The sequence below is a fragment of the Aethalodelphis obliquidens genome, unplaced genomic scaffold (assembly GCF_003676395.1).
Source record: "Aethalodelphis obliquidens isolate GAN/ISIS:26980383/991018 unplaced genomic scaffold, ASM367639v1 scaffold59, whole genome shotgun sequence".
Classification (NCBI taxonomy): Eukaryota; Metazoa; Chordata; class Mammalia; order Artiodactyla; family Delphinidae; genus Aethalodelphis; species Aethalodelphis obliquidens.
Window position 1 is genome coordinate 4,029,188 of NW_020838003.1, and position 144,179 is coordinate 4,173,366.

The 144,179-nt window shown below is 38.5% G+C and overlaps 1 protein-coding gene and 1 long non-coding RNA gene across 7 annotated transcripts; both read left to right on the top strand.

Moving 5' to 3' along the window:
* The first annotated feature begins 9,025 nt into the window (after positions 1-9,025).
* On the top strand, positions 9,026-101,420 carry USO1 (USO1 vesicle transport factor). Of its 2 annotated transcripts, XM_027087620.1 has the most exons (25): positions 9,088-9,312; positions 36,660-36,746; positions 36,824-36,888; positions 43,855-43,931; positions 56,150-56,250; positions 56,994-57,096; positions 57,292-57,347; positions 61,571-61,691; positions 70,082-70,260; positions 75,901-76,041; positions 77,881-77,969; positions 78,366-78,520; positions 79,131-79,342; positions 80,992-81,012; positions 86,674-86,784; positions 87,132-87,250; positions 87,403-87,584; positions 87,851-87,972; positions 90,456-90,594; positions 92,675-92,838; positions 94,010-94,099; positions 96,541-96,639; positions 97,933-98,040; positions 99,621-99,836; positions 100,387-101,420. In XM_027087620.1, the coding sequence occupies exons 1-25, from the start codon at positions 9,247-9,249 to the stop codon at positions 100,474-100,476; spliced, it is 2,913 nt and encodes a 970-aa protein (XP_026943421.1). In that variant the 5' UTR covers positions 9,088-9,246; the 3' UTR covers positions 100,477-101,420. The 2 variants fall into 2 exon arrangements, with proteins under 2 accessions (XP_026943422.1, XP_026943421.1); XM_027087621.1 differs by lacking the exon at positions 80,992-81,012 and having other exon boundaries at positions 9,026-9,312.
* An 11,709-nt stretch (positions 101,421-113,129) lies between these two features.
* On the top strand, positions 113,130-121,360 carry LOC113609841 (uncharacterized). 5 transcript variants are annotated; one of them, XR_003428833.1, is made up of 3 exons: positions 113,130-113,690; positions 114,907-119,578; positions 121,177-121,360. It is a non-coding gene; the product is annotated as an uncharacterized LOC113609841 (long non-coding RNA). The 5 variants fall into 5 exon arrangements; XR_003428835.1 differs by lacking the exon at positions 113,130-113,690 and having other exon boundaries at positions 114,191-118,614; positions 118,695-119,578; XR_003428836.1 differs by lacking the exon at positions 113,130-113,690 and having other exon boundaries at positions 114,191-115,829; positions 118,239-119,578.
* Positions 121,361-144,179: the final 22,819 nt, after the last annotated feature.

A 144,179-nucleotide genomic window follows, 5' to 3' on the forward strand; every position in this document is an offset into this window, starting at 1 on the left:
TGATAAAGTAATTGGGGTAAAAATGTTAACGGTTTGATCTGGGTGAAAAATATTTGGGAATTCTTTGTACAATTTTTGCAACCTTTCTTCAATTCTAAAATTAGTTCAGAATAAAAGTTACAAGAGTAAAAAGAGTGGGGAAGGACAGATAACTTGTTGATAGATAACTTTTGACCTTGACCTTTGCCCTTCTTTGTTTCCAGATAAGGATGCAACTACAACCAGCTTGTAACAAAAAAGATGAAAGCCTCAAGCCAAGTATTTGCTTAGCAGAAAGATTCCAGCTTAGATTCCAGACAATTTGTTTCAAGGCATTCTTTGGTTTTCTGTTGCAAGGCAGAAGGTAATCAAAACAGATATAGCAAAATTAAGTTTAATTTGCCCAAGACTACACGATTCAAAAGTGGCAGGACTAGAATGAAAACCCAGTTCTGTTTAGGTTTGCAAACAAAACATGCCATTTTGACCTATACCATGCTGAAGCCCAGGCTTCGCTCTCTATGAAATGGGAATAAGAATTTTAGCACTCCAGAATGAACCTATAGTGGGAGAGAAATTATAGCAGGGCCTGGCAGAGAGGACAGAGACTCAGATGTTTGCTGAATCAGTAGTTCAGGAAACCAAGCACATCTGTTTTCAGTATTCTGCTATACCGAGCAATTTTTAAGTACTGAAGAAAAAAAAAAAACAACCTGTATTTCTGTGGGTGTAATACTCTAGTTGCAGATATTAGTCAGCAGTTCCATTCAGTTTCTTGGATCTCTTTCACCACTCTCTCCCCTTCCTCTTCTTTGCCTCTTCTCTCCTTCACAGAAGCCTTTCTAACCCCCTCTCATTATCAATCAGCTCCTGCAACTCCATCTCCTACCCCATCCCACCCCTCAAAAAGAGGGAGGGGCTGAGTATGAATTTTGGGAGAAAAGCTCTTTGAACAAAGTGGTTCATTCCACCAGGGAAGGCAGGAGTTAGTCCCCAAGAAGGACCATCCTTCCTAAAACGGCAAGGAAAACTCAAAAACAGGGAGCCTAAGTCTCTGGCCAGACCCGAGTAGCTACCTACAGGCCAAGATTCCAAAAGCTCCAGGCAGAAGACTGAAAGGTACAGGAAGGCACTGTACTCAGGTCCAACCAACCCATCAGATATGCAACTCTCCTGAAGTTGAAGGACACAGCAGAACTTAGAATCACTAATTCTATTAAAATGAAAGCTGTTAAATTTGTAGTTTCATTGATTTGTTTTAAATGGTTATGAATTCTGAGCTTTGAAAAAAAACAAAGATCTTGATATTTATTATACCACGAAATAAGTATCCAAATGCCAGTAGAGTCATTTTGCTCTGACTCAGAAACCTGAACCAGACCTAGATAGCAGTGCCCTCACAGGAAGGAGATTGGCTGTGGCAATGACCTCTTGAGACCTTGGATTCTGAGCTATTTAGGACCCACTATGCACATACCTGGGAGAGAGGGAGCAGTTTAAGGACTTGGTTGTGGGTCATTTGGGTCTCACAAACTGTGGCCCTGCCCTGGAAAGGCCATGTGTGTATGCGGGTGTTGGAGGTAGGGAGAGCGTAGTGGGAAGCGTAAGCTGGAGCTCTTCTAGTTCTTTATACTACCCATGACTAGTATGGTGTTTGAGATCCTGGGCAGGGCAGCATCATGGAACAGTCAAGCTAAAGAGAAGACTTCTCTCCTCTGCCTCTCTGTGCTCATCATCTTCTCATCTTCCATTCCTCTGCCCATGGACGCCTGATCTGCGGGCAGACAATTAGGTCCACACCCAGCTCCCTCTTCTTTCCTCAAACTGCACGCCAGCTCTGGACCCTCCACCTAATATCTGCGAGTTATTGAGCCTACCCCAATTATTCATACAGTGAATAATTTGCCATCATAGGCCATTGGTTGCTCATAATCAACATCATTAAAGAATTGGAACTGGGGAGAGAGGGGATCTTTGACATGTGGGCTGGCTTTGAAAAGTTCTGTTCCAGGTCAGTTACCATCCTGCTGGCCTGAAGGTCCAATCTACATTGACCGACTGTAGGCTCTTCCAAGAGAGAGCCTACAGGGTCCCCTGCTCTTGTACTCACCTGGGCCACAGACTCAGACAAATGAGGTGGTCAGCTGCAACTTGCTCTGGGTCGTGAACTGCTGATGAACGTGGCAATGACTCCATACTAAGTCATCTTAAGCTTCCAGGGAATCTTGGCATCACCTAGTAATGCGAACTTCAAAGGACTTAGTCTAGCTGTGCAATGGGGCAGTAAAATCTTCCACCCCATCCTGGCTATTCAGGACCTGCCTGTTCAGCTAGTTATAGATGTTGGGGGAACACAGTGGGTGTGGAGAGGTGACAGTCAAATTCTCTACAGGAGGTAAGAGTGCCTGGGCCTGGAGCTGATAAATTTGTCCTTTAATAAACAGTCTTATAAAAAGTCCGTTGGAAGTGAAAATGGGATTTCCTAGCTAAGGTGTTTCATAAGTAAGCAATTCTCTTTATTGTATTTTCCAAAGAATGGAAACACACCTGGACTGTACTTTTTTAAAAGAGGGTGTATTTATGGCTTTGCTTGTAGATATAAATACAAAGCAATGTAAAATTACTTTTATTAAATAATGCAACATGATCTCTTGAACCTTTCACACAGCAACAGTACTGATGCGAGCAAATGGTAGTGGCACTGCTGGGAAAATATTTTTTTAAAAAACCTGGCGGGCTTCCCTGGTGGCGCAGTGGTTGAGTCTGCCTGCTGATGCAGGGGACACGGGTTCGTGCCCCGGCCCAGGAAGATCCCACATGCTGCGGAGCAGCTACGCCCATGAGCCATGGCCACTAAGCCTGCGCGTCCTGAGCAAAAAAATACCAAAAAAACCCCCCAAAAACCTGGCAAGCAGTCAAGTCCATCAGGGGATATAGTGAGCATCTATTCTATTTTTCCTATCCTGATAAACTTTCTCCTGGAACAGTAGTCTAGCTCTCCTTTGAAGAAAGTCCCTGTTCCCCTGTTCTTATGCCATATGCTTTGAATTGAGGGGAGGATTCCTACTGCTTGTTTTAGAGGTGGGCGTGTGAATCAAGGCCAATCAGAGCACCTCACACACAGGGCTATAGGAACTGGCCCAACACAAAGACACGTGCCCCAATAAGATCCAGTGAGTCATAAGAGGACTTTTGCTGAGATTCTAAGGAGAGAGGTGAGCAGTCTTCCTTGATGAACTTGGTCCTGGGAGGTTATAGGACTGCAGGAACTGACAGCCAACTTGCCCTTGTACAGAGCCAGAGAAAGAAACCAATATAAAGAGCAGAGTCCAGATATAATGAAAGCCCAGATCCTGGAGAGATTATCTTGATGCCCCAGATCAAGTCATATCTGAAGTATCAGACTTTTCAGTAACATGAGCCAATAAAGTTTGAGTTGAGTACTATTATAGGGTAATATCTTTAAATGTTCAGTTGTTAGGAAATTGATGATATACACCAAAGGTATCTGAGTCTCCACTCTAACCTTTATTAAGTACTTATTCTGCTTCATGTACTAAAGTACTAAGCACATTAAAGCTATTACCTAATAAAATTCTAACAACAACCATATGAGGAAGATACTATTATTGTTCTTCTCAAAACAGGTAGAGCAGAAATTTGCATCCTGGACTCTAGAGCATGTGAAACTACTTGACTGTTCCAAGTGCTTGCCTTGGTCATGTTTCGCATCTCCTAAGAGAGGTGGCTGTCCAACGTTTTAGCCTCTGAATCTTTTTGTTCAAATGACATAGGAAGTATAAACAAATGAAATCAATCAAATGGAGCAGGATGGGGTCCCAGAACCCTCTTTCTTGCACCCTCCTCTTCCAAGGAATTCCTAGGGCTTTAAAAAATATTTTTAAAGCGTTTCATGGAACACAATAAGAAAGGATGAGGAATACCTCTTCTTGTATGGAACCATTTCCAAGATATATTAAATGGGAAAAAGTAAGGTGTAAAACAGTGTGTACAATGTGCTACATTTATTTGTGTTATTAAAAGCGAGAGACTCCATATGCATATATGTATATCTGGAAGGATAAACAATAATTGTCTATATTAATTGCCTGGGTGGCCAAGGAATAGTAGGGAGACTTTTTGCTAAATACCCTTTTGTACTTTATATTTTAACCATATGAATGTATTACCTGTCTTAGAGAAGAAGAAGAAGGAGTCTACGATGATGACAATAACTGCATTAGTGTAACGAATTTCAAACGAAAGTAAGCTTGCCACTGGGAGGTTGAGATGATTCTCCCAATGGGATGCTATCTGATCCCAAAAATTTAAGTCCTTCCCCAGATGTTTGTCTTTACATATGACTAAGTGTTAATTACTAAGTTGGTTACTGAAAGCCAACAAAATATTCATAAACTAAAATTAGTTAATGCAATTTTCTGAGGACCCTGTTTCAGACTCTGTTGAGGAAGTCTGGCTGCCATGCAATGCAGCAACACTGCAGAATTTCTGCTTCCATGCATACAAGCTGAAAGTGGGAATTTCCTCATTTGGGGAGTTCATTCATCCATTAAAGAGCTACTAAGTGCTGTCCGTGCATCAGATACTGTGCTTAAGCACTGAAGATATAGCAATTTACAAAACGGCTAAAATCCCTACCCTTAAGGGTTTACATTCAGGTGATGGTGGGGAAATACACAATAAACAAGATTCCATTAATGCTATGATGAACATTTCTTCACATTTTATGAAACCTAAAATTGGGATGTGTCTTTTGGTAGATGGCATCTTAGAGTCAGCAGCGTTTTTGTTTTTTTTTCTTTCCTTCTTTCTCTGAGGTGAACTTGATGGCATCTTAAGAGAATAAGGTAGCAGACTGATAAGTGCTACAGAGGAAAATAAGCAGAGCAGAGGAAGGAGGAGTATGGGGAGGTTGCAACGTAAAACAGTCAGGAGAGACCCAAGTGGCCTTTGAGCAGACTTAAATAAGGTGAAGGGAGTAAGGCATTTCTCCATGTGGGTAGAGTAGCAAACAACCAAAACACAGGAAAAAACAAGCACAAAGGCCATGAGGGGAAATCAAATTTCAGGAACACAAGCAAGCCAGTGTTGCTAGACTAGAAGGAATAAAGCAGGAGGTAGGGTCAGAGAGACAACAGAGGGGCCAGACTACACAGGGACTTGTAGACCACCTTTCTACTTAGTGCCTTGAGTCTAGAGAGGTCAGATAGCATAGTACATAAGAGCATAGGCTTTGGAGTTAGATTGCCACTTTATGTCCCAGCTGTGCCACTTCCTAGTGGTATGACATCAGGCAAGTTACTCTCTGTGCCTGCTTCGCCATCTGAAAAATGGGGCTAATGACGCTATCCATAAGGTTGTTGTGAGGATCAAGTAAATCATTTTATGTAAAGTCCTTTGAATAGATAGTCTAGCAAAGATAGAGCACGAATGTTTTTGATACTGTTACTATTGATTGGTTATGAATTTCAATTGCTGTTTCATCATTATCACTTTATTTTGCTGTGTGTTGTTTGATTAATGAATAAAATTAATACATAATGTTATCAGAAATATTGTTGAACCCTGATTTTCCAGTAACTAGTCTTTAAAAACCTGTATGTGATATATTTCAAACACAAATTATCACCTCCACTCATCCTCCTAAGTAGTTATGGACAACATCCCACCCTATCACCACCACCCTCAATCAAAACACAATCCTGTGCAATGATATTTCATTGTTATTGTTGAGTTTGCCACTAGAAAGTAAGAAAGGATGGGGAAAGTGGGCCACTGAGGAGAGCGAGTGAACTAGGGGATCGTAAGGAAGCAATTCTAAAAGTGGATTTCAAACCAATGAATTTTGTTAGTTGCTCTGTTGTCAGAAAAATAATTTTGATTTACCCAAGTTAAAATTTTGGATTATACGCATTTTAATGATTCATGACATTCTTATACTGAATATTTAGACTTAAGAAAGTGAGAAGTATAAGGGCGTAAGTCAGGCAGTCACAATTTTTTCATGTTTTCTCTTCCTTTATGGTGCTTGAACATCTGCCATGTAAAAGGAATTATGCTAGATCATTAAAGGGTACAAATAGGAACGAGACATGGTCTCTGACTTTTCTCTATAAAATCAGTGGAACTGGATTTGCATGTAATCTCCTTTCTCTTTTCAGTCCATTTCATGGCTGCTCCCCTTTCAGACGCCCGATTGGGGGAAAAATTAGGCACTGTACCCTCTCTGCCTCCTCTTTTTCCTGGAAGCATCAAGCGGCTCTACCCCTTCCCAGACACCAGGAGAGAGGCAAGACTGTGAGGTCAAGGGGAAATCTGGGGGCTCCACCCTCATTTCCTCTGTCCCAGACTGCCCACTTCTCCTGCCCATAGTCCTTCCTGGCCAGTGGAGGCTGTTAGGGAAGAAAACAGGTCAAGTGAAGGGAAAACTCATAGTACGCTGTTAGTGACTTACTACATTCAGCAAAATTTAAAACAAAGCAGGGCATTTTGAAAAGGGCGGTGTCTTAAAATAATTCTGCTAAGATGTCAAGGCGCTGCTTTTTATTACCAAATAATACATGTGGTAGACATCCATGAGCCCCACTTGACCTCAGAGCTTTATCTCTGATAGTGGGGTAGAGTGGGGCACAGGGAGGAGGTGAGGAGAGGCTCAGGGAGGGGTAAGGCTTGGGGACTGGGTGAAGTTCTTTGCACACATTACCTGGTAATAAAAATGCTGAGCATTTATTGGTTACTTTTTTTAGGCTGCAATGAAATGCCCCCATGGAAAATGTCTGAAGCAAAACGTCAAGTGTCCAGTTTTAAAGCAGAGGACAATGCTTAGTGTACAGTATTTTGGGCAGTATGATCCCCACTGTTCTCCAAGTCACCCAGGCTTAAAATCTTGGCACTAGGAACATGCACCAGAGCCTTTGTGATATGTGTTATCTGCAATCCCACTTTACGGATGAAAAAAGGATCTTCTTCCTTAGCATTATATTCATATTTCCTTTAATGTTTTGTTCGTGTATCCATTAATATCACCTTTTATGGGACAATGCTAAGCCACAGAGATATAAAAATGAATAACATAGTTGTGCCCTTAACAGTCCGGTTCAACAGGCATTTATTGAGAGCTTCCCGCATATCAACAACTGCAAAGTGCTAGCATATACATACGTATCTGGATTTCAGGAAGAGCTTTCAGAAGATGCCAGAGTTAAGTCTTAAGGAACTATGGGGCTTCCCTGGTGGCGCAGTGGTTAAGAATCCGCCTGCCAATGCAGGGGACACGGGTTCAAGCCCTGGTCTGGGAAGATCCCACATGCTGTGGAGCAACTAAGCCCATGCGCCACAACTACTGAACCTGTGCTCTAGAGCCCGTGAGCCACATCTACTGAGCCCACGCACCACAACTACTGAAGCCCACAAGCCTAGAGCCCATGCTCTGCAACAAGAGAAGCCACCGCAATGAGAAGCCCGCGCACCGCAACTAAGAGTAGCCCCCACTCGCGGCATCTGGAGGAAGCCTGTGAGCAGCAACAAAGACCCAACACAGCCAAAAATAAATAAAAATAAATTAAAAAAAAAAAAGTCTTAAGGAACTAGCAGGAGTTTCCTTGATGAAGTGGAGGGAGGGGAAGGGCATATCCAGGCATATATCCAGAGTATGTGAGGGAGACAGGAGCTAGAAAGACAGGCAAGAGCCAGAACATAATAGGCCTGTACACCAAGCTAAGGAGTTTGGATTTTATTATGGAGAGAATGGGCAACCACTGGAGGACTTTCAGAAGAAGATCAACACAGACAGATGTTTTGTTATTGTTAGGCTCACCCAAGGGTGGACTGCAGATGACTGGAAGGAAGCCAGGGCGTGAATGCAGACAAACTAGTTAGGAAGCTATTGCCATAATCTTGGTGAAAAATGACAACATAAACTATGTCAGAAGCAGAGAGCATGGAGAGCAGAGACCTATTTGAGCAATATTCTATAAATAGACATGACAGGATTGACTACTGAACACATGGGGGTGCAATCCAGAGTTTCAGATTCCTCCCAGCTTCCTCCTTCTAGCTTAGGCAATTATTTGGCTAATGGTACCAAAGAGCGTGTCAGGGCACACAGAAAAAGCACATTGATTTTGTTTTCTTTAAGGGAGGCCGGGGAATCTGAGACCTGTGGGGCATCCAAGTGGAGACGTGTATTAATCAGTTAGCTAACTAGACCCTGCGCTTTTTAGGTTCAAGATATTTATTTACAAGACTACTCCATAAGCGTGTGTACCTGGCACTCTCATTTCTAAAGAAACAAGGCATACCGATTTGAAAAATGCCATTTTTCATGCTAAAATAAAAACCACACCGAAAATGTAGGGGTTTAGAGTTAATAACAAAACGTCATGCTACTAGCTGCCGAACTGACACGGCAGATCAATGTATTTTCTCTAGTAAGTTAAATGCAGGGTTCGAGTGGTTTCCTCCCCACACCACAGGAAAATAGCGGTGTACCTGGTATTTAGATCCAGGAATTCCTTTTAGCAGGTTGGAAGAGCAAGAGCTGAGAAATGCGCCCTCCTGTGGCAGTGGAATGAGGGGGCTCTAGCAACCTTTTTACCACCAAACAAAGCCCTGTAAAGAAATGCAATTTGCGGGGACAAGAAGGCCACAACGCCGGTACTGCTACACCGCGAAACCAAAAGAACCCTTCCAGGGGCCGGGAACCCTTACCTGTCACGTCGGCCGAAGGAAAATTTCACTTTCGACTCAACAAAATACGACCCCAGATTTGACAGCTTGCACTACGTCCGGCGACAATTAAACACCCTGCAAGCCAAAATGCGTACACTATCCGGATCCTCTCCAGCTGGCAGGGCAGGCCTCGGACCAAGTGGGTGGTTGGGACCAGCCCGAGCGACCAGCGCAGGGCTGGGGTAGGAGGCGTGTCCTTGCGGAGGGAGGCGGGGCCTGCGCAGTGGGCGGGGCTTGGGCGGACCCAGGCTACCGGCCTCCTCTCGCTTGCTTTCCCCCTTGCCTTCGCCCTTCGAGCAGCCACGTAATGCCACGTCCCCGCGCATGCGCATTTCGGCAGGTGGTGGAGGCTGTTTCCGGGCTTAGGGGGCTGGAGCTGCTGCCGAGTAAGAGGCGGTGTTGGCGGCGGCCGGAGAGCGCTGAGTGCGGGCTTGGGGGGCCAGGCCCTGCGGAGGACAGGGGAAGTTATCTTTTCTTTCCCGACGGGGCCGGTGGAGCCGGTGGCTGAGCGGCAAGATGAATTTCCTCCGCGGGGTTATGGGGGGTCAGAGTGCCGGACCCCAGCACACAGAAGCTGAGACGGTGAGAGGAGCGGCGGGTCCGGGACTTGGGAAGGGTCCGGGCAGGAACTGGGACGGAGGACTCGGGGGCCCGGAGGTCACCTCCCGCGCGTCACTGGGCCGGGAGTCCAAACGCCTCCTCCCCCTTTGCCCCCGTGCCTTCCTTCGTCTCCTGAAACCCGCGAGTTATTTCCTCACGCCCCCAGCGAAACCCCCAGCGCGGCGGCTCGGCCCTGCTGACAACAGCTCCGCAGGCCGCTTGGTAGTGGTCCGCGGGTGGTGCCGCCCGGGAAGTCATCGATCCGGGGCAGCGGTGGCCCGAGCTGTCTCCCACGCCCCTCGGGGCCGCGGGCCTGTCCCTCCCGTTTCGCCAGTGTCTACACTGGCGGTGAGGAAAGTCCAGCTCCCTCCCTCGCGGTCTGGAATGGGGCTTTGGGGAAGACGGCAAGAAGGTTTAAAACCCAGCTGTTGACCAGAGCAGTTGGCTAAGAATAATACGATAGTTTGGGCACGAAGCTGCCTGCCCCTGTCCCTTCAATTGGAGACAGGTCGTTCTGCCAGGTGTTATTAGTTCGGACCCCGTTTTTCAGTCTTACCCAACTATTTGGGAAATACTCCCTCGGACGTTGTAGGGATCTTTCGCGCTCAAACTGCTTTGGAAACACATTTCCCTTCCATTCACCCCATTCAGAAGTCTGAACTCGTGGTAACAGGATTTGCAGCGTCACTTTAAAAAAATTGTTAGCTACTACAAACAGTATTTGATAAGTTGGTTCGATTTTAGGTTTAGGATAAACTTTCTTCGAAGTTTGGTTGTCTATTAGAAATGAGTGTATATGACTTTTTTTAAACTAAGCTTTTAATTTGAGAGTAATTTTAGATCTACAAGAAAGTGACAAGCTACGACCTTTTGGGGGGGCTGCGTTGGGTCTTCGTTGCTGCGCGCGGGCTTTCTCTAGCTGCAGCGAGCGGGGTCTAATCTTCGTTGCGGTGCACGGGCTTCTCATTGCGGTGGCTTCTCGTTGCAGAGCACGGGCTGTAGGTGCGCGGGCTTCAGTAGTTGTGGGACACGGCCTCAGTAGTTGTGGCGCATGGGCTCTAGAGCGCAGGCTCAGTAGTTGTGGTGCAAGGGTTTAGCTGCTCTGCGGCATGTGGAATCTCCCCGGACCAGGGCTCGAACCCGTGTCCCCTGCATTGGCAGGCGGATTCTTAACCACTGCGCCACCAGGGAAGTCCAGAGTATGGCATTTTAAAGGTAAACTTTGGGTAGTATTTGTAGACATTACTGGGTTGTCTATGAACATAGATCCCATGTTCTGTGTTACTGGAATCCTGAAGGATAAATAATAGCTTTCATTTGTCAAGCCCTTACCTTGTGCTGGGTACTGTGCTCTTTATAGTTCACATTCTCCTTAGATCCCTAACCACCCTGAAAGATAGGTGATAGTATCCTCACTTTACAAATGAAGAAATGAGGCTTAGAGAGGTGAAGTTACCTGACCTAGGTCACACTGCTAGTAATGGAGCAGGGATTCAACCAAAGTTTGCCTTACATCAAAGCCTAGGCTTTATTGCTGCTGCCCCGTATTTTAATACTTATCTGGGAATTTTGGAAATTTATATAATTATTACAACTAACCTCACAAAATCTGAGTTAGAACTGTTTAAAGCAGAAGCTGAAGGCTGGTGAATCTATCTTCCTTCATTTGAAAATCAGGAGATTTCACATGCAGACACACAAACCGATATTTGGCTTCTCTTGTCCATTCCCACCGTGGCTTCAAGGCAGCTGAGTTGTGCTCTTAGAAGACCACGCTCTCTCCAGGTTACCATAGTCACACAGCCCACCCCTTCAGCTTTTGTTTGTGTATATTATCTGCCTGATATTTTTCTTTGAGGCACCAAGTTTTATAGTGTGGTTTATTAGAGCTTGCTTTGGAGTTAGACCTTGATTTGAATCCTTGCCTTCCACCCCTAATTGGATTGAATAGGCAAGAGATGGCTAAAACCTTATGAGTAAAATGAGGAAAATGCCTACTCTGATGGGTGTAGTGAAGATTAAGTGAAATAAGGAATAGAAAGAGCCTAAGACTTAGTATGTGCTTAATAAAGGCTAATTTTTATTACATGTGTTTAGGGAAAGAATACTCTTTTTGTTATAGTTAGTCTTGGCACAATGACTTCTGTAGAAAAGGTGATGTACATTTAACTGGGTATAGGATTTTAAAGCTGAAAGGCCCTTTGCAGATCATCCAGGTGGAACCCCCTTATTTTACAAGTTAGGAAACTGAGGCACAGGGCACTAAAGCAACTTGCACAGTATGGCAGAGCTGAGACTAGAACACTTTGATCTTGCCATAGTGAATGGAACAACATAACTTTTATATCATGATTTCAAAGTGAAACTTGAGTATCAGATGTGTATCTTGTATATATAAACTGAAAGGAAAGTTGGGGGGAGTCCTTGTTCTTGCCTAACTTTGAACGTGTATACTCAAAATTGGAGAACTAATATGTCTTCTGATGAGAATTAATAGTTTATTCTGAGTTACAGTATGAATAAAATTTATTTCACCATCTCATTCCATCAGGAAGAATAATTGGTATAAGGGGTCATGGGTCACTAATTTAGAAGTATTTATAGAGCATCAATAGAGTGTGTTGGTACAATATTAGATCTTTTCATTGGTGATTTGAAGTGACCTGGATATTCCAGTTGCCAGAGCTTAGAATATCTAACTTCTGCACTATCAGCTAGTATTTTGTAGGTTTGTCCATTCCTGCAAAATTAAATTATTTTCATTGTGGTTTTCCATCTTTTTTGCTATTCTCATCTCTTTCCAGTGGAAAGCCTCTTTTCATTGTCTAAATTCTACTTCTCGTTTAAATCCATCATCGATCTCTTTCCTGATTTGCACCCCTTACTTCTTTCCCCCACCAAACTGCATAGAATCTTTCCCCTCTGAGCAATCTTCACAATTTAAGTAGATTGTGCATTTCTTAGGCTCTTTACCATTTTCTACTCTTTAAATCTGTGCCGTCTCTTCTGGACTCTTAAGCGTCTTTTGGGCAGTGTTCATATATTTTTTATTTTTATTTTTAATTAATATTTGCGTTGGGTCTTCGTTGCTGCGTACGGGCTTTCTCTAGTTGTGGTGAGCAGGCGTTACTCTTCGTTGTGGTGCGCGGGCTTCTCATTGCGGTGGCTCCTCTTGTTGTGGAGCACGGGCTCTAGGCCCATGGGCTTCAGTAGCTGTGGCACGCGGGCTCAGTAGTTGTGGCACACGGACTTAGTTGCTCCGCAGCATGTGGGATCTTCCCGGACCAGGGCTCGAACCCGTGTCCCCTGCACTGGCAGGTGAATTCTTAACCACTGTGCCACCAGAGAAATCCCCGTAGATATTTTAATCTTTGTTTTTCCATAGTAATACTAAATAAATATTTGTTAAATGAATTAATTATGGTGTTATGAAAGAAATCACAGATCTGTAATCATAGCAGCTTACCAATTACTAGGTGCTGAAACAATACTTTTTAAAGACTGTAGGAATCAAAGTTCTGGAATGATTGAAATTCATTACGTCGAACTTTTTACTTAAAGGATTTTTCAGGTTTGCCGTGCTTTGACTGCTTTCCTGCTTTTTCTTAACTAACGTGCCTTCTAACTGTGTGAGTTGTATTATTGCTTGCATAGTGCCTAGCTTTTCATACTTAGTTAAGAGTAATTTTGGACTGGTATTAAGATGTTCTTTAGAAACAAAATAGTAAATATTTGTGTTTGTATCATATGATAGTCAATAATTCTATAAAGTTTGGAATATTTTAAGTCTAGAATTTCATTCACATTAAACCTTTCCTGTTTTAGAGTCAAATACTTTTTTTTTTTTTTTTTTTTTTTTTTTGCGGTTTGCGGGCCTCTCACTGTTGTGGCTTCTCCCGTTGCGGAGCACAGGCTCCGGACGCGCAGGCTCAGCGGCCATGGCTCACGGGCCCAGCCGCTCCGCGGCATGTGGAATCTTCCCGGACCGGGGCACAAACCCGTGTCCTCTGCATCGGCAGGCGGACTCTCAACCACTGCGCCACCAGGGAAGCCCTCAAATACTTTTTAATTTGATTTCTCTTTTTTACTTTAGTAGAGAAAGGCACTGATTTCTGATGATTGAAGCCTCCTTAGCCTTGGCATACTTTGCTAGGTCCAAATAAACACTAATTATAGTAAAAATCCTACCCATTCTTTTGAGTGCTCAGACGTGCTTAATTTCCCATCTACCTTCCAACTAATATCTTTTTTTAAAAGCGAGTTTCTTGGCAGATTCCAAGAAAAGTGTCAACTACATTTGGTGATAAATCGTGGAGAGGGGGGGGGTTCTCTTCTCAAATTGTGTCCCAAGGCATGAAAGTTGCAAAAGTCCAGAAAAGATATGCAGAATTACTCTACTGTTCAGGCATCTCTTTTTCGATCAGACTTTGGTCAGCTGGCTTAAAAAGCAAAAGAGCTAACAGTATGGACACAGCTGTAGTTTCTTTTAATAAAAATAGTTATTAAGGAATGTGCACTTAAATTTAGACATAGTTTTGGTTTAGTCAAGCGCATTAGATACCACGTTACTATAAATGTGTAGCCTGAAACTCCTGTATCTGGATTCCTGTTTCATATTCTACATTAATAACCAGGTCAGTATAGTAACTGGTATGTGTTTTCCCTCTTAGCTCTCTTATAATAACAGTGTCAGAGAAAGCCTTAATGATGATTTGTGCTTTGATCACTTCTATACCCAATCAAAGATGTCTCTTATATTCTTTTTAAGTAGTGTCTATTGAAAACTACATGGCTTTTTTTTTTTTTTGGATAAATTTATTTATTTTTGGCTGCGTTGAGCCTTCGTTGCTGCGTGTGGACTTTCTCTAGCTGCAATGAGCGGGGGCTATTCTTCATTGCGCTATGCGGGCTTCTCTTTGCGGTGGCTTCTCTTGTCGCAGAGCACGGGCTCTAGGCGTGCGAGCTCAGTAGTTGTGGCTCCCGGGCTCTAGGCGCACGGGCTCAGTAGTTGTGGCTCACTGTCTAGAGCGCAGGCTCAGTAGTTGTGGCGCACAGGCCTAGTTGCTCCGTGGCATGTGGGATCTTCCTGGACCAGGGCTGGAACCCGTGTCCCCTGCATTGGCAGGTGGATTCTTAACCACTGCGCCACCAGGGAAGTCCCTACATGGCTCTTTTGAAGGTTTATTATGTATAGATTATTTGTATCATTTAAAATTTGCATACCAAACCATGTCCCAAAGAAAGTGAGTAGATGTACTTGAAAGGGTTCTGTTACTAAAGAAGTGTGTACTTAGTGATGGTCAAAAACAAAACAAAAAACCTGATACTTATACAAGGTTTATTAAACAGGCACTGTGTTATGTTTTCAAATATTTTCAAGATGGAGATATAAAGTAAGTTGTGTTTGCCAAATCTAATTGATGATATACATTTTTTCCTCCAGGAAACCTTGTAGGTCTAGTGTTCTGAGGAACACATGTTTACTGTTGTCCTAAATGATATATCTTTTTAAAGGAATGCTGCATTTTAGAAGTTCTTCATTATCATCAGTTTTATGGAGTTCATGAAGTGTTGCCCATTTGGCTGCCTAAAAGACAAAGTAATTCCTGATGCTTTATGGTTTGAGAAGTAATTGTAATCACTTCTGAATTATCTTTTAGGAGAGAATGTAAGAATTTCTTATATAAATTTGTTTCTCTTTTTATACATTTATCTCTTATTATGTATACTGTTCTGTCTGTTTTTTGTGTTGTAGATGTCATAGAAAAGATATGCTTATATTTTTATACCTCAGGCAGAAATGCCATAAACATTCTTTGTATAAAAAGTTAGTCACCTTTAATTTGAAAACTTTGGTAGTGTTAGACTTTGAGATGCTAGCATTTGTTATTTGGTAGAGAAGTTTCATTATGATGCCTTGCTTAAAAGGGTGTGCTTTTGGAAAACATAGTTCATTTCTGAGAGAAAGCATGGAGAATAAATGCAGTATGTCAGCTGACTTATTGGTAATTGTAATGGAAATAGATTGTGTTAGGTTTATGGATTTATCTGCAGAGAGACTGTGTTTGACTGTAATGTTCCTACTTTTTTTTTTTTTTTAGATTGTAATAATTTAGGTCATCTGAAGATAAGTCTGGCTTTTGCTTTTTTTTCTTTTTGGAAAATCTTCTCAGTAGTAGAGTTTGAGTTAAACCAAATTTCTAGCTCTTTTTTGTATTTGAAAACAGTAATTTTTTTATTCCATTAAAACAATATAAATGAATTGACTGTTGATTAGCATGAATTATTTTAGTCCTATAGTCATGGTTGGGGAAGTTCTCTCCAAAAAAGTTACAACTATGTTTTAAGCTTCATGAAGGCAAAGTTATATCAAATAAGTTGGTATTAGGTGCTTGATAAATATTTGTTGAATAAATGATTGAATGGTTGAATTCAATTTTTTTAAATTGACATTCCTTTCATTTTTGCATGTCAGTTAAATAGTTACTGAATAGTAAAAAAAATATGGATTTCTATTAGGAATTGTGGGAAAATATTGCAAACTACATTATGTCAGTGTCTTTTAAATGTGGCTCACCAACCTAGTTTTATGCCATCTTCTTTTTTACCCCTTTTACTTCTCAGAGGTTTTTTAGTTTCACATTCCTCATCTCAGGTTTTTCTTTCCTAGTCACTCCTATTCCCATTGCTTCTTTTTTGGCCTCCTTTGTGTATTACTGAATAAAAATAAATGACACTATTAGTAAGCAAAACAAACAAACATTAAATTTGGATTATAAGGTTATAATTCTGATTATGCCCAATTTATCAGTTATTAATGGAATTTTTTGTTCTTTTCATATTTTTCTTAATAAGTGGAATTGTGAACCTCACATGGCAATTACTGAAAACAAGAGTCCTGAAACATAGTCACCTGCATGAGGTTATACATATTAGTTTACTAATTAGCTTTTTATTTTATTACACAAAATGGCAAACAATACTAGTAAGGTTTAAGTCTTCTTTGACTACCATCTCCAATTTCAGTTCTCTTTCCTGAAATAACCACTATTCTTAGTTTGGTATAAATCTTTCCAGACCTTTATGAATAATCATACGGTATAGAATTATATATTTGTATGAGCATATTTATCTCTCTTTTTCACAAATGATACACTGTTTATGGTGTTTTACAGCTTATCTTTTTCATTGATGGATATGTCTTAGAGATCTTTGCATGTTAAAACATACAGCTACTTTATTAGAAATTATTTAAAATATCAGATTTTTAGTTGCTTCTCTTAATTACACTATATCCTCTTCTAATAGACTATAAAAGCATCTTGATAACAGGATCCATATCTAATTCATCATTGTCTTTATCTCTGATTAACTCTAATACCTAGTTAGCATAGTATGAATTAGTTGAAATACTGCTGTCTCTTAAGTTTTTCCTTCTTATCACTCCTTTCTGATCCTTTTAAATAAGATTAACTCTGGGTTAAATTTTACTCATACATATTTTTTCTCTTTAGAACTGTTTTTTGTTAATATGTAGTATTCTGTTGTTTAATGCAAGAATCACAAACTCAAATCCCAACAGTGTCAGTTGGGTAACATCATTGTTCAGTGAAGCAGGTCGGGTTAGAGAAGAGATCAGAGGTCAGGGATGAAACTGGAGCCTGCATGTCCTGCCTTGAGAGTGTAGCTAGTGCTCAGCTTCAGCCAGTTGCAGAGAGCCAATTTAATGGCTTTGAATCCCGTCGCACCACATACTAGTTCTGTGAACTCGGACAAGTCACTTACCCACTGTGCCTCTGTTTCCTTATCTCTAAAATGTGGATAGTAATAGTGCCTATCAATAGGATTTTGGTGAAGATTAAATAAATTTAAAAGTATAAAGAATTTTAGAACATAGCTGGCACATAGTAAGTGCTATACATGCCATATTTTAACAGTTTTGTACTGCACTTTAGCATTTAAACATCTCTGAAGTCAGGTTGCATCTTGTAATTATAATTGGCGGTATTTCTTTTTTCTTGGCAATACATTTAAAAAATGGTAGACCTTATAGTCATTGGCTTCTCAAATTGTATGAAATACAGTGTTAGCTACCATTAGCTAACAGGCTGATGTTTTTCAAGAAAAGGTAGAGGGCTTCCTTGGTGGCGCAGTGGTTGAGAGTCCGCCTGCCGATGCAGGGGACACGGGTTTGTGCCCCCGTCCGGGAGGATCCCATATGCCGCAGAGCGGCTGGGCCCGTGAGCCATGGCCACTGAGCCTGCGTATCCGGAGCCTGTGCTCCGCAACAGGAGAGGCCACAACAGTGAGAGGCCCACGTACAGCAAAAAAAAAAAAGAGAAAAAGAAAAGGTAGAAATCTGGAGTTTTATATGAAGTCTTTTGATTTTGAAATGTTGGCTTAAAAATTATTTTAAACACTGTATAGGCCAAATAGATTTTTTCAGAGGTTTATAGCAAATAACTATATTATTACTAAGTAGGTAAAATTGAGTATTTTTAACATATTCAAAGTTTTGAGTATTAAGTAGCCTTAGAATTTATCTAGTTTATTCTTCCATCTTGTAGATAACAAAACTGACTTAGAAAGCTTGTATTTAAGATACAGTCAATCCTTGTTATTCACTGATTCTATATTTGTGAATTCACCTACACGCTAAAATTTGTTTGTAACCCCAAAATTAATACACGCAACACTTTCACACTGATTTGTGGACAGATGCAGAGTAGCAAAAGTCACTGATGTGTGCATTCCCAACTGAGGTCAAACAAAAAGATATTCTGCCTTCTTGTTTCAACTCTTATACTGTAAACAAGTGTCCTTTTCACAGTCTGTTTAGTGTCATGTGTTTTGCATTTCTGTGCTTTGAAAAAATTTTTGCTGTTAAAACTGGCCCCAAATGTAGTGCTGAACTGTTGTCTAGTGTTCCGAAGTATTGCGTAAGAAAGTTGTGATGTGCCTTGTGGAGAAAATATGTGTGTTAGATAAGCTTACTAAGGCATGAGTAATAGCGCTGGTAGCTGTGAGTTCAGTGTTACTGAATCAAGGGTGTATATTGAATAAGATGTCTTTAAACAGAAGCACACGTTAAACAAGGTTATGTATTGGATCCATTGATGAAAATGTTACCAGGGACTCACAGGAACCTAGCACTGTATTTCCTTTAGGCACAGCAGTTCAGTGTCTGCTAATTCAGTGTTCATGGTGACTATAGAGCATAACTATTATGAATAACAAGAACCAACAGTGTTCAGAAAGTAGATGAACAGTGAGTCAATCAGGTGGTATGTTAGAGCAGGTAATAGAATCAAAGCAAAGTCTAACATATTCTGGACATTTCTTTAAATGTTTGTGTTATTGAAACAGTAGTTGAAAACATGCTTATTATAAATAATTCAAATCAGTATATAGTCTAAAGTTGCCCCTTTCTTCCTCTTTTCACGATCTTATTTCCCATTACCAGGAGTAATCTCTAATGAAGTTTGTTGTACATCCTTCCAGAGTGTTTTCTTTGCATTTACCAATGTTTGTTACACAAATGAGTTTCTTTATGAGTGAAATAGTTATATTCATAGCTATTTGATTTTTTTAAATTTTAACAGTAGGTATTAGAATTTTTCTATTTACTAATCAATGAAAGTTGTTTTTTTTAGAGAGTTTTTAAAAATGTTTGTAAGTTTCTTTGTTTCAAACGAATAGACAGAAGTATCTTTTCCTGTTGTTACCAGTATTCTATTCTGTAACCTTACATATCCTGACTGTACAGTTGACCTTTGAACAACACCAACGCTCTGCACAGTAGAAAATCCTCCTGTAATTTAATTTATAGTTGACTCTGTGTATCCGCAGTTCCTCCATATCCTCATATCCTCGGATTCAACCAACCAAGGATCACATAGTACTGCAGTATTTGCTACTGAAAAAAAAGTATAAGTGGACCTGCGCAGTTCATAACTGTTGCTCAAGGGTCATAACTGTTGTTCAAGGGTCAACTGTATTTATATCTCTGTTGATTCAGGCAGAAAATCTGGGAAGGTTACTTGTTTGAAGTCTACAGAATGGTCATCTGAAATGTGGCGCCTTGGTAGTATGCTGTGATAATGAGTACTTTGGTAAAAGGCGTAGGGACAAATATTTCTGATTTTTTACTAAAGTAGACTGGATTAATTTTTTCTGTATTACAACTCATTCTTTTGATCAATAATGGCAGCAAAATGTTAACTGAAAAGGAGCAGGATGGCATTGAAATCTGTGGGATTTAAACTTGTACTTCCTTTTTAACGCTCCCGTCATGTAGGTAAGGGTGTTGAGGGCTAGGGCAAGAGTCTGTGACCTCAAAAAAATAGTAAATTTATAAATTTTGCTTTAAACTACTAAGTGGCCTCCTTGGTCGGATTCTGAGAGAGTGAGTGAGTTGCTAGCAACAAAAATCTCTCATCTCAGGATCCCATGTGGGACACTGAATAAACATATCCTTCAGCTCTAAAATACTGTCCTTTTTCCTTCTGATGGTAACATCCTCATTCACTCTGCTTCCCTACTTTTCCACTTGCTTCATTTTTGATACCAATTACCCACACGTCCGACTATATCCAAATCATTGCTTAACTTGGGACCTTCTGACCAGCTATGCTGTCCAAAGTACTACTTTCCACCCAGTCTCTGTCTTATTTCCCTAATCATTTCCCTCAGTGCACTTATTATTTTCTGTATTTATCTTGTTTTTAATTTATTCTGTTGTCTCCTTGCTATTATAATTTCATTTGAGTAGGTACCTTCTGTAGTGATTCACTGCTGTTTCCCCAAAATAGAATTTTGCAGGGCCCAGCAAGATATTAAGCACTTTAATAGTATTTCTCAAACTGACTGTGGTGAAGAACCAGTTGGATTGTTTTTTTTCCCCCAATTTCCAATTCATCACAGACCAATACTTTTGTAAAATATAATAAAAATGAATTTATAGGAAAATGAAATGACAATACACACACACAACTTATGGACATACAATATACAAGCCCAATTTTTTTTTTTTTATTAAACAACCACAAAGGTATCCAGTTGTTATAGAAGTTTCTAATGCTTAGTCCCAGTTGCTTTCTTTTTTCTCTTCTTTTTTTTAAAAATTATTTATTAATTTATTTTTGGCTGCGTTGGGTCTTTGTTGCTGCGCATGGGCTTTCTCTAGTTGCAACCAGCGGGGGCTACTCTGTTGCCATGCACGGGCTTCTCATTGCAGTGTCTTCTCTTGTTGCGGAACACGGGCTCTAGACGCTTGGCCTTCAGTAGGTGTGGCATGTGGGCTCTAGAGCGCAGGCTCAGTAGTTGTGGCACACGAGCTTAGTTGCTCCATGGCATGTGGGATCTTCTCGGACCAGGGCTCGAACCTGTGTCCCCTGCATTGGCAGGCGGATTCTTAACCATTGTTCCACCAGGGAAGTCCTCTTTTTTCTTTTCTATTGAAGTATAATTGACTTATGATATTATAATAGTTTCAGGTGTACAGCATAGTGGTTTGGTATTTTTGTACATTACTAAATGATCACCACTGTAAGTCTACTTACTATCTGTCACCATGCAAAGTTATTGCAATATTATTGACTATATTCCCTATGCTGTACATTACATCTGTATGACTTATTTTATAACTGAAAGTTTGTACCTCTTAATCTCCCTCACGTATTTTACTCATCCCTCACCCCCCTGCTTAGTCCAATTTCTGAACTTAACCTTGTCACAAACCACTGCTCTCTGGTTGCACTGACCATGGCCCCGATGAGGGCAGCAGCACTCCAACATTTGTTGAATGAATGAATGAATGAATGAATCACCAACTTCAAGATTATGGCATGGAATTCTTCAGACGCTATTACTCCTTTGACTTTACCAAAACCAGAATATTCTGAGATATAGAAAAGTGATTGTGGATTCATATCAAACTTCAGCTAGCTTATTCAGTGATGCTTTTTGATTCTCTGATTCTTTTTTTTAAAAGACAAAAGAGACATTTGAATACATGCTTAAGGAAAAGCTGTAGAAGTGTATAAAATGAAAAGTGTAAGTGCTCCATGAATGGGCATTTAAGGTCCTTCTGTTTTGTTTCTTTTTCTATTACAGTGCTGCAGTGGTTGTTCTTGTAATTATGACTGTACATGTGCATATATTGCCTTAGGACAAATTTCTAGAAGTTGAATTCCAAACAGCAGCTGTTTCAGACATTTTATTCTTTATTCTCAAGCCTCTTAAATTCATTTCTTTCAAATATTCTTTTGTCTTATCTATCTCTTCAGCCCTTCCCCATTGCCACCACCCTTAATGCCCTTTTTTTTTTACCTTATTTCTTGTCTGTTAAAATGAGCTGACATATTTTTTCTGTAATCTCTTTCTGCTCCAGTTTCTCCTTATTATCTCAGCCAGATTAATTCTTTAAAAGTGAGTATATTAATTTCTGAAGTACTTATATATAGTGCTGACTTTTTCATAAATACTTGGTAGCTTCTGATTATAGCTTTCCCAGAGTAAAGCTCCAGCTCCCTTAGAACAAGGGACTACCCTGGCTGGGCAGTTAAGTCCAAGGCTTATGAGGGTCCTTACTGGTCTGTAGTGAAAGTGGAAGCTATTCACAGGAACTACATTACAGTGTTCCCCTATTTACAAAAAAGAAAAAAAATCTTGCAGTCCCTGTAGTTTGCAACAGGTGCTCAGGCTCCCATTTCTCTGCATAAGAGGCAATGTAGGATAGTAGAAAGTGTGTGGGCTTTGAAGTGAGACATCTGTAGCTCAGTTAGAATCTGGACTGTACCACCAAACTGGCAGGGTATTTTGGGGTGCATTGCTTTATCCCTGAACCTTAGTTTCCTCTCCTGTAAAACGAGTTTATTAGTTTAGGTATTGGATCAGCTGCTATAACAGAGGTCTAACCAAGATAAAAGTTTGTGTCTTTGTCCAATGAAAGTCCAATTAGAAGGCAATCCCTAGGATAGATTAGTTATGTTCCTCAGGGTGGTCCAGGGGCCCAGGTGCTGCTCTTTATCTTGTTCTGCCATCCACTAGGATGGTGCCCTTGTTTGAATTGTTGAAGGTGCTTCATTACCTGCAGGTTCAAGTTCCAGGCTGAGGGAAGAAGAAAGAGGAATGAAGAACAAATAGCTTCCTTTTAAGGACATGACTTGGAAGGTACAAAGAACTCATTGGCCAGAGTGTAGTCACTTTCTATGCCCAGGTGTAAGGAAAGCTCAGAAAGTAGTGTAGGTGGACAACCTTTGTGCCCAGCTAAAGCACAGAGGGTTCTAATAGCTAAAAGAATGGTTAATGAAGCACCATCATACTGCATTGTGTTGGTTTTTTAAGTCAGGAATAAATGGAATAATGGTCTTTGAAATCTTCAGTTTCTGAAGAAAAATTAAGTGTACTTGTGCTACAAAATTTTTTCTTGGTAAATGTCAACTGAAAAATATAGACCTATGTTTGGCCTGAAACATGGCTGTCTTTGTAAGGTTTGGAACATATGTAATATTTTCCTTTCATTTGGTTTCCATTGTCTGTAAAAGGTTGCAACATAGCACTTTATTATGGAGAGATCACTTATTCAGAAACTTCAACTGTATGGAATATTATCAGGAGGTAATATGGCTTTCGCATAGCAAAAGTAGAAGTTGCGAAGTCCATGTACTCAATCTTGATTTCAAGCCTGAGTAATTTGGGGTTTTAGACATATTACTATCTAGCCTAATTATCAGATTTCTCACTCAGTAGCAGATTAAAATCTGCAAAATTTGAACTGTCTGTTAGAAACGTATATGATGGAAATGACAGCCAAAAGCCTGATAGGATAGAAAATTAATACAAAGGAGTCATAGAAGTTTGGTAATAATAAAGTTTGTTAAACATTTATTGAGCATTTATAGGTGCCAGGTACTCTGCAAAAACTTTTTTTTTTTTTTTTTTTTTTTTTTGCAGTATGTGTGCCTCTCACTGTTGTGGCCTCTCCCGTTGCGGAGCACAGGCTCTGGACGCGCAGGCTCAACGGCCATGGCTCACGGGCCTAGCCGCTCCGCGGCATGTGGTATCTTCCCAGACGGGGAAGTATCTGAAATAGCTTAATTATGGTTCTGGATAAATAAGTTGTTCTTATATTCATTTTTTACTCTTATTGGTTTGCAGTATGGTAATTGCCTTAAGTCACTAGAGAGAAAGTTCCGATTAAAATCCCCAATCGAGTGTGTCAATTATATCTCAATAAAACTGTAAGAAAAAATAAAGAAAAATAAATAAATAATATAATAAAATCCCCAATCAGGAAGAATATGTACTTGCCACTAAAACCCAAGTTTAATAAATAAAAAGCATGTTTATAGTATTTTTTTTGGCCGCATCACGTGGCTTGTAGGATCTCAGTTCCCTGACGAGGGACTGAACCCAGGCCACGTCAGCGAAAGCCCAGAATCCCAACCACTAGGCCACCAGGGAACTCTCAGCATGTTTATAGTCTTAAAAATAGTCTTGATACATATTTACCCAAACTCAGGAATGAATGGATTTTATTTCTATAATTGTAAATACTACACTTTAAAATAGTGATTAATTTTTAAGTTCCATTTTGCAACCTTCTAAAAAACACTAGTGATTTGCTTATTAATCAGAGTCAATTGAAGCAAAACATATAATTTGAAGTCATTAGAAATCTGTTTTTAGCTAACAGTTTAATCTTATATAATCCTTTTCCCCCCCCACATTATTTTAGATTGATCATCATTCCCAGAAATAAGAAGCATTTAAAATTATGGTAGGGAATTCCCTGGTGGTCCTGTGGTTAGGACTCAGCACTTTCACTGCCAAGGGCCCAGGTTCAATCCCTGGTTGGGGATCTAAGATCCCGCAAGCCACATGGCGTGGCCAAAAAAATAATAATAAAATAAAATTAATTTAAAAGGAAAGCTTTCACATTTTAGAAATTTCATTTGGTATATTATTATTTTTTTTTTTGGTATATTATTTTAATAGAACAAGTATATATATGTATGTGCATAATATAAAAATTGTTCATAGATATATAAAATTTATAAACTCAAATTAGACCAATTTTCTTATTTGGACTATAAAATGCTATTTTCTACATTAAAATATGTATACACAATTATAAAATAAGAAATCATTTTCTATGCCTGGCATTCCTTCCTTATATTGTCTGGCGAACTACTCATCCCTTAATTCTTGATTCAAGAGTGTCATCCTCAATATACCATTCTTAAACGGTATCTGTCTTAGTTTATCTGGGCTGCTGTAACAAAAATACAATAGGTTTGTTGGTTTAAGAAACAAACACATTTCTCGTAGTTCTGGAGGCTGGGAAGTCCAAAATCAAGGTGCTGGCAGATTCTTTGTCTAGTGAGGGCCTGCTTCCTGGTTTATATACTGCCATCTCCAGTGTCTTCATGTGGCAGAAGGCATGAAGGAGCTCTTTGGGGTCTCATATAAGGGCACTAATCCCATTCATGAGGGCTCCACCCTCCCTCCCTTATCACCTTCCAAAGGCCCCTACCTCCTAATACCATCACACTGGGGGTTAGGATTTCAACACATGCATTTTGCAGGGAAGTAAACATAGCAGTTTCACTTTCAGGTAGAATTCACTACTTTTTCTTTTGTGCACCTGCTTTATAAGCATATACTTATATAACTTTAATTTGTTAGTGTAGTTTATTTACACAACTGTCTTCCTGTCTAAGCTCTTTGTGGCCAGAGACCATATCTTATTTTGGTTAGCACAAGAACAAATACATACATGCTCAGTGTGTATTTATTGACTGAGTAATGACTGTGCATTCTAGTCTAAAAAAAAATGGACTTTATAGGCAGTAGGGAGCCATTGAGGATATTTTTATTATGTTAGTTTATTTTTATCAGTTAAGAGCAGATTTCATATTATTTTGATCAGCAGAGTAAAGATAGCATCTTTTAAAGATGAGTTCAGTCAGTCATGAAAATATCCTAGACATTCCAATAAAACATAAACCAGTTCACTTTATTCCATTATTACTCTTTTCTGCTTATAAAGGTAATACTTGTTCATTATCAAAATTCAAACATCAGAAATAATGTAGAAAATGAACATTTCCAGCAACCCACTGAAAGACAGTATGGTACATAGTCTTATTTTTTTCTATACATGTTCACATAGTATTTTTTTTCCTTTGAAAAATTATTTATTTCTATGTTCCTAACTTTCACTCTAGCAGTTGAATCACATTAATAATTCTTTTTTAAATTTTTTATTAGAGTATAGTTGATTTAAAATGTTGCATTAGTTTCTGCTGTACAGCAGAGTTAATCAGTTATACATATATGTATATCCACTCTTTTTAGATTCTTTTCCCATATAGGTCATTACAGAGCATTGAGAAGAGTTCCCTGTGCTATACAGTAGGTCCTTGTTATTTATTTTATATATAGTAGTGTGTATATGTCAATCCCAATCTCCCAATTTTTCCCTCTCCCTTCTTTCCCGCCCCCCGGTAACCATAAGTTTGTTTTCTACATCTGCGACTTTATTTCTGTTTTGTAAACAAGTTCATTTGTATCATTTTTTTAAATTGCACATATAAGCAATATCATATGATATTTGTCTTTCTCTGTCTGACTTCACTCAGTATGACAATCTCTAGGTCCATCCATGTTGCTACAAATGACATTATTTCATTCTTTTTTATGGCTGCATAATCTTTATTTATATATATATATATATATATATATACACCACATCTTCTTTATCCATTCCTCTGTTGATGGACATTTAGGTTGCTTCCATGTCTTGGCTATTGTAAATAGTGCTGTAGTGAACACTGGGGTGCATGTATCTTTTCAAATTATGGTTTTCTCTGGATATATGCCCAGGAGTGGGATTGCTGAGTCATATGGTAGCTCTATTTTTAGTTTTTTGTTTGTTTGTTTGTTTGTTTTCTGTATGTGGGCCTCTCACTGTTGTGGCCTCTCCCGTTGTGGAGCACAGGCTCCGGACGCGCAGGCTCAGCGGCCATGGCTCACGGGCCCAGCCGCCACACAGTATGTGGGATCTTCCCGGACCGGGGCACAAACCCGTGTCCCCTGCATCAGCAGGCAGACTCTCAACCACTGCCCCACCAGGGAAGCCCTATTTTTAGTTTTTTAAGGAACTTCCATACTATACTCCATGATGGTTGGACCAATTTACATTCCCACCAACAGTGTAGGAGGTTTCCCTTTTCTCCACACTCTCTCCAGCATTTATTGTTTGTAGATTTTTTGATGATGGCCATTCTGACTGGTGTCAGGTGATACCTCATTGTAGTTTTGATTTGCATTTCTCTAGTAATTAGTGATATTCAGCTTTTCATGTGCTTTTTGGGCATCTCGATGTCTTCTTTGGAGAAACGTCTGTTTAGATCTTCTGCCTATTTTGTGATTTGGGATTGTTTTGTTTTGTTTGCCGTTGAGCTGTATGAGCTGTTTGTATATTTTAAAGATTAATTTCTTGTCAGTTGCTCTGTTTGTAAATATTTTCTCCCATTCTGTAGGTTGTCTTTTCATTCTGTTTATGGTTTCCTTTGCTGTGCAGAAGCGTTTAAGTTTAATTAGTTTATTTTCATATTTTCATTGTTTAGTTTTATTTTCATTGCTCTAGGAGGTGGATCAAAAAAGATCTTCCTGCAATTTATGTCAGACAGTGTCTGCCTATGTTTTCCTCTAAGAATTTTATAGTATTCACATAGTTTATTAATGGTATAGTTTTAAACCAAAATGAGCTCATGCTAAATATACTATTAACTGTTTTCTTTTTTCACTTAATGTATCTTGGACATCTTTTTATGTCAGTGCATATGGATCTGCTTTACTCATTTGATTAATTGCATAGTGTATGTGTACTATATGTTAGTTAACTGTTTTCTGATTGGTGGATGAACCTTTAGATTCCATCCGCCCTTTCTTTTTTTCCCCAATAAACAGCATAAATTTATTGCTCACAGTTCTGGAGTCTGGAAGTCTGAGATCAGGGTGCCAGCATGGTTTGGTAAGGGACCTCATCAGTGTTACAGACTTCTTATTTATTATATCCTTATGTGATGGAAGCTAGATTTATTTTTTAGCTGTTAAAAATAATGCTACAAAGAACATTCTAGTATATAACATTGTGTATTTGTGGGCATTTTGTTTTCTTTGATTTTGGCTGCGTTGGGTCTTCGTTCCTGCGTGCAGACTTTCTCTAGTTGCAGCAAGTGGGGGCCACTCTTTGTTGCGGTGCGCGGACTTATCATTGCAGTGGCTTCTCTTGTTGCAGGGCATAGGCTCTAGGCGCACAGGCTTCAGTAGTTGTGGTGCATGGGCTCAGTAGTTGTGGCTCATGAGCTTAGTTGTTCTGGGCATGTGGGAATCTTCATGGACCAGGGCTTGAACCGTGTCCCCTGCATTGACAGGCAGATTCTTAGCCACGGCACCACCAGGGAAGCCCCCTGTGGGCATGTTTTTAAAGGATAAGTTCCTAGAAATAAGAATGCCTGGTGGAAAGGGGATGAACATTTTAAGTTGTAATAGTTTTTGCCAAATTGACACTTTTTTAGGTTACTTTCCATCTGATAGAATATAAGCCAGTTCATTAATCTATGTCTTTCTCTATCCTGTATAGTTCTGTTTTTAAAATCATTTTATTGAAGATATAGAAAAGTACACATGTCATATACATAAACCTCATAACCTGAACACACCTATGTATCCAGCACCCAGATCAAGGAACAGGACATTACCAGCACCCTAGAAGTCCCTTTTGTGCTTCCACTCACTGCCCACCCCCATGAACAACCACCATCCTGACTTCTGATAGCTTAGATTAGTTTTGCTTGGATTTCTGAGTTATAAAAATGGAATCATATAGTATTAATATATGGTAGTATTAGTTTAATTTTTGTGAGACTGATAGATGAAAAATAACGTCATTGCTATTTTAACTTATATTGAATATTTATCTTCATGATGCCGAAATTATTATCTTTGTGTATATCTTAAAGCATTTTAAAAAAATTAACAAGGCTCGGGACTTCCCTGGCGGTCCAGTGGTTAAGACTCCATGCTTCCAATGCAGGGGGCGTGGGTTTGATCCCTGGTCCAGGAAATGAGATCCCACAATGCCACACAGTGCGGCCCCCCACCACCACAAAAAAATTAACAAGGCTTAAATGTTAGCATGTTAGAACACAAAACAAAAGATTGAAAGTGAAAACAAAGGAAACCCCCAAACTCTAGGATTATGATCATCTCCCTTCAATATTCCTAAAGCTAAGTGTCTCCCCCAGATTAAATAACCACCTTCAACAGATAATGATTAAAGAGCTTTTAGACATGGAAGTTCATATTCTGACACAAGTCTGTCTGTACACCAACCAAAGATGGGGCTGATACTAAAATGCAAGCATTACAGGGTACTGGGATGAAGTACTCTAAGCAAGATGGGAATCTCAGATTTAGAACCAGTGCTTGAGGTTTAGGGCTAGGAAAAAGCAGGAAATGCCTTCCTATTTTTTAGGTACCTCTAAACTACCTAAAAAAAAAAATTATCAAAAGATGTACAAGACCTGAGAAGCAAGAAAAACTACAATCCTGCAGCCTGTGGAACAAAAACCACGTTCACAGAAAGATAGACAAGATGAAAAGTCAGAGGGCTATCTACCAAATGAAGGAACAAGATAAAATCCCAGTAAAACAACTAAATGAAGTGGAGATAGGCAACCTTCCAGAAAAAGAATTCAGAATAATGATAGTGAAGATGATCCAGGACCTCAGAAAAAGAATGGAGGCAAAGATCAAGAAAATGCAAGAAATGTTTAACAAAGACTTAGAAGAATTAAAGAACAAACACCAAGAAGAATTAAAAAACAAACAAACAGAGATGGACAATACACTAACTGAAATCAAAAATACACTAGAAGGAATCAATAGCAGAATAACTGAGGCAGTAGAACGGATAAGTGACCTGGAAGACAGAATGGTGGAATTCACTGCTGCGGAACAGAATAAAGAAAAAAGAATGACAAGAAATGAAGACAGCCTAAGAGACCTCTGGGACAACATTAAACACAACAACATTCACATTATAGGGGCCCCAGAAGGAGAAGAGAGAGAGAAAGGACCCGAGAAAATATTTGAAGAGATTATATGTGAAAACTTCCCTAACATGGGAAAGGAAATAGCCACCCAAGTCCAAGAAACGCAGAGAGTCCCATACAGGATAAACCCAAGGAGAAACACACCGAGACACATAGTAATCAAATTGGCAAAAATTAAAGACAAAGAAAAATTATTGAAAGCAGCAAGGAAAAAATGACAACATACAAGGGAACTCCCATAAAGTTAACAGCTGATTTCTCAGCAAAAACTCTACAAGGCAAAAGGGAGTGGCATGATATTCTTTTGTTGTTGTTGTTGTTGTCCGCGGGCCTCTCACTGTTGTGGCCTCTCCCGTTGCAGAGCACAGGCTCTGGACGCGCAGGCTCAGCGGCCATGGCTCACGGGCCCAGCTGCTCCGCGGCATGCGGGATCTTCCCGGACCAGGGTACGAACCTGTGTCCCCTGCATCGGCAGGTGGACTCTCAACCACTGCGCCACCAGGGAAGCCCAGCATGATATTCTTAAAGTGATGAAAGGGAAGCACCTACAACCAAGATTACTCTACCCGGCAAGGATCTCATTCAGATTCGATGGAGAAATCAAAATCTTTACAGACAAGAAAAAGCTAAGGTAATTCAGCACCACCAAACCAGCTCTACAACAAATGCTAAAGGAACTTCTCTAAGTGGAAAACACAAGAGAAGAAAAGGTCCTACAAAAACGAACACAAAACAATTAAGAAAATGGTCATAGGAACATATATATCGATGATTACCTTAAACGAGAGAGGGTTAATCGCTCCAACCAAAAGACACAGGCTTGCTGAATGGATACAAAAACAAGACCCATCTATGTGCTGTCTACAAGAGACCCACTTCAGACCTAGGGACACATACAGACTGAAAGTGAGGGGATGGAAAAAGATATTCCATGCCAATGGAAATCAAAAGAAAGCTGTAGTAGCAATACTAATATCAGATAAAATAGACTTTAAAATAAAGAATGTTACAAGAGACAAGGAAGGACACTACATAATGATCAAGGGAACAATGCAAGAAGAAGATATAACAATTATAAATATATATGCACCCAACATAGGAGCACCTCAATACATAAGGCAACTGAGAACAGCTCTAAAAGAGGAAATCGACAGTAACACAATAATAGTGGGGACTTTAACACCTCACTTACACAAATGGACAGATCATCCAAAATGAACACAAATAAGGAAACAGAAGCTTTGAATGAGACAATAGACCAGATAGATTTAATGAATATTTATAGGACATTCCATCCAAAAACAGCAGATTACACTTTCTTCTCAAGGGCGCACGGAACATTCTTCAGGATAGATCACATCTTGGGTCAAAAATCAAGCCTCAGTAAATTTAAGAAAACTGAAATCATATCAGGCATCTTTTCTGACCACAACGCTATGAAATTAGAAATGAATTACGGGAAAAAAATGTAAATAACACAAACACATGGAGGCTAAACAATATGTTACTAAATAACCAAGAGATCACTGAAGAAATCAAAGAGGAAATGAAAAAATACCTAGAGACAAATGACAATGAAAACATGACAATCCAAAACCAATGGGATTCAGCAAAAGCAGTTCTAAGAGGGAAGTTTATAGCTATACAAGCCTACCTTAAGAAAGAAGAAAAATCTCAAATAAACCATCTAACCTTACACCTAAAGGAACTAGAGAAAGAAGAGCAAAGAAAACCCAAAGTTACCAGAAGGAAAGACATCATCAAGATCAGAGCAGAAATAAATGAAATAGAAACAAAGAAAACAGTAGCAAAGATCAATAAAAACTAAAAGCTGGTTCTTTGAGAAGATAAACAAAATTGATAAACCATTAGCCAGACTCATCAAGAAAAAGAGAGGACTCAAATCAAGAAAATTAGAATTGAAAAAGGAGAAGTTACAACAGACCGCAGAAATACAAAGCATCCTAAGAGACTACTACAAGCAACTCTATGCCAATAAAATGGACAACCTGGAAGAAATGGACAAATTCTTAGAATGGTATAACCTTCCAAGACTGAACCATGAAGAAACAGAAAATATGAACGGAACAATCACAAGTAATGAAATTGAAACTGTGATTAAAAATCTTCCAAGAAACAAAAGTCCAGGACCAGATGGCTTCAGAGGTGAATTCTATCAAACATGTAGAGAAGAGCAAACACCCATCTTTCTCAAACTCTTCCAAAAAATTGGAGATGAAGGAACACTCCCAAACTCATTCTATGAGGCCACCACCACCCTGATACCAAAACCAGACAAAGATACTACAAAAAAAGAAAATTAGGTACCAATATCACTGGTGAATATAGATGCAAAAATCCTCAACAAAATACTAGCAAACGGAATCCAACAACAGGTTAAAAGGATCATACACCATGATCAACTGGGATTTATCCCAGGGATGCAAAGATTCTTCAGTATGCACAAATCAATCAATGTGATACACCATATTAATAGATTGAAGAATAAAAACCATATGATCATCTCAATAGATGCAGAGAAAGCTTTCAACAAAATTCAAAACGGATTTTTGATAAAAACTCTACAGAAAGTGGACACAGAGGGAACACACCTCAACATAATAAAGGCCATATACGACAAACACACAGCAAAGATCATTCTTAGTGGTGAAAATTTTTTTTTTTTTTTTTTTTGCGGTACACGGGCCTCTCACTGTTGTGGCCTCTCCCGTTGCAGAGCACAGGCTCAGGACATGCTCGCTCAGTGGCCATGGCTCATGGGCCCAGCTGCTCCGCGGCATCTGGGATCTTCCTGTACCGGGGCACGAACCTGTGTCCCCTGCATCAGCAGGCGGACTCTCAACCACTGCGCCACCAGGGAAGCCCTCACTGGTGAAAATCGGAAAGCATTTCCTCTAACATCAGGGTCAAGACAAGGATGTCCCCTCTCACCACTATTATTCAACATAGTTCGAAGTCTTAGCCATGGCAATCAGAGAAGAAAAAGAAATAAAAGGAATACAAATTGGGAAAAAAGTAAAACTGTCACTGTTTGCAGATGACATGATACTATACATAGAGAATCCTAAAAATGCCACCAGAAAACTACTAGAGCTAATCAATGAATTTGGTAAATTTGCAGGATACAAAATTAGTGCACAGAAATCTCTTGCATTCCTATACACTAATGGTGAAAAATCTGAAAGAGAAATTAAGGAAACATTCCCATTTACCACTGCAACAAAAAGAATAAAATACCTAGGAATAAACCTACCTAGGGAGACAAAAGACCTGTATGCAGAAAACTGTAAGACACTGATGAAAGAAATTAAAGATGATACCAACAGATCAAGAGATACACCATATTCTTGGATTGGAAGAATCAATATTGTGAAAATGACTATACTACCCAAAGCAATCTACAGATTCAATGCAATCCCTATCAAATTACCAATGGCATTTTTTAGGGAACTGGAACAAAAAATCTTAAGATTTGTATGGAGACACAAAAGACTCCGAATGGCCAAAGCAGTCTTGAGGGAAAATAACGGAGCTGGAGGAATCAGGCTCCCTGACTTCAGACTATACTACAAAGCTACAGTAATCGACAATATGGTACTGACACAAAAACAGAAATATAGAGAAATGGAACAGGATAGAAAGCCCAGAGATAAACCCATGCACCTACGGTCAACTAATCTATGACAAAGGAGGCAAGGATATACAATGGAGAAAAGACAGCCTCTTCAATAAGTGGTTCTGGGAAAACTGGACAGCTACATGTAAAAGAATGAAATTAGAACACTCCCTAACACCATACACAAAAATAAACTCAAAATGGATTCGAGACCTAAGTGTAAGACCGGACACTGTGAAACTCTTAGAGGAAAACATAGGAAGAACAGTCTTGGACATAAATCACAGTAAGATCTTTTTTGATCCACCTCCTAGCATAATGGAAATAAAAACAAAAATAAACAAATGGGACCTAATGAAACTTCAAAGCTTTTGCACAGCAAAGGAAACTGTAAACAAGACGAAAAGACAACCCTCAGAATGGGAGAAAATATTTGCAAATGAATCAACGGACAAAGGATTAATCTCCAAAATATATAAACAGCTCATGCAGCTCAATATTAAAGAAACAAACAACCCTATTCAAAAATGGGCAGAAGACCTAAATAGACCTTCTCCAAAGAAGACATACCGATGGCCAAGAAGCACATGAAAAGCTGCTCAACATCACTAATTATTAGAGAAATGCAAATCAAAACTACAATGACGTATCACGTCACACCAGTTAGAATGGGCATCATCAGAAAATCTGTAAACAACATGCTGAAGAGGGTATGGAGGAAAGGGAACCCTCTTGCACTGTTGGTGGGAATGTAAATTGATACAGCCACTATGGAGAACAGTATGGTGGTTCCTTAAAAAACTAAAAATAAAATTACCATGTGATCCAGCAATCCCACTACTGGGCACATACTCAGAGAACCATAATTCAAAAAGACACATGCGGGCTTCCCTGGTGGCGCAGTGGTTGAGAGTCCACCTGCCGATGCAGGGGACACGGGTTCGTGCCCTGGTCCGGGAAGATCCCACATGCCACGGAGCGGTTAGGCCCATAAGCCATGGCCGCTGAGCCAGCATGTCCGGAGCCTGTGCTCCGCAATGAGAGAGGCCACGACAGTGAGAGGCCCACAAAACGCAAAAAAAAAAAAAAAAAAAGACACATGCACCCCAATGTTCACTGCAGCACTATTTACAATAGCCAGGTCATGGAAGCAACCTAAACGCCCGTTCGCAGATGAATGGATAAAGAAGTTGTGGTGCATATATACAGTGGAATATTACTCAGCCATAAAAAGGAACGAAATTGGGTCATTTGTTGAGACGTGGATGGATCTAGAGACTGTCATACAGAGTGAAGTAAGTCAGAAAGAGAAAAACAAATATCGTCTATTAACGCATGTATGTGGAACCTAGAAAAATGGTACAGATGAACCGGTTTGCAGGGCAGATGTTGAGACACAGGTGTGGAGAACAAATGTATGGACACCAAGGGGGGAAAACCGCAGGGGGGGATGGTGATGGTGATGGTGGTGTGCTGAATTGGGCGATTGGGATTGACATGTATACACTGATGTGTATAAAATTGATGAGTAATAAGAGCCTGCTGTATAAAAAAATAAAATTAAAAAAAATTATGTACAAGACCCAAGTAGAAGAAATTATACTCAGGAAAACTCTTTTTGGCTTGAGAAATTCTTTTAAGCTGAGAGTTCTGAGATTTATCTCTTCTCAGGAGATATTTATGTAGTTTTTTTCATGGTAAAAAAAAAATTGTAGTAGAAAAACTATCAACCAGTTATTTAATAAAGCGAAAACTTTATTATTTTCATTTTGGAAAGTCAATATAATTACTATGAAGTAAATACAATTTAAGGTAGGAATAATTTCAAAATGTGAGTAGGTAGAATGAATTAAATCAAAACGTAAAGCTAAGCTCGGTTGACATACTGTATTTGCATATGAAGAAATTCAAATCAACATAGTAAAGACTTCTAGAAATCCTGCAGTGCAGAAACATATTTAATTTTTTTAAAAATAAATTTATTTACTTATTTTTGGCTGCGATGGGTCTTCGTCGGTGCGTGCTGGCTTGCGGGGGCTACTCTTCGCTGCAGTGCGCGGGCTTCTCATTGCAGTGGCTTCTCTTGTGGCGGAGCATGGGCTCTATGTGCGCGGGCTTCAGTAGTTGTGGCACACGGGCTTAGTTGCTCTGCGGCATGTGGGATCTTCCTGGACCAGGGCTCGAACCTTCTTCCCCTGCATTGGCAGGTGGATTCTTAACCACTGCGCCACCAGGGAAGCCCAACATATTTAATTTTGTATAACCTTGTGTTTCCCACTGGTTCTGTGATCATAGGAAGTCTGTTGATATCTTCTGGGACACTAGAAGTCTATAGAACATAATTTGGAAAACACTATATGTATTTAAGCCATTAATTTCAATACATAGGATGCAAAAGTTTGTGCTATGCCAAACTCATATTTATAGAATCTTACTAAGAACTGTCATTAAGGAATAAATAATAATAAAATTGTAACAAACTGTTAGAGCTGTAAAGGACCTGAGTATAGTGGTTTTAAAAACCGTTCTTTATCAGATGTTTTCCAAGTATTTTCATCTATTCTGTGGCTTGTCTTTTCATTCTCTTAACACTGTCTTTTGAAGAACAGGAGTGATGAAGTCCAAACTACCATGTTTTTCTTTTATCAATTATACTCTTAGTATGTGTCTGAGAAAACTTTGCCTACTTTAGAGTCACGAGGATTTTCTCTAGTGCTTTCTTGTAGAAGGTTTTATAGTTTTAAGTTTCCAAATTCTTTTTTAATGCAATTTTACATACACATACAGTTTGGTACTTTTACTACAGTGGACTCACAGTTTACATATAGCTTTACCACTTGCTCTTTTTTCCCCACTATTTATTAAATCACAGTATTTTCATGTCAGTACAGTTAATTTTTTTGAGTAGCTGCATAGTATTTAACTGAAGAATGTACCACAATTTATTTAGTTTTTCTTCTCTTGATGGACAGTTGTTTCCAATTTTTTCCTATTGTAAATAATGCTCCAAGGTTTATTTTAAAGTTCAGTTCAAGTTTTAATTCCTGCAAATTTATTAAAAGCTTGGAACATTTCACCATTCTAAATTTTGAGGCACACTTTAAATTTTTGATAAACAGTTCTGACTTCTCTTGTTCAAATATATAGTGGAAACGTTAGGGTGAAGTTATGATGCAAACAATCGTTATTTTAATTTTTTTTATTAACTTCCCATCATATACCGTAACCCTAATGGATTATGCAACCCTCTTGGTTCAAACAGCTGTAATAGATATGTTTAGAAAGCTCTGGTTCTACTAATTTCTCCTAATTCCTCAATTTATATGACTTACTTTATTTGACTTCTCTTCCACCACTTCCATTTTTCAAGTCTCTGTGAAAAATCTATTTGATCTCTGTAACAAGATTATAATACTACCTAGTTATTTTGATTTGTGAAAAGACTATTTCCATGACATCCCATTTATTGATTTTTTTTCCAAATGTGTAAATTTGGGGGAAATTTTCATGTTCCTTTTTTGTTCTTTTTATTCTATTAATGCTATTTCATTTTTCCCTGACAGATCCAAAAGCTTTGTGATAGAGTAGCTTCATCTACTTTACTGGATGATCGAAGAAATGCTGTGCGTGCTCTCAAATCATTATCTAAGGTCTGTAACACTTTATCAGTTATTAGGTTTATTAAGTTGGATATTAGTTACTTAAATAACATTTTTCTTTTGTGCAGAAATATCGCTTGGAAGTGGGTATTCAAGCTATGGAACATCTTATCCATGTTTTACAAACAGATCGGTATGTCTCTACTTAATGATTTTTCTCCCTAATTTTTCTTGAAATTTTAATAAATTTGTTTTAGAGTCACTATTCCAGAAATGATTGACATGTTAAGGCTATTAAGTTTTTCCTTTCAGTTGTCATTTCAATAAACAGTTATTGGATACTAGGTGCAAACCACTGTGCTAATTAAGCATTAGGACACACATAATCTCAACCTTCAGGGGTTGAAAGTTTTCCATTACATAAAAATATAATGAAGTTACTGCTAATTAACGGCTTAAAATTTGGAGTTTGAATTGACCAAATGAATGTGTTGATTTTCATTCAGATATACTATAATGTACTGTTCTATAATATAATATGAATATTATGGTATATCAATTATCCAGACTTTGTTTTTGGGGGGAGAGAAATAAACTGTACTAATAGAATGATGTCTTAAGGGAAAAATCACTCAGCGTAGTTTTTGCTCTTTCAATTTCTCTTTAAGAGAGTATCTGCCTCTTTGGTTTTAATTAACAACTATACATGAATAACTTTCAAATCTTACCCCTAGTTAATAAATATATCCTAAAGCTTTAGCTGTTCAACAGACTTCTCTACCATATCAAGAGCTCTCAGAGGTATCTTAAATTATAAATGTTCAAAAGTTAATTTGTCTCTAGTTGTCCTACTCCTATTCCACACATCCCCCCTACCCACCCAATCCACTTCAACTGCCTTTTGACCCAAGTTCATCCCAGTTAGCACCTTTCCATTAAAACAGGAAACTGGAGGATTTGTGCTGAACTTATCCCTCTCCTTTACGCATTATGCCCATCCAGACAAAAAAGAAGCTGGAATCCGTGAATTTTCTTGATTTCCATTGTTGGTCTTAGTTCTGGCTCTCAATATTAATCACTTAAGCCATTTTCATAGCCGCTGTATTAGTTATCTATTGCTGCATAACATATTACCTCAAAACTTACTGGCTCAAAATAACAAATATTAATGTCACAGTTTCTGTGGATCAGGAATTCAGAAGTGGCTTAGCTAGGTGGTCTGGCTCAGGGTCTCTCATGAGGTTGCATGCAAGATGTCAGCCAGGAGTACAGTCATCTGAAGGCCTGACTGGGGCTGGAGTATCTGATTCCAAGATGGCTCACTAACACTGCTGTTGGCAAGAGGCCTCAGTACCTCACCTTGTTGCTCTCTCTGTAGGGCTGCTTGAGCATCCTCATGATATGGGAACTGGCTTCTCCCAGAGCAGGTGATCCTAGAGAGAGAACAAAGCCACAATGCCTTGCAGGACTTAGTCTCAGAAGTCACATATCATCAATCCCATCACATTTTATTTTATTAGAAGCAAGTAAATAAATACAGCCTACACTTAAAAAGAGAATTAGGGCCCACCTTTTGAAAGGAGCTGTATCAAAGAGGGTTTTTTGACATATTTTAAAACCACCACGGGCTTCCCTGGTGGCACAGTGGTTAAGAATCTGCCTGCCAATGCAGGGGACACGGGTTCAAGCCCTGGTCTGGGAAGATCCCACATGCCGCGGAGCAGCTGGGCCCGTGAGCCACAACTACTGAGCCTGCGCGTCTGGTGCCTGTGCTCCGCAACAAGAGAGGCCACGATAGTGACAGGCCCGTGCACCGCGATGAAGAGTGACCCCCGCTCCCAGCGACTAGAGCAATCCCTTGCACAGAAAGGAAGACCCAACACAGCCAAAAATAAATAAATTTAAAAAAGAAAAAATACACCACTACCTCAAACTGTATTCTTTGCCTCTGATCTCTTTGTCCTTCCATTCATTTCAAGAATTTCATTTCATTTACATTTCTGTCTGAAATGTAAATCTTCTATCACTCACCTATTTAATGTATTTCACAGCTCCGTGCAGTGTGAAGTCCAAGTTCCTCAAACAAAGCAAAGCATATAAGCTTTTTAAAGATCAAGATGCTGCTTGTCTAACCTCATAACCCCTTTTTAAATTATATTTCAGCAATGCCCAGCTGCTTGTTCATACCAATTAGAACCTTTTCTATCCTCCTCAGTGACCCACATTGGCTACCTTTCATATCCAACTAATTCTAATGTGTTTGAATAAATCCACTGGATATGTCGGGACTGTCTGTTTTATTAACACCAGAGTGGGCAACTGCAGTAGGCAGAGTAATGGTTCCCCCAAAGATATTTATATTCTATCAGCACAACCTATGAATGTTACCTTAGATGGCAAAGGGACTTTGAAGATATGATTAGGTTATGGATTTTGAGATAGGGGAGATTATGTTGGGTTATCCAAGTGGGCCCAGTATAATCCTGAGGCTTCTTAAAACTAGAAGAGGAATGCAGAAGAGGAGGTCAGAATGAGGTGATATGAGAAGATCTCAACCTGTCTTTGCTGGCTTTAAAGATGAAAGGAGGCCTCTAGAACTGGAAAAGGCAAGGAAATGGATTCTCCCCTTAAAGCCATCAGAAAGGAAGGCAGCCCTGGTGAGACCTTGATTTTAGTCCAGTGAGACCCATTTCAGACCTCTGACTTCCAGAACAGTAAGGTACTATATTTGTATTATATAAGCCACTGAGTTTGTGGTAATTTATTACAGCATCAGTAGAAAACTAATAAAATAACCCAAGTTAGTTACCTGCTTTAAACAGTATTCCAAGTTATGAGAAAATGGGCCTTAGGTCAAAAAAACTTCAGTGTGATTATTATACATACATATAATTTTTCTTTTTTTTATTTCATGTGTCTTTATGTATACATTTTCTCACTGAGTCTTATAAAGTTGGTAATGAAACGACTAACATCTTGATATGGAAAACAGAATCTACCTCTATGTAAAGTGGCCCTTATTGTCATTTTTAGTGCACAGTAGAAAATAAATGTGTAGATACTCTTGATATAAAGGTTAAGAAATATATTTTTTAAAACATTTATAGCACATTTACTATGTGCCAGGCACCATGTTTAGAAATAAGGTATACCATATAGCCTGGTGAATGTGTGAACTAATAATTGATCACGTTAGAGGCTGATGGGTGTTTTATTATGACCCTTAGGCAACAAACAAAGCCAAACTTCTCTGAGCCTTCTTGTGTTTCATTCCTTCTCTTGTGCTAAATTCCCTTTCCATTTGCTTCCAGTACTTATCTGTTATCTTCTGTTCTCAAAATGTTCTGTGAGTGTTTTCTTAACTTCATTGATTGCAAAGGTCTATATTCTGCAGCCATCTCTTTCCACTTCTCATCTTCATTACTCTTTTATGCTTCTGCTCTTGGCCTAACTAACACTCTCCGAATCCTTCAGCTGAATCCCCTTCATGCCTGGCTACATCACAGAGAGTTGTGTTCCCTTTCTTGGCCTGGCTTGAAACTCTCCATCTGTCCATGGGTCTGCTTCTCTTATAGCCATCTTGAGGAGAGACTGCTAGTTCTCCCAAGTCCCACACTCACGGCCTGAAAGTTGTCTGATGGAAACTGTTTCCAAACCATGACACCTCAGTAGTTTTTTGTTGTTTTTTTTTAAGTGTACATTTCAATGGTTTTAGTATATTCACAAAGTTGTGCAACTATCACCGCTATCTAATTCTAGAACATTTTCATCACTTCAGAAGAAATCCAGTATCCATTAGTTGTCATTGCCTATTCCCTCCTCCCCGCAGTGCCTAGCAGCCACCAGTCTCCTTTGTGTCTATATAAGTTTGACTGTTTTGGACATTTCATGTAAATGGAATCATACAATGTGTGGCTCTTATGTCTGGCTTCTTCCACTTAGCATAATATTTCAAGGTCCATCCGTGTTATAACATGTATTAGTATTTCATCCCTTTTCTGTCTGAATAATATTCCATTGTATGGATATACCATTTTTGTTTATCCATTCTTCTGTTGACAGACATTTGGGATATTTCTGTTTATTGGCTGTTATGAACAACGTTATTATGAACATTTGTGTACCAGTTCTTGTGTGAACATATGTTTTATACAAAGGAATGCAATTGTTGAGTCATGTGGTTTAACTTTTTAAGAAATTGCCAAACTCTTGCATGGAGGCTGCACCATTTTATATCTTCATCTGAAGTGTATAAAGGTCCAATTTCTCCTCACCAACACTTGTTATTGTCCCTTTTTTAAAATGGCCATCCTAGTGGGTGAACTTGGCATCTTATTTTGGTTTTGATTTGTATTTACCTAATGACTAATGATGTTGAGTATCTTTTCATGTACTTATTTACCATTTGTGTATCTTTTAAATTTTTTTAATTATTATTTTTGGCCCCGAGGCATGTGGGATCTTAGGTCCCTGACCAGGGATTGAACCCGGGCCGCCTGCAGTGGAAGCGTGTAATCTTAACCACTGGACCACCGGGAAAGTCCCCTTGTATATCTTTTTTAGAGAAATGTCTAAGTCTTTTGCCTGCTATTAATTTGGTTACTTGTCTTTTTATTATTCAATTGTATGTATACATTCTGGATACAAGTCCCTTAACATGATTTGCAAATATTTTTTTTCCCATTCTTTGGGTCGTCAAAGGACACTTTTTTTTTTTTTTTTTTTTTTGGCTGCGATGGGTCTTCGTTGCTGCACGAAGGCTTTAGTTGCGATGAGCGGGGGCTACTCTTCATTACGGTACACGGGCTTATTGCGGTGGCTTCTCTTTGTTTCGGAGCATGGGCTCTAGGCGCGCAGGCTTCAGTAGTTGTGCACAGGCTTAGTTGCTCTGCCGCATGTGGGATCTTCCTGGACCAGGGCTCAGACCCGTGTCCCCTGCATTGGCAGGTGGATTCTTAACCACTGCACCACCAGGGAAGCCCCAAAGGACATTTTCTTGATAGTGTCCTTTGAAGGACAAAAGTTTTTAATTTTGACAAAATGCAGTTTATCTGTTTTATCTTTTCTTGCTTATGCTTTTGGTGTCAAATCTAAGAAACCATTGCCTAATCTAATGCTTTGAATATTTGTACCTGTGTTTTCTTCTAAGAGTTTTATAGCTTTAGCTCTTACATTTAGATCTTATATCCCATTTTGAGTTAATTTTTGTATATGGTGTGAAGTAGGGGTCCAGCTTCAGTTTTTTGCATGTGGATATCTAGTTGTCCTAGCACCATTTGTTCAAGAGACTGTTCTTTCCTCATTGAATGGTCTTTGCATCCTTGCCAAAAATCAATTGAAATAAATGTTAGACTTTACTTTTAGGCTCTCTATTCTGTTGATCTCTATGTCTGTTCTTATGCCAGTGCCACAGTCTTGATTACTATAATTTTGCGGTAAGTTTTGAAATCAGAAAATGTGAGTCCTTCAACTTTGTTTTTGAAGATTATTTTGGCTATTCTGGATACATTGAATTCCCATACAGATTTTATGATCAGCTGGCAGCTGGGATTTTTATAGGGATTGTGTGAATCTGTAAATCAAGTTGGGGTATATTACCATGTTAACAGCATTACATCTTCCTATTCATGAACACAGATTATCTTTTCATTTATTTGAATTTTAGGTAATTTCTTTCAACAGTGTTTTGTAGTTTTCAGTCTTGTACTTTAGTAAAATTTATTCCAAAGTATTTAAATCTTTTTTATGTTATTTAAATGGAATTGTTCTTTTAATTTTATTTTCTGATTGTTCATTTTTAGTATACAGAAATACAACTGATTTTTTTTTAATATATTGAGCATATGTCCTTCAATTTTGCTGAATTTGTTTACTAGTTCTAATAGGTTTTTAGTGGATTCCTTAGTATTTTCTCTGTACAAGATCATGTCATCTGGGAATAGGTGTAGTTTTAGTTCTTCTTTTCCAATCTGTATGCCTTTTATTTCCTTTTCTTGCCTAATTGCTCGAGCTAGAACCTCAAGTTCAATGTTGGATAGAAGTGGCTGGAAGAGACATCATTATCTTGTTCCTCATCTTAGGGGTAAAGCATTTAGTCTTTCACCATTACATATGTTAGTTGTTGGATTTTCATTTTCAGGAAGTTCCCTTCTGTTCCTACTTTCTCAATAGTCTCTTAAAAGATGTCCCTCAAAATTTCTCAAAAACAAGAATGATAAATAATAATAATTCAAAAGACCCACTTCATTTGAGATTTATATCCTCTGGTTCTGACCCCTTTTGTCCCTCATCTTTGCTTTCACTCCTAGCCACTTCTTCATATTCGCTGAATCTTTCTGATCTGTATCTCACTCTTGCTTTTCACTCTAAATGCCATCATCCTCCATCATGCTTTCAAAATTTGTCTGTTTATCAACAACTAAAAAATCTTATACTTCCTGAAACAAAAGAGAAAAGAAAAAAAGAAAAAAATCTTACACTTCCTGATATTATAAATAGTACATGTTTACCATAAGTTTTTTTTTTTTTAGAAAATAAGATATAAATCAGGGAAACAAATTCTAGAGGTCCAACTAGAGATAACACTGTTATGTTTATATAAACATTATATGTGTTATATAAAGATTATATATATTATAAAGCATATATGTAAACATACACACAGACTTATAAAATTACCTGGCTTGTACTAATTTTGCTGGTTTTAAAGTTGGGTTTATTTTACAAATTTATTTATAAGGTTTTCTTAAAATATATATAGACACATGAATGTATATATATATTTTTTGCTAGATTGGATCATTGTGCACATTAATTGTTAATATTCAGTTTTTTCCTACTGGCACTAAATCAAGGGTGTTTTAATTACCATGTCATTAAACATTCTTTAAAAATACATTTTATAATTGCTGCTATAGGTATGGATTTACCACTTTTTAAAAAAATTATTGGACATTTAGGTTGCTTCTAATTTTTCACTATTATAAATAAAAATGAACCTTTATACATCTTTACAGTTTGCACTCTGATATTTTCTTATGGTAGGTTTTCAGAAATGGGATTAATGTTTCCTACAGTCTTGTTAAATAAGAGTATAAAATGGTCATAACAGCTATACTCTAACTGGCAGTGTATAAGTATAATAATTTCTTTCTTCCAGTTCGGATTCTGAAATAATAGGTTATGCTTTGGACACACTGTATAATATAATATCTAATGATGAAGAAGAAGAAGTAGGTAAGTTTCTTTTACTGTGTTCTCTGTACATAAAATCAACTGGATTGTGCCAATTTTGCTGGTTTAAGGTTGAGTTTATTTTATAGATTTATTTATAAGGATTTTTTCTTTTTTTCTTCTTTTTTTGTTTTTCATCAGTAAAGGGAAGACATTAGCTTAGTTCCAGAAAAATATCTTTAAGATGATTGCTTTGTATGTGATTTGGAGATGGAATTAGATTCTTCTTTCTTAAAAAATATTTTTCCCTCTCTTTGTATTGATTTTAGTTGAGCAGAATGAATATTAGTGTTCTCTAGATTAAATAATCATTTTTGGCTATTGATTAAAAATCAAACTATTTTATTTATATGTTACCTGGTGAGCAGTATGAAGTTAGATGGTTTTTCCTGATATATACTTAAACTTTTCACATAAGACTTATGTTAACTTATAAAGAGCAGCAATTTTTTAAATTTAGAAGGTTTTGTTTCGTTTTGTTTTGGTCACACCACGCAGCTTCCAGGATCTCAGTTCCCAGACCTGGGACTGAACCCAGGCCACAGCCGTGAAAGCCTGGAATCCTGACCACTAGGCCCACCAGGGAACTCCCAGCATGTGAAATACTTGACTGGAGGCCTATACATTTTGTTCCATTTATTGTAAAAACATGCACTGAGTAACATTTTACAGTGCTGTTGAAGAGTGCTTTCCTCATATCACATTGGCTGTTGTAGTAGGACACAGTGGGTCTTTCATTTTTCCAGACAATCAGAAGGGCAATATTCATGCATTTTATAAGTCTAATTTAGATGGAAGTTATAGGGTCTTCCAAAATCTGAGTAGACAAGGCATAAGGAAATGTAGATAATATTGAGTTTGCACATATTTTATTGAAATAAAAGTAGAACAGAAATATATGTAGATATTAACTTCACAAAATACCAGTAGTAGGAACATTTGAAACTAGATTGTCCTGAATAGTCACAATCTTAGACTTGAATATCCTTTTTCTTAAATTTTTATTTCTCTGTGATATCTAGCTGACAATTTAACTTTATTAATTTCTTTAGTAGAAAATCTTTAGTAAACATAATTTGGTCCCCATGGAAAAAGAGGCTGTCAGTCACATGACAATACTTAAATACAGTACACGCAAGAACACACTTTGAAGGTAAAGATACTTATTTCTCCTAGTCATTTCTCAGATGAGAAAATTAGATACAATACACTTGTTAGAAAACATTAAAGAAAAAGACTCTTCTGAGTTGTTTCAGATGGAAAATTTAGCTCTTTTCTAGTTTGTAGTGATAATTTTTATGTTTTAAAAAACTATATAGCATCAATTAGGTAGTTTTCCTTTATTATAAATTTGCAATCTAATAATGTTTAAAGTTTAACTTTTTGCTTCTCTTAATGTATTTGGGCTCCTTATTTTTAATTCAACATCTAAAAATGGTTCTTTGGATGAAACAGGATAAACGATTCTTTGGAGAAACTAGTAAAATCATTTCTTCTAGGAAAGATTAAAATATGAAGTTAGGGTAATAGCCTGAAAGAGTCAATTTTTTAAAATCTAGATATTGAGGAATATGGCCTTCAGTTCTGTTATTGATACTCTTTACTGCTTCATCAAAAGATAATTCTTAGCTGCCATAATGAACTTCATTTTAGAGTTCTTTACCTTGAGGATATTTTAATAACCCTTCAATTTATTGATAAATATGTCTCATAATCCTACATTTATACCATATGCTGTATCTCTATTAGGATATCTCAGATTTGAGTAAAATGAGTATGAGTCTCTTCTTTCAAGAGATTATATTGTTTATTTGATGTTTTTAAGCTCTTATTTATTTTATTGTGAATACTATTACATAAGAAACTTTTTTTTATCACCCACTTTTTATTTATTTCTGTCTACCTTTTCAGATGATGTTGAAGGTAAAAGATTGCATTTAATATGCATGATGCTTTTAGGCATAATTTCTGATAATATAAAAGGACACTGTCAAGTGAGTTTCTTCTGGCTGGTACAAAAAGTCTTGAGATTTGTTTCACTATGTATGAATTTCTTCATGAAAGAGGAATATTTGATAATCTTATATTACTATTTATTGTTTCTATGGCTACTAAATCTATTGTCCAGAACAGAAAATATTCTAGTGCATATTTTAACAAAATTAAACTTTTTCTCTGGTAGGACAATCTATTCGAATTACTTTTTATATACTTCCTGGGGAAAAAATTTTGAGGCAGTTTATTTAAAAATAAAAATAATATTTGAAAATGTATACATACATATGTATACATATAAATTTTACCTCTATTCAATAAGAACTGGAAGGTATTCCAGTTCAGAGAATACTTGTATGTTGATATTGTCCCTTTAAAATAATGCATGCACAATAATGTCTGGTTACTGACATTTTTTATATTAATTTATAAAACTCACCAATACTGTCTTTCTTTTTTCTGGTGATCCTTTTCAAGTTCCATTTACTTTTAACATTATACTTCTTTTCCTCATAATTTAAGTAACCACATTTTATTTTGTTTTACCATTTTTCGTGAGATCCTTAACTTTTTAAAATGAGGAAGAAAAAATCCTTTTCTAAAGTAGGTTTAAAATGGTACATAACAAAATTGCCTATACCTAACAAGAAACTAACAAAGAAACTAACTTATTAAGCTGTATAGCATTACCTTTTGTGAAATTTGAACCCCTTGTTTGAAAGCAGATAATATTGAGCATTATGCCGTGACTCTTGTGACAGTGCTATTTCCTTGTTGAGTAGTACAGATCAGTAGCTGTTGTTTCTATTATTATTTCATCATATTTGTATAGAGCTTTAAATTTTACAGTGCTTTTATGTCAATTATCTTATTTGATCCTCATAGCAACCTGTGAGGTAGGTGACATTTTTGTCCTTTCTAAAAAGATAAGAAAATGAAAACCCTGTGTTCATGTAAATTATATAGCATTGTCTAGTACGTAGGGTAACAGGATTTTTTTTGATACATTTTTTTGTATTCCATAGATTTCTGATTTAATAAATTATGGCCATTTTTCTGACTAGATTCTTTATTAAATCTTATAATTTATATAACTAGTTTATACGATACAGACAGATGTTAAAAAAATATAGGTGTACTTGTTTAACTAATTGACCACAGTGTAAAAGAAGGTTACTTGATATTCCCTCACTCTGAGATAGGACTACTTTTATTAGAGTATCTCTTTCTATAAAGCCGTTTTGTCCTCCATAATATGGGTTATGAACTTGATATGGAGTGGAGTTCCAAAGAGAAGGTACAGAATGTTTATTTTTTGTTTCTTTTTGCGGTATGCAGGCCTCTCACTTTTGTGGCCTCTACTATTGCGGAGCACAGGCTCTGGACGTGCAGGCTCAGCGGCCATGGCTCACGGGCCTAGCCGCTCCGCGGCACGTGGGATCCTCCAGGACTGGGGCACAAACCCGCGTCCCCTGCATCGGCAGGCAGACCCTCAACCACTGCACCACCAAGGAAGCCCCAGAATGTTTTTTAATATTGTTTATACCACTGGAAAAAATACAACTAAATACATATGAAGAATAAATGTATATACAAATATTTAGTTAAAAGCCAGTTACATAAATAGGCCTGAAATGTTTCCAGAGGTATATAAGGACTTTTTAAAAAGCAATCTTTAATTTCATGTACCTGTCATAGGTTTATTTTCACTATAATATCAAAGGGCCATTTTATTCTTAATTTTTCATTTATCTTACAGTAAAGGGACATTTACAGGTTATGATAAGTATACCAAGTATCAGCTATATCATCCTATCAGCTATAGGATGTAAAAAATAGACTCAGCTCTAGAATTTTTAAAATATATTGGATGAGAAAGGATGGTTAATTGTCTCACACCTTTGCTTACTTGTGAAATAGATATAATATTTCATGAATCTAGTTTTGGTTTACAACCTTTAGATATAATTAATGTAGTAGTTTTAGCTTAATTTACTTCTACATCAAAATAGCTTTGTATGTTACTTTAATTGCTTAGCAAAGCTTTGTAGGACTCTACATTAAAATTCAGAAGTGCTGTCTTAAGACTATAACTTAAAGGAAGTAGAGTATATCTCACTAACACTTTTTTAGTAGACAATGTTAAACCAGAAGGAGCTGTAGATTCCTGGAACTGGATCATATTTTACTAGTTCAATTCAAAACATAGATCTTAATTATATACTGCTAAGCTATAGTATTTTATACAGTATAGCTACAGAATAAATTGAATGTACAGTACTAAGTCTACTTCCTGCTAAGTTATTAGCACGTGCTCAATGCATACATACATTGAATTAAGCTTTTTCTTGGGTTAAACCTGTGTTCCTTAAAGTGTAGCACAAAAGACCTAGAGTTCTCTGTATTAAAAGGTGTCTATAGTTAAATGAATGTAACATAGTGTATCCCGCTCTGAAACTTCACAAAATTTACATTCATATAGTAAATAGTGAGAATCCTGCAGTAAAGAAACCTGTTCCATTTTGTTTAATCCAAATACATTTTTACACCTGCATTTGCTTTCATGCGATACCTGTTAACGTGCCACACAATCCTGCATTTCGAGAAATGCTAACCAAGGCTTAAACCCACAGCTTAATTGTTTGTATTTCCACATAAAAATATTTCAGCAGTTTTAAATATCTCATGGGAAGAATCCATCAAGTCTGTATATGGTTTTCCTCCCTTTCTTTCTTTATTTTTGGCTGCATTGGGTCTTTGTTGCTGTGTGCGGGCTTCTCATTGCGGTGGCTTCTCTTGTTGCGGAGCACGGACTGTAGAGCACAGGCTCAGTAGTTGTGGCGCACGGGCTTAGTTGCTCCGCGGCATGTGGGATCTTCCCGGTCCAGGGCTCGAACCCGTGTCCTCTGCATCGGCAGGTAGATTCTTAACCACTGCACCACCAGGGAATCCCTTCCTCCCTTCTTTTTAAGATTAACTTACAAGCCTTTGAATATTCTCCCAAATGTCAATGAATTTTATTTTGAGCTCTTCTCTAGAAGTCACAATCTTTGGGCCCAAGGGCGTTATCTGTCTTATAAGCAAGATTGGCCACTTAGTATTTTAAATAATAAATAAGTTCCTAATATTAAAAATTTGGAGGTTTTGCATCAGTTTTTAGATTTTAAACTTCTCTTTTTAAAAAATCTGAAGACTGGGCTTCCCTGGTGGCGCAGTGGTTGAGAGTCTGCCTGCCGATGCAGGGGACACGGGTTCGTGCCCCGGTCTGGGAAGATCCCACATGCCGTGGAGCGGCTGGGCCCGTGAGCCATGGCCGCTGAGCCTGCGCGTCCGGAGCCTGTGCTCCGCAACGGGAGAGGCCCGCGTAACACAAAAAAATTTAAAAAAAAAATTAAAAAAAAAAAAATCTGAAGACCGACAACACCTGGGCCTGCATTCTCCCACGGCAGAGTCAGCTGGAGCTGAGTAACTGCTGCTTTCCTTAGATCGGGCACGTACTCTCCATCCTTTCTGTAATCTTATACCTGGCCTGCTTCATTTACATACATTACTGTCTTGCCCCCTGTAGTTGAGTTTATATTCTCTACTGTATTCACACCACTCAAATAAAAACCATTGTAAAATAAATTATATTTCAAAAGCATTTTATTAATTATATACCCAAGTGTTGTTTCATGCAATAAATATGAAAATATGCAAATGCAAAATAGCCCTACAAAGCATCGCAGTTAGGTCATTGCATTGCTGTGATAGTAGTTTCTAGAGGGAAACAGTTCTAAGGTGGAGACAGTTAAGTTACTTGCCTTTTCAACATAGATTTCTCATGTATTTGGAGAGCTATTTTCACATATGTGGGCCACTTTTTGTAGTTTTCTTTATCTGCTTTTTTATCTATAGAATTTCATTAGAATTTGGCTAGGTATTTGTTCTTGGTACCATCCGCCACAGAGCCATGATTTGTTAGGGTTCCAGGGTAGGTAAAAACAAGGTAGGCTCATTAGCCCAGCGAATCTTGTGAAATTTTATTGGATACAGGGCATTTACCATACCATGGGAATCAGGGCTCTTATTCATAGCTGATTCCAAAGAGGGAGATTTTCAGGAGATTTTATTAGCTCCCAAATTTCCATATCTTTTCCAATTTGTCATCTCCCTTTCCATCATCATGTCACCTTGCAAATAAAATGGGAAGGGTGTGCACTGTTGCTACTTAACCAGTCTGATTTTTTTTTCCAACTCCATGGTAAATTCAACTTTGAGCATTGAAAACCACAGTGTACCATGCAAAATTTTACGTTCAGAGGTGTTTGAATAATTAGGGCACAGGATTTTGTCTGCTCCCAATGGAACAACAGGAAATCTTTTAAGCAGATCAATGATAGATATCGTCCCTTGAGTCCATGCTAGTCAGTATTAGACTTCCTTCTGATTAATATTAGACCTTTGTAGCATCAAGCCTTTGCCACCTTAACTTAATACCCTTGACATAATAATTGGGCAGTAACATGTAGATAGCTTTCAAGTGTACTTTTTTTCATCCCTTCATGCCCCCCTCTATCTGTTTTTCCTGAAATAATGGAAATATTTCAGTGGAAATAATGACTGCTTCCCTAAACAATTCTTCTGAAGCCACCATTAATCTAAAAAATTAAACTTGAAGGGCAAAAATTAATAGTTTACTAATGTTAAAAATCCAGGAAATTTATTTTTATTTGGCATCCAAACAACCATAAACTCAAGTAACTACTTATTTTGAGAGATTACATGCAACTTTTATGAGAAAGAGATATAAGGTAAAATATCAATAACAGGATTTGCTTACAGACAAGCATGTTTCTGGGAATATCATAGGATATACGTTTCTTTAAACATCTTTTGCATCTTGGTGATAATACTCATTAACTAAGATTCTTAGTAACCTTACAAGAATCTCAAAATTTTTTTGAATCATCAAAAGAAGATTTATGTTCTGTATAATTTTAAAACTTGAGGGAATTCCCTGGTGGTCCAGTGGTTAGGACTCTGCACTTTCACTGCCGAGGGCCCAGGTTTGATCCCTGGTCGGGGAACTAAGATCCCACAAGCCGTGTGGCGCAGCCAAAAGAAACAAAACTTGATAATACATGTAGATGTATAGCATATAATAAATCTTAGGACTGTGGTTCTTAAGGGCAGTTTGGCCCCTCCTGCCACCTAAAGGACATTTGTTAACGTCTGGAAATATTTTTGGTTGTCACAACTTGAGGATACGTAAGGGAGTGCAACTGGTATCTTGTGGGTAAAGGCCAGGGATGCTGCTAAACATCCTAAAATGCATAGGGAGTCTCTCACAACAATGTCATTGTCAATAGTGCCGAGGTTGAGAAATCCTGCTTTAGAGATGATGATGTTGCTGTTGTTAGTTGAGCACTTATTATTCACCAAGTACTGTGCTACATGATTTATCAATACTTATTTTGAATCCTCAAAGAAAACCCTGTGTAAAAGAAAATTGTTCCCATTTTACAATTAAGGAAACTGAAGCTTGATATATCTGGGCTATTTGCCCAAAGTAATGTGACTAAATGGATGAATATGGGCTTAATTGGTCTGACTCAAAAGCCTTTGTGAGCTTCTTCCTTTTTACTGTATTGCCTCTCAAGAAAGTATTTGACTACTCCATACCCTAGCCATTCTGTTCATAAACAAATTACTTTTGCCTGTGTTAGCAATTTGTCTTTTAGCAATTTCTCATTTCTCTTTCATGTTAAGTTCAGAGATAGTACTTGACAGTTAATTGCTCCTTTCTCTTTGAAACAGTTTTTCACTCATTTCTCAGTCTCCACTGTCCCCTGATTTTCTTTCTGTCAGATGGCGCTACTTTATCTTTGTCTCCTTTGCTGTTTTCTTTCGTCTCCCCAGCCTCTTAACATTGGAACATTCCAGGGCACGGATTTCTTTCCTTCTCTATTCTCTCCTTTGGTGATCTCATCTAGGCTTGTGACTTCAAATATAGTCTGTATGCTTGCCTCTCAAATATATGTGTCCAACCCAGACCTCTCCACTGATGTCCATAATTGTATATTCAAATACTTACTTGATATCTCCAATTGGATTTCTTTTCCCCACACACAGCTTTATTGAATTATAATTGAAATATAATAAATGTACAGATGTACAATTTCATGAGTTCTGACATGTATAAACCCATGAAACCATCACCACCGCCACCAAAATAATGAACATATCCAAGTTTCCTTGTGCTTGTTTGTAATCCGTTCCTCCTCCTTCTAGCCCCATCAATCATAGATCTGTGATCACTGTAGATTACTTTGCATTTTTCTAGAATTTTATGTAAATGAGATCATACAGTATATACTCTCTTTTTGGTTCTTTTGGTCTGGCTTCTTTCACCCAGCATAATTATTCTGAGTTTCATTCATGGTGTATATCCATAGGTTAGTCCTTTTTATTGCTGAGTAGTATTGATATTTTGTTGTGTGAGTATATAACAATTTGTTAATCCATTCCCCTGTTGGTGGGCATTTGGCTTGTTTCCGAGTTTTTAGCTGTTACATTTGAAGCTTCGTACTATGTACAAGTCTTTTTGTGGACATGTATTTTCATTTCTCTTGAGTAAATACCTAGGAATAGAATGGCTAAGTGATAGTAGGTGTATATTTAACTTTATAAGAAACTGCCAAACTGTTTTTCAAAGTAGTTGTACCATTTTACATTGCCACTGGTGGTGTATAAGAATTCTAGTTCCTCTACATCCTCTCCAATACTTGATATGGTCTGTTTTTTTAAATTTTAGGTGTTCTAGTAGGTGTGAAATAGTATCTCACGGTAGTTTTAATTTGTGTTTTCATAATGAATGATTATATTGAACTTTTTTTTTTTTTTGCGGTACGCGGGCCTCTCACTGTTGTGGCCTCTCCCGTTGCAGAGCACAGGCTCCGCCGCGCAGGCTCAGCGGCCATGGCTTACGGGCCCAGCCGCTCTGCTGCATGTGGGATCTTCCCGGACCGGGGCACGAACCCGTGTCCCCTGCATCGGCAGGCGGACTCCCAACCACTGCGCCACCAGGGAAGCCCTATATTGAACAATTTTTGATGTGATTATTTGCCATCCATATACCTTTTCATTCTTTGGTGAAGTGTTTATTCAAATCTTTTGTTCATTTTTTACTGGATTGTCTTCTTATACTTGAGTTGTAAGAGTTCTGTATACATTCTAGATATAAGTCCTTGTGATGTATATTTCACAAATACTTTCTCCCAGTCTGTGACTTGCCTTTTTATTTTCCTAACATTGTCTTTTGAAGAGCAAAATTTTTAAGTTTGATTAACTCCAGTTTATCAATTTCTTTCTTATATAATTTGGACCTTTTGTTTCCTACTTATGAAACCTTTGCCAAACCTAAAATCACTAAGATTTTCTCCTGTGTTTTTCTTTTAAAAGTTTCATAGTTTTAACTCTCATGATTAGGTCTGTGAGCCAATGGGTCTATTTCTGGACTTCCTATTCTGTTGGTCTCTATGTCTGTCGTTTTGCCTACGTGACATGTGTTGGTTACCCCACCTTTATATCTTGAAATTATGTAGTGTAAGTCCTCCAACTTTGTTCTTTTTCAAAATTATTTTGGCTCTTTTTGGTCCTTCACGCTCCCATATCAATTTTAGAATCAATTTGTCAATTTCTACAGAAAAAACTTACTGAGATTTTGATTGGGATTCTGTTAAATCTACAGATTGATTTGGGGCAAACTGACATTTTAACAATACTGTGCCTTCTAATACAAGAACACAGTATACATATTATTTAAGTCTTCTTTAATTTCTCTCAGCACCATTTTGGAGTTTTCAAAGTAAATAGGTCTTATACATTTTTTATCAGATTTATCCCTAAGTCTTTAATACTTTTTGATGCTGTTTTAATTGGTGCTGTTTTTTAAATTTGAATTTCTAATTGTTCATCACCAGTATATAGAAATGCAATTAATTTTGTATATTGACCTTTGATTCCACTTAACTTTGCTAAATTCACTCTCTAGTAAGTTATTTGTAGATTCCATAGGATTTTCTACATAGACAAACATGTCATCTGTAAATACAGTTTTACTTCTTCCGTTCCAGTCTGTATGCCTTTTATTCTTTTTCCTACCCTATGGCACTAAGATCTCCAGTACAATGTTGATTAGAATTGGTGAAAGTAGATATTCTTGCCTCTTTCCTCATCTTAAGTGGAAAGCATTCAATCTTTTACCATTAAGTTTGATGTTAGCTATGTTTTTTGTAGATGGCCTGTATCATCCAATCTTGTGACTTTAAATATCATTTTTATGTTTATCGTTCTAATGTATATGTCCAACCCAAACTTATCCACTGACAGCTGTGCTTGTGTTTATCCAACTGCTTACTTGATTGATATCTCCACTCAAATTTTTATATCTCAAACTTAACACATCCAAAACTAAACTTATGATTCTGTCTATACTCTCAACTTGCTTCTTCCAGTGTTTCCAATCTCAGTAAGTGGCAGTGCCATCCTTCCACTTCTTTAGGCTGAAACCTTAGAACCACCTTTCCTTTTTTTTCCCCCCTTCTCATACCCCTGTAAGGAATATGCCAACAAATCTTGTTCCTTCTATTTTCATAAGAATTGTAACCAGTGTCTAAGTCAGTTTCACCACTTACCTTGATTATTGTCTCCTAATCGCTCTCCTTATTATTTCCCTCTTTCCCTGACATCTTAGCACAGCCCGACTAGTCCTTTTAAAAGTAAAGTATTTTTTGTTTAAGTAATGTAGTTTTAAGGTTCAGAAACTGAATTCTTTTACTGATGCAAGAGATGATAAAAGAAATATTTCTTAGGGTTTCCGAAGGATAAACCTAGCATATTAATCAATATGTGAGAAATTAGGTTTTATTAATAACCCAGAACATTAAAATATTTCTTTTCTACTTTTGGTCTCTTCTTTTTTCTCTTTTCTCTACAAATAATTAGATGAGATTATCACTGTCACTGTCAGATTGTCTTGCTATTCTTGTCATCTGCTGGGTTTTTTCCATTTCTAAAGTATATTAATATTAAAATATCACATTTAAAAAAGAACTATTTGAGAGATAATAAATATGTTTGATCTTAACTGCCAACTCCTTTGGTTTATAGTCACTGCCTGGAGCAATATGTGGAAAAGGCTTAGCTATGTCTGGAATGGGTAAGGGGATGGGGAGTAGTGTATTTGCCATCTCTCAATTGCATTTATTAGAGTAGGCAGATTTTAAATGATAATTTGCTTTGGCAGTTGTTGCTTCAGTTTTTAGTGATCCTTTACATTTTTTTGACAAAGTACATTGAAACAACAAATAGCTTAAAGACTTTTTTTTTTTTTTTTTTTTGCCGTACGCGGGCCTCTCACTGTTGGGGCCTCCATTGCGGAGCACAGGCTCCGGATGCGCAGGCTCAGCGGCTGTGGCTCATGGGCCTAGCCGCTCCGCGGCATGTGGGATCCTCCCGGACCGGGGCACGAACCCGTGTCCCCTGCATCGGCAGGCGGACTCTCAACCACTGCACCACCAGGGAGGCCCCAGCTTAAAGACTTTTAAGTGTTAAGGACAAATATAAAATCTTTTAAAGAATAAGTGAAAACTTAAATGCAAACTCTGGTTTTATTGCCGAATAACTATAAGACATATATGTTGATTTGCTTGAAAAAGATACTGAAAAATCTGTAGATGATTGGTTTAATTTTAAAATTAAATTATTTAACATAGTAACAGAGTCAGCAAGGACTATATGTTCAGTAATGTTTGTGGGGGAGGAGCTTTTGAGGTATAATTTACATACATTAAAATTTATTCTTTGGGGTTGTATAGTCCTGTGTGTTGGGCAGATGTATACAGTAGTATAACCACTATCACATTTGAGATAGACTATTTCCATCACCCCAATAAATTCCCTTGTACTCGAGTTAGAAGTTTAACCGAAAAATAACCTTGAGAAAATGTGAAAATCTAAATGTATTTTCTTTGAATATCATATTTAAACAATTAAAGAATAAAAATTTATTTAAATGACCTTGAAACTTATTTTGAGGATATGTCTTTCTAGCATAATTGTGGTATCACTTCCAGGCACACTGTTCCAAGAAAATTATCATTTCTGCTTAGCTTTTTCAACAAAAAGGATACTTTAAAATAACAAAGCATCATATTCAAATACTTTATCTTTGAATATTACAGAAGAAAACTCCACAAGACAGAGTGAGGATTTGGGAAGCCAGTTTACAGAAATTTTCATTAAGCAGCAAGAAAATGTCACTCTTCTGTTATCTTTATTAGAGGTAAGTAAAGAACCTTGCTATTTTTGTCATCTTAATAAGCTTGTTTTGTTGCCCTTTTGGGTGTTATTGAGGAAGCAACATATATAGATACCTTTTTTTAAAAAATAAATTTATTTATTTATTTATTTTTGGTACGTTGGGTCTTCGTTGCTGCACGCGGAAGCCTAGTTGTGGTGAGCGGGGGCTACTCTTTGTTGCAGTGCACAGGCTTCTTGTTGCAGAGCACGGGCTGTAGGCACGCAGGCTTCCGTAGTTGTGGCTCATGGGCTCTGGAGCGCAGGCTCAGTACTTGTGGCGCACGGGCTTAGTTGTTCCGCGGCATGTGGGATCTTCCTGGACCAGGGCTTGAACCTGTGTCCCCTACATTGGCAGGTGGATTCTTAACCACTGCACCACCAGGGAAGCCCCTATATACCTTTTCAAGATAGTGAAATTTGTTGTGTCATTACAAGAGATTCACACGTGTGTTTTAAGAACTGTGTAGTCTCTTAGAATACTGTCTGCTTCTTATTTCCATTTTTACAAAGTACTGTTATATCTAGTCAACAACAGTTTAATCAGTTTGATCAATTTATATTAACTCTTTTCTTTTTATTGCTTTTTATTTCTTAAGTTAATTTTTTAAAGTTTGACAAACTCTTTTTTTGTTTGTTTATAGTTTTTGGTACCATTCTACTAGTTGAAAAGTTTTGCTTGAAAATGTGAATTACAAATGTTAAATATTTTAAATTCCTATATTGTAGGAGTTTGATTTCCACGTCCGCTGGCCTGGTGTGAAACTTCTTACTTCTCTTTTAAAACAACTAGGGCCTCAAGTGCAGCAAATTATTTTAGTCAGTCCTATGGGTAAGTGACTCATCTTCCTTATATTATTTTGATTTAAAAGTGAGGATCATAAAAAACAAAAACAAACAAAGTAAAATTGAGGATCATTCCTATGGGGGGGGGACTGAAATGATGCGTTAATAAATTGTTTATAATTTGAATCACTATTTGTGTTTTTGATCTGCCAGTGTTTTTCACATGGTTATATGTTTCTAGGTGTTTCAAGGTTGATGGACTTATTAGCGGATTCCAGGGAAGTTATACGTAATGATGTAAGTCAAGTTTGAAGAAAAGTCTAAGAATATGCAGCTTTTTTTCTCTTTTTGCAAATGAAATCTTTGTTGACCCTTATTCAGAGTCATAGAAGTTAGATTTGGAAAGTTGGGGTAATGGTTTAGACCTTTTTAAGTTATATACAAGGCCACATTTTTTCTTTGTTTCCAACCTATTCAGTATTTTGGCTTAGACAAATGACTTTGCTATTCAAATTTATGCCTTCCACAAGTTTAGGATTTCTTCCATCCTTTTCTGAAAGGTTGTACTGACACCAAATTCTACCTCCAAAAAGAGCAGAGGAAACACCCCTAGACATTGAACTGCATAAACTTAACAAAGTGTAACATTTGGAACCATCACCCTTAGTTGATTGAATACATATTTCAAAGGATTTTCCTTGTAATCTCTATTTAACTATAGAGCGTGATTTGCTTTGGAGTTAATTTTTCATTCTGATTTAATATTTGCATATACATTTGAGTATTTTCTATTGATGAATATTGTTTTGTTGCTTGAACGTTCTTTTCTGTTATCTACAACTTGATCAAAACCATAATACTTTAGATAACAATTGGAAAAATCTTTTTTTTTTTTTTTTGCCGTACACGGGCCTCTCACTGTTGGGGCCTCTCCCGTTGCGGAGCACAGGCTCTGGACGCACAGGCTCAGCGGCCATGGCTCACGGGCCCAGCCGCTCCACGGCATGTGGGATCTTCCCGGACCGGGGCACGAACCCGTGTCCCCTGCATCGGCAGGCGGACTCTCGACCACTGCGCCACCAGGGAAGCCCCTGGAAAAATCTTTAAAATTAAAATTTAGAGCTAGGGGATCTTATCAAGCTAATTCAGTCTCCATATTTACACGGAGAAGCCCAAGACTCACAGAAACCAAGTGACTTGTTCTTTGTTAGTGATGTCTTATTCATCTTTGTGTTTGTGGTACCTAGCCCTGTACCTTTCTCATCTTAAGTGCTAATAAATACCATTTGGATTGCTTTTAGTCTCACAACTGTTTCCTGACAAAGCAGAGACAAAACTGAAATGCTCTTGACTTCTAATCCACATAGACAGTTTTTATTTTTAGCTTTGCATTTAAAATTTTGTAGTACCTACGTCAATGCAGTAATATAAGTGGTGAAATGATATAGTAGTATAACTCATGAGAAGGACAGTTTTTATTCTTTAATATTCTTTTAAGAATTGTGTACCTATCTATTAGGAATTTTGAGTATCTTTTCTTGACTAAAATATTAGTATGTATCTTAAACCTGAATTTGGTGTTCTGCTCTTCTCTTTCCTTTAACTCTCTACTCTTTTTTTTCTTTTCCTAACCTTTTTTCCTCAGTTTTTATTTGAGACAGATAAAATGATTCTCTATGTTGGCTTTCATTACTTTTATGATTAGAGATTAAGTTATATTTTTGCTGTGATGTTTAGATTTTGGAGTTTTATAGCCATCTTTCCTTTGGCTTCACAGATTCATTTAAATTCTTTGTGGAGACTTACTATCGAACATTATGCAGTAAAACACAGTGTAATACACCCCAGTTGACTCCAGCAACCAGTGGAAACTAACTGGCACCTGTGGCAGCTACTAGTGGCACTCTGTTACTGCCCAGAATAATACACTGCTTCCGCCCCCCCCCCCCGCATCCTTTGTATCTTTTTCTTTCTTTATCCTTCTTTTAAAATTCTCTTTTCATTTCCTTCTTTTTAATATTTCTCATCGCACTCAATGACAGTTATTAATATTGACTAACCTCTCTGGGAGCCTGTTGGTAAAGATTTTTAGCCTCAGTTTGTTTTATATTTGAAACATTGAATTTGATCTGGATTTAGAGAATTAGTTGGTCATTTATCATAGATACAGTGAACTATCATATTTATTTATGTTACTTAGGGCTTAAAAATTAGCAAGAAAGGTTGAGAAAACTCTAGGAAGTAACTACCAGCTCACTTCTAAATGATAGACTGTAATTCCATTCTTTAATTTTTAGTTTTTTATTATGAGAAATGTAAACACACATGAAAGTAGAGAGAATACAGACAAACCCGTCCCCTAAACCCATTAATTTTCAAGATTTTATTATACTTACTTCATCCATCCCTCCCCTCACCACTCTCCTTTATTTTTGACTAGAGTATTTAAAAGGAATCAAACAATCTGTATAATTTCACTATTACATACTTCAGTATACATGTTGTGTGTGTGTGTGTGTGTGTGTGTGTGTGTATTTCCTTATATAACTACAATGCCATCACATTTAATGAGATAACAACTTTGTCTTAGCTCTCATTAAATAAGGTAACTATTTCTACACTCAAGTTTCCCAGTTGTCTCATAAATGTCTTTTACAGTTGGTTTCTTCAAATTAGTTTCCAGACAAGGCTCTCTCATTACATTTGATTGTTAATGTCTGTTAACTTTCTAAAGGGCTTGATTAAGTTCTGGTTCACCTCTTTGCTTTGATATTTCCTAGATGATGCAGTGTACTTAATTTTGCGGCACATCAGGAAATGTAATATCTGGCTGTCTCACTTGTAGTGATCGGTGGGTTTGATTCAGGTGGTGACAGCCAGATCCCTCCATGGATCCCTTCATCCATTACATCTGATCATTCATTAATGATCATTGCCTGATTCATTTATTTTGTTAAGAGTTTCAAAATGATGATTTCTATAATTCTGTCATTCATTCACATTTATTCGGCTGTAACCTTCCTCAAAGAAGAACTTTACTTCATCAACCAGTATATTTTATTACCCTGAATTATAATTCATAGATGAAAGGGAGGATAAATAGCTAAATCCCTTTAATTACCAGTTTTTAAAGTAAGGAATTGGTGCCCACTTACTTTCAATGACCAATGAGTATACTTTCATTTCTAGTAACATTAGTGGATGTGTTTGATTAGAGGAATATGTCTCTTAATAGTCAGGGAAAAGAAACTGATATGTATTGAGAACTTAGGTTCTGTAGGAGTTATTTTATCTCCTTTAGTCCTCATAAAAACCCTATGACAAAGATACCATCCTTGTTTTACACATGGGTATACTAAGACTTACATTACATAAATTACATACAGAGTTTATGTAATTTGCTTCAAGTTGCACAGCTAGTAAGTAGACCTTTAAAAAACCCACTGTATCGAACTCATAACCTTAGTGTTCTTTCCACTGTATTTATTCCTCCCTTTGTTAGCAGTTAAACTCAAGTTAACATTAAGTAGGAGAATATGACATGTAAAAATAACCACTTTTGCTTTCTTTCTCATCTAATGTTGAGACTGGACAGTAAGGGGAATGAGTAGGAAAAGCCCAGTAAGGCTGTGGGTATTTTTTGTCTTATATAAATACTTATTTGCCCAGTACTGACAGCCAACAGCTTATTTGACTCTTTGGAACTTTTGAACTACTTAGTTGCTCTTCCTCTTCCTCTAAGAAAATTAAATATTTTCTGTCTCTTTGACCATTATGGTATTGTTGGGCTCCTGTGGGCTCATAAAATACTTGTTGTTTGATAGTGAAATAAGCAGAAATGGTTAACAGTGACTATTTCTTGAATAATAAAGAAGTTGCAAAATATATAACCTAAATCTAGCTCAACAGGAGCTGAGAAAACTAAAAATCAGAAGCAAAGACTACTGAGAATTGTCTCACACTAGACATGGTGTTCATGAGGCATGAATTCTCATTCTTCTTTTTTTCTATCAACTTAGAATCAAGTTTTGGGGATTTCCGGGCCAGATAATTACAAGAATATCTGAACATTCCCTGCTAAAATGTGGTGATGTTTATTGATTTATATTATTGGTTTCACAATTTTTTATTGTTACTATTGTGAAGCATGTACCGAGGCATTACTGAGACAAATATAATCATGTTCAACTCTCTTAGACCACAGTGAAAGCCAGGTAATGAATGATTGATGAATTGATGAATATGCAAGAATTGTTGTATATTTATATTGTACGGTGAAAAGAGAACTGAATTAGGAATTGGTAGACATGGGTTCCAGTCAAGGATCTGTCTTTCGAGATTTATATAGCTTAGGGAGGTAAATTGCTCACCTTCTCTGTCCTTGTTTGCCCTATCTATAAAGTGAAGGAGTTGGACTTGTGAAATTCCTGCCACTTCTAAAACTCAGTGGTTTTTAAAGTAATTTTTAAATGTCTTGTAAAAGTTGTATTCCACTAAACATTATCTTTCTTCTCCATAAGGGCGTCTTACTACTACAGGCACTAACAAGAAGCAATGGAGCAATCCAGAAAATTGTTGCTTTTGAAAATGCTTTTGAGAGACTACTGGACATTATTACCGAGGAGGGGAACAGTGATGGAGGTATAGTATGAAGAGATTGATTTGGAAAGATTCCTTTTGTTCTCACGGACTTGTTAACTTTTCAGGAATGCAACTGAAGGGAGAAATGAGGACATACATTTTCTTTGTTGTTTTGTTAGATGTTGAGAGAGGCTTCCCTGAGGGAGGATGGATACTTTATATTCTTTCTTTCTTCCATTATGGTGTGTCGAATATGGATTTCTTTTTATTTATCCTGTTTAATATTTGTTAAACTTCCAGAATCTGTTGATATCTTACATCATTTCTGGAAAATCTCAGCTATGTCTCCTCAAATACTGCTCCATCACATTTTTTCCTATCTTTCTGAACTCAGATTCAGTTCTCTGTCATATGATTAGATTCTCACTTTATCATCTTACTTTCTTGTCTGCATTTTCTTTTTATCTTTTCAGGCTTTCTTCTGGATTATTTCTTCTGACCTGTTTTCTATTTAAACGATTCTCTCTTCACCTGTATTTGATCAGCTTTTGAATGTGTCCATTGAGTTTTAAATTTTTCTTTTCTAGAAGTTCTGCTTGTTTCTTTGGCAAATTTGCTAGGTAATTTTTTTATAACTTCGTTTTCTCTGCATGTATTTTCAACTTATCTTTCATTTCTTTGAATATAAGAAACAATTACTTCACGATCTCTGTCTGATAATCGCAGTATTTTAAGTCTTTGTGGGTCTGATACTTTGCTCTGCTGGTTCTTACACATGGTACAACATTTTCTGTGTACATGGTTCTCTTTGACTATGTTTTGTGTCGTACTTAGCAGAATTACTTATAGGAATTTGAATCCTAGGATGAAAGTAATTTCTTTCAGAGAAAATGTGCTTGTTTCTGCCAAGCCCTGGGGGTGCAGTTTGTCTGGGATCACCTCATTCCAGATTGAAGGGTTGATATTCCCTGGACTACTCAGGTAATGCAAACCCGAGCTACAAAACCTATGAGGACTAGTTAACTTTGCATTTTTTGCACCCTGAGGATATATCCTTTTTTGTTTTTTTTCTTCCTTAGGATATATCCTTTTGAGGTCCCATTTTATTAGGTGAAAAGTTTTCTGTTAGATTCCTTCCCTACCTTGTGTATACCCTTGGCTTTGGTTTGTTTTCCCTCTGTCCCATGAGACTGTCAAAATAAAAAGTTTAGATTTATCAAGATTGAGAAATGTACTGCCAGCCAAAAGGTACTTTTATACTTAACTATCTGTATAGATATCCATTTTCTTGTCAGTTTTAGCCTGCTGTACTATCAGTTCTTCGTTGCTCCTAGGCTTTTTTTTTTAATTCAGCATTTTTGTTGTTTTTAATGAGAAATTGATCAAAAAACCTAGCACTAGAGTCAGAGGAGAAAAATGAGTTTATTTGCATTCACTGAACTGGGGTTAGCAAGTAGTGTAGTATAGGTGACAGTTGGCTTACTAATCTGGAAGGCAGGGCCAGCCTGGTGGTAAAGATTTGAGAGTCTTTATAATATAGGTAAAACTTAGATAAACAAGAATAAAAAATTAGATAAACAAGAAAGATTAGATGAGTCACTTAGAGTAAGTGAAGAGTGAGAAGGGAAGTGCTAGGACAAACCCTAAGGAATACAAATTGTTAAGAGATCATAGAGGAAGAGGTATCAGTAAAAGAGACTGAGAAGAAACAGGCCGCGAGGGAAGAGGAGAACCACACTTAGAAGGGTTGGGGGAATTGGTAGCAGTGTAAGAAGTCACTGAGATATCAAGATAGGACAGAAATGTATCTGTAGGACTTGGAACATAGACATCATTGGTGACCTTGGGGACAGCATTTGTGTTTAGTGGTTGCCTCAGAATCAAGATTGTAGTGTCAGAGGAGTAAGTTAGAAGAGGGAAAATAGAATAGCAGAGAAAACTCATATCAGGAATTTGGTAAAGTCAGGGGAGAGCCAGGTGAACAGAACTGGAGGTTGACAAGGAACTATTTTTCTTTTCTTAAATTTTTTTTTGACATATGAAATATTTCAAACATACAGAAAACAATAGAAAATAGCATAACAAACACTTGTGCACCTACCATCCAGTTCTTTTAAATAAAGTATCCTTCTGAATATAATCTCACACCTTACTGTTTTGGTTTTTTTTTTATTAATTTTTTTTTTTCCACCACACGGCATGCAGGATCTTAGTTCCCCAACAAGGGATTGAACTGGCACCCCCTGCAGTGGAAGCTCGAAGTCTTTACCACTAGACTGCCAGGGAAGTCCCACAACTTGCTGTTTTTAATTCAACATTGTGTTTCTGAGATTTATCCATTTTGATACATGTTACTCTAGTTCATTTATTTTAAGTGCTATATATTATTCTGTATTATGAATATACTATGATCTATTACTTTCTAATTGAGTTGACAATTAGGTTGTTTCTATTTTTGCTAATATAAACTGTTACAGTGAATGGTCTTTATGTATTTACTTGTGTGTTAAGTTTCTCTATATACCTACAAATAGAGTCGTACTTTTTTCACCATCACCAGATATTGTCGAATGGCTCTCTTAAGTGGTTTTATCAACCTATGCTCAATCAGCAGTGTTTTCAAGTTCCTGTTTCTTCACATCCTTGTCAGTCCTTTCTTGCCAATTTGATGAGTGTGAGATAATGTCTTATTGAGATTTTATTTCATTTCTTAAATTAATTTTATTTTATTTTATTTCATTTCTTAAATTAATGAGATTTATTTCATTTCTTAATTAATGAGCATATTTTCATGGGAGTAGTCACCATTTATTTTTGTTTATCTTTTACCCCTCTGAATTACCTTCTCGCCGTTTTTGTATAAGATCGTTTTTCCTTTTCCAGTTGATTACTGGGAGTTCTTTATGTATTCTGGATACTAATCATGTGTTGATTATACATGTTTCAGTTATCTTCTATTAATTTGTTTATAGTGTTTCTATTAAAGTTTAAAATTTTAGCGTAATAACATGTTGGGTTTTTTTTAATAGTTTATGCTTTTATGTTTTGTTTAAGAAATCTATCTCTACCTCAAGGTCATAAAGAGTTTCCATCACTTTCTTATACTGAAGCCTTTTAAAATGTGTCTTTTACATTTAATTAATAGGGATTTTGCATTTGAATGATGTTATAAGATTTGTGATCAAATTTCCATACGTGTGAAGGTCTGTTTCTGAGTTCTCTGATATGTTCCATTAGTCTGTCTAGTTCTACACTAAAACCATACTCTTTTAATTACAAATCTTCATAATAATATCCTATCTATTAGAATATAGGAAAAATTTCCTATCTTGGCCCTCTTCAGAATTGTCTTATATGTCTTTCCCTTTTATTCTTCATATGAATGAAATTCTTTGCTAGTCAAGTTATCTGAAAATCCTAGTTGGGATTTTGATTGGAAATATATCGAGTTGTTTGGGTTTTTTTTTTAAGTTATTATTTATTCATTTATTTTTGGCTGCGTTGGGTCTTCGTTGCTGTGCACAGGCTTTCTCTAGTTGTGGCGAGCAGGGGCTACTCTTAGTTGCGGTGCGCAGGCTTCTCATTGCAATGGCTTCTCTTGTTGCGTAGCACAGGTTCTAGGCATGCGGGCTTCAGTACTTATAGCACGCAGGCTCAGTAATTGTGACTCGTGGGCTCTAGAGCACAGGCTCAGTAGTTGTGGCACACAGGCTTAGTTGCTCTGCGGCATGTGGGATCTTCCCAGACCAGGGCTCGAACGCATGTCCCCTGCATTGGCAGGCAGATTCTTAACCACTGCACCACCAGGGAAGTCCTGGAAATATATTGAGTTTAAAGATTAAGGAGAATCGTCATTGACTTTTTCTATCCATGAACCCAGGTATATCTTTTAATCTATTCAGGTCTTCTTTTATGTCTTTCAGTAATGTTTTATAATTTTGAGCACAAGAATTGTATATTTTTTTTATTAGATTCATTTCTAGGCATCTTGTACTTTTTGTTACGTGTGAATGGGATCTTTTTTTATTACATTTTCAAATTGGTTACTACTTGATTTTTGTATATTGATCTTGTATCCAACCATCTTATTAAACCATTAGTTCTCCTTGGACTTTCTGTGTAGATACGATATTTTCTACAAATAAGTGTAATCTTTTTTCTTTTCAGTTCTTATACCACTTTTCTTTTCTTTGTCTCATTGCACTGATTAGAATCTTTAGTACAGTGTTGAATAGTTGCTGACTGTAATGAGAATGTTGATGTTTCACCTTTAAGTTTGATTTTTGCTAAGAGTTTTTATCATGAGTCTTGCATTTTAATAACTGTTTTTATTTTTTTCTACATCTGTGGAAATTATCAGATTATTCTCCTTTAATCTAAAAGGGCTTTTTCTTTAAAATGGAAGAGACTACAACAACTGTGAGCAAGCGGAGAGGGGACAGAAATATGATATGAGAGAGAGAGAGAGAAAGAAAAGACAACAATCAGTGGTACATAATACCTGAAAAAGGAGGAAGTTATTAGAATCCACAGGAGAGGTAGGAACTGGCTGTTTAAGATAGGAGAAGAAGGAGCTCATCTTCCATCATAACGGGGGATAGTGCAGGTGAAGATGCAAGTCCTTTTTCACATTTGGTGACAGGGAGTTGAGTTGAAGGCAGAGACATATGCTGAGAGTGAAAAAGGATGACACAGTTGAGAATCATGGAGAAGACTGAAAATAGTCTTTTGGAGGATAGGAGAGCTTGTTGACTATTGTAATTAGGAAGATTTCCAGGCAAGGATAAAGGCCCCATTGAGGGTGTTCACCATGATTTCATAGCAGTGCAGGCTACTTGATTATGTGATCCCCTGTCTCCCCCAGTACTCAGCTGTCTAGGTACAGATATAGAAAAAAAACCAGGCAGGCAGTTTTTGACAGGATAGTGCCTTTCCAGGCGGGTGCTATGAAAAGATAGTGAGACAAGAGAGCTCAGCAAATTACCTGTAGGGTGGAAGAAATGAAGACCTATATGTGCTAAGCTAGATAGGGAAGGAAGTAAAGACAGAAGAGTTTTTAAAAAGAAGAAAGGGGGCTTCCCTGGTGGCGCGGTGGTTGAGAGTCCGCCTACCGATGCAGGGGACGCGGGTTCGTGACCCGGTCCAGGAGGATCCCACGTGCCGCGGAGCGGCTGGGCCCGTGAGCCATGGCCACTGGGCCTGCGTGTCCGGAGCCTGTGCTCCGCAACGGGAGAAGCCACAACAGTGAGAGGCCTGCGTTCCGCAAAAAAAAAAAAAAGAAGAAAGAAGACTTGTTGATGGGTTGAAAGTCTCAGGGAAGCCACAGAACAGATATATTGAGAATACTTGAGCTGGAAAGATGGGAGGTTTTAGTAATAGAGTAAGGGTTATCTCTGAAGATGAGGCCAAGGAACTGAGGGGTCCAGATATTAGATGGGTTGTCACTGAAATTGAAATCAAGAGTGACAGCAGAACATGGAGATAGAAAGAAGACTCCAAGTGAGGTGCTGGTGTTTGCAGTGAACAAGGAGTAGTGACCATGAATTTGTTACAAAACTGCAGTGAGGACTAGTAATAGATGGTACAGCCAGATGGCCTGAGCCTCAGTGAGTAAAAGTAATTTACTCTTAGATGAAAGAGAAAATGGTTAAGTGGGGCTTCACTAAATTGAAAATTTAGTCTGCAAAAGACACTGCTGAGAGAATGCAAAGATAAGCCACAGACTGAAAGAAAAGATTTGCAAAACACATCTGGAAAAGGACTTGTATCCAGAATGTACAGAGAACTCTTAAAGTTCAATAAGAAGTAAGGAAACAACCCAATTAAAAAATGAATAAAAGATCTGAGCAGATGTATCACCAAAGAAAATATATAGATGGTATATAGCATATGAAAAGACACTCAACATCATATATCATTAGGGAAATGCAAACTAAAACAATGAGACATCACTATACACCTATTAGGCAAAAATCCAGAACACTGACAACACCAAAAGTAAGCAAGGGTGTAGAACTCTCATGTATTGCTGATGGGAATGCAAAATGATACAACCATTTTGGAAGACCGTTTGGTGGTTTCTTACTAAGTTTAACATACTCTTAACATACAGTCCAGCAATCACACTCCTTGGTATTTACCCAAATGAGTAGAAAACTTATATCTACACAAATCCTGCACGTGAATATTTATGGCAGCTTTATTCGTAATTGCCAAAACTTGGAAGCAACCAAGATGTCCTCCAGTAGGTGAATGGATAAACAAACTGTGGTACATTCAGACAATGGAATATTAGTCAACGATTAAAAAGTTTTCAAGCCATGAAAAGTCCTGGAGGAACCTTAAATGCATATTGCTAAGTGAAATAACACAGTCTGGAGAGGCTACATACTTTATGATTCCAAGTATATGACATTCAGAAAAGACAAAACCATAAAGAGACAGTAAAAAGACCAGTGGTTGCCTGGGATTCGGGGGTAGGAAGAAAGAGGAATGAGTAGGTGGAACACAGGATTTTTAGAGCAGTGAAGCTATTCTGTATGATACTGTAACCGTGGGTACATGAAATTATACATATGTTGAAATCTATAGAATTTACAACACAAAGAGTGAACCCTAATGTAAACTATGACGTGAGTTAATAATGTATCAATATTCATTCATCAGTTTAACAAATGTACCACACTAATGCTAAGTGGTAATAGCAGTGGAAACTGACACGAAGAGAGTATATGGGAATTCCCTTTATTTGTTGCTCGGTTTTTCTGTAAACCTGAAGCTGCTCTGAAAAATCAAGTCTGTTTTTTGGAGTTTTTGTTTTTGTTGTTTTGTTTTGGTTTTGACCCTGCCGCACGGCTTGTGGGATCTTAGTTTAGTTCCCCAACCAGGGATTGAACCCAGGCCCTCAGTAGTGAAAACACAGAGCCCTAACCACTGGACCACCAGGGAATTCCCTAAAATCTGTTCATTTTTTAAAAGCAATTAATTCTTTTTTTTTTTTTTTTTTGTGGTACGCGGGCCTCTCACTGTTGTGGCCTCTCCCGTTGCGGAGCACAGGCTCCGGACGCGCAGGCTCAGTGACCATGGCTCACGGGCCCAGCTGCTCTGTGGCATGTGGGATCTTCCCGGACGGGGGCACGAACCCGTGTCCCCTGTGCATCGGCAGGCGGACTCTCAACCACTGCGCCACCAGGGAAGCCCCGCAATTAATTCTTATAATCGTGCAGCTTAACTAGTAGGAGCAAAAGTGTGCATGTACTACACAGAGGAATCTACTCGCTGTGAGCATCCAGCCTCTTTTTTTCATATACTTTGCAGAGGAAACAGAGCTCATTGGTTAGGAAGCCTGAGGAGTGGCCAGATATCTGTAAGGAGAACCAGGAGGGAGTCGTTAGTGTTTTAGAAACCAAAAGAAGAGGAAGTTTCAAGGAAGAGGCATAAAGACAGCAATGTCAAGTGCTTCTTAGCGATTAAATAATATATGATTGATTCATTCAACAAATATTTAGTAGTGACCTACCATGTATACATCTGATATCTTGTCTCTCTCTCTTTTTTTTTTTTTTTTTTTTGGGCCTCACCACGTGGCATGCGGGATCTCATCAAACCTGCGCCCCCTGCGGTGGGAGCACAGAGTCTTAACCGCTGGACCACCAGGGAAGTCCCGAAATGTAGACTGTTTTTTAAAAGCCATTTTACTTTGCTTCCCTGGTGGCGCAGTGGTTCAGAGTCCGCCTGCCGATGCAGGGGACGCGGGTTCGTGCCCCCGGTCCGGGAAGATCCCACATGCCGCGGAGCGGCTGGGCCCGTGAATCATGGCCGCTGAGCCGGCGCGTCCGGAGCCTGTGCTCCGCAATGGGAGAGGCCACAACAGTGAGAGGCCCGTGTACCGCAAAAAAAAAAAAAAGCCATTTTACTTTCTTCTTGGAATGCTTTTCTGCATCCCACCCACTTCATGTGACTAATTCCTGCTTATCTTTCCGATTGGTGTTTATTTTATTATTATTTTTTTATTTTGGCCGCACCATGTGGCATGTGGGATCTTGTCTCTATATCTGCTGAGGATACAGAGAGGTAAGTAGGACATTCCCAAATTCCTGTCTTCATGAATTATAATCTAGTGAAGACAGATACTGCATAATAATAAAAGGGGCAGGCTACTGTGAGAGCATATAGCTGGTGATCCTAACCTACTCACTGGATCTTGCTAATCATTCTTGAAGAAATGATGTGTAAGCTGGATTTGAAGAAAAAATGTGAGTTACTGAGGTGAGTGGATAGTTGAAAATAGAAGTCAGGAGATCACTGGGGGACCTGAGAAGGAGCAGGCTCACTGCCATGCATACTGAAGAGATGCTGAGCACTGAGAGTTTTCTTTTGAAATGTTTGAGGATTGAATTTTCCTTCAGGTTTTATCCGCCTCAACATTCCATTCTACATTCTTTCCCCAGGTATAGTAGTGGAAGATTGTCTGATTTTGCTTCAAAACCTGTTAAAAAACAACAATTCCAATCAAAATTTTTTTAAAGAAGGCTCATATATTCAGCGTATGAAACCTTGGTTTGAAGTTGGAGATGAAAATTCAGGCTGGTCCGCACAGAAAGTGACTAATCTGCACCTAATGCTACAGGTATACTGTCCTTAGACATAAATGTGATAAGAATTCTGACAGTGATACTTTCAAAGAAAAGAAAATGGCTTGTGTTTGATAAATCCAGGATGTTGAGTTGGTTTCAGATGGGCTTTAAAAAAAAAAAAAACGCTTTTAATATGGAGATTTGCAGTTATACGCAGAGATGGAGATCCCCACACACACACCCATCAGTTAGTTTCAATAATTATTAACATCTGGCAGTTTTGTTTCATCTTTTATCCCTCTCTCTGGCCCTGCAGGATTATTTTAAAGCAAATCCAAATACAGTTTCCTGATAGGTTTTGCACTAGAAAATAACAGGTTAGCTTGTTGAGTTGAATTTTTAAAATCTACCATCTTCAATTAAGGTTCTAATATCATAAATTTTAATACTCAGAATATTAAGTTCAAAGAAATCCATTCAGTAAACATTTACTGAGAGCCAGGCACTGGATGCTTGGAAATGAATGGTAATGTCCCTGCCCCCAAAGATTAATAGTCTTGAGTTTTAAATCTAATACAAGTTAAATTGACAAATCACGTGTAATTTTATTTAAGCTTTATGGTGAAAGCTTGGTGGTGATAGACAGTAAAAGTGAAGACGGTAGGATCCCAAATGAATTCTACATCAGAGAAAATGACGAAGTTTTTAGAATATTTTACTTACTTATCCCTTTATTGAATTCCCCTTCTCCAGACCCTTAAGCTTATACGGGTCTCCCACCTTACTGACTCTTTAGTGATTCCTGTGGGTCTTCGAGTGTCTCTGAATTGTGCCTGCATCTCTGAAGTTGTGTTCCTCAAAACTAGATGGTTAATCAGACTGGTAATTAGAATCCACATATTGTTGCATGCTCTGGGAGTTGCCTGCATAGCGTTGATTGATAATTAGGGTGACCATATGCCCCAGGTCACCAGGCCAGTGTTCATTTTGTAATTACTGATAGTGTCCTCTTTCACTTCAACAGTGTTCCAGTTTAGATAATAAATTATATAGTTAGCCTATTTAGAATATGCCTAAAAACTGTCAGGAAGATATTTTACAGGAGAACATGGGCAGAATCTTTCTATTTATACTCCCATCTTCATTGTCTATATTTTTACTTGTCAGTATTACACATTTCAAGGCCATTAGTTTTTTATGTTTTAGAAATAGTGTCCCAGTGGTAAGCTTGATATTTTTGCTCAACATTGCTTTCTTAATAAAGGAAATTCCTCTAGAAAAGTAATTTTCAAAACGTGATTAGAGAAAATGAAGGGATCTGATGATGTACAAATTACATATATGTTTCCTGCCAGAGTGAAAATTTAAACTGCTTGAGCAGCTTACTCATGTTTTATAGCTTAGGGTACTACGTAAATAATTATTTTTGAAGGAAGTGTCACTTGTTAAAAAGTAAAGTACTATTTTACCCCCTAAAAAATTTTAGAATATAAATATTTATATAAATATAAATAAACAGAAAAACACAGTATTCTGGTTATATAGTAAGTTAGTTCTTTCTTTAAGTATTCTTTGCTTTTAGAAAGTGAATAAACTAGATACTAATCTTAAAGAACATGAACTTCAAAATAAAGAAACTGAGTTTAATTCACTTTAATATATTCTCCACGCAAAGACTGAGTAGTTGATGTAATCATAGCTTCACAGGCCACAGGTTATCTTCTGCTTTTCAACCTATTAGAGGGTTCTTTCTTGATAGCTTTATTGCTTATATTTAGGGTTGCTTGTATTTCAAGTTCTCTATTATGTTCCAAATGAAAATGCATTACAATTGATGATAAACAATCCTTTTTGGATAGATATTTCCATTTAGAATTATTCATCATCACAGTTATAATTATGATGGAATTCTAGGCCACTAAAAATTGAAATTGATCCACTTAAGGATAGTTCATTCACATTTTGCAAATTAAATTTGGGGGAAGCATCTTATTGAAAAATTTTTTAGTTGTAAAACATTTAAATTTTTTCTTGGAATGATAAGTTTATGACTAATTCTACCTACAGGAATCCATTCTATGCCATTTTTGGATAGATACTGCCAGTGACTCTCAGAAAGCTCATTACCTTATGAGAGACTCCTTTTCATTATTATTATATTTGTTATGGTGATCTGCAATCAGTATCTTTGATGTAACTATTGTAATTGTTTTGGGGCACCACGAATCACACCCATGTAAGATAGAGAACTAAATTGATAAATGTGTGTGTTTTACTGCTCCACTGACTGACTGTTCCCCGTCTCCCTATTCCCTGAGACATAACAATATTGAAATTAGGCCAGTTAATAACTTTACAGTGGCCTCTTAAGTGTTCAAGTGAAAGGAAGGGTCCCATGTCTCTCACTTTAAATCAAAAGCTGGAAATGATTAAGCTTAGTGAGGAAGGCATGTTGAAAGCCTTCATAGGCCAAAAGCTAGGCCTCTTGCACCACTTAGCCAAGTTGTGAATGCAGAGGAAGAGTTATTGAAGGAAATTATAAGTGCTACCCCAATGAACACATGAACAATAAGAAAGTGAAACAGCCTTATTGATGATATGGAGAAAGTTTTAGTGGCCTAGATGGATGATCTAACCAATGACAACATTTCCTTAAGCCAGAGCCTATTCTGGAGCAAGGCCTTTACAACTCTTCAATTCTGTGAAGGTTGAGAGAGGTGAGGTAACTGCAGAAGAAAAGTTTGAAGCTAGCAGAGGTTCATGAGGTTTAAGGAAAGAAGCCATCTTCATAACATAAAAGTACAAGGTGAAGCAGCAAGTGCTGGCGCAGAAGCTGCAGCAAATTATCCAGATGATTTAGCTAAGATCATTAATGATGGTGGCTACACTAAACAACAAATTTTCAACGTAGATGAAACAGCTTTCTCCTGGAAGAAGATGCCACCTAGGACTTTCATAGCTAGAGAGAAATCAATGCCTGGCTTCAAAGCTTCGAAGGACAGGCTGACTGTCTTGTTAAGGGCTAAGGCAGCTGGTGTCTTTAATTTAAAGCCAGTGTTCATTTACCATTCCAAAAATCCTATGGCTCTTAAGAATTATATGCCAAATCTTTTCTGCCTGTGCTCTATTAAGTGGAACAACAAAGCCTGGATGACAGCACATCTGTTTACGATATGGTTTACTGAATATTTTCAACCTACGGTTGAGACCTACTGCTCAGAAAAAAAAGATTCCTTTCAAAATATTACTGCTCATTGACAATGCACTTGGTCAGCCAAGAGCTCTGATGGAAGTGTACAAGGAGATTAATGTTGTTTTCATGCCAGCTAACACAATGTCCACTCTGCAGCCCATAGGCCAAGGAGTGATTTTGACTTACAAGTCTCATTATTTAAGAAATACATTTTGGTTTCTTCGTTTTTTAATATTTATTTGTTTGTTTGTTTGGCTGCACCAGGTCTTAGTTGCAGCATGCGGGATGTAGTTCCCTGACCAGGGATCGAACCTGGGCCCCCTGCATTGGGAGCGTGGGATCTTAACCACTGGACCACCAGGGAAGTCCCTAAGAAATACATTTTGTAAGGCTGTAGCTGCCGTAGATAGTGATTCCTCTGATGGATCTAGGCAATTGAAAACTTTCTGGAAAATGAAGAACATTTGTGACTCCTGGGAAGAGGTCAAAATATCAACATTAACAGGAGTTTGGAAGAAGTTGATTCCAACCATCATGGATGACCTTGAGGGATTCAAGACCTAAGTGGAAGAAGTAACCGCAGATGTGGTGGAAACAGCAAAAGAACTCGAATTAGAAGTGGAGCCTGGAGATGGGACTGAATTGCTACAATTTATGATAAAACTTGAATGGGTGAGGAGTTGCTTCTTATGGATGAGCAGAGAAAGTGGTTTCTTGAAATGGAATCTACTCTTGGTGAATATGCTGTGAACATTGTTGAAATGACAACAAAGGATATTACAAAAACTTAATTGATAAAGCAGTGACAGGGCTTGAGAGGATTGACACCAATTTTGAAAGAGGTGTGGGTAAAATGCTATCAAACAGCATTGCATGCTACAGAGAAGTCGTGAAAGGAAAAGAAAGCCGATGCACTAAACTTCACTGTTGCCTTATTTTAAGAAATTGCCGCAGACACCCCAGCCTTCAGCAACCGCCACCCTGATCAGTGAGCAGCTATCAACATCAAACTCCACCAACAAAGAGATTGTGACTCGCTGAAGGCTCAGATGCTGGTCAGCATTTTTTAGCAATAAAGTATTTTTTTAATTAAGGTTTCTCCATGTTTTTTTAGACATAATGTTATTGCACACATAAGGGACTACAGTATAGTGTAAACATAACTTTTATTTGCAATTAGAAAACCAGAAAGTTTGTGTGATTTGCTTCATTGTGATATTTGCTTTATTGTGGTGGTCTGGAGGAGAACCTGCAATATCTCCAAGGTATGCCTGTATTTTTTAAAAAGCAGGAATAGAAGGGTAATAAATTTAAAACAAAAATCAACAAATAAAAACCACCGACGGCTAACTAGAAAGGTCCAAAAACGAGAGCCAGTGTGTAGTCCTAAAGCCTCTCTCCTGTGACATCAATTTATTAATGAAACCTCTTGGAGAATGTCTGCTAGGCCAGACGTGGAAACATTAACTATTTCAATTCTTCATAATTTACTGATTTAACTACTGACTGAATTTTTCCACAAATTCTAGTGATTGCCGGTCACCTTTTTATTCACCAGCAGTAAAAATAGCACTTTTCATACCCATTTTATTTTTTATATTTTATCTCCCCCCACAAAAACGTCCCCTTTCTTAGTGAAGTCATTATCTATCATATGCACCAGCTATAGCAATAAAATTGTTTTAGTCTCCTCTGTTATATCATTGATTACTTCTGTACATTTAGGGTAACATTTGTATAGCACTTTGTCATTAATAAAGTATTATCATAAATATACCATTTGATCTTGATATATATATATATATAAGATTTTGTACACACATATACATATAACTTTAGTTTTAAAATGTAAGGTATATCCAAATTTATTTTGAAGATGTAACTGTGCTGAACAGTTGTTTAAGATAACATCTTTCATGTCTCTGAAATTTCATGTTCAAGGTTAGACTAATCATAGCATCATAGAACCTTAGGGATTTAATTAGCATTAACAGTCAATGAGGCTAACGCCTTGCCTAATGCACAAATCTTCAGCCATGTCTCCAGTTGTTCATTTTACCCTCTCTAAATATTTCCAGTTTGGGAGGAATTTTATCACACCTCAGGCCATTCTATTTTCAAACCTGCTTTACGATTAGGTCTTTCATCCTTACTTCCATAAGAAATCTACCATCCTCTTACTTATTCATTATTCATTTTTTGAATACAGACTATGTTACAAATACTGTGCTTGTTGTTTGAGATACAAAAAATGACTGGGGCAGTTTCTACTCTCTGGGAGTTCACAGTGACCTGAAGGAGATAAAATTAAGGAAATAGCATAATGTGGTATGTACTGTAACAGAACTATGGCCATGAGAGCATGAAGGAAAGAGCTCCTAGATCTGGCTGAGCAGTTGAGGGAATCCTTCACATAGGTTTTCTGTTCATATAGATCAAATTTGTCTCAAGACTTTTCAGATCTTTAAAAGACAGATTTTGTGTTCTCTTTCTTTCGCAGCTTGTTCGTGTACTGGTTTCTCCAAATAACCCTCCCGGTGCTACCAGTAGCTGCCAAAAAGCTATGTTCCAGTGTGGCTTACTGCAGCAGCTTTGCACCATCCTAATGGCCACTGGCGTTCCTGCTGACATCCTGACTGAGGTAAACCAAATAAAGGCAGAGGCTGCTCTGTGGAAGCTGCAGTCAGGAAGCCTAGGAAGAATTAGATATCAGCTGAATGAAAAATAGGAATTGTTAACCATTCTTGTATGTTAAATTCCTTATTGACCCTATAAGATATTAGCATAATGATGACAGTATCAATTCCAAAAGGTGTGTTCATTCCTCAAGTTTAATAGTATATAAATAATGTTAAAGCTTAGAAGATTTCTCATTAATTTTATTGTATTCAACAGGAGTGAACAGTATGATTTATGTTTTTAATTTTGAGAAGAGTATGACTTAGTCAAGTAAGATTTGAGTCTTATTTGTAGAATAATAAATTCTTTTTCCTTGACATATGGCATTTTCTGTTTCCTGCCTATTAAGAAAAAGAAGTTAGTTTGAAGAAAAGAAAGGTTTAGTTTATTTAATTTTTTTCTCAAATTAACACATGCATATTAAAAGCACAGATAATAGTAAAAGTTTTATAGCAAAAACTGTCTTTGGACTCCCTTCTCCCTACCCTAAGCCCCACTTCCCCCCTATATAACCTTCCCACTTTACTTCCTCCTTGTCACCCCAGTAATTTGTATTTAAATCAATAATCAGGGTTTATAGTTTTATGACTATTCCAATACTGTTTCCTGCTAAGCCAAATAGAGCTCTATATCTTTTTTTTTAATAACCCTTTTTCTTTCCTGAGTTATAATAGTATTCTTTTTTCATTTTACGGATTTTCTATGTATCTATACACATTAACACTGTTACATGTGTTAATGTGTTAACACATTGTTCCGCATTCCAGACCTTCTTCCGGAAGCCCTCCATCTTCCTACTCAAATATGGGCTGCATATTCTCTATTTCTGCCACACATCTCTTATTCTGGGACTTTCATTCACCATCCTCCAACGATCCTTTTTCCTCTCTCTTAACTTGGGGATTCCTTGGTTATCTGGATTCTGTGTCTTTTTCTCCCACCCCTTTGTTCATTATCTTATTTTACTTCCTGAGAGAGGGCAAATGGCAAGATAATTTGTTTTTAGCTCTTTCATGTCATTCCTCCACCTGCAGTATGACTCTAATGTTTGGTTAGGTATGGAATTCAGAATTGGAAATCATTAACACTCAACTTTTAGAACATTATTCCAGTGTTGCTGTTAAGAAATCCGAAGCCATTTTGAATCTTCGTCCTTTTTGTGTAACCTGCTTTCTCTCTCTAGAATCTTTCTTTGTTTATGGTTTTCTGAAATTTACTGGTGATGTGCTGTACCACACACCCCACCCCCACCCCCAATAATTTTGGGGCCCTTTTAAGCCAGAGACATAAGTACTTCAGTTCTCAGGATGTTTTACATATTCCTTGACCATTTCTTTCCTCTTTTCTGTTTCTGCAACTCTATTAATAGATTGTTGGACTTTCTGGATCCAGTTTGTCTTTTTATTCTGTTTTCTTGGAGGTTTTTTTTCAACTTCATCCTTAAATTGGATTTTTAATTTGTTACGTTTTAAATTTGTTCTCTGATTTTATTTTTAAGCACCCTTTTCTTGTTTCATAGAAATGGATTCTATCTCTTAGGAGATATTAATTTTAGTTTTTCGAGATTTTAAATGCATGTGGTCACGTGTTATTTTTAGTTAGAGGCCTACGCTTAATGTTTTAAAATGTTATCTCAAGAAAGTGTTACAAGTCTGTAATGCTGTCACTGATTTTTTTGGTGTCTAATTTTTGCCATTTAAAAGCAAAAAGCAAAAGAATATAACATTTTCTTCTTTTGGAAACAGGGTTTTTCCCTTGACTGACTTTCTCTAAATTCTCTCCCCATCCCCATTCATTACAGACCATTAATACTGTATCAGAAGTTATTCGAGGCTGTCAAGTAAACCAAGACTACTTTGCTTCTGTAAATGCACCTTCAAACCCACCAAGGTAGGAAAGGGGAAATACTGAGATCCCACAGAGGAAGTGAAAACTTACTTTGGGATTTAAGGATATCTCATATACATATCTTATTCTTTTAAGAAGTTCTGTCATGTGTTTTGAAACAAATTATCTGACAAGATAAATATGTTGGTATTTAAAGAGTTTGTGGTCTTTGGAACTTACGTATTTGGGTGCAGGTATCACTTCCTAGCTATGTGCCTTAAGCAAACAGATCACTTCATTTCTCACAGCTGCAGTTATCTTTTCTGTGAAATGGAGATGAAAGTAGTTACTCCCTTGTGTTCTGGCTATGGTTTTTCAGTCAGTAAAAATGACTAGTTATTGATTTGTGTACCTGGATTGCAATGTTTCTTTTTGTTCTTTTCTTTTTAAATGCAACAGACCAGCCATTGTAGTACTTCTTATGTCCATGGTTAATGAAAGGCAGCCATTTGTATTGCGCTGTGCTGTTCTCTACTGTTTCCAGTGTTTCTTATATAAAAATCAGAAAGGACAAGGAGAAATTGTGTCAACACTTCTGCCTTCCACTATTGATGGTAAATAATTTAATTCTTTTTTTTTTTTAATATTTATTTGGTTGCACCAGGTCTTAGTTGCAGCAGGCGGGCTTCTTAGTTGCAGTATGCAGGTGGGATCTAGTTCCCTGATCAGGGATCGAACCCAGGCCCCCTGCGCTGGGAGCGCAGAGTCCTATCCACTGCGCCACCAGGGAAGTCCCGTAAATAATTTAATTCTAATTTCAGTTTTAAAGTAAGTAATTGTCTTTTAAGCTTTTAATGGTAAAATATATCATAAATGTGTAGTAGATATTTAAATGTAGAATATTAGAATGTAATCGAATATTTAAAATATTGCATTTCCTTGAATTTGTTTTAGAAAGTAGTTTTTAATTAAGGCAATAATTTCTGGAGTATTACCATCAGCAGTTTGATGCCTAAAGTATTCTAATATTTCTTTGTTCTGCAACTTTTCTTCCAAAGTACTTTTTTGTCATCTTTGCATTTGTTTTTGAAAAAACAGACTTTTGAAAGTATTACTTAATACTACTAATTAGCAAATTTTTAAGTAGCATTTCATACTATTTTTGTGTGTTTGGAAAGCAACATAATTAATTTTTACCTTATTTTCTGCCTGCCATCTTTGTAGCAACAGGTAATTCAGTCTCAGCTGGTCAGTTGTTATGCGGAGGTTTATTTTCTACTGATTCACTTTCAAACTGGTGTGCTGCTGTGGCCCTTGCTCATGCTTTGCAAGAAAATGCTACCCAGAAAGAACAATTGCTCAGGGTTCAACTTGCTACAAGTATTGGCAACCCTCCAGTTTCTTTATTGCAACAGTGCACCAACATCCTCTCACAGGTAAAGTAGCCAGCAAAACTTCTCTAAGGGGGCGGGGGGAGAAAGTTTCACTTTGATGTCAGTGATACAAGGATTTAAGGATGTCCTTAGTAGATGTAGATGAAAAAGGAGAGAGGCAAGGACGGCTCATTAGCTCATTGTCACCAGAAATGGTTTTGTGGAGAGAAAGCAATGAATATTCTTATAAGAATGATTTTGCCAAATTGTGAATAAGGTCTGCATCATGATGGGAACACATGTTCTGGACAGAAAGGTGGTTTTTTTGGATTTGTTTTCTTTTATATCATCCACACAGTTCTTGCATGTCATTTTCTGTTTCTGCTTAATAGCTGAATTCGGGTCATTTATGAGAGGGAATAGAATAGAGTGGTTCATAGCTGTGCACCTCGCTCTTTCTCTTCCCAGAGCAATTGATCTTCCTTTCAAAAAACAAAAATAAAATACCATTCCAATGCTTATATAGTTAAACAGTAAACCCCCTTGATGTTTGTGAGCTCTCAAATCCTCAAAATGCCAAGACATATAATTTACCTAGTAAGATGTAGGTAAACAACTTAAAATGTTTACATTCCTTTAGACTCCTAAGGAAAGCAGCTAAGCTTCATTGAAATGTGGATGCTAGGGCTTTTAGGAATGTCCCTTACTATTATTAGATGATTTACCCACATGTGCCAGCCTTGCTGTTAAACAATTCAGGTTCATGCTTTAGCAAAACTGTAAAGTCGTAGACATTCAGATTCACTCAAGGAGAGTAAAAATACATAAGCCTAAAATTGATCCATCCACTGGTATTATCCTAATCCCTTCCCCCTGATATGCGGAGTCCTTCTTAGTTCTTAATTTTGCCACACTGGTTGAATTGTTTTATTGTGAGCTTTTAGAGAACATCAGTGCTATCCATATGAAGTTATAAATGAAACCTTGAAAATTAACTGTACTGAAATGGGAGTTGAACACTTCCTTTGTTGCTTAGAATAGGTTTACTTTGATTGAGAGCCTATTTTAACTTTATCATTTGTCTCTTAGTGATTTTTTAAAAGTACCCCAAAGCATTCATATCCTTACTTATTTAATACTTGTCATTCTCTTGTTGCTGTGTGTGGAAACAGCTATTAATTTCTTTGTTTTTTCTTAATTTTTTCTTGGAGTATAGTTGATTTATAATGTTGTGTTAATTTCACATGTACAGCAAAGTGAATCAGTTATACATATATCCATTCTTTATTAGATTCTTTTCCCATATAGGCCATTACAGAGTACTGAGTAGAGTTCCCTGTGCTATACAGTAGGTCCTTATTAGTTTTCTATTTTATATATAGTAGTGTGTAACAGCTTTTCTTGAGCCAAACAGAAATTAACTGCCCAACAGTCATCACCACATACTTCACTCTAACATTGCAATTACAATTAATGCATAATGAGAAATCCTCAAGATAGTGGTGTGCTACCAGTCTAAGTAATGACAGTGCTATAAAATTATCCATTCTCCTCTAAAATGTATATACATTGTTATATAATAAAAGATTAGAACTATCCTGTCCCAGATTATTGGCTTGGGTTTCTAGACACTGTATTTGAGGGATTTTTCTAGATTTACATTTCTCTAAAGCAGTAATATTTATGAATAATTTTTAATGTATAATTTGCAGGGTGATAAGATCGACCGACGGGTATGTATTACTTGTTTGGGCTTAGGCATTTTCCTCCTACAGCAAGCCTTTTTCTTTGTCTTGGGTTTTGCTGATTGGTTTTTTTAACTGCTTGTTTGAAGTTATATTCTACTCACACTTGTATGTGCCAGCAAGTTAATCTCTATCGTGGCTCTCCAGTTTTTCTCCGTGGGGCATCGTAGTGGTGTCATTAAGGACTATAGGAATGGGAATCTGAAGCTATACTGGTGCTTCCTCTGGGGATGCTTGCACTTTCTGGAATTCCTTGGTTTTGGGTTTTTGGTGTGATTTTTCACCCAAGCTTGCTTCTTTATTTCCAATGAAACCATTTCAAAGGTAGTCAAATTTAGGATTAAGAATTTTGTCTTTAATCAGTATATGAAAGAATGTGATGACTTTTATATTACTTAGGTTATTGAAAATATACAATAGTAAGTACAATTTTGTAATTTGAAAGAGTTTAAATCTCTTGAATTATTCTGGATGTAACCCACATGCTACACTACCATTGGGGATTAGTTTTTGATGCGTGTTGGGGGAGAGTGTGATTTGTGTTTGGTTTTGATTTGTTTTCTGGAGTATTTGGCAAAAATGGCATGTACCTTAATTCCATACTTGGAATTTGTGTTTAGTTATGCAGTGTGGACAGTAATAACTGAGGTCCTATTAGGAATTGTATGAGCATGATTTAACACATGTTAATAACTCACACACAGACATATTTGGAAGCTTTAGCTGGCAGAATTTTTTATATTAGGTAAAGTATAAGTATACATGTCACTCATTTAAAAGGGAAATTTTTGGAGGTATAATTTATATACAGTAAAATGCACAGACCTTAAGTGTTCAGTCTGATGATTTTTGGTGGTTGAATATACTTCGGTAACCACCACCCAAAACAAGATATAGAGCATAGTATTCAGAAACCCAAAAAGTTCCATCATGTCCCTTTCCTATTTATTCTCTGTCCTCAGAGGCCACCACTAAAAAGTGAATCTGAGGGCTTCCCTGGTGGCGCAGTGGTTGAGAGTCCGTCTGCCGAGGCAGGGGACACGGGTTTGTGCCCCGGTCCGGGAAGATCCCACATGCCGCGGAGCGGCTGGGCCCGTGAGCCACGGCCGCTGAGCCTGCGCGTCCGGAGCCTGTGCTCCGCAACAGGAGAGGCCACAACAGTGAGAGGCCCGCGTACCGCAAAAAAAAAACCAAAAAAGTGAATCTGATCATAATATTCTAGAACCTCATTTTAATACTTAAACATTGGAAGTTTAAACTGTTAGCTTTTCATATTATTTAAATGAACAATGCACAAATACTAAACTTGAAATCCACAAAGTAGGAGTATGAGGGATTTTTATTTAGAAAATACAATTGGGGCAACATAGTAGCTTATGTTAAAGGTGATTCAGGATCGTTTATTTTGTCTGTGTTTCTCTTCCATCCTATAAAATCTTTGGTTTTGTCAGCGGTTCACAAACTAAGGGGCTGAGAAGAGATAGGTATTTTTTCTTGACTTAAACCTGTAAACAAACATGCAAACAAATGTGTTTGTGTAACACATAAACAAAGTGAATAGTTTTAGCCTTTTTTTTTTGGCCACGCTGCATGGCTTGTGAGATCTTAGTTCCCCAACCAGGGATCAAACCTGCGCCCCCTGCAGTGGAAGCGTGGAGTCCTAACCACTGGACCACCAGGGAATTCCCAAGTGTGGCATTCTTTTAGCTGGTCTAGCTGTTTATATTGTAAGGAATCCATCAGAAAATGAGAGAGCACTGAAATAGAATGTTTTGATAGCTTTTATTGCTCAATTTCTAATTTTACTTGTTTGGCGGGATAGAGCAGCTTGATCAGGATTTTGTTGGATTTATATTATTATCAACATTTTATGATAGTATACTGGACAAATACTGTAACATTTTTGCACTCTCTAATAGTTTATTTTTCTTTTCATTTTGGAAAATTTCGAAAAATAGAAAGTAGAAAGAGAATAATGTCCCTCATTCTACTACCCAAAGGTAACTACTGGTAAAATTTCAGGCTTTTTTTTTCCCTATACTGTTTATTTACATAGCAGTGATCATGCATTAGATTCTATTTTGTATTCTGCATTTTTTCTTACAAGTATTTTCCGTTTTATTAAACACTAAGTCAACATCACTTTATATGGTTACACAGTATATATTTCACTAAGTAGATATACCCTAAGTTAGTTAATTGCACATTTAATTATCTCCCATTTTTCCCTGTTATAAATCATGGTTTGATGAACATCAGAATAACGTAGTCTGCACAAAAGACCATTATTACAAAGTACTCACTTTGCACGTTTACAGTATGCATGGATTTCTGTTAACGTAGCAAAGCAAGGACTTGCCTGCATTTCACTGATGTTTAAAAAAAAATTATCCCAGCAATTGTATCGTTTTTTTCTTTTCCCAGTTCAAACTTCTGCCATCTATTTTAAATTGGGGGCATTAGTTCTGCTTTTAATATGCTAGTAGGTAGAGAGTTGTAGAGTCCCAGAGTTAGAAATGATGGTAATAGTTTATAACATTTGTAGAGCACTCACTGTGTACCATGCGCTGCTTCTAAGTTCTCTACATATATTAACCCATTTATAATCCATGAGATAGGTATTAACTGTTGCCCCTGTTTAAGGATGAGGAAGAGAAGTTAAGTAAGTTGCCTGAGGTTTCATGGCTGTTGAGTTTTAGAACCAAGATATGAATCCTGGTATCCTGGCTTCAGAGCCTGTCTTCTTAACCTCTTTGAGATCATTTAATCCAACCACCTCTGTGTACTAAATGAAGAAGTTGAGGCCCATGTAGCGTATTGAACTTGTCCAAGGTAAGGCAGTAGAAGATTTGGTTCTTCTAATTCCAAACCAAATGTCATTTTCACCGACACCATACTGCCACTCTCAGAATTAAAACTTTAGTCCTTTAAACTTGAAATGGATAAATACATGGTTTAGAAATCAAAATGATACACGAAGTCTTGGCACCAACCCTGTCCTAGTTCCCCGCCTCATGTTACTCTTTTCTTCTACATCTGGAAGTGTTTTTTCCGTATATGCCCTGATCTGCACCTTGATGTTTTGTTTTGTTTTGTTTTGTTTCACTTAATAGAACCTTGCACTTCTCCTTGCAAAGTAAAGTAAGATTACGGTGGGCTAGGTGCTCTCTTCCCCCACAGCCTCCCAACAGTGTGTTGTCACACTTGTACTTTTGCCAGTCTGCTGATAGGTGGAAAATGTTATCTTAGTGAGTTTTAATTTATATTTTTCTTACTAAAGGGCTGAATAGTTTCCTATATATTTATGCATCATTTGAAGGTTTTTTCATTAAACTCTTTTATCATCTGCCCATTTTTCTGTCGGGTTGTTAATCATTTCTTCTTTATAGGAACTCATATTAAGGAACTTAACCCTTGTCTGTGATAAGTTACAAATATATTTTTCCTGATAGGATCTTGGTGTTTTGCTTTGGATTTTTTTTTTTTTTTGATATCAGACTTTTATCGCTTCTACATTTTAAGTCATACGTAGGCTTTCGCCACTTCAAGATGTTAAGGAATTTGCCAGTATTTCCATCTCATACTTTCTGGTTTCATTTTTGCACTTAAATCTTTGTTCTCTTTTTCTCTGAATTGTGTGAGATATGGATCCTCTGCTCTTTTGAACTGCTCTCTAGTTTTGCCAACATCTTTGAAGTCTGTCTGTAACCACTGATAGTTATATTCTGTCTTTTTCACATACTAAATTTCCATTTGTAGCTGGATCATTTCTGGACTTTCCATTCTGCTCTTTGATTTGTCTGTTCATGAGGTAGTATCACCTCATTGCTCTCTTTCATTTTTTTACAGTTTCTCTAGTTATTCTAGCTTGTTTATTTTTCCATTTGAACTTGAAAAGCAGGTGGTTTCGTTCCAGAAAAAAAAAAAAAGAAAGCCTGTTGAGATTTTTATTTGGATCACATTAATTTTACAAATTAATGTAGAGTCAATATCTTCATGATCTTGAGTCGTTCTCTCTAAGAACATGTGTCTTTCTGTTGATTTGTGTCTGCTTTTGTGCTCTTAGAAATGTTTTTAAACTTTCCTCATTTAGGTTTTATAGAGTTTTGATTAGGCTCATTCCTGAGTACTTTATCTTCTTTTGTTGCTGTAGTCAACAGGGTGTTCCATTCTATCTTCTGCCTGGTTCTAACTAGTTATGTTTGACTGTGTTCTTAAGCTTCAGTTAGACCCCAAATGACCTACTTTTCAAAATTGAATCTCATTCCATTTTTGTTTACTCAGACATCAGCCAGTGATTTGATAGAATGCCCTTGTATATACAATGTCGGTATATTTGGTACCTGCAAATGGTATTCCAGTAATAAACTTTTTATGTATAACCAGGGGAAATCAACAAAACATTCACATTTATAACTTGAGTAATTAGTTGTAAATTCTCTGTGGCACATAGTCAGTTGAGAATATATTTTTAAACTTCAGTGTACTTGGGTAACATGAAAATTTATTGTGGACTACTGTAATGACATAAAGGCAAGGAAAAAGTAAAAATAATGCCTTATGTAAAAATTAAATTCATGCTGATTAATGCTTACTTGGCAAATCATTTGAAGAGGTCTAATTTGAATTTGTTTAATTAAATATTAAGTATACTTGAAAAAAGATTATGGAAAGTTCAGGATACTGACATCACGGTTCATGAAATTAGAACTGTCTGGCTGAGTGATAGGAATTTTTCAAAACACAGTAATGGTTACTTTAAATCCATTCCTTGTCTAGATTTTTGAATAATTGCATTTTGGATATTTTCTGAAATTACTCCCAGAGCGATGCATTACTATGCTAATTTCCATTATTTTGTTTCACGCAAAAATACAGGTTATATAATATAATGTGGGCAATGGCAATATTAATGAGCTAAGAGAATATCTCATAAGGGATACAAATGTGTTGTATTAAAATTCAGGAAACTAATGTTGATGGACGTGCTAGTTTTCAGTATTGTTTAACATACTTGGCAGCAGTACAGTTAGTGGTTTGAGGCACTTAGCTAATTTAAATAAATCTTTTTCTCCTTCATTAAGTTTGTGATTTCTCATTATTTGGCATTTCTCAGGGGGTTTGTAACATGGTTTATTTATTTTCTTGTTTGAGAAATATATTCGTTAATGAAATTTGACTAAATAATTCAGGAGATTATTTCTTTGTATTTTTCTTGATGTTTTTTGAAGGAGGTAGAATTTGTCCTTTTATGAGAAAATTGTTCTTAAAATTCCTATTGAAACATCATAAATTTGCCAGCAAATTTATGTTTTTGTAAAGTGTTTTAGGACTGATGAAATTTTTTAAGCATCCACATCATATATGTCTTCCTTAGCATATCAGATTTTCCATTAATAGTATTTTAGATAACCTGGCATATGCTTATAAGCGTGGATCAAGTCTAATTTCTGCTCTCGGTTTATTTTGGGAAGTGCAGCCCAGAGAGTATACAGGAATGCATTCTCTTGTTCAATTTTTAAAATCCGGATACCTGACACATCTTTTATAAGATGTTAAATATCTTTTTATGCAGATGGGGAGGGATCTTAGGGCAACTTTACGTTTGAAAAAAATAAGACAAGATTTCTGCCACCTTGTTTATTACAGGGAAGCAAAATACAGACAAGAGTTGGGTTACTAATGTTGCTTTGTACCTGGCTTAGCAACTGCCCCATTGCAGTAACACATTTTCTTCACAATTCAGCCAATGTTCCCTTTGTATCCTTTATGTTTTAGTAAGATACATGTAAGTATTTACCTTTTTTATCTTTTCTATTTCTTCTTCTCAACTAGAGTTAGCTCCATGCCCCAAATATTTGAATCCTCTTTATCTATGTAACAACTTTTTAAACTGTTAAGGTGACAACGATGCTTACTTAAGCTGTGTGGGTGTGGGTGTGGGTGGGTGGGTGGGTGGGTGTACGTGTACCATTGTTTTATGTTTGCTCGGACTGTGTATAGAATTTTTTGTAGAAACTCTTACATGAAATACATATCAAATTCAAATTGTAAAACAAAGTACTCTGGTTATTATGAACCATTAGTTTTCTTAACAAAGTTTTCAGCTTACAGGACAAATTGCAGAAAATCTTGGAGAGGAAGAACAGTTGGTCCAAGGCTTATGTGCTCTTCTGTTGGGCATTTCGATTTACTTCAATGATAACTCACTTGAGAGCTATATGAAGTAAGTAAGGGGAAAATGCCAGGGGAAAATGACTTGCTGATGTCATCAAGAGATAATGATAAATTTTTTCTGCCAAAGTATAATGTAGACCAAGCTTTTATGTTTTGTTATGCCTTTTTTTTTTAAGCATCTCAATATGCTTATCTCTGTAGAGAGAAACTAAAACAACTGATAGAGAAGAGGATTGGCAAAGAGAATTTCATAGAGAAACTAGGATTTATTAGCAAACATGAGTTGTATTCCAGAGCATCTCAGAAACCCCAGCCAAACTTCCCCAGTCCAGAATACATGATATTTGATCATGAGTTTACAAAGCTGGTAAAAGAACTTGAAGGTAAGACAACAAAGTTTATCTTGATATTCATTAGAAAGTAGTACCTAGGATTGTATTGCATATGTATATTCTGGATACATGCAGATTATATGATAAGCCTAAAAGTATTTTTTTTCCTAGCTCTTGATCTGTGGCCCACTTAAGGACTTTTGGCATTCAGTAAGATTGGAAAGATGATTTCTTATCTCTCATGCAATTAGGCCATATGTTTTTACTGACTACATCTTAATAATAAAACAGTATTTTAAATAAGTCTTCTTTTACAGGTGTGATAACTAAGGCTATTTATAAGTCCAGTGAAGAAGATAAACAAGAAGAAGAGGTGAAGAAAACACTAGAGCAGCATGACAGTATTGTGACTCACTACAAAAATATGATTCGAGAGCAAGTACGTACTGATAAATTGTATCCAACCTCTGTTATACTAAAAGTATAGATACTTCTCTACTTTAGGGAGGAATTTCTCTCGGCATTTCCAAATGCAAGAGGATACACAAAGTAAAACTCATCGTTTTCCTAAATAATTCAAAAGCATCTGAGTATTCAACACACTGAGAGCTTAGTATGTGCTAAGCAAGTCTAGTGGTAAAGATAATCGAAGGTATGCGGCAGCATTGAGAGGCACCTAACTTAGCTAGGTAGGAGCAGGTGCTTGGAGAAGACAGAGAAGCTGAGTCCTAAAAGGATGACAATGAGTAAGCTAGGCAAGCAGAGAGGGGGACGGGAGGTGTTACTGGCATGGACACAGAACACTCGTTGGCTGTATGAAGGAGAATTTGAGAGGCAAGGCTAGAGAGAGGGAGCCCAAGGAGGGTGGTGATGGTGGGTGGCAATTGGGAAACTGACGGTTGACGACGATGATAGCGGCTGCTGTTTTGTGTACTGTGTTCTAGGTGCTCACCGAATACAGTTAAACACCATCTCATTTACTTTTCACAATATCCCTTCAAAGTAGCTGACATCTGCAGTTCAGAATAAATGAGGAATCTAAGACTTAGAGAATTTAAACTTGTCCAAGGTCACTCAGTGCTTGGTGGAACAGAATTCAAATACATGTGTGTTACTGGGACTCCAAAGCTCACACTGTGTGGTATAGAGGGGACGGTCCTGAGAAATGTGGAAACCAAAGAAGATAAAACTGACAGGACTTGGTAGTGATTGGGCCTGGGGACGAGGGAGTAGAAAGGGTCAGATACGATCCTTAGATCTCTGTCTTGTGCACCCGAATAGATGATATTAAATTAGATAGAACAAGAGGGAGCTGAATTACTAGAGTGCGTCATGATGAGTTAAGTTGAAACTACATTTTCAAAATCATCAGCTGACATTTTCTTTGCAGGATACCGATGAACCCCACACTTGGGTAGTGTTGAGCACCTTACACCTTCCATTACATTCCTTCAGGATGGTTCTTGGTTTTCTTCTCTCATTTAATTCCTCACTCTGGTACATATACCTTTATTGGAATGGAATCCTAGAAAGTGCTGCAGTGTTATGGTGTTAAAATTCCAGAGTCATGGAAACAATATATGGGGGCGTCTCATGTGGGGCAGGCTGCTGCCCCTTCCCTGCACTGCCCTCCACCCCCTGCTGATTGTGACAGCTTGAGGCAGGTGTGGCTCCTAAGAGCTTTTGTGTAGAGCCCTCTGAATGAGAGCTGCCAATGTATTCTTCTCTTCCCCGCAATCTGTATTGTTGAGAATGAAATTCTCAGAAAGAATAAAAATATACTAGTGGTGTATTTAGCGTTCAGTCTGAGCTTTTCAGTTTATAAGCAGATTAGTAAATTAGAATCATCTTTGAATGATCCAAATTTGAATCATTACACTACCCATGGTTATTAGGATTTTTCATCTGTCTTAGTACAAATTTGGAGTCATTTCCAGATGGTAAAATGTAATTTTTAGAGCAATGGGAAATAAATACTTGGAATGTGATATTATAGCTTGCTTGCACTTGGAGCTGATAAATATGGTTGATTTGGAAGAAGAAAAGAGTGATTTGACACAATTACTATAATCACTTTTCTTTATAAATGTTAATTTTAAATATTCTCATCACTTAGAATGCCATTTGACAATTAGGCAACAAGCATCGAGAGCTGTAAAATGTTTATATAAACTTTGAATTACATTTGATAATGCATCCTAAGGAAATTCTCCAAAATTCAGGAGAACAGTTATATGGACTAAAATATTTATTGTAATGATATTATCATTTAGAAAAATGGAGAGCAACCTCAGTGTTGCTTTTGAGTATAAATTCCATTGCATCTACTGATTAATATTGGGAAATTTTGATTGAGTAGTAAGCAAATTAAAGGTTACAAAATGTATGTGGACGGATTATGACAAGTTTAAAAAACCTGGGTTGGAAAGAATTAGAAGAAAATGAAGACAGATCAAATTCTAACTAGTTACTACACTAGGGTGATAAGAGATGAAACCTGTTTTTTTCAGAATTCTAAGTGTTCTGTTATATGATTGTCTTTTAATGTTAAAAGTAACAGAGGTACATACATATATATACATATACTAAGCTTCTTAAATAATTTGGTATAAATATCTTAAATAGTTTGATGGACCATAAAATGAAGTTTTTAGAATTGACCTCCCCCCACCCCCAAACCAAAATTACAGTGAGATTGCAGACTGCGCCATATGATGGGGTCTTGAAATCTTACGGTTCTGCTGCATGTTAATTGGCCTTGGTGCATATACTAATGTGTTATTGCTTAATTATAGAATGCTTTTGGAAATATTGAGTAGTTTAACATCCTCACCCAAAATAATCTCTAATTTTTAATTTGTTCATCCTCTTAATGCTAACTAGTCTGAATTTAAAACACTTCAATTATGTTTTGGTTAACAGGATCTGCAACTTGAGGAATTGAAGCAGCAGATTTCTACGTTAAAATGTCAAAACGAACAGCTCCAGACAGCAGTCACACAGCAAGTATCTCAGATTCAGCAACACAAGGATCAGTATAATCTTCTTAAAGTACAGCTAGGTAAGTGTAGCTAGCCCTTCCTGTTGTAGTGTCCCCAGGAGCTGGACAAAGTCAGACAGGTTATTCTTGTGGACTAGTCTTTCTGTAACCTTAAGTTAATCACTGTGACAAACATGTAAGTCAGAGTTTGAAGTCCAAGCTCTCTGCTCAGTGTTTGATTATCTGATCCATTGATTCTCAACCTTAGCTACCTATACATTAAGATCCCCTGATATTTTTATTTTTTTAACACCAATACTGAAACCCCACTGAGGTTTCTAATTTAATTAGTTGGGGCTTGGGTCCAGGCATCAGTGATTATTAATTACAAGCTCCCCAGGTTATTCTAATGTCTAGCCAGTTGAGCCAGCCAGTTGACTGGTCTAACCTTTTCATTTTCTTATCTGCAAAACGGAGCTGATAGTAGCACCTGTGTCATCTGAGAATTAAATAATATATATAAAATTCTAGTTCAGTGCCTGGCACATGCTAGGAGCTCAGATGCTTGTAAATAGTCTCATTCTACACTGCTTATGGTTGGAATGCTAGCTACTTAGAAATATAATTAATTTTATTTATATGAAGGTGACCAAAATTTTCAGAAGAAAATATCTTTTACTTCCTCTATTTAATGACAATAATTTGTCAGTTCTTTTAGTCCAAAGAAGTGAAGTTTTTTTAGAAATATTTATTTATTTATTTGGCCACACCGGGTCTTAGTTGCTGCGTGTGAGATCTTTAGCTGCAGCATGCGAACTCTTAGTTGTGACATGTGGGATCTAGTTCCCTGACCAGGGGTTGAACCTGGGCCCCCTGCATTGGGAGCGCAGGGTATTAGCCCCTGGACCACCAGGGAAGTGTGCTCTGAAGATTTTTAAAAGGATTTTATTTTCTCTTATATTAATTGACAGAATTGGAATTTCAACTACGGTAATTCTTTTTTTTTTAAATCTTTATTGGAGCATAATTGCTTTACAATGGTGTGTTAGTTTCTGCTTTATAACAAAGTGAATCAGTTATACATATACATATGTCCCCATATCTCTTCCCTCTTGTGTCTCCCTCCCACCCTCCCTATCCCACCCCTCTAGGGGGTCACAAAGCACCAAGCTGATCTCCCTGTGCTATGCGGCTGCTTCCCACTAGCTATCTATTTTATGTTTGGTAGTGTATATATGTCCATGCCACTTTGTCCCAGCTTACCCTTCCCCCTCCCCGTATCCTCAAGTCCATTCTCTAGTTAGGTCTGTGTCTTTATTCCCATCTTGCCCCTAGGTTCTTCATGACCTGTTTTTTTTTTTTTTTTTTGATTCCATATCATATGGTATTTGTTTTTCTCTTTCTGACTTACTTCACTCTGTATGACAGACTCTAGGTCCTTCCACCTCACTACAAATAACTCAATTTCGTTTCTTTTTATGGCTAATATTCCATTGTATATATGTGCCACATCTTCTTCATCCATTCATCTGTTGATGGATACTTAGGTTGCTTCCATGTCCTGCCTATTGTAAATAGAGCTGCAATGAACATTTTGGTACATGACTCCTTTTGAATTATGGTTTTCTCAGGGTATATGCCCAGTAGTGGGATTGCTGGGTCGTATGGTAGTTCTATTTTTAGTTTTTTAAGGAACCTCCATACTGTTCTCCATAGTGGCTGTATCAATTTACATTCCCACCAACAGTGCAAGAGGTAAACTACTGTAATTCTTAATCTTAGATCACTAAACCATGCAGTTTAGTCTTAAGACTATGCTCTTTTTCTTCCCAGAAACCCTGAAAATATCATTATTTTTATCAATACACTGTTTTTCAGAACTTCCCTGGCAGTCCAGTGGTTAAGACTCCATGCTCCCAATGTAGGGGGCATTGGGATCCCTGGTCAGGGGACTAAAATCCTACATGCCGCACCTACGGCGTGGCTGGAAAAAAACAAAAACGAAACAAAAAAACACTATTTTGCAAAGATGAAATGTGCTTGCAAAAATCCTGCCCAAGTAATTATTAAGGAAAGTATGTATTTATTTTATACTTGAATCATCAATTCAAAAAATGAAAAGTTTCGTGCTGGCTTTTCAAATTTTATGCCTGTCTAATAGGAAAAGACAATCAGCATCAAGGTTCTTACAGTGATGGGGCTCAGATGAATGGTATTCAGCCAGAAGAAATTGGTAGGTTGCGAGAAGAGATAGAGGAATTAAAAAGTAAGCAGGAGCTTTTACAAAGCCAACTGGCTGAAAAGGACGCTTTCATTGAAAATTTGGTAAGTGAATGTTGACGTTTTTTAAACAAGAAGTCAAGAATAATTCTCATTATCCAGCTTGTTTATTTTTCTCGATCCCTTAAGCTGCAGTATCATATTAAGGTTTTAGAATATGAGCTCTGGTGTCAGACTATCTAAAGTTTCAGTGCTTCCTAGCTAACTGAATTTAAGCAACTTAGTTAACCTCTTTAAACTTGTTTCCTGAGCTATAAAATGGTGGTGGTGATATCTGTCTCATTGCTGTGAGAATTAAATGAGATACACTGTTAAAAGCTCTTTTATTGATTTTTTTTTTTTTTTTGCGGTACGCGGGCCTCTCACTGTTGTGGCCTTTCCCCCTGCGGAGCACAGGCTCCAGATGCGCAGGCTCAGCGGCCATGGCTCACGGGCCCAGCCGCTCCACGGCATGTGGGATCCTCCCAGACCGGGGCACGAACCCGCGTCCCCTGCATCGGCAGGCGGACCCTCAACCACTGCGCCACCAGGGAAGCCCTATTGATTTTTTTTTTAAAGATAGATTTTATTCATTTCTTTAAAATTTTTAATTTTTTTTTTACTTTCAGCTACATTGGGTCTTTGTTGCTGTGTGCGGGCTTTCTCTGGTTGCAGTGAGCAGGGGCTAGTCTTCGTTGCATTGCACGGGCTTCTCATTGCGGTGGCTTCTCTTGTCACGGAGCACGGGCTCTAGGCGCGCGGGCTCAGTAGTTGTGGTTCATGGACTTTAGAATGCAGGATCAGTAGCTGTGGCGCACAGACTGATGTGCTCCGCGGCATGTGGGATCTTCCCGGACCAGGGCTCGAACCCATGTCCCCTGCGTTGGCAGGCAGATTCTTAACCATTGTGCCACCAGAGAAGCCCTGTATAAGGTTCTTTTAATACATGGAAATCACTCAATAAATACCTGCTTTTATGCTCTTTCTTCATATGACCTCAGTTAAGTGCCTAGATTTAATAAATTACTTGGCATGAGTATAAATTTATTAGCTATGGAAAATTTGTAGACAGTATGTGCTATGTTGAAATGTTATTTTGAGTATAAAATTTTACCTGTCAATGTGAAATTTTTTGGTAAACGTATACCAGACATAGCTTACATATGTACAGTTTTGGGTTTTTTTCTGTCTCTTTAAACGGAATTTATTTCATAGTTTATTTCTGTGCTCTTTGTAGAAATCGTCCCAAACATCACCTGGCACAAATGAACAGTCTTCAGCGACAGCTTCAGCAAGAGATTCTGAACAAATTGAAGAATTAAAACAGGTCATTTTTCAGCTTGATCCAAGCTCTATTTTGTCTTATTTTAATTATAATAGCATAACAGCACTGCAGTTCCATTAATCTAGAACTGCTTTGTCAGGTGTAAGCAAAATTTGATAGTGAAGACAGCCATTTGAAAATCCAGAAGCTGTTTTAATTATACAGTAATGGTATTTTGCTTTATATTGTGTTTTTATTTTTCAATGATGTTCTTTTTAACAGATCTCAGCATCTTACCCAGATTATTTATAGATTATCAGTAAACTAACAGTTAAGGAAACCTTAAATATATTTATAAGCCACAAATATGAAGATATAAAGTCTTATGCCTAATTTTCCTGATAACTGGTTGGTTAAATATATTGGGCATTTAAGTCATTCTATCCAGAAAAATGTTGGTTTTTAAAATTGGAAAAGGGAAAAACAGGAAGTAAACTTGTATATATCTCAATTAGATGACTCTAGCTAAAAAGCAAAATATACTTTTTCTGCTGTAGTAATTTATATTGTTTAGAAAAGCAAATAAGCCTTTTCCTCCTTCCATCCTCCCCTCCTTCCTTCCTTTCTTGAAGAAGGAATATATGTTTCTTTAAAAGAAAAAAAAAAGTGTTACTAAAGAAAGAAGTGAACAGCCTGGCCAAGCTAGGACTAACTTCCTTCTCCCTCCAGTAGCCAGCTGGTCCTTACCCACTGACATGCCTGATATGATGGGAATGATCGGAAAGAGAGAAACAAAATGTCTTATTTTGATAGTGTCTTTGTACCCCAGAGTAGATTCTACAATCTACTTAAATTATGTTTTTTAAAAATAATAATAATAATTTGTCATTAACGATTTACAAGTCTCTAATATGTGTCCATAATGTTTTGTTCTTGTGAGGAAGAGCAATATCTATTTTGATTTTATTAATTCTAGAACTATATTAAAATTAAAGGGAATTAAGTTATTAATATATACCCTTAGTTTGTAAATCCCAAGTAAAAATTTTTACTTTTTGTGTTTCCCAAAGATATATTTTAAATATTATTTATTTATTTATTTATTTGGTTGTGCCAGGTCTTAGTTGTGGCATTCAGGCTCCTTAGTTGTGGCACGTGGGCTCCTTAGTTGCGGCATGCATGTGGGATCTAGTTCCCTGACCAGGGATCAGACCCGGGCCCCCTGCATTGGGATCGCAGAGTCTTACCCACTGCACCAGCAGGGAAGTGCCCCAAAGATATATTTTAAATGACAGTTTTGTTTTTTATAATATGTAGTAAAATATGGTATAAAAAGAAAACCAAAAAGGTTCATAATTTCCATGTTTACGTGACTCATTTTGATAACTGAAAAAAAGCAATCCAAGAAAAGGCGTGTATGTACATGATAGAAAGTTTTAAGAGAATAAAAATGCTTTCTACATGACAGCATCCCACTACTTACCACAGTATCTCCAGACACTGCCAGATATCGTGGGGGAAGATAGCCCCTAGTGGAGAACCACTGTTACAATTGTTTTATTTTCCTGTACTTTTTCTGGGTGTGGGGGAGAGAGCAAGAAGTTTGGAAATTTCAACATCTGTAATATATAAACTTTCAATTAATTCTGCCACTTTCACTAGAGTACTTTTTAATTTTTTTGGCCGCACTGTGTGGCATGCAGGATCTTAGTTCCCCAACCAGGGCTCGAACCTGTGCCCCCTGTATTGGGAGCATGGAGTCTTAACCACTGGACCGCTAAGGAAGTCTAATGCTTTCATCTATGTTTGGTGGCCCCCAAGTCTAAAACCATCCTATTTTGCCCTTTTCAAATAATATACCTTTAGTCTTCCACCAGGAGAAAAGGAAAAGTTACCTGATACATGAGAGTAGGACAGGGATTTGGTGGTCTATTCCTAAGCCGGCTTTCAACCAACCCTGCTGTTTTTGACTCCATTTTTACTCACACTTTCCAAAACATCCCAGGCCCTTTGGTAGTTATGCATTGTAAGTCAGGTAGCAGCATGGCTTTCTAAAAGGTCAGCCTACATTTCAGCTGTCTCACGTGTGCTGAGTCAGTTACCACTGTCGTTTGCTTTCTGAAATTCCCCAATTTATTGCTCTTTTCTTTTACTCTCTGTCCTTGTGGGTTTCTCCCTCCTGCCCACCCGTCCACCGTCCCTCTCTCCCTACCTCCTTCCCACCTTCCTTTCTCGTTCCCTTCCTCCCTCCCTTTATAATTTTTTACATTGGATCTCACAAGGAAGCAGAGGTGAACATGTTTAATCTACACATTTAATTCTCCATCTTGAACCCACCAAGTTCAAGAATAGTTCTTCCACTTAAATTTTAAAACTTGGAAGTTGTGATTTGAGAGAGAAGGGCCAAGAAAGGAAATACTTTTTTATTTCTTCCTGTAAATAGACATTTCCTTGATGAAATTAATGCTATTTAATGTTACAGCTTAACTATTTTTGTCTCTTAGGAACTGGCAACATTAAAGTCTCAGTTAAACTCACAGTCTTCTGAGATCACCAAACTACAGACAGAAAAGCAGGAGCTGTTACAGAAAACAGAAGCATTTGTAAGTTAATTATTTTTTTGTTCTCAAAGGTAGTAAACACAAGGTTGGAAGGTTATTTATCAGCCACTGTGGAAAAGAAGCAAATTTGTCAGATAGCACCTTCCATTCAGGTTATCCGTTAGCCAGAGTTCCAGTCACATAGGCTTCTTGGCCATGAGGACAGCCATATTATAGTCAGACTCACCAGGTCAGTTTAATCAGTTATTCACGGTTCATTTTGTTGGTATTTTATATTTCACCCCATCTTTGTCTCCTTCATTCTAACCTGGCAGGTTTTCTGCTGGTATAAAATTGTCAAAAACCTTGTTGGTGACTCATGCAATTCACAGGGTTCCAAGCCATCAAGCAGAGTCCTCCTGGATCCCTCCTGGGGAACCACATTTCTATTCCAGCTTCTACAGAGATGGTTGATTGTGTCCATGTGTTACACGAGTAACCAACCGCTTCACAAATGGTTGTCCAGCCACACCCCTGATGTTTCAGTAGAACATGCTTTGTCATTTATTGCAATAGGGATAGGCTGAGAATCTTCTGAATCTTCAAGTTCTGATTCCCTTTTCTTAACAGTTCCTCCTTCAGTTTACCTCTGTCCTCTCACATTTTACTATAAGCAGCAAGGAGAAACCAGGCCACACCTTTAATGCTTTGGTTAGAGGTTTCCTCAGCTAAATAGTTCATCACTCACAAGTTCTGCTTTTCGCAACACTAGAACTCAATTCAGCTAAGTTCTTTGCCACATTATATACAACAAGGATCACCTTTCCTCCACTTTCCAATAACATGTTCCTCATCTCTGAGAGCTCACCAAAACCTTTAACATCCATACTTCTACAAACATTCTGTTCATGATGATACATGTTTTCACTAAGACCATAGAAGCTTTCTCAATAGAAAGCTTTATGAGCCCTTACTGGAATTACCTTGAATGTCCGTATTTCCATCAACAGTCTCTTCAAGCTAATTTAGACTTTGTCTAACATGAACCTCAAAATTCTTTTAGCCTCTACCAGTTCCAAAGCCCCTTCCACAGTTTAAGGTATTTGCTTAACCCAGCCTTCCTCATACTCTGATGAGAGCTGATGTCATGCCACTCCTGACTCAGCCTCCTGCTCCACTGAAGGGGCAACTTATCTATGTAGGGAAAGCACTTTATTGTGGGTAAATACATAAAGAATTAGACTTTCTGTTATTGGAGAGAAAATTTCAAAATAGCTAGAAAATTAAATCATCTTTGGAATTTCATTTTGATTGTAACTGTAAAGAAACATTTGTTTTTCCAATTTCTACTTTCAGGCAAAATCAGTTCCTATACCAGGAGAGAGTGAAACTGTAATAGCTACAAAAACTACTGATGTAGAAGGAAGACTGTCAGCATTATTACAAGAAACTAAAGAATTAAAGGTTGGTTTTGGTGAAACTTTTACTCATTGCATATTATATGAAATGAACTCCAGGAAATTTGATTTTATTTCACTTAATTTCTCAAATCCTTAGATTTATGAAGAAAGTTAACGGAGTGTAATTTTATCTCACAATACGTCCATTCCTATTTGGATGACTAAAGGTGGCACAAGTGAAGGGGTTTTTTTTTGTTTTGTTTGTTTGGGCTGTGTTGGGTCTTCATTGCTGTGTGCGGGCTTTCTCTAGTTGCAGCGAGCGGGAGCTACTCTTCGTTGCGGTGCACAGGCTTCTCATTGCGGTGGCTTCTCTTGTTGCAGAGCATGGGCTCTAGGCACGTGGGCTTCAGTAGTTGCAGCACATGGGCTCAGTAGTTGTGGCTCACAGGCTATAGAGCTCAGGCTCAGTAGTTGTGGCACACCGGCTTAGGTGCTCTGCAGCATGTGGGATCTTCCCAGACCAGGGATCAAACCCGTGTCCCCTGCATTGGCAGGCAGAGTCTTAACCACTGTGCCACCAGGGAAGTCCCACAAATGAAGATTTTTAAATGCCATTTCAAACAGTGGTATTAAATATATAAAATAAGAATGTATATGAATGTACTTTGAAAGTAAAAACATAGATTTTAGTAAGAGTAAAAAAATAGTTAAGTTTGCTTATCAGTCTTTAATCACAGTAAGAAACGAGGAGTATAGATTTGACTAATACACAAGCCACCTGTAGGTTTTCCATAGGCTGAGGAACACAGGCATATTAAATCCTGCCAGCCTTTTGTGTGACAGAGAAATCAAAATAGATAACATGAAGAAAGGAATGAGGTAACAGTAATAAAAAAAAAAGATAGGAATTAAAACATGGAAAAAGGAAGATAATGTGTGATTTTGCCTTTTGGATTGTGGTCAAATTTTTTTTTTTTTTTTTTTTTTTTTTGCGGTACGTGGGCCTCTCACTGTTGTGACGTCTCCCGTTGTGGAGCACAGGCTCCGGACGTGCAGGCTCAGCGGCCATGGCTCACGGGCCCAGTCGCTCCGCGGCATGTGGGATCTTCCCGGACCGCGTCACAAACCCGTGTCCCCTGCATCGGCAGGCGGACTCTCAACCACTGCGCCACCAGGGAAGCCCAAATTATTTTATTTTTAAACCATTGACTTTACTTGAAGCTATTTTTCTTTTCCATTTAATTGTATGTGTGAAGTTGGATAGAATTTTATTTTTAAACTTCAATTCTAATTCTGATGCTAACTAGGCTTCTGTTATAAAATGTTTTATGTCTTTATTTATCCCTCTGATTATCTGAAATGGTAGGATTTTTTGAGGAATAGGTGATTAAAACTATTTTTGGTTGTTAAACTCTATTTTTTACAGTAACCATCTTTGATGTATAGCCTAACATAAATTCTCATGTTACTAGATGAGTGTGTGTGTGTGTGTGTGTTTTAAACCTCCTGTTCCCCCAACCCCTAACCCCAAATTCTTCAGACTAGACAAGTGCAGCAATTTATCAAAGAAAGAACATATTTGTTAAAACCCTAGGAGAGTGAATACTAATTTTAGATTAGTGATTTTCACCTTTCTTTTCCTAGAATGAAATTAAAGCTCTGTCTGAGGAAAGAACTGCTATTAAAGAGCAGCTGGATTCATCTAACAGTACCATTGCCATTTTACAAAATGAGAAAAACAAGCTTGAGGTGGACATTACAGATTCTAAAAAAGAACAAGATGATCTCTTGGTGCTGTTGGCTGATCAGGATCAGAAAATATTTTCATTAAAGAATAAACTCAAGGAACTTGGTCATCCAGTAAGATTGCATTGTTTCCAAAAATGATTTATATTGTGTTTCTTTATGATGTATTTTTAAATATTGTACCTTGACATGGGAATGTTGTGCCTATATATCGATACGACAGGCAGAGATCTGTAGGTACGTGAACGTGGTATCATCTGCACCGCTCTTATGGTATTCAGTGAATTGACTTAAGACACAGATTAGATGCAGTTTCCAGCGTTTGTTAACTGTTCTCTTTGGGGCTCTGAGCCTAGAAAGTGAATTGATTTGATTGCTCCTGTGGTGACAAGACTCCCACTATCCAAATGTGTCATCCTCTTTTGCCGTGTTGATTCAGGTTTGTGTGTAGAGAGGTGTAGCCATCTGGCAGCAAGTTAACCTATGTATCTCGTGTCATGTTAAAAATGGCAGGGATCCTTGAACATTAAATCAAGGAAATCAGATGGCCTGTAATCTACTTTAATTTCTGGAATAAAGAATGTATCAACAGAGTAGATATCATTATGTGTTGAATGTGAAGTGAGCAAATCCTCAATGTTAAATGTACATATTTTCCCTTTAGGTTGAAGAAGAGGATGAACTTGAATCCGGAGACCAAGATGATGAGGATGATGAAGATGAAGATGACAGCAAAGAACAGGGTCATATCTAGCTTTACAATCTCTAGGAATGATAGGGGTTACATTGTAACTTTGAAGACGGAGTCTTAAGACAGTGCTTTGGTTTGCCTCCACAGGAAGTAAAGATTTAGAAACCAAGTGGCAGACATTCACTAATACAACTATTGATGTATTTTTAAAATGAAGCCACCACCCATGTTGATAATCCTGTTATTCTGACTTCATGTAGAACACACATCTTTTATTGAACTGGACTGTCCCAAAATATAATTTGCAAAGAGCTTCAGACACCAAAAATATAATATTTTCAGGCATGTGGTGGCAATGCTCTTTGCCTTTAGTTCATTGGTTGTTTATATAAGTTCTGTATTTGTCTGCTATTTTTACTTTTCAGAATTAGTGACTTTAAATACTAACACGATTGATTTAATGTGTGTTGGAATCACTGTTTCTAAATTCAGTATTGGAGTTCTTAGCTAATGATTTCCTTTTAAAGGAATGGATTTACTTAAAGGCAAGATAGCATTATTCTGGGGGATAATATATCATCAGCCCTCCATCCAATGTGACTCCTAAGGTGAGTAGGATAGGACAATGTAGAATGAGTGCCTTGACACTTGATATGGCTGCATTCTGAACCTCAGTGAAGAAGAAGGATATTAGTACACAGTGAAGAGGAGGGTGTTTCTGAGAAACTTCTGCGACAGTGTATCAGCATGTGTTTGGTTTTGGTTTTATTTTTAAGCTAAACATTAAAACAGATTACAAGTTAACAGCTCAGAATTAGTATTATTGTTTGATTATTATAAAACATATTATGTTCCTAGTTTTACAAAGATCCAAACTATGGTTTATATAATTTATTGGCATTTTTGCTGAATAGGTTTAAGTCAGACAATAGATTTTTAAAAAGCAATGAAGCAATGTGTCAAACTTTAATGTTTTCGTAATAAAAATAGATATTATGTTCACCTAATCCCTCGTCATGGTTCCCTTTTTTAGATTTTGAGAGTAGTAGTCTTTGTACAAGATGAGGCAGAGGGAAGTGGTGAAAGGAGTCCTTCTCTTACTAAAAGGACTTTGCTATAACTGCATGATAACAGCAATCTTATCATTTACAGCCAATAATCAGGATTCCGTAAGATCGGAGGGGGCTAATTGGAACAAAAGCAGAAGTTGGAGAAGGGTTTGGATGTTTCTAAATTGAGCATTGGAGTTCTTTCTTCACAATATTTCTATTTAAAGAAGTAGGCTTTCTTAAAGGCAAGACAGCAAGAGTTGGGGCATTATGTATATCATCTGCCTCCTGGCTTCAGGAATCATTTGAGCAGTCCACTAAGGGGCACAGACTTTTGAAAGAAGTATCTTCATATGTCTTGAAAGGGGAGATGGCTGTGTGTTACAGAGCACCCGTGAATACTGCACCGCGCCCCTGCCTAATCCCACCGCTGCCATGCCATCCTGAGATGGCATCTGCCGTCAGAGAACCACATGATTTTTACTGGACCAGCTCAGACCGTGTGAAGTTTTCCTAAACTTGACACCACGTAGTGAACATTTCAGGCTAATGTTACAAGGATAAGGAAAAATGTGTCAAGTAAGAGTAATACTTCCAGAAATAATGGAATACCAAATATCTTCAGAAAGAAACATCTGCAAAATCAGTGATAGTTTGCCAAAGTTCAGTCACTCAGGCTGGCTTGGAGTAGAGAAGACACAAGAAGACCTCAAAACTGCACAGTCCAGCCTGGAGCCCAAACGGACACCTTCCTAACATAGCTGTAGTTTTTTGGGTTTTGTTTGTTTGTCTGTCTGTCTTCGCCTGGATTGCTTCTGGAGCCTCCTAAACTGGTCTCTGCGCCTCCATATTGCCGCCTCTGCAGGTTGCGGCCTCTGCAGGCCATCCTCCGTATTCACTACAATAAGCTTTCTGAAATGCAGATAGGAGCCAAAGAGATTGCAGTTGCCTACTGTTTGGAGCCCTTAGCCATGTGGATAAGACTCTTTGTGCTCTACCACTATCTAGTTTAGCTCCCTTCAAGTATACTTTAGAACCATACCAAGATATTTGCCATCATGGCATACATCCCGCTTTTTCATTTCTCACTTCGCTTTTGCACGTGTTCTTTCCTCTGCCCATTTGTCAGCCCTCACATTAAAGGCTATTTCCATGTATTGAGAGCTATAACAGTGGAGCAGTCATGAAGCACAAAGCATATTTGTCCTTATTTGAAGTTTTATTCAAGTGTAGTTTACACTTCTAGCACATTGGAAAGGAAAGAATAATCCAAGGTTACTATAAAAGGTAAAAGTAACAGCTCACATTTTACAGTCTTAAGTTACTACTTTGAAATTATGCTGAGAGAAGATCAAACCCTTGTTTGAAAGTTTTGTGGGTTTTTTTTTTGTGGCCAGGTAAGGGCCTCATAACGTTCATCAGAACCAAAATCTTTACTGTTACAGCAAAATGTATTAATTCATTCAATGAATATTTACTGAGTGTATAATGTGCTGAGTACTGCTTGTAGGCACTGGGGATATGAATGAGACAAAGTCCCTTCCTCATATAACTTACGTTCTGGAGGAGAAAACAGTAAACAAGTACATAAGACAATGTCAAATGCTTTGTAGCTTCTGGAAGGGAGCTTGCATTAACCAGAGGAGCAATTAGATCTGATTTGTATTCATAGATTACTTTCTCCACTAGGTCGAGAATTGTCTATGGGGAGGAGGCCAAGAAAGAAAGCCAGGGGACTAGGTAGGAAGCTATTGGCCCCATCTAAGCAAAAGCAGATGTAGTTCAGACTGCACTGTGGGGGTGGAGGTGTCTAAAGTGGTAGGATTTGGGATACATTTTACAGGTAGAGCTGAGAGGGTTCGTTGATGAATTGCATGTGTCTGGGGAGTAGAGGAGCAAGACAAGAATTAACTCCTGGGGGAAGGCGGGAGGAACAGGTTTGGGGTGAGATCTAGAGTTGTGTGTTAGGCTTGCTAAATCTGAGACCCAAGTAGATAGATTTATACTAATAGATGGATGTTCAGTAGGCAGTTTGGAGCTTATTTGTGTTGGAAAAAATAGTGTAGAGATGGAATCTAAGTCCACCCAGTAGGATAAGTTCTTATGGGGAGTGAGTGTAGAGAGAAGGCAGCCAAGAACTGAGCCTTTGGGCAATTCAGCCTTCAGTGGTGGGGATGGAGCTTAAGAAATATTAAATGAGTAACGAAATCATCTTACTCCAGAGCAAATTGGAGCCTTGGAATTAAGGGGAAAACTGAGCAAGCTCTGACCTTTCAACTGATTTCCTACTGCAATTTTGGAAAATGAAAACTTAATTCTTTTCAAACAGCTTTAGTGAAACACATTATTCTATTAACGTAGACTAGTTCTTTACTAGTGAACCTAATTAAACTGTGGGTTTTTTTGTTTGGTTGGTTTTTGTTTTTGTTTGTTTGTTTTGAGGAATCTGTCTTCTAACCAAATAGAAGATATTTATCTAAATAAAATATCTGTTTACAATTACATTATATCCTTTGAGAGGTTTTATTTTAATGCAAGTTATTTTATCAAATTGTGCCTTTTGTGGGTTAGTGACTTGCTTCCCTTCCAGAAACTCTAAAGTTATTCTTGCAGTTTTTCTATGTCTACAACTCAGAAACTTTAGGATTTTCTATAACCTTTCAAAATGAAAATTAAAATGTTTCCAGAGAGGGCTTCCCTGGTGGCGCAGTGGTTGAGAGTCCACCTGCCGATGCCGGGGACACGGGTTCGTGCCCCGGTCCGGGAAGATCCCACATGCCGTGGAGCGGCTGTGCCCGTGAGCCATGGCTGCTGAGCCTGCGCGTCCAGAGCCTGTGCTCTGCAACAGGAGAGGCCGCAACAGTGAGAGGCCCATGTACAGAAAGGAAAAAAAAAAAAAGTTTCCAGAGAGAAAAACATTAAGGTATGACACATACCTATCTTAAATGTGGTTTCCCTTCCTGCGGATTGACTCATTTTGTCTAGACATAGGTTTTTCCATATTCATTCTAAGCAACCGTGACTAGCTGTTTTAGTTTGAAAAAGCTTAAACATTGACCTTACTACAGTTATATGTTACTCTTGATTTTGCTCCTTACAAAAACGTGAGACCACTTTGTAATTATGTTTTTCTACCATGAGAATGTAAACAAGTGAGTCCCAGTATCTACTTTGCTAGTCTTTTTTCAGCTCTGCCTTTTAATTCTAGATTTATTTAAATAACTGTATTATTCTCTGAATCTAGTGGGTATCTAAAGGGGTAAAACCATTTTGTAACTCTTAACAAGTTCTGTCACCTCTCTGTGACATTTCATGCCAATACCCTGTGAAATAACTTGTTGCCTAGTATCAGGGAGAAGGTGAGATGCAAACTAGTTGCTGTGGTGGATATGCAGTGGAACTTTCTGATTCTTTTTTACCCTCGTGTTCTAGACCCAAAATGAGGTTGCATAAATAAAGCCTGTAAAAAAAAAAAAATATAGGCAACTGTTTTGCAGCAAAAATGGTTAGCCTGTTTAAAAGCAGGATGAGCTGAATAAAAGCTTAAGTATTACCTAGGTTTCTACACTGCACTACAAATTTAGTGGCTTAAAATAACACACATTTATTATCTCCCTAGTTGGGTCAGGAGTCAGGGCACAGCTTAACTAGGTCCTCTGCTTTTGGTCCCAAGGCCTCAATCAAGGTGGCAGCCAGGCTGTATTCTCATCTGCAGGCTCAACTGGAGGAGGATCAGCTTCCAACACTCATTCACGTTGTTGGTAGAATACATTCCTTACAGTTGTAGAACTGAGGGCTTCAGTTTCTTACTGGCAGTTGGCGGAAGTCTGCCCTCAGCAACTAACGGTCACCCCTAGTTCCTTGCTTCATGGGCTCCCTCAACATGCTTGCTGACTTCATCAAGCCAGCAATGGAAAGCTCTAGCCCCAGTCAGCCAGCAAGACTGTGTTTTATACATAGTAATATAGGGACTTCCCTGGTGGCTCAGTGGTCAAGAATTCGCCTGCCAATTCAGGGGACATGGTTCAATCCCTGGTCCAGGAAGATCCCACATGCTGCGTCACAACTAATCCTGCAAGCCACAACTACTGAAGCCCGCGCGCCTAGAGCCCGTGCTCTGCAACAAGAGAAGCCACCGCAGTGAGAAGCCCGGGCACCACAACGAAGAGTAGCCCCTGCTCGCCACACCTAGAGAAAGCTGCACACAGCAACGAAGACCCAGTGCAGCCAAAAGTAAATAAAATTAAAGTAATATAATCACAGGCGTGACGTTCATCACCGTGCTGTAGTCGATTGGTTAGAAACAGATCAGGTCCTGCCCACTCTTGGGAGGGGATTACACAGAGGCATGAATACCAGGAAGTGGAGATCATGGGATGCTGCATACTTTCGTTTTCTTGAACCGTATTTCTTTTTCTTTTTAATTTTGGCTGCGTTGGGTCATTGTTGCTGCGCATGGGCTTTCTCTAGTTGCGGCGAGCAGGGGCTACTCTTCATTGTGGTGCCCGGCCTTCTTGTTGCGGTGGCTTCTCTTGTCTTGGAGCACAGGCTCTAGGGCACATGGGCTTCAGTAGTTGTGGCGCATGGACTCAGTAGTTGTGGCGCACGGGCTTAGTTGCTCTGCAGCATGTGGGATCTTCCCGGACAAGGGATCAAACCGGTGTCCCTTGCATTGGCAGGCGGATTCTTAACCACTGTGCCACCAGAGAAGTCTCCCAAGGATACTTCTTGTTCATGTTCGTGTCCTTAGCATGTCATCTGTACTCTGCCCCAAATCGTCATTCAAAGACCAACACTAAAGAAGCAGGTTCTTCCTCGGACAGGCAGGTCTCTTGGCAAAGGGAAAAGAGAGGTGGCAGAACCTCACAGTGGCTCTTAGAACTTCTGCTTAGAAGTGGCATCACTTTCATTCACATTTCAATGGCCAAAGCTAAATCATGGCCAAACTAATGTCAATGCAGAGTATAATCCTTCAGTGGGAACAGGCCTGAGAGGGAGGGACAGTGAATCACATGTGAAAGTATAACCAGTAAATGTTAGTGTCCTTCACCTCCATCTTTTCCCTTACTGATCCTGCTGAGGAAGATGGTTGTAGAGCATGAAGAGGCAGTGTAAGACGTGGTTAGTGGTTAAGAGTCTAGATTCTGGAGATAGACTGCCTGAGTTTGAATCCCGACTCTGCCACTTTCCAGCTGTATGGCCTTGAGCAAGTTATTTAACCTCTCTACGCCTCAATTTCCTCTTCCGTGAAATGAGACTAATAATAGTATCTATGTCATAGAGCTGTGGATTAAATTAGTTATGTATGTAAAGTATATAGAACAGTGCCTGGCATGTGGTAGGCCCTGTATAATTGTCAACTGTTGCTGCTGCTGTTATTGTTAGTATTGAAGGAAACCTGGCTTAAAGTCAAAGGACTGGATTTAAAATCTCATCTTATTCTAGGTTATTAGACTCAAGTGACTTGAGGTCACTTATCCTATTATTGACCTTCAGCAAGTACCTTAATCTCTGAGTACTGATTATTTCTTCATCTGTAAAATTGGAATAACATTCATTTCTAGAGAGGCTGTGTAGAATAGCGGTCCCCAAATTTTTGGCACCAGGGACCGGTTTCATGGAAGACAGTTTTTCCACAGATGGGGGCAGCAGTGGGGGGAAGGTTCAGGCGGTGATGCGAGCGATGGGGAGCAATGGGGAGCGGCCGATGGAGCTTCCCTCACTCACCTGCCGATCACCCTCTGCTGTGCGGCCCGGTTCCTGACGGGCCACGGACCAGTACCGGTCCATGGCAAATGGGTTGGGGATCCCTGGTGTAGAACAGTGAGTAAAAGCATGGACTCTAGAGCTGGGTTACTTGGGGTCAGATTCCAACTACACCACTTTTAAGCTGTGTGACTGTGGGCAAATAACTCAACCCCTGTGCGCCTCAATTTCATTACCTGTAAAATGAGATAGTAATCGTACCTTATGTTCATAGGCATAATATGGGGATTAAGTGAATTACTAAGAGTTAATATATGTAAAGATGTGAGAACAATGCTTGTAAATGCTCGAGAACTGATGGCACATATCTAAAGTGCTTAATAAGTTTTAACTAGTATTCTTTTCTTACAGAATTTTGAGGATTGACTGTATGAATAGGCATGAGGGACTTCCCTGGTGGTGCAGTGGTTAAGACCCTGCACTCCCAATGCTGGGGGCCTGGGTTCGAACCCCGGTCAGGGAACTACATCCCGCAGGCATGCTGCAACTAAGACCCAGCACAGCCAAATAAATAAGTACTTATTTTAAAAAATAGGCATGTAAAGGTGTTTTATAGAAAGTACTAGTCAAATGTGAAGACTTAGAAATCTGCAATATAGTCTTCTGTGGCTATGTAATTAGGCTTCACCTGGCTTAGCATGCCCAGGCAGCAGTAAACATTTTCTTTTGGAAGTCTGTTCAGCTCAGAGCAACCCCCTTAACTGCCTCCTTTAGCGGGGGATGGGCCCTGGCTGCTATGTTTGTAGCTTGTGAATTGTAGATACAAAAGCTGACACTTGGTCTTGCTTCCAGTATAACTGAGCACTTTACGTATCAAATTCGGGACAAAGCTTTGCACCCTGAGATAAACCAAAAAAATTGGAGTCATTCTGACTGGTTCTGATCTCCAATAATAAAGCCTTAACTATTTCCTGTAAACCTGGACTCCCTAGCCAAAATAATTCTGTCCCTGATTTTTGCCATGCTGCTATCTAAGGATACATCATGACCTTTGTGAAACTGATAGTCATGTGGGAAAGTTGCTGTTTTCCCACCATGAGCAGACAAGTGTAACTGTCATAACCTTTGTAGTTTGAGTTTCTTTTCCTTCAAATACTTGTGCGGGTTTTTTTGTTTTTGTTTTTGTTTTAATCTGGGAAGGCTGTTCCCTTGTACTCTTTGCAAGTAAACTTTATCTTTTCGAAATGTTCCTGTCTTGACTATAGTAGTTGATTGGACTAGGGGTTGCACCCCTGACCCAAGATGGGCCAGATTCTCTGCTCCAGGAATTGGTATTCGTATTCTCTTCCAGCTTCTTAAACCAGGAAGATGTGAACTGGAGGGCTGTGGAGTAGCCGTCTACACCAGATATGGAACAGAGAGGTGGAGAAAGTTCACTGCAGAGAGGAATGAAGCAGAAGCAAGGTGGGGTGGGAATGAGACAGGGGTTGAAGGACAGCCCTAACAGCCAATACGCCAGTAGCCTCCATCCTATCACACTGTTTTATTCACTTTGTAACACCAATCACTGTCTACAAATGTTTGTGTCTCTACACCTCCAAGAATGAAAGTAAGCCCTGTGAGGGCAGGAAAATTGTCTTGTTCATATCTGAATCCCAGTGCCTAGATCAATGCTTGGCATATAGAGGGCAGTCCATAAATACTGACTAGATAAATGAATTCTATTTACTTGTTCATATTCAAATTAGAAATCTGAGAACTTCTGTCCCATTGTTTCAAAGATGTCAATATCTGCTTTGAGTAATTACAAATTTAACAGAATTAGGGACATTGACCAAATAATAATTGCATGTAATTAATTTTGAAGGCTGAGACTTCAAAAATTATAAAGAACTTGCATTCCATGGAATGGGTTGCATTATAGCATCCCTTTAAGAAGGCAAAGTTCATGGGTCATCATGTAGAATGATCTGGGATGATTTCTCCCAGCCATCCCTGGGGTTATAATGATGAGCCCTTAAGAAAATGAGAGAGGGCAGCCGTCTTGTTCCTGTCTTCACTATGAAATCTAGGGGCATAGGCATATAATTGCTTGGTTTTATGTGTGACTTACATAGAACTTTCATTATCCCTTCAAAAGGCCTTTTTCTTACAAAATGTTTAAAGGAATGCCCTTTATAAGTAGCTAATTAACATGGGCATTTTGTGCAATTAATAGTAATGGACTAAAATTTTTCATATATTATCCACCAGTGCTTATTCATGATAAATCTGTTTTGATCATAATGAGTGTTTTTCTCTGGTTAGGTATTTTATCTTTGTTAACACAGAGATAAGCAATTTCCCACCCTAGTTAAGGAGTAATATGGATCTGTATGGTTCATTTATGTTTCTTTTCCACTAACTTTACCTTCCTGAGTCAAAATTTCTCTATGGGGTAAAATGTCATTTAATAAACTTAAGCACTCCTTGATTTTTTAAACCAAAAATGTTTATTATGTCCATTTGTTCTCAGTTTCCTTCTTTTTGAGTTTTTAGGTTTTCTCTCCTCTGTGTGTGTGTGTCTGTTTGTGTTGCGTGTGTGGTGTGTTGGAAACAGATTAACCATTTGGGAGGGTATAATTGTTTTTTTAGAGAACTCACTTTCAAATTATGTAGCAGCACCTTTTATTATTATTATTAACTTTTATTAGAGTATAGTTGCTTTACAATGTTGTGTTAGTTTCTGCTGTGCAGCAAAGTGAATCAGTTATACATATACATATATCCACTCTTTTTTAGATTTCCTTCCCATTTAGGTCACCACAGAGCACTGAGTAGAGTTCCCTGAGCTATACAGTAGGTCCTTATTAGTTATCTATTTTATATATAGTAGTATATATATGTCGATCCCAATCTCCCAATTCATCCATCCCACCCTCCCTTACCCCCCTTGGTAACTGTAAGTTTGTTTTCTACATCTGTGACTCTATTTCTGCTTTGCAGATAAGTTCATCTGTACCATTTTTCTAGATTCCTATGTGGCAGAACCTTTGACAATATTTTAAGCCCTTCTGACCCGTATTTAGCTTTACAGAGGGTCTGCCGATAATGACGCCTCCAGAAGGAACAGAGCATGGGACACCACAGCTTGTTCCTGTCTTCACTACAAAACCAACAGATCCCCTCCACTGTATTTACGTTTATTTGGGCAAAGAAACATTTACTTGAAGTCCTCTTTTAAGAATACCTTTTTGAGCCATGTTCTCCATACTTTTTCTTCATTCTTTCTGACTTTCATTTGCTTTATGTTAGTGTGATAATGCCTATGCTCTTGTGATAATTGTATATATTTTTTTCTTTTTCTTCTTTTCTTTATGAAAGGAGGTTACTTTTGTTCAGATTGACTTGAAAGCATTCTCAGAAGTGATCTGTGGGAACTTGGATGAAAACGGACCCTTTGTTGGTCACTGTTCTTGAAAGATTTCTTACTGTTTATTAATTACCTAACAATTGAGTCCTCATGCAACAAATCTGATTTTTTTAATATCTTTATTGGAGTGTAATTGCCTTACAATGGTGTGTTCGTTTCTGCTTTATAACAAAGTGAGTCAGCTATACAAATACATATATCCCCATATCCCCTCCCTCGTGCGTCTCCCTCCCGCCCTCTATCCCACCCCTCTAGGTGGTCACAAAGCACCGAGCTGATCTCCCTGTGCTATGTGGCTGCTTCCCACTAGCTATTTTACAGCAAATCTGATTCTTTATCATCCTTTGCATTAAAAAAAAAAAACTTTGAAAGTTTTGGGCTTTGGTCTCTATTTTCTATCTTTCCTATTTTGTTTAATTGAAATCACCCAAACTGATAAAATATAATCAAATTGTGAGAGAATTATAAGTCTGCATGAATTAAAAATTGTATTCATTGTCCAAAGGATATTAGAACAGAGAATGACCTTGGAGGACTGTTGTATTTTAGAAGTCTGTACACTGAAATCTATCCCTGTTATTAAAGAATTACAGATGGGGAAGATTTATCTATTAAGCATTTATTACTGCATCAGCCTCACCAATTATCTATTGACTATGTCTAAATGATGGTAAATTTTTTAAAGGCTTGAAATATAAATGTTTCCTGTTGGGCACAAGCACGGAAGCTGAATCTACTGTTAATGGTCTGCTTATCCAATTGCCTTTAATGGAGATAAAATAACCATTAGGATCTATTCCAAGCCCTTGTGTATTAGATGAAAATTTTGCAATTAGTGCAACAGCAGCTTTTGGTTTTGAAGTCCCTGCAGCTGTAAGTTTGACTTTAAGCAGTTGATTACTTTCTGCAGTGGTAGATTAGATTATTTCTGTGTGTTTCTTATAACCACATGAAATTTCTGTTGTTTTTACTTTTTAGCAGATCTTCATTTATTCAAGGTCTTTTTGATGACGTGCCTGAGCCAGAACTGGCTAGTAGGGTGCACCTTGTATGGCAGCTTGGTCTACTGGGTTGAGATCGTGAGACCACATTTTGCTCAGTGGGAAAAAGTACCCTGCTTGATTAGTGATGTCAGCCATGGAAAGAGAATGGATATTAGTGATGGGCTGTGCATCTGATATCAAGTAAGCACAGTTAAGCCTTTAGACAACCTTTGGAAGGCACTGAGTTACCATTACTGTGTGGAGGAGGAAAATTTTTCCTCTACTCTGTTAGGTTTGTTTCATGAATGGGGTCTGAATTTAACTGACAGAAGAGTTAACAGGAGAGAAGGAATACAAATTTATTAGTTTTTTATGTGCACAGGAGTTCACAGAAAAGTTAAAGAAGTGTCTAGACTTGGGGACATATTACCATTGTAACAAAGGAAAGGGGATTTGAGGTTCAAAGGACAATAAATTGTAGAGAAGTGACTAGAAAATGTATTGGAGAACTAATGGAAGATAAGGGTTATTTTAATAAAGTTTGTTTAGGCAAACTCATCTCAGTGTTGACTCCCAGTCTCTGATGATGAGTGTTCTTCTCTTCCTGGTACAGTGGGGGCACATCCTGATCCCCTTCAAATGCTAACCTATTTTTCAGAGTGGAAGATTGCAATGTAGGAAAAAAGTGAAAGTGATTGTTTTCGCAGCTCCTTAATTTGGATTTTGAAAATGTTTTCTCCTCTCAATCTCCCTTGAAAGTCAGCAAGTCTATAAAGCAAGTGAATTAACTTACGTTTCAAAATTTTGTTTCTTACTCCAAGAGCTTTTGTGATGTCTAAGACTCTGAAGTACAAAAACTTATTCCAAATTACAAAAGGGCTGCGTTGAATCTTTCAGGTTGCGCTGTATTTGCCCAGCTGCATGTTTTTCTTCCTTTTCTCCTATTTCTTCATCCCATTCTAACACATGCTTTGGTGATGACAGCCCCATCTGTGTATTTCCTTTTACTTTCTTCTTCTGGATTCTTTATTAATACCCATGCTTTCCTACATGCAGTACAGTATAGAAAAGTTCCTGTGGTACTTTACATTTGTAAGCACTAGGATTTCTATTTCCACTTCATTTTTCAACTTTTCTTAATGTGTTATGCCTAGAAATACAATAATATAGTCATTCTGGTACTGCAAGGTTCCCTTGTGTCTGCTTCTTTTTGCCTTTTGATTTAATCTTCATGCCTAGTGGTGTGCTGGAGTTGCTCGTTAATTTTTTAGGGATTTTGTGAGCTGGTTTTTAAACATGGCCATTATTTAAAATTGAATTATATAAACTTACAATTAAATAAATTATATTAAAAACAAAGGTAGGACTTCCCTGGTGGCGCAGTGGTTGGGAGTCCGCCTGCCGATGCAGGGGACACGGGTTCGAGCCCTGGTCCAGGAAGATCCCATGCCACGGGGCCACTAAACCCGTGCGCCACAACTACTGAGCCTGCGCTCTAGACCCCGCGAGCCACAACTACTGAAGCCTGCGGGCTTAGAGCCCGGGCTCCGCAACAAGAGAAGCCACCGCAATGAGAAGCCTGTGCACCGCATTGCAGCCAAAAATAAATAAATTAAATTAATTAATTGTAAAAAAAATAAATCAATTTAAAAAATAAAAACATTGGTAATAAGTACTCTAAACTCAATTCAACACTTCCTAATTACTGTACTATTATCTATGCTCTTGAGGATGTTTCTGCTGACTCTTATCTATCTGTATGGAGGAAATACTATCTATGGTGTGCTGCTGCACACCTCTTCACAACTCTGTATTTAGCGATGTCATTCAAAAGCCACAGACTGGAGCTTTATCCTCCCAGGGACCCAGTTAAACATTTGCCAGCACACCACTGCTCTAAGCCCGTAAAATGCTGCTTGATCATATATTAAGTTTTAATAACCAAATCCTCATTTTGATGTGTTTAACATCATTCTTCTTTCTTCCAGTTTCAAGATTTGTGCAAACAGTTCATTGAAAGGTTTCTATCAAGACATATGCTTTGTCCTTTCAACCTTGTCCAAATAGGATAGTTTTACCCTCTGCAACAGAAGCTGTCTAACAGAAGATCAACTTTTGTTTTATTGAGTAGGTTAGCTTCCTCCTTTGAGTCAGCTCTAAGTTTTTCATTTCATTTGCTGCAGACAAGCACCACTAAAATTTTTGAGTGGATCTCTGTCAGTTGTACCGTTATCAAATTGAGTAGTTGCTGCAGCTTTTCAATTCCAGCCGTCTGCATAGGTGGCATAGTTTAGCTTCTAATTCATGCTCACTCCTTTATCATCTCTTCCAATTCACTCTCTGAAGATACATTGTCAATGCAGCTATTTCCACTTGAAGGAGACTCTGATTTAACTGAGAAGAAAACTGATGTATTTTTATTTTATTCTATTTTTTTAAATTTATTTATTTTTATTTATTTATTTTTGGCTGTGTTGGGTCTTCATTGCTGAGTGCAGGCTTTCTCTAGTTGCGGCGAGCAGGGGCTACTCTTCATTGCGGTGCGTGGGCCTCTCGTTGCGGTGGCTTCTCTTGTTGCAGAGCATGGGCTCTAGGTGCGTGGGCTTCAGTAGTTGTGGCGCACGGGCTTAGTTGCTCCGCAGCATGTGGGATCTTAGCGGCCCAGGTCCCCTGCATTGGCAGGCGGATTCTTAACCACTGTGCCACCAGGGAATTCCCGAAAACTGATGTATTTTTTGAAATGTCCTGCTAAAACAGCTCTTTTCTGAGAATTTTCTTTTAAGAATTTTGCAATTTAGAATTCCTCTGTTATCATCTGGGCTTTCTCTTTTACTCTGGCGGCCGCAGCTCAAGTGTTGGAGACCAACGACATCGAAATTATCTCAGTAGTCTAAAGAGTACAGTAGGAATTAAAAGCATAAATGACCAACATCAGAATCTTTCCAGGGACTTCCCTGGTGGTCCAGTGGGTAAGACTCCTTGCTCCCAATGCAGGGGGCCCAGGTTCGAACCCTGGGCTGGGAACCAGATCCCGCATGCATACTGCAACTAAGACCCGGCACAGCCAAAATAAATAAATAATAAAATAGATTAAATACATTTTAAAAAACTGCAAAAAGACTAACAAGACTTGATCTATTTAAAAAAAGAATCCAGATTTGGCAGAGACAATTTGAGAACGGGAGATTCCAATCCCTAGGGCAAGGGACAAAAATGCAAAAATAAAAAGATAGGACAGGGCAACAGATGGCAAATCCCTATGGCTTCCCACTTTTGCCTACCATAGGCTGAAAAAAAATTTTTTTTCAGAGATGGTTTAGAAGTTGTGGTGTTTTATTTTTAGGTAACAGTGAGAAATTGCCTCAAAGTGTACGTGCCAACATCGCTTTCCTGGTTCTATGGTACTTCCTGAGAGAAGAACTTCATTTCTACGGGAGTTGGTGATTGAGGTGAATCCTGTAATAAAAGTAGGTTCACAGGGTACATCCCCAGGGGTGATTGACTGTGATATGACCAGGAGCTCCTGAGCTTTCAACGCTTCCCTTGAAATTTGCTTCCACACGCAGACAGCGGCACAGGTGGGTGTGGGTCTGGGCCTTCTCCCAAGAGGAGGGAGCACTGAACACTTCAGCTTACGTATCTCCTTGGGGCTCCTTAGTCGGCGGGGGGAGGGGAGGTGGGGAAGCTGCTGCTGTGAAGTACTCCCTTTGTGGGGAGACCTGGAGTAGTCAGAACTTGGGGTGTCAAGGGAAACCTGGCTGACACACCACAGTAGATCCCCAGGTTCCCAGGTACAGAGGCCTCTCCATATCCCTCTGATGTCTTGGACTGGGCAGAGGGTGCAAGGACAGGGCGTCCCAGAGCTGTGCTTCCCAACAGGGGAAGAGCCGGGTGGACGGTCTCTGTCTAGGAATGATGGGCACTGGCAGAAGCTGGACACGTGCCACCGTGCTGACAGGGGGTCTTATTCCATCTGGTGCTCCAAAAACATTGGAAGGCCACAAAGCTAGCAAGTGCGCTGCCTTCCTGTCGTAAGTATTCTCTGGTCGCTCTTTTAGTGTTTGAATTGGCTGTAAGTAGAAGGACAGAGAGATCAAGTTAGAGAAAGCACTTCCTGGCTGGAGTATACAGGCGGCGCCAGGCTAATTGACAGTTTTGGCCTAAAAGAACCTTTTTTTTTTTTTTTTTTTTTTTTGAGGGAGCAGTGCACATATGACTTCTGTAGGAGATAAAGGGAGCATCTGAGGCTGGGGTGACATGCAATAGGTAAGTGTGGTTGAAGTTGGGCTAAACTGGGAAACTGGTTTGGCTTTTGCCTGATTCGCCTACATTTTGAATGCCATCTGTCCTCTGAGATACAAAACTTAGAGAATGGGGAAGCAATTCCTGGGGACAGGTCCATGTCAGTGTCCCCAAGTAGAAAGGTCCTAAAGCATCCTTAGATCGCTGCTGTACCCTGGTCACTGCCACCCACCACCAGAGTCATTTGCATGCTGGTGCTTTGACTAAACAGTTAAGATGGGCTAGATATTTTCTGTCCTTTCATTTTTCTCCCCTTTATTACCAGTGTGTCACAATGGTAGGACATCTTCCACAAAGAAGTCTTTTTGGCACAAGTGAGCGATATTCCACAAACCCCATGACTCATCAGTGTCCTTTCATTTGGTCTAATATCTTTATATCCTTCTTGTCTCCATGGACCTATTTTTCATCACCAGTTTCCCATTAGAGTAGTAAAGTCCCATGAACAAAAACTATAAATAGGTCAAAGCTTTTCTTGAGCCCAAGTTCTGTTGGTCTTGCTAAGGGAGCCACAGAGCTTTTTAGGCAAGAGTTAGAGCCTACAAACACCCTAGTCATTATGTCCTAAATGATTAAATTTTTGGTTGGTGTCGTTGTTATTTTAGGATTTCCTTCAGGATGATATTAGAATTGAAATGGTTAGTTTCAGCTTTATGTCTTCTAAACTTAGCCCAGGACCGAATTTTTCTGGTATGACAGAAGAATATTACATGAAAAAAAAAAAAAAAAATCTGTTCTCGCTGAATCCGAAACATTTCTATTTGGGTTCAGTACACAAGAGGTTTGAAAAATTCAGACCCACTCTTATTTTACCAGTCCCTCAAATATTACCAGAGTGCTAAGTTTCAACAATTCAAGTATGGACTTCTCTTGTCAATCATCTAAAACAAAAGTTCCTAACCTGGGAGAAATTCTGCCCTCCAGGGGACACTTGACAATGTCTGGAGACATTGTTTGCTATCACATATGGAGGATAGGGGGGCTATTGGCATCTAGAGGGGACAGGTCAGGGATGCTGTAAACATCCTGCAATGCACAGGGCAACTCGGCAACAAAGAATTATCCAGCCCCAAAAGTCAATAGTGCCGCTATTGAGAAACCCTGATCCAAAGTAACAATTCTTTTAGGAAACATAAATGCTATTATTGACTTACCAGCATCTGAACTATATAGTAGCTTTTTCTGTACCCAGGACTGCTGTCACTGCTCTCTTCTGGCAAACCAAGCACCCCTTTCTATAAACAGAAAAATGAAGTTGTCTTAGAACCCCTTTTTTCTTTTGGTCTGTTGCTTCCTTTCCAAATGGGTACCTATTACTCAAAATGTGGAGAAGAGCTACTCAAAGTACATATACTAAGTGTGTGGCTCTGGCAAGATACACAATGTCTTGGATAAAATGGGAAACGTGCAAACAGACTCAGGGCAAGTCAAGGGCCAGAAGCGGTCTCTGTCCCCATCCCTCCTTCTCACCGGAACCCTGGCCTCACATACTTTCTTGCCTTGTGTCTCTGTGTCTCTGCTCTGCAGCCAGAACCAACCTTGGCCTTCTCATCCCAGCTTCCTCCTCTGCTGGGACCTCAGAGACGGTGCAAGTTGGTCTACGAGCCCATGTGCAAAATTACCCCTGACACCACCCCACGCCCCCTCAGCCAGACCCCAGGAGCAAGCCAGGTTTCAACTTTGACTTTTATCTCCTCCCCCCAAAAACACACACCTTTTCAGCTATGTGTGTATGTTGGCTAAAATTCCCTTTTTTTTTTCCTATCTTCAGAGGATTTCCACTTAAATGTTCACATTAGGCCCTTTGTGACATCCTGTAATGTTCCAAAATATGTTTAGTCCCTTGGATGAATTAAGTGAATAATAATGCCAAAAGTATCTCATGAAAAAAAATGTATAAATAGAAAGCATCGCTCTGAATATAAAATTATCAGAATCAGTGGTTAAAACAGTATGCTCTCACTTCTGATACCAGCCCTATGAAGAAGGCATACAGGAAGCGCAGATGTCCTTTGGTCCTGAAGCCATAACTGGGCTGCTATGAACTAAGTGTTTGTGTCCCCCTACAATTCATATACTGAAACCCTAATTCCCCATGTGATAGTTTGGAGGTGGGGCCTTTGGAACGTAATTAGGTTGTGAGGTTGGAGTCCTCATGACTGGGCTTGGTGCTTTTATAAGACAAGACACCAGAGAGCTTGCTTCCTCTCTCTCTGCCATGTGCGGATGCAAGATGGTCGTCTGCAAATCAAAAAGAGAGGCTTCACCAGGAGTGGATTGGCCGGCACCTTGATCTTGGACTTCTCAGCCTCCAGAACTGGGGGAAATCAGTTCTTATTGTTTGAATCACCCAGTCTGTGATATTTTGTACAGCAGCCCAAGCAGACTAAAACATGGACTCAGCAGGAAAGAGCGCCAAGATCAATTAGCAATGTCCATCCTGATTAAGCTAAATGGGCAGTGATGTTATGTATGCTTATATTTCCCATTAATTCTAGATATATAGTAGACATATATTTCTATCTACCTTTTTGGAAAGAACAAGAATTCTTTCTTTTTGGGGGAATCATTCTTGTATCCCCATACCATTGGTCAAGAAATATATGTTGAATAAATCACTTGTACAAATTCTAAAATTCACACATGACCCTGTATTTTACTCTATCTCCCACAGAACGGGTGAGAACCAGGGACAATATTGCCGAGTCTAGATGCCTATGCTGGGTGACCAGCCAGACTGACTTGCTAGGTTAGTCATTTGTTCCCATAAATCAGTCAATAGCAACACACAATTCAAGTTTCCACAAAATGACAAGTTATATGTTACAGACTTCTAGGTTGCTCGTGAATAATGGGGACTGTGATGACAAAGCCCAAACTTTCACTCTGAGGTACCCCACCAGCAAAAGAGTGTATGCCATTCTTCTAGAGGCCTAGTAGGAAAGCCATTGCCTACTGAAATATATGCTGGAGTCTCCCATTTCATCTTAAATATTTACGTGAACTTTGAACTCTATGCCACAATATGCTTATTATACTACTAACATGTTTTAAATCACCAGTTAAATTTTTCTCAAAAAAAAAAAATCTTCCAGGAAACTAGTGGGATCTAGTTCCCTGACCAGGGATTGAACCCAGGCTCCCTGCATTGGGAGCGCAGTCTTAACTCACCGCACCACCAGGGAAGTCCCTATAATAATGTTCCAGTCTTCGAAGAGGTATCATGTTGAGCTCATGGCTTGGCCCACCTCTGACCTGCCACCAGGTCCTCTGAAGGAGCACATTGTGATAGATGAGAAGGGCGGGTGTGATACATGACATGCCCTAAATGGACTTTGGTAGGTGTGGCAGGTCAAACCGTGTTCCCTAGAAAGACCTGTACCAGTTCTAACCCTCAGTACTGTGACTGTGACCTTCTTTGGAAATAGGGCCTTTGCAGATATGATTGAGGATCTCCAGATGAGTTCATCCTGGATTTAACCCAATAAGAGAGTTTTAACACACAGAGAAACAGGGGAGAAGGCCTTGCGAGGATGGAGGCAAAGACTGGAATTATGCTGCCACCAGCCAAGGAACTTCAAGAGCCAAAAGAAGCTGGAGAAGGCAAGGAAGGGTTCTCCCTGAAAGCCTTTGGAGAACACATGGCCCTGCTGACACCGTGACTTCTGACTTCTAGACTCTGAGAATAAACTTCTATCGTTTTAAGTCACCAGGTTTGTGCTAATTTGTTACAGCAGCCCTAGGAAATACACATAAGAACTACAAAAATTACAATTCCAAAGATAATACTGCCAATATCTGAACCCTGCTCTGACCGTGTGTCAGAAGTCCATTTTAACCGCTGATCTCAGGCAAAGGGGCAAAGCTACAATGAATCTGAAATTCAGTCTCCAAACTGCTCTGCTAACTACCCTCACAGATGCTTTGCAAAATAGATCTTTATCTTAAGAACATTATAGGTGTTTTTGACCAAATGCAGGCCATAACCAAAAATATACAAAGTCAGATGAATCCCAAGAAAAAATTCTTGCCTATAAAAATTGGATTTGTATCTCAAAATACTTTGACCTCATAAGTGTCCTTGATGCTCACCTACTGCCTATTACCATCTTGTAAAAGTATCTAGTGGTTTATTTAATTGTGAAGATTGTCAGAAGATGTATTTCAATGTTTTTAAAAGTATCTTAAAATAACATAAAGGCCTAATGCATCTGGCATTGGCAAATATGACTTGGAAAATCAATTCTGTATATTTTTAGACCATACTACCAGACAATTTGGTCATATCCATCCATGTAATTAGAAGAGCTGGAAAATGGGGCACTCTCTAGCAGTATAAACTGAAAACTTTGAAAATGTTCCACAAAATGCTAGAAAAGGAAAAATCATTTTATACATGGCTGATGAGAGAGAATCGATTAGAAAACAAAACCAAAATAAGCGTGTTTAAGATGCTGAAGGTGATATTAATGTTCTGACTTTGTAAATATTAAAAACATTATTATAGGGACTTCCCTGGTGGCGCAGTGAGTTAAGACTCTGCGTTCCCAATGCAGGGAGCCTGGGTTCAATCCCTGGTCAGGGAACTAGATCCCACATGCATGCCACAACCAAGAGTTCACATGCCACAACTAAGGAGGCTGCCTGCCGCAACTAAGACCTGGTGCAACCAAATAAGTAAGTAAATAAATATTAAAGAAAAAATAAAGTGCTTCAAAGAAGTGCAGGAAATGCGAGTTTGTCTGGGATGATCTGACTTGACTGGTGTGGGGGAGTAGGGAGGGTCAGGGAAGCTGTTTAAACTACACTCCCAGGGATGACTAGCAGTTAAGAGATATTGAGGGAGGAGCAGGGCTGCTCTGGGTGAGGAGTGGAAGGAAAAAATATTTCAGACGAAATAAGCAGCACACTGGAGACTCTGAGTCAGATCTCTGTTATTCTCCTTTTCCATCTCCCTCTGTACCCATGGGCTCTTCTCTGCGTCTTCAAACAAAAACCTAAACTTAAATAATTTTTTAGGTAGAATGTGTTGTGGAGTTATTCTTGAGCAGAAGGACCTTCCCCTTATCCAATTTAGTATCTCTCTCTCTCCCTGCCTTGGAGTCAGTAACTTAAACATTGCTTCTGAACATGTATTGATTCCTAAGTTACCCTTAGTCACCTTCATTTTAGCATAAATGAATTTAGATCCTTTCTTGAAAGAGGGAATGGATATAAAAGGGTATAAGAATGGGGAAAAAAATTTGACATAATCTATCTTATCTCCAGAGTATAGGAAACCTAGATGTCATGTGCCTTTGTGTTCCTATAGGTAAATCTAGATACCCTGGAAGGGGAAGAAGTGGGAACACACCAGTGACTACTCACCATCTGAGATGTGGGAACTCCATGGAGAAAGACCAGAAGACTCACACGCTGCGCCATGCTGAGGTGCTGAAAGCACAAGTGAAACTTTTTTATTTCTATAAATAAACATGTGCGTGCGTATACATAGATGATGTCTTGATCATTCAACCTTTATTTATTAAACACCCCCTGTGTACCATGGGAAGTAGAGCACAGAGGTGCTGGAGCAGGTGGGACTTGAAATACTGACTTTGACACTTGCTAGCTGTGTGACCTGGGGCAAGTTATTTAACCTCTTCATGCCTCATTTTCCTCATCTATAAAATGGAGATAATATTAAAAGCTATTTCACGCTTCCTTGATAGCACAGTGGTTAAGAATCCGCCTGCCAATGCAGGGGACACGGGGTCGAGGCCTGGTCCGGGAAGATCCCACATGCTGCGGAGCAGCTAAGCCCGTGCACCACAACTACTAAGCCTGCGCTCTAGAGCCCGTGAGCCACAACTACTGAGCCTGTGCACCACAACTACTGAAGCCCACGCACCTAGAGCCCCTGCTCTGCAACAAGAGAAGCCACCACAAGGAAAAGCCCGTGCACCGCAATGAAGAGTAGCCCACGCTCGCCGCAACTGGAGAAAGCCCGCGCACAGCAGTGAAGACTCAATGCAGCCAAAAATAAAATAAATAAATTGAAAGTAAATAAATAAATAAAAGCTATTTCAAGGGTGATTATGAAATTTGAATGAGGACATGCACTTATGAAGCACTTAAAATAGTGCATGGAGCATGGCGGCCCTCTATATGTTTTTATCTTTTATTATTACCATCATGCTCTGAGCTGAGCACAAATAGAGAAGAATTCATAGTCTATTTAAGAGATCAAATAAAAAGAGTGGATTTCTGCCTGCACTGCTTACTGCTTCATCCCTTGCTCACAGTGATTACTCATTAAATATTTGCTGAGAGGATCCATAAACCGGACGCAACTCAGGGTGAGTTTGACCTGAACAGTGCCTCGCACAGCTGTCTAGGTCAGAAGATGGACATTTCAAGAGCAAGAAATACCTAAAGCAGAAGTACCTGACGGTCGTATGTGTCCTAGAAAATCAGGCTCTGGTTAAGCACGTGACACCACCAAGATCCTGGCTGCTTCTTGACCAGTATCACCCCAACCCCATGGTAGGTGGTCAATATTCTTCAGCCACAGAGGCCCTTGAGGTATTTTCCAGGGATCCTGACTCCATAGAGTGGTGGGTGACCCTGTAGGCTTCTCCAGGAGCCACTGGAGACCCACCGAGCCCTGTGAGTCAGTGAGCCTGGTTCCCCGAGGGCAAAGAAAACAGGGGACAGCTCCCCAGCTGGACTTGTCTTTCTCCTCGGCTTAGTTCCTGGTGTCGGGGAGACACTGCAAGTCACACCTTTGGAGGCAGGAACCATCTGAAGAGCTCTGATGTGAATATTTGTTGACTATTGAAGGGCAGCAGAATATGCCACCCCAAATTATGCCTCTTGGCATCGGAGTTATTTTGAGCTTAAGGCCACTGAGACCCAGTAGATGCAGGAAAAGTTCTAAAAACAGGGGATAAGTTTTCCTTTTGTAAAGATTTCCACTTGTGAACGATGTCTCCCTCTCTGGTACCAGGAAGAGGAGGGCTCTTAACAACTGTTACCAATGGAGAAGGCATGACTTGAACCTGCGTAACAAGCCTTCCTAAACTGCCCCTGTTACTGTGATTTCTCTGGTCACCTTCCCATGACTGGTCTCCCACACCCAGAAACCCCAAACACCTTTCCTTTGTTTTAGCCTAAGATAGGCTATGAGCCCAAGTTCTAACCCCCTCTTTGGGTTACTCATCACTAGGTGCTCCCTTGTGTACCTGCGTGATGCACATGTTAATAAACTTCCGTTTTACTCTTGTTAACTATCTTTGCCAGTTTACAGGGCCCCAGTTGGAGAACCTAAGACGGGTAGAGGAAAAAGGTTTTTTTCCTTCCCTACGCTATTTCCTGCCTACTTGTCACTCTAAAAGCCTTTACTGAGAGCTTTCTATATTCCAGGTCCTGTGTAGTGTGCTTTTCACACATGATTTCATTTAATCCTTGCAGTAACTACATCAAGTGGGTATTTTATATGCATATTTTGTAGATGAGGAAGCCAAGGTTAGAAAGGTTAATAACTGCCCCGAGGTCACATCAAAGGAGGTGGTACAGCAGGGTTTGAATGTCTGTCTTGACTCCAGTTGATTCTTTCTGATCCCCAGGCCTCTGTTTCTTACTTGGCCCTTTGGAGTTGGACCGGGAAATGGGCATGTGTGAATATTTTACCATTTACGCAGAGCTTTTCTCAAAGCAGCCTAGAGCAGTGGTTCTCAGGTAGATCCAGGCAAAACTGAACTTTATTTGCAATTTTCCAGGAACTGTCCACCATTTTGGAAAATCAAATCACCAATGGCCCACCACTTGCATTTGTGCGTGTTGTATTCATGGGGGTCTGTCTGGAAACCAAGGAGCTGACAAACACTGTCTTCTAACAGTGTCATGCCTGAGCATCTACATATTGAAATATCTATAAATCACCCTCTTTAGTTCTGCTTTATAGCACAGTTAGAGCATTATATTAGTTCTTTGGAGGTAAGTATACAGGTAGATGGTTGTATCTATGCATTTCATTACTGGAGACTCACCTGAGAATTACAAAATATTTGCATGTAAAAGGGGGTGTTGGGTCTGATAGGTCTGGATGAAGGAGGGAGAACAAAGCCAAATGGAATCTGGGAGCTTAAAAAGACTGCAGTACTGTCTGGACTTCCTGCCCTGGTTGTGGGTGTCTCCCCCAAGCATCTCCTGTTCTGGTGGCTGCCCTGCTGACGTCTGCTCTGGGGATCCAAGGAGAGGAAGAACCAGCATGAGTGGCAGCCCCTTGGCAGCAGCTAGTCCTAGGAAGGCACCCTGAGGAGGGAACAGGGCTCTTTGGCCACCAGAGAATGGCAGCCAAGAACCCTTAAAGATTTCCCCTGAGAAGTGAGACAATGACAGACACAGAGAAATGCTAAGACAAGGTGGCAGTTGAGAGAGAACGGGAAGTACAAGGTAGGCCCGGTTGGTGGGAAAGGAAGCCTGATGCTCTGCACAGGAGACTAGGTGTGTCGGGGCAGACCCGTGACGGCACATAGGCTGGTTCCTGGTCATTTGCTGCCAACTCCCGAGGCCACTGGTAAATGTTGACCTAGCTAAGGTGGGTGTTCTGGTTGGGTTCAAGTGCTCAGCTTTCACCTAATTAAGGGTTTTCGTTTGCCCTCACCTCCCTGGATAATTATAGCTAATAACAAAAATAACTCAGAGTTGCCATGCTGCAGATGCTGGTCCAGGTTCTTTAATTGTATTTGTTCATGCCTCACAACAGCATCCTGAGGCAGGGACTTGTATTTCTATTTCTATCTTATGGATGAGGAAACTGAGGCAAAGTGAGGTTGAATAATTTGCCCAAAGCCCTGGCTATGATGAAGATCGGGATTCCAACCCAAGTACTTAGGCTGCTATGGACTGAATTGAGTCCCCCTCAAATTCATATGTTGAAGCCCTACCCCCCTCCCCAGGTATGATGATATTTACAGGTGCGTCTTTGGGAGATAATTAGGTTTTGATGAAGTCATGAGGCTGAGATCCTAATGATAAGATGAGTGCCCTTAAAAGAAGAGAGCAGAGAGATTGCTTGCTCCCATACTCTGTCTCTCTGCCGTGTGAAGATACCACAAGAAGGTGACTGTCTGCAAGCTGAGAAGAGAACCCTCACCAGAACCTGACCGTGCTGGCACCTGACCATGCCCAGCCTCCAGAACTGTAAGAAATAAATTTCTGCTGCTTAATCCACCCAGTCTATGGTATTGTATTATAGGAGCCCAAGCTAAGACACAGACCTGCTGTACTGCTCCCAAGACTTGCTCTTCAGGCCCCTTGGTTCTCTACATATGTGGTACAGTTCCAGGTGTTGGGGTACCTCTGTACCTGGAAGTCACCTGCCTGTCATATACAATGATACTGTCTACTTTTATTTTCCCATGAATCTAGGGTCTTCCTCTGACACACACCTGACCAGCACTCCCCATAGTGGGCCATTCCCAGATTATGCTGATACTCTGTAGTATTGTCTAAGGAATATTAACTCCCAAAGATGACCTCTCTTTCCCTCCCTGTGATATTGTCTGATATTCCACCTTTAGAGAGTCATTCCTTTGACTGAATTTACTGCCTCTCCTAATATTCAGTTCAATCCAATAAACATTTACTGAGCACTGTGCAATGTGGCAGGGATAAAGAGATGAAAGTTATTACCTTTTGTATTAAAGGCTTGTCAGTCCTGCCAGTTCCACTGGCTCCTTACAAAGGAAGAGCAACCTGACCAGTCTGGCCACATATAAGAGAACTGCTCAGTAAGAATGCGCCATATCAGAGGAGAATTAAGCACCCATGTTTGGTCAGGGACAATGGGATGTGAAACCAGGCCTGCCTGGAAAGAGGGTCAGAGAGAATAAATTTCCCAGGGTCCCAAATAACTTCCAGAAATCTAGAGAACCACCTCAAGAAAGGCCAAGCGGGGAGCTATGTCATAATAATTTAAAATTTTTAAATAATAATAAAAAAACAGAAATAACAAAACTAATCCTCACTAAGCTCTCATTACAGCCACAGCACTGTGCTCTCTATTTGATCTTCCCAACAATGCTACAAAACAGGTTTTAATAACCAGTACATGTTTAAATTACCTGGTCAGTTAAATTTTCTTAAAAGCTTGCTGGAATGACGTTAGGAAAACTATAGTAAACAATCTGAGTAAAATGACCCTTTTATCCAAGAAATGCTAATTTTTAAAACATCTTGTAGGTATGGGGCTGTTTTGTTTCCTTCATCTCTTCTCTTAAACTACTCACTCCTCTAGAGGTTTAGCAAAGGAGAAAACATATTTAATGACTACAGTCTTATCATTTCAAGTTTGAACAACAAAGAAATGTACGGGAAAATCTTTCCCAGCCACAGACTTTGCAGATTCTGTATCTGCCTTTTCCCTTCAGCGAATCTGCTGGGGGAGACCACAGGGAAGAAGGAATTGGAAACCTTGCAGGCAAATCAACAGGCTCGCTCACCTAACAGACTTCTACCACCGTGGTCTCTGTTTCTTTTTTTTTTTTTTAATCATGTGCTTCATCAGTAAACAATTTTGAGTGTGCGCCATATATATATGCATATATATGTATATATATCATAATTATTTACCCGTTTTAAGCATGTTCTACTGCATATTTATTATGTACATTATAGAACTCACTAAAAAATAAGTTTAAAAGTATGAATTTAAAAATTAAAAAATTCTAAAATCTTTTCCTACCCCTGTGGGTCTTGTTGCCCGCCCCCAGGATACAAACATTCCACTCAATCAGAGCGTAGGCATTTCCCTCCAGACCCCTCAAGACTCATCTGCTGCTGCTGGAGCCTTCTAAGACAGGCAGGAAGCTCTACCAGAGAGCAAAACCCACCAGACATTCTCTTAACCCCACAAAACGCCCGTGGCTTTGTGTGTTTTCTAGATGGGAGGCCTTACGAAAGATGATGTCAGATGGGGAGTGACAGTCTGTTTTCAGGATTTGTTTTTGAGAGAATTGCTTACCCCTGGCTTTGAAGCCAACCACACGCCCTTGATCATACATAATTATACCGAGGCTGGTGAGGATCATGCACTTCAGAAGCTGGGTGAGGCCAGTACAGTACACGGACCGTGAATTCCTGACCACCAGAGAACCCCTCAAAGAAAGAGAACCAAATCCTGTAGACAAGTAACATTTGAAATATTTTGTGTGTAAGTTTTATTTTTTTTCCAGATAAAAACTACCCTTGTTGTCAGAGAAAACGACAAGGCACACGTCAAATTCTAATTAAGTGAACCTAAGTTACATCATGTCTTCTCCTGTGCTGGCCTTTGCTCCCATGTTATGCTTGGTGGGCAAATAGAAATGTACCAGAAAGTGTACACATCCACATCCTGCAAGGGAAGTTCCTCCAAGAGAGCTTTCTAGAGAGCAAATTTGTATCCTGCACACATGTACAGTATACTTACATGTACTTCAGTTCTATACTCCTGGTGTGAAACCTATTTAGTTATTGTATATGTTCTTTTCATACCCTACTAGCTTCAGTTCATAAAGATTTTATAGATTTAGTTAAGAGTTTTGCATTTTTCATAAATGAGATTTATCTTCGAGATTATTATGTCTACTTTGGTTTTGCCAAGAGGTTTTCAACCTTTGTAAAATGACTAAGAAAGAAGCTTCTCCGCTTTCTCTCTGCTAACATATTAGTATTGATCACGCACGTATATTTCCTTATATTTTTCTAATCACATTGTGGCTCTCCTCAAAGGATATTCACGTCTGCAGGGTTTCTGTGAGGATTATAGCACTAATGCTTTTCTTACCCTGCTTAAGCTACAAGAGGAGGACCTTCTTGCCCTGAGGCAGACTGTCTTAGATAAATATTTTGATTCCTAGGCCAGTATCAATGAATTTCTTGTGAAATATTGAAACTAACCTTGTAAGACTATGGGCTCTTTCACAGCTCTGTTATTTGTTTAAGAAAGCACTACTAGTCACAAATCCAAAAATGGCATTTCAGATTTAAGTTTTGTTTGATGGTAACAGTAGTCTAGTGTATAGACATCACTTTTTTCCCTTACATGAGTGCTTCCCAACCAGATTTCCAGGTATAAATTTTATGTCACAAAACAGAATGTAGATATTATGCTTATAGATTATATCTATGTATATGTAGATGTATATATGTGTAATATGTATGTCTATATTACATAATACTTTTTTCTTTGGGGGAGATAGTCTGGAAAAAATCACACTGGTAGACTGTCTAAAGGTCAGATTGCAGCTCACATCAGAGTCCCCTCCTCTTGCCCCAACATTTGTGTCTCTCTCCACCTCAGGCACCTCTGTATTCTCAGTTATTCTGGTCCACCTTTAAAGATTTTTTGAAACAGCATTTTTTTCTTCCTGTTTTAAAGATATAAAACTCTGACTCATTTATTTTGGCCAAGGTAGAATACCAGAAGAGTCCTGGTTCCAGTGTAATCCCAAGAGAGACAACTGAAGAACAGGTAAACTTGGAAACTCCAATTCTAATTCACAGTGAAGAAGGAAGGAGAGGATTGGGGAGATTGATAACATTTATTATGTGGACGTGGAAATGTGAATTACTAACCATTGCCTGAGACAGGATTTGCTCTTTTTGAAGTCTAATATGAGTCTAGGAGGGCTCGGGAGTTTCCTGCAGGATGGATTTTCCAGCAGTCTTGTTCTGGATTTCAAAGGCCCGGTGAAAAGGGGAACGGAGGACCCTGTGCTTGTAGAGTTGAAGACAGGAGGGTTTAAGGATACATGGAAACCATTTATTCTTGCTTGGAAGGGGAGACACTCTGATCACGAAGCTGGTTTCCACTGGCAGAGTGTGATCTCTCCGGCTGTGCAGACTCCCGCGACTTCTCCAAATACGTGTGTGTGGGAGGGGGCGCTGCACGAGCTTTCTCCCTAGTTTGCTCAATTCAAAGTTAGAATGAGTGTGCAACTGACCTTTCAGGTTAAGGGCGATCATTTGCCGCATATTTGAAAGAAAGCATGTTTTGTCCTTGTGCTTGAAGCTTTAAACTGACAACATATTTTCATCAATACAAGGACTGGATTTTCAAACGTGTGCCAAATTTCATCTTTTCAGACTAGCTCTTTTAGTTACGTGTACAGAACCGCCAGATATCACATATCTTGCTGAACCGCCAGATATCACAGCGACGTCATTTGCCCCAAGCCCTTGAAGGAAGCAGTTAATTTATGTTGTTTATCTTTAAATTTGTAGAGTGTCTTTACCTTTAAGTTTTATTGGAACTGCACCACTAACAATGCTAGGAAAAGGACGTGCTAAATGAGATCACAAAAGGGGTTTGGAATATGTAGATGAGCGCAGTGACTGCTGGTCATGCTTAAGCTACACATATTTTTTCTAAGATTTTTGGCAATATCTAGATATCAAAATATTGCTGCTGGTAATATTAGCTTAGAAACTCTTTATTCTAGAAGTAAGGGGATCTATAGACTGCATGAGAAAAGTGATCTTATCTTTAGAGTTATTTGAATTTGAGGGTGAGGTGCCCAGCCATGGAACGATCTCACGCTTACTGGAAAGAAGAAGTATAGGGATCCTGCAGTTGTATTTTTTTAGCGCGAGTTTTAGTTTTCGTCTTTGGAGGTCATCCTTGCAATTCTCCCAAGTATTGGAAGTTTGCTTGTACAATCTGTGGTGTAAAGGAACTGTGTTTGTACTTTTCCCTGATATGTGTTATTTAACAAGGAAAGTGAGCTCTAAGCGCGTGTCAAATGCTTTCGTAACATCGCCTTTTTTTTTTTCAGCAGGTTTACTTTTATTTCGGAGTTATGTGTTATTCTAGGTAGCTATGCCTTCTTTCTTGAAACAGGAATGAACCGGTAGCATTCAGAACTTTGACAAGAAGAAAAGTAAGATCGCGGCTATGGTTGGGTTATAGTTAACGGGAACGTTTTTTATATCGCTTTTATGAATTATTTGCCGTAGACCCTTTTGTTTTGAAGTCAACGGGTTAGCGTTTTGCTCCTCCTGACATCTCTTAAATAGGCCTTTCTTTTTTTTTTCTGTAAGGCCACTTGGGTAACTCGTGATACTTTCCACCTCCGATCCTTAATGACACTTGCTAGAGCTGTTTTCCACAAAGTAGCATTTTCACAGGTTCCAGAGATCGGGACGTGGGAGGTTTGGTGGGCTGTAATTCAGCCTACTGCATCAATAAAGCCTGCAGATTTGTCAGGAGCTAGAGAATGCCACCACTAAAAGGCGCTGGAAGTGTGTAAACATGCGCAGTGTCCTTTGGCCTTGTTCACGTTGTACATGTTTTTGCAAATATTTTGGGATCCAAGATGTTACCGCCTGGCGTTTACAATTTGGAACGTCTTTCTTTTGTAAGTGATGGTCTAGCGCTTGCAGGAATAGAGTGAGCGTCTGTGTGGAGTGTTCGGAGTGTGAAGGGAAGCAGTGCCAGGATCCACCTCGTGCTCCAGATGGTGGGGGGCGGGGCCTTGGCAGCGCGCAGAACTTATCGCTCAGGGCCAGAGTGATGATGAAGTAGCTTTTTCAAAAGCAGTGTTCGTTGGCTTGGATGTTTGAAAAACTTGTGGCAGATTTTTCAACAGCTCCACCTGTTGAAGGAACTGATTCTCAAATACAACCCTGAAATAAGCCCGAGGGCTAACAACACCTTCCCAGAGCTACTGCAAGACTTGTTTGATGTTGCAAAGAAAAAGAAACACTTTTCTACAGCAGGTCCTGACTGTTATTAAGCCTCCACCAAAGCGTCAACAATTTGCAGTCAGAACCCGGTTCCTCCTACTGCGATGATCCTTCTGATGTTCTGTCAAAGGTTCAATTCAGCCTGAGGTCTCAGTGCCACACATCTCGTCGCCCAACCACGTGGGCACTGTAGGCACCATATAGCTGTTGTCGTTGTCGACATCATCATCCTACCAGGGTTATCAAGAGAGAAGAACCAGGGTTTTGGTAAGTGTTAACACGGTGCGTGTGTATGAAAGAAAGAGGGAATGAATTTATATTTTCTCTATTTCTATTTTTTATTTGTATCTGTGTTTTAAATATTCTGTGTCTTATTCTATGTAGTTCTCTTTCAGGTCATTAACAAAAGCAATCCAAGTGTTGAAAGAAAATGTTACGTTATTGCTGACGTGTACTAGGTAGTTAGGCCAATGATGGTTGTGACTGTACTTAACATAGACAGACTTTTTTTTCTTGTCATTATTTCCTGAACAATACAGTGTAAAAACTACACAGCATTTACATTGTATTAGGTATTATAAGTAAGCTAGATATGATTTAAAGTATACAGGGAGGATGTGCATAGGTTGTTTGCAAATACTAGGCTATTTTACTATATATAAGGGATTGGAGCGTCCACAGGTTCTGGTATCCGTGCGGGGTCCCAGAACCAATCCACACAATGTAGAGGGACCACCGTGCTTCCGAGAATCCGTGTGGAGCCATGGTTCTCAAACCCAGCTACACATTAGGATCACCCCAGGCATTTTTAACATGCTGATGCTTTGGTTCCTTGCACAACCAAGAATGTCAATCCCGTAGGTCTGGGATGGGACCTAGGTGTAGTTAAGGTCCCCAGATGATACTAACATGGAGACGGGGCTGGGAAGTTCTGGGTAAGCATTTCCGTCCAGGCTTCAGCTATCAAGATGCATGTAACATACCCTTTATTAGCCATGTAAATATTTGCTTTACTAAGTCTTCTATTTGTTCTCAGTGCTTTGGTCATGAAACTCATTTATAGCCCTGACGGTATCTGCTATACCGTCGAATATACTTTGTGTTTAACAGCACCCTCCCTGGGATAGCAAATACTGCTGCAAAGCAGTGAGAATCCCATGAGGACAGAAGTCCAGACTGTCGTGTTGTCATCTGTTTCCCCAGTGCCTGGAACCGAGGAAATACTTGAAATTGTATGTTGGATGGATAGGTGAACGAACAGAGAGTTAAGGCCATATATTGGACTACTGAACTAAAATATATTTAATGATAGAGTCTAGATTAGAAATATCTGTGTGTGAGAATGCCGAGCTGGGTCTAATCACATAAGTGGTAACAGAGGTAAATGTAAGGTCCTGTCCTTCAGTCCAAGGGTACAGGCACAGAAAACATCTAACATGTTTTTAGCAATGCAGGAAAAGGACTTAGTGATTACCCAAAAAGACAGTTACAGGGACTTCCCTGGGGTCCAATGGTTAAGACTCCGCGCTCACAATGCAGGGGGCCCAGGTTTGATCCCTGGTCAGGAAGCTAGATCCTGCATCCTGCACACATGCCGCAGCTAAGAAGATCCCGTGTGCCGCAACTAAGACCTGGCACAGCCAAATACGTAAATAAATATTAAGAAAAACAAAAGACAGTCACAGCCCTAAATCATATTAATAGATGTAGGATCTGGAATGTCGGAGACAATCACCCCATTTTTATCATTTTCCAGATCACATCTGTGGTATTATGTGCAGTTTTGAAAACCATCTTCGAGGATGGGGACAATATAAAAACTAAAGAATATTTGGCAAAGACTCCTAGGATATTGAAAAATCATACCATGTCATACAGAGGATGGTTGGAGGACTGGGGAAGTTTTCTTGGAGGAACTCGCGACTGTGAAAGTTATCTTTATTTATTTGAAGGGTTAGCATTGAGAAACCAGGCTGGATTTATCTGATGTGACCCCAAAGAGCTGGATTAGAACCAAACTTTAACTCCATACAAAAAAATGATATTTCGGGCTTCCCTGGTGGCGCAGTGGTTGAGAGTCCACCTGCCGATGCAGGGGACACGGGTTTGTGCCCTGGTCTGGGAAGATCCCACATGCCGCGGAGCGGCTGGGCCCGTGAGCCATGGCCGCTGAGCCTGCGCGTCTGGAGCCTGTGCTCCGCAACGGGAGAGGCCGCGGCAGTGAGAGGCCCGCGTAGCGCAAAAAAAAGACTTTTCCAAGACCAAAGCTAGCCAAGAAAAGACTATGGAATGTCTCTCTTACATAGACTGAGGTATTCTGGCAGATGTCTATATGTCAGTGATGTTTTGGAGGAGCACTGGGGGGTCCTGCTTAAACACAAATACTGCTTCAGTAGGTCCCCAGTGGAGCCTGATCTCTTTTGCATTTCTAACAAGCTCCCAGGTGATGTCCACTCAATGGCCTCTAAGGTCCTTTCCAAGTCTGAGACTTTGGTTTCTATGAAATAGATGCATGTCCCCTCCTATGCAGACTCCATTCCCTTTGACTTTTAGATGTAGCCCTGTTGAACCAGTTTGTAAGGACAGACCTTTGGGAAACTTCCCAAATGAAGCCAAAGTCCCCTATGAATGCCATGTAGTGATTTTTCCACCACGAAGGAACAGAAGGGACTAACAGACTGTGATCACTCTTCTTAATTAAGAGGTGAAATGGTTACCACTCTCTTTCCTGAAAAGTGGACTGCGTGCGGATTTGTAGAGGTGGAGAATGAGTAATATCTGTAAAATCTTTTTTGTTCCTTTTTGCCTTGTACATCTGTAGAGACAGATTAGGGAGAAATTTGTAACTGCCTCTCAAATAAGACAAAAGGAAATTTTAAGTTCGTTTCCGCATGGCTTCATCAATTTCCATCCCAGTTGAAAGGGTCAAAACACCATCTCCTCTTGCCAGAAACATCCCAGTGGTCTCTCAAGGGCTTGGATGTAGGCTGAGGACAGTCCTGTCACCCACCCCTCCCCAAGAATGCCAGAGACTGCAGGCTGCATACCCCTCCCCGATATTCTTTTTCCTTCCTTCCTTTGTCGTAGAATCTCTGGTTCTTAGCTAGGCATACGACTTCCCAGAGAAAAAGAGATCCTGTTTCCTAGATTCCTTTGCTTGTTTTCCTGATCTCTCTTTAAATGTCGATAATGATGGAAAATGACATTCCACGTGGGAATAATATAGTGATATAAACATTTTTAATGAAGCACTGCCATTTTATCCAGGATACCAAAAACTGTTCACTGTGGTACAAGGAGCAGAGAGATGAAGTCATTGATCGTCAGTTGCGGTGTTAAACAATGCTGGAGAAAGAAGCTGCATTTGGCTACGAAGTTCCTGGAGAACTTCATGAATCATGAATCTCCCCGTCTGTCGGGGGTAAAGGAGCCTGTTGGGTTAGGAGTCAAAGAAGGAGTGATTTCTGTTATTGGTGAGAATGGTAGCATGGGGACTATGGTAGTCCGTCTGTTCGTTGGTGGTTTCCGCTGATAAAACAAAAATCAAGACAAAAAAGGCATTTATAAATCCTCGACATATAAATATTACATAGCTACTACTTGAGTAATAAAATATTTTTAAGTTTATATAGATAAGAGGGGAGAATTTTCAACCAATACCATTTTTTTTTAAGTTTTATTAACATTACCAACTTCCTCTATTTCTCTCTATGTGTATGACAGTTAATTACTGAAATTTCAAATTGTTTGCATTTCATCTTTGCAAAGAAAAGCAAATACTTTCTTTCCAACCTTGTTGTTTCAGGCAATCTTTTTGGGAAGAACAACTGGAAGAGTTGGACGCCCCCACCGCCAAATGTTTATGCATACTTCTGAAGGTAGCAGAGTTCTAAGAAAGTGAGGCTTTATGGACCCGAGATCCTGGGGAGGCAAGAATCCCAGGGAGGCATTTGACTGCCCGCAAGGCAACTGGAGACTCCTAAAGCAGTGGCTGAAAGACTGGAAGCCGAGCAGCACTTTTGACAAACTCACAGAGCTGGGGGCCAAAATTTCAAGTTCAGGGGCTGCCGGAGAGAAGGAGACTTGGTAAGTAACCCGGCTTAAGGCTAGGACCCCAAAGACCTCACCCTGGGGGTAAGAGTGAAGCAGGGGGACTTGTTCTAATCATCTCAGTCTCCAAGTGGATCAAGGTGATCTGTGAATGTTGTCCCCACAGTCTACATAGTCTAGAAACAAAAGTAAATTCTCTCTGGAGGATGATAACTTCATCCAGAACCTCAGGTTGTCTCTATAATTTTCAAAAACAATGTTCACTGCTCAATCAAAAACAACCAGGCTGAAAAAAGACTCCAGAGGGGGTGGGGTTGGGGGGGGAACAAGACTCAAGTGACAGTGAAAAAAAGTCTATCATAGAAGCAGACCCTCAGGAGGTCCAAACAGTGGAGTTACCAGACACTGACTTTAAAATAACTGTGATTAAAATGCTCAAGGAATTAGAAGATAAGATGGTGACTTTAGCATAAAATGGATATTTTAGAGCTGAAAAATAGAATAATTTTAAGAAATTATGATTTCTTAAATAATTTCACGTATTTTTATATATAAATATATATGTATATTTTTTTAAATGTAACTTCCCTCTCAGATATTTTTAGTAGGATACATGTAATGAAAATTTGAGAGGACTTTTGCTTAATAACTATCTTCAACATTTTCAAGAAATTGAACTGACAGATTCACAAGTTTTAGTTCTTCCATTAATTAGCAATTTTGTTAGTACGTGGAACATTCTTAATTCATAAACAGTGACTTAAAGTTTTATTAAAAATAAGATATAAATGGGAAATCAGCCAGTATTATGATAACAAAACCCTCAAACATGATTTCACATTTCCTGTCTTTCCCTTTATTTTCCTGAACCTTCATTCTTCTTTCAAGTGTTGATAATGATAGAAAAATCAAAAATGAAAACTTACACAGGTATTGAAGAGTTCATAAAACCTCTGAAGGTACTGCAAGAGGGGGAAAATTAAACAGTTACCTGACATTTAATTGTTAGGAAATTTTGGTTCAGTTCACATATAATTTTTTAAGTTCTTAAAAAAAGAAATACTTCCAAGAAGAAATTGCAAAAATTACTTTAACGTCTGTGAGTAGTAAAGAAGCTTGTTGTAATGTAAATTGGACAATCATATAGAAGAAAAGGGAGTTAGGAGTCAGCTGAGATGAGGATCAGTACAAAAATTTTCCGGAGATTGACTCCACTAAAAAACAACCAGAGTCCATAGAAACATAAAGATTTATCTCTGCCTTTTTAGTCAGACTATAAAAGGAAAAGGAAGTTGAGAGCCAGGGTGAGGAACGGAGAGCTGTGAGCTTTGGCAATTCTCTCTGAGCAGAAACCTGAGCTTTCAAAGATGCTCCAAGCATCTTCAGGAAGATGCAAAGCAGCAAGCAATATACCAAGAGGCCACAGTCTACAGATCAAAATCTATGCTAAAGATAATTACTGAAAATAAGTGTAAATTTATCTCTGAGCTTGCTTGGCAAAAGAAGTAGACATTTGTCTGTTGAGATGAAGTCTTCTAAAAGGAATTAATAATACATGTAACTTGTTAATGAGGAATTTTAGATATTATAATGGATGCATTTAATGGGTTTACCAGGCGATGCAGTCTACATGGGCGCATTCTTTGGATCCTCTGAAAAGTAAGGACATAATATTCAGTTGCAAAAACAAAGTATTCTGGTGATCTCTGGGTTCTAGATTATTTAAGTCAGATTATGCTAAACTTGTAGAAGACATTTAATGACTTATGTTATCCCCTTTTTGTGAAAGAGAAGGATCTAAACCAGTTGTATATTGAGAAGGGTGGTGTTCACCCAGACGAGATGTGACACAAGGCTGGTGTTCTAACTTTCACGGGCCTGGAGATGGTCTATTTCTCTGGAGATGATTCTCCCAACTGGCAGGAACTGTCCACAGAATTCCTAGGTATGCCAGCGAGGCTGGTTCCTATGCTTCCCACCTTAGATTTTTCATTTTTACCTTGGAGAAAATCTTTTTTTTTTTTTAATTTTGTTGAAGTATAGTTGACTTGCAATGTTGTGTTAATTTCTGCTGTACAGCAAAGTGACTCAGTTATACATATGTATATTCTTTTTCATATTCTTTTCCATTACTGTTTATTACAGGATATTGAATATGGTTCCCTGTGCTTTACAGCAGGACCTTGTTGATATTCATTCTATATGTAATAGTTTACATGTGCTATCCCCAAATTCCCACTCCATCCCTCCTCCAGCCCCCTCCCCCTTGGCAACCACAAATCTGTTCTCTATCTCTGTGGGTCTATTTCTGTTTTGTAAATATGTTCATTTGTGTCATATTTTAGATTCCACATATAAGTGATATCATATGGTATTTGTCTTTCTCTTTCTGACTTACTTCACTTAGTATGGTAATCTCTACTTGCATCCAGGTTGATGCAAATGGCATTAGTTCATTCTTTATCATGGCTGAGTAATATTCCATTGTGTATATATACCACATCTTTTTTTTTTTTTACATCTTTATTGGAGTATAATTGCTTTACAATGGTGTGTTAGTTTCTGCTTTATAACAAGTGAATCAGTTATACATATACATATGTTCCCATATCTCTTCCCTCTTGCATCTCCCTCCCTCCCACCCTCCCTATCTCACCCCTCCAGGCGGTCACAAAGCACCAAGCTGATCTCCCTGTGCTATGCGGCTGCTTCCCACTAGCTATCTACCTTACGTTTGGCGGTGTATATATGTCCATGCCTCTCTCTCGCTTTGTCACAGCTTACCCTTCCCCCTCCCCATATCCTCAAGTCCATTCTCTAGTAGGTCTGTGTCTTTATTCCTGTCTTACCCCTAGGTTCTTCATGACATTTTTTTTCCTTAAATTCCATATATATGTGTTAGCACACGGTATCTGTCTTTCTCTTTCTGGCTTACTTCACTCTGTATGACAGACTCTAGGTCTATCCATCTCATTACAAATAGCTCAATGTTGTTTCTTTTTATGGCTGAGTAATATTCCATTGTATATATGTGCCACATCTTCTTTATCCATTCATCCGATGATGGACATTTAAGTTGCTTCCATGTCCTGGCTATTATCAATAGTGCTGCTATGAACATAGGGGTGCATATATCTTTTCAAATTATAGTTTTGTGTGGGTACATGCCCAGAAGTGGAATTGCTGGGTCATATGGCAACTCTATTTTTAGTTTTTTGAGGAACCTCCATACTGTTCTCCATAGTGGCTGCACTAATTTACATTCCCACCAAAAGAGTAAGAGTGTTCCCTTTTCTTGGAGAAAATCTTGTAATCATGCTTTATGTTCCTGAAAATATTACTTCTTGAAAATGTCACAGATTTTCTCCCTAAATCATATCTTCCTAGGAGACAGCAACTATTCCTAATTTTGGTTTTTTTAAAAAAGAACAGTTACCTTCCAGTTTAAGAAGTGATCATGGTGAATTCCAGAATGAAATTCTCGTACCTGTGAAAATTGAGAGGAAGAGTATGGAGACTGAGGAAATAGATGTAATAATAATAATAGTAATTAACTAGGAGATTTAGACTTTGAGTTCCCAGAAGGCGGGGGCTATGTTTTGTCAACTGTGTAATCCTGGCACCTAGCACGATCCGCCCATTTCAAGAAAAATTTGTTTACAGAATAAGCGAATGAACGTTGCATCTGTTAACATCGGTCACTAATCCTTTTTAATACCAAAAATATTATCTCAGATACAAGCATACCTAGTTTTATTGCACTTCACAGATACTGCAGTTTGTTTGTTTTTTTTTACAAATTGAAGGTTTGTGGCAACCCTGTGACAAGTCTATCATTCATTTTTCCACCAGTGCTTGCTCACTTTATGTCTCTGTGTCACATTTCAGTAATTCTCACAATATTTCAAACTTTTGATTATTATCATATTTATCATGGTGATCTGTGCTCAGTGATCTTTAAAAATATTACTACTACGACCTGCTGAAGGCTCAGATGATGGTTAGCGTTTTTTAGCAATAAAATATTCTTTAATAAAGGTGCACATTGTTTTGTAGACATAATGCTACTGCACACATAATAGATGACAGTATAGTGTAAACATAACTTTTACATGCACTGGGAAGCCAAGAAATTCGTGTGACCCACTTTCTTACAGTATTTGCTTTATTGTTGTGGTCTGGAACCGAACTTGCAATGTCTCCGAGGTAAGCCTGTAATTCTCTCAGCCTACTCACTCTCTGCTTTGTTCATAACAACGACCTGAGCTGTAGTTTTCCTTAACCTGCTGCCACACGGCTTCCGTTTGTCTCGGGGTTTATCAAGGGCTTCTCCAGAGCAATCAGAGCTCCCTCTGACAGCCCCTCCGTCATCCAGTGGTTCTCAACCTCCGTGGCCCAGTGAAATAATCACCTGGGGAGCATATAAAAATCCTGATGCCTGGATCACACCCCAGGCCAATTAAGTCAGGTTTTGGCGGTGGGACCCAGACATCAGGACTTTTTAAAGTTCCCCAAGCAATTCCATAGTGCGACCAAGATTGAGAATGACTGCTCTGTTCTGAGGCCAGGAGAGTTTCTCTGCTGTGCTTGACTCAAATCTATTGTTTTTCTAACAGGGTCTTTTAAAATAGGTTGAAAGAGCTACTTTTAGCTCCAAAGAAACTTAAAATGGAGACTGTGGCTTTGAATCCAATGATAGATTTTTTGTTTTTTTTGAGGGTTGAATATAAAAGTTTGGAATGCATGAACCAAGACTGATTTGCAGAAATAGACATTAAGAGTTTACTTACTGGTGTGCAGTGAGCTGTGACCAAAAGGAAAGTGATCAGAAACACCAGTTTCATCTTTTGACTCTATCTACAAGTAAAACAAGAGTATTAATTCTTAACTTGGAAAATATGGGGCCCTTTCCTGCTTATGTAGCGTGACACTGGATCAGGCACATTATTAAGGAACTTGGCGAAGATTATGCTATTGGGAACCAAAGGATGTATAGATTAGAGATTCTGGAAGATATTAAACACTTGGAATATAGATTATGATTCACATGCCTTAAGAATTGTGTGAGGCTCTAATTCAAGATCTACAACATACACACACACACGCAGGCGTGCATTCAAGTACAGTACAGTAGAAAACATTTCATGCTTATTAGGAATATTGCCCCAGTGAGTTTAAAAGAATATTGGTCTATTCTATTAACTGCTTGTAAAAACACAGCTTTTAAAATAGTTATTATTTCATTTGATTCTTACAATGACTTGGATAGGTAGATATCATTAGTATAATATCCACTTAGAAGTGGGTATTTGTCTTGTCTATACTCCTATATTATGATGTAGATTGTTTATTTGATGTGTTAGTAAATTCTAATAGGTTCATGGTTTTTCTGTTTTCTACTGTATCATGGCAACTTTTATTTCAATCATTTTCATTTTTCATGAAAACAAGAAAAGTTCCATCATCTTTTAAATGATATACAAAATGCCTTTTATGTTGTTTTGAGGGAAGAGACGAGAGATCAGGCATTCTGAAGGTAAGTATAATTGTTTTATTTCTCCATAGGATTACTGTAATTTTTATCAAGAGTATATTGATTGATTTTTGTAAGTGGTGTCGCTCTTGGTAAATGTTTTTAATAAAACTTAATTCTGCCATTTGAAATACTTTTTACAAAGAGAGCTCTAAATGTAATTTTAAAACAAATCAAGACAAAATGACAACACATATCCAATAATCTTAGATCTGTGAAATGCCATAAGAGAATATGTCCTGAACCAAACTGCCAATGACTGACTTTAAAAGTCCATCTTCAAGGTTAAACGATATTTGAAATGGGAAGAAAGCCTTCAAGAGGATGATAGGAAGACCAAATTTATGTAAATATTATTGCCTGCTGGAAGGCTTGCATCCTTCATGTTCCCCTGTTATAACTGTTGATGTTACCCTTATTTTTCCTTATATACATTGCTGTAAATATGGAGGAGGGAAACAGGAATGCACATTTGAAGGATAACTTTGAATATTCCACTTATGTAGGATTTTTGTCACTGCTGTTTTTCTATAATTTGTTTTCAGTCACTATTTTAAAGCCCTAACGTAACCCAGAGCAAACATCAGAGTAACACATTTAAAATAAATAAACATGTGGGTACATGAGACAATATTTAAAGAATTAAAAGCATGGGCCGTGACTATAAAAGAGAATTAAAATGTTATTGTAAATAAATTAAATTCTTTAATTCTCAACCTTTCTAGTTGTCCATATCTTTTATAAGGTAATGTAATTTATAACTGAAAGGATATTTATTACCTTGTACACCAGGAAAGATGAAATGTCCAATATCGTTAAGATTTCCTTGACGCCTCGTTTGTAGATGATCTGGATAATCAGAAGATATTTATATACGTGGATACTAATGACGTGCAGTATCAGCACTTTAAAAAAAAAAGATTCCTCATGACCCTCATTTACATAGGAATGGGACAGGGGTTTCCCGCGCAAGGACAATACCTCATTCTTTGCAGGGCCAAGACCCTTGTCTCTGATCATAATACATTTTTGTGGTTATTCTTGAGACATGAGTAATTCAGGAGACCTAGGGTTTTGTTAATGAACAATCAGGACAAATAAATTGCAACAACTAGAAAAGTACCATACTTGTATTAGTAGTTTGGCTAGGAGATACACCCTGAGAATTTCAACTTAAAAGACTTAACATAAATCCGTTGAAATTTGTGTGAATCATGCATTGACGGAGGATGTCTTTTTCTGCCATCTCATTCAGTGGGGAGACAGAGGCTATGAGCTGGATAAGTGGAGGAAGCACTAGCCTAAGAGTCAGCCCTCCGAGTCCCAGCTCAGCCACTGCCTGTGTTGGCTACACCTGGTGAAGGTCAGTTTGGTTTTCCACAGAAAAAATCCCCAGGGCTCTCCTTATCTCAGAGTCCAGGTCCCAGCTAACTCAATACCAGAGAAAGGAAATTCTTCCCTCCTCCGACAAACACCCATTCATCTCTTGCTCCTGTATGTTTGACAGGATAAATATTTAGCTCCTTTCAGAGAAGTCCTATACTCTCCACATCTATAGGTTTCACTTTTATGGTCCAGGCAGATCAGGCTGCATTTTTACCAAAATCTAGGTTATTAGTCTTAAATAACAGTCTTAAATAACATCACCTGTGGGACACCAACAGCTTAGCCAAGTCATCACTTTGCCAAACCCAATTCCTTTCACTATATATATATATATATATATATATATATATATATATATATATATATAAATGAGCACTCCTTTATTGGGTTAATCAAAATAGTGTCACCTAGTTCTGGGGAAAAGTTCTAGTGCTTTGAAACTCCAGTGCAAAATGAAATAAAATGCAAACTTCACAACTTCACCTCACAGACCTTCCACCATGTTCTAGCTACATAAGTATGTGAATAGTGTAATTGTCCACAGCCCGGAATTCACTCTTTTTCTCTAGTATGATAAAACAGATTGATTCCTTTTAAAGCAGTACCCGTTCTCCTCTTTCATCTTGTCTGGAACAGAGATAATGGATAAGTGGGAAAAATCAAAGAAACTTCTGGATCCATCACAATGGGAGTCCAGCCACCACGCTAAGCAGCAGCGAACGGGATGATCTGGGAGCCGTATCAGAACCTTGTTTGTTAACTTATCTGTGTCTCCTAAATTGAGGCACTGTCTAACTCTTGGCTTCTCAACAGTGGTGATCAGAAGTTTGTTTCTTCAGGAACAAATTTGAGTGGGTGGACCTCTCAGCTTTCTCGTATTTGGCATCCCACAGGAGTCTGTGCTTTCCCTTTGAAGGTTCACAAGCCCTCAGCACTAAGAAACACAGACCACCGTCCAGAGCAGAATGTAACACACTTTCTCAGTGTGGCTTTTGCTTTTTTTTTTTTAAGTGTAGTTGATTTACAATATTATATTCGTTTCAGGTGTACAACATAGTGATTCAGTATTTTATAGATTATACTCCATTTAAAGTTATTATAAAATATTGGCTATATTCCCTGTGCCGTACAGTAAATCCTTGTATCTTATTTTATACAAAGTAGTTTGTCCTACTTAATCCCCTACTGCTATCTTTCCCCTTCCCTCTCCCCACTGGTAACCATTAGTTTGTTCTCTATATCTGTGTCTGTTTGTTTTGTTATATTCATTCATTTGTTCCAATTTTTAGATTCCACCTATGAGTGATAGCATACAGTATTTGTCTTTCTCCATCTTATTTCACTAAGCATGAAACCCTCCAGGTCCATCCATGTTGTTGCACATGGCAAAACTTTGTTCTTTTTTATGGCTAATATTCCATTGTGTGTGTCTGTGTATGTATATATGTGTGTATGTATGTGTGTGTGTGTATGTATACACACACACACACACACACACACACAGCTTCTTTATCCATTCATCTATTGATGGGCACTTAGGTTGCTTCTATATCTTAGATATTGTAAATAAAGTTGCTGTGAACATTGGGGTACATATATCTTTTCAAATTAGTGTTTTCGTTTTCTTTGCATGTATACCTTGGAGTAGAATTGCTGGATCATACGGTAGTTCTATTTTTAGTTTTTTGAGGAACCTCCATACTGTTTTCCATAATGACTACACCAGTTTACATTCCCACCAACAGTGTAGGAGGGTTTCCTTTTCTCCACATCCTCGCAAACATTTGTTACTTGTGGTCTTTTTGATGGTAGCCATTTGGACAGGTGTGAGGTGATACCTCACTCTGGTTTTGATTTGCATTTCTCTGATGATTAGCAGTGTTGAGTATCTTTTCATGTGCCTGTTGGCCATCTGTATGTCTTCTTTGGAAAAATGTCTATTCAGGTTTTCTGCCCACTTGTTAATTGGGTTGTTTGGGTTTCTTTTGATATTGAGTTGTATGAGCTCTTTATATATTTTGGATATTAACCCCTTATCAGTCATGTCGTTTGCAAATATTTTCTCCCACTCAGTAGGTTGTCTCTTCATTTTGTCAATGGTTTCCTTTGCTGTGCAAAAGGTTTTAAGTTTAATTAGGTCCCACTTGTTTGTTTTTGTTTCCTTTGCCTAAGAAGACATATCCAAAAAAATATTGCTATGACTTATGTCAAAGAGTGCGCTATATTTTCTTCTAGGAGTTTTATGGTTTTTGGTCTTACATTTAGCTTTTTAATCCATTTTGAGTTTATTTTTGTATATAATGTGAGAAAATATTCTAATTTCTTTTTTTTTTTTTTTTGCAGTACGCGGGCCTCTCACTGTTGTGGCCTCTCCCGTTGCAGAGCACAGGCTCCGGACGCGCAGGCCCAGTGGCCATGGCCCACGGGCCCAGCCGCTCCGAGGCATGTGGGATCCTCCCGGACCAGAACATGAACCTGTGTCCCCTATATCGGCAGGTGGACTCCCAACCACTGCGCCACCAGGGAAGCCCTAGATTCTACTATTAACTATGAATTATTTGCTTTATCACATATCTATACATGTATCTATCTTTCTATGAATGTATTTGATGCCCATTTAAAAATTTGTTACA

Bases quoted from the DNA above. Each gene is read 5' to 3' on its own strand.
- USO1 (XM_027087620.1), top strand. From the start codon at position 9,247: ATGAATTTCCTCCGCGGGGTTATGGGGGGTCAGAGTGCCGGACCCCAG. The intron at 57,097-57,291 runs GTAAGTGACTCA...ATATGTTTCTAG, and splicing joins TATTTTAGTCAGTCCTATGG to GTGTTTCAAGGTTGATGGAC. The intron at 57,348-61,570 runs GTAAGTCAAGTT...CTTCTCCATAAG, and splicing joins GGGAAGTTATACGTAATGAT to GGCGTCTTACTACTACAGGC.